The 144,179-nt window shown below is 43.3% G+C and overlaps 2 protein-coding genes across 4 annotated transcripts; both read left to right on the forward strand.

The window, feature by feature from the left end:
• Positions 1–2,485: 2,485 nt before the first annotated feature.
• Positions 2,486–31,444, forward strand: SLC5A3 (solute carrier family 5 member 3). 3 transcript variants are annotated; one of them, XR_008447074.1, is made up of 4 exons: positions 2,486–2,577; positions 16,240–16,368; positions 23,083–29,750; positions 30,873–31,444. XR_008447074.1 is itself a non-coding variant. In XM_054048612.1 (3 exons), the coding sequence occupies exon 3, from the start codon at positions 23,399–23,401 to the stop codon at positions 25,538–25,540; it is 2,142 nt and encodes a 713-aa protein (XP_053904587.1). In that variant the 5' UTR covers positions 2,486–2,577; positions 16,240–16,368; positions 23,083–23,398; the 3' UTR covers positions 25,541–31,444. The 3 variants fall into 3 exon arrangements, 2 of the variants coding, with proteins under 2 accessions (XP_053904587.1, XP_053904600.1); XM_054048612.1 differs by having other exon boundaries at positions 23,083–31,444; XM_054048625.1 differs by lacking the exon at positions 16,240–16,368 and having other exon boundaries at positions 2,488–2,577; positions 23,083–31,444.
• MRPS6 (mitochondrial ribosomal protein S6) lies at positions 2,492–76,425 on the forward strand. The gene is made up of 3 exons (XM_054048643.1): positions 2,492–2,577; positions 55,457–55,596; positions 75,833–76,425. Exons 1-3 carry the CDS (start codon positions 2,533–2,535, stop codon positions 76,011–76,013), a joined length of 366 nt encoding a protein of 121 aa, XP_053904618.1. The 5' UTR covers positions 2,492–2,532; the 3' UTR covers positions 76,014–76,425.
• Positions 76,426–144,179: the final 67,754 nt, after the last annotated feature.

Genomic DNA, 144,179 nt, shown 5'->3' on the forward strand with positions numbered 1-144,179 from the left:
AATCGATTTCTAAAAAATTTACATATTAAATCGACGTAATTTCTTGGCTGATCAAGAAGTAGGACTGAGTGGACTTGTAGGCTCTAAAGTTTTGAGTGCAGTTATGTAACAAAAAAAAATCTACACTTGTAAGTTGCACTTTCACAACAAAGAGATTGCACAACAGTACTTGTATGAGGTGAATTGAAAAATACTATTTCTTTTATCATTTTTACAATCATATTTTGCAAATATTTGTAATAAAAATAATATACACTTTGATTTCAGTTACAATGCAGAATACAATATATAAGAAAATGTAGAAAAACATCTAAATATTTAATAAATTTCAATTGGTATTCTATTATTTAACAGTGTGATTAAAACTGCGATTAATCGCGATTAATTTTTTTATAGTGATTAATTTTTTTGAGTTAATCGCATGAGTTAACTGCGATTAATCGACAGCCCTACTTTCCATGTATCAACATTGAATTTCATCTGCCATTTTGTTGTCCAGTCCCCCAGTTTTGTGAGATCCTTTTATGCGTGTGTGTGTGTGTGTGTGTGTGTGGTGATGGGGGGGGCAGAGGAGCTGAAGGGGAGCTGCATATGTAGTAGGGGCTTCCCACACAGGTGTATATAGGATGCCTCATAAAGGGGTGTGATTAGGAAGCTCGTGTGTGTGTTTGTGTTTGCGCACATGGGGACCTCAAACATTGGTGTGTTTGCATGGGGGTTCTAAAGGTGTGTGTATCAGGCATTGGTGTTTGAGCATGGTGCTGGAGGTCTCAATAAAGACTGTATGTATGTAGATAAAGGACCTCACAAAACTGTATTCATATATGTGGGAGGGACTTAAGGAATGGGTGAGTGCTTCTCTCTGGATCACAGGGCAAGTTGTGCATGTGTCTTGCATGGCTAGTTGTGTGTGTAAGAGTCTCTTTTTGGTGGGGCACAGGGATGTGTATTAATATTTTTGGAATACTGGCATGTATGTGTGGCAATGGTGTCATTGGCAGAGTGTATCATTGCCCTGATGTGTGTGTGTGTGGGGGAGGGGCATGTGACAGATACAGCAATTTCCTGAAATATCCTTGGAAAATCTTACTGTATTAAATGCAAAGTTTATGTATTGTTGTGGGCTGGGATTGTTACCTCTCTAGTGGGGGAGATGTGATGTGAGGGCTGGGAGTTCAAAGGACTATACTGAAATTGTGCCAGACAAGAATGGATTTTTTTAGACACTAAGTGTGAAATGGATTTCCTGGGAAATACCTAGGGGGAGGTTAATGCAAATTCCCCACCTCTGGTTATGCAAAAACCCACCTTCTCAGAGCAGAGCTTCAAAAAGCTAATTGTCTGCTGATTACCTGTTCCTGGAGGTTGGAGGACAAAGGCCTGATCTGTATAAGGAAACAGACTAATCTGCCCAGTTTGGGTTCTGGCTCTGATTCTGAGAGAACTATGAACTTGTAACCATAGGAAAAACCCAGTTGTGGGTTCATGGCTTTTAAAATGCTCAGTGGTAAATTATAACTATAGGCAATTACGCTGTTCATAACGTTTGGAGAGAAAACAACCTGCAGACACTGGCCTGTTGAGGCAGTCTGGCTTGTAGGGAACTGTGTATTAGAAAAACCCTGGTCAGGAGGTGGAGAGATGCAGGTCTCTGTCCAAGATGGGTGATGGCTGAGGAGCCAGGAGAATACAGATGCAGTTGCCATGATTGAAGTGTTTTCCCTTTCCATGAGTGGGTGTGTGTGTGTGTGTGTGCGCGCGCGCCACTGGCAGCGCGTCTTTGTGGGGCAGGGAGTCACTGGCCCTAGTGTATGCATGTGGGATCTCTGATGCTGGTTGCCTGGTGTGGGGCAGGGTGGGTCGGTGTTTCTGACACAGGGTTGTGTCGGTGCCGACGTTTCTGGAACATTCTGCCAGCTGCCCCCACCACCCGGGGATATCTGTGAAGCCGGGTGTCACTGACGGGGGGGGGGGGGTCACTGTGTGCGTGTGTCACCCGTTGGCTCGGCTGCCCCGTGCTCTCCCCGAGCGGGGTGTGTGTAGCCGTGTGTGCCTGCTCCGGGCGGGCACAGTGGAAACTTCCACTCCCTGCACCAGCAGCAGCGCGGAAGCCGCCGCATGAGGGGGGCGGGGCTGGCGCCTCACGCACGCGGCTCAGAGTCGCCTCCCCCCGCAAGCTTCGGACCTGCGACCCTCGCCGGGCGCCGCCCCCGCGCAGCCCCCGGCCCGCTGGGGACAGAGCGGGGCTGCGGGCCGGAGGGGGCGCGCGTGGGGGGCGAGGGGGCGCGTCTAGCCCGGCCGGGGGCGGGGGAGGGACTGGGGGGTGGCGCCTGGCTCCGAGGCCGGCGGGGGGCGGCGCTGAGGAGCCTACGCAGCTGGCGGTAGCGCCCTTTAAGCAGCGACACTCACCCGCCTCCTGCCTGTGCAGCCTGGGACCCAGCCGCGCCGCGCCGGAGCAGCCCCAGCCCCGCCGCCCTCCAGCAGCCGCGGGCCGCGCCCCCCTTTCTGCCCCATCTCTCCGCCGCCGGCAGGATGCCCCGCTATGAGCTGGCTTTGATCCTGAAAGCCATGCAGAGGGTGAGTGAGGGAGGGACCCGGCCCCGGCCCCTGCCCCTGCCCCGCGTGGCTCTCCCGCCAGCCCGCCCGGCAGCGCCTGGCTCCCCTGGCCCGCGCCCTGGCTCGTCCCCTCGGCCTCCCGCCTCCGGCCAGTGCCGCTGCCCCGCGGGCTGAGCGCGCACGTGCGTGTCATGGGGACGGGCTCGCAGGTCTCGCCTGCCCTGGGCTGCGCGGGGAAAAAAGGGGAAACCTGTTGTGCCGGTGCCTGGAGGCCTGGGGTTTGGGCTGCTCAGCTGGGCAAGTGCCGGGGGGGAGGGGCAAGTGTGAGGTGCCCAACTGGCCTGTGAAAGAACTTCCTCTCGGCCCCGCACCCACCGCATGCCCTTTCCTGCCCTTGCCCCAGCTCAGCTAGGGTTGCCAACTTTGATTGGATGAATTCCTGGAGATTTCATCACATGACATTATCTTTAACAAAAGATTAATCTTTAATTCCTGGAGACTCCAGGACAGCCCTGGAGGGTTGGCAACCGTAGGCTCAGCACTGGTTACACTGTGGCTCCTCTCCACACCTATGGTGGCTTATAGCAGGTCAGTGTTTAATTTGTAATGAAAGAGGTGCCAGGGTTCAAGCAGTTTATTTTACTTTCATAACTGATGTCAAGCCTAACCCTGACACAAATTAAGCACTGTAGTAGGTGCTAGGATAGTTACAGCAGTTGCTGCTAGGTGCTCTCTCACACAAAGGTCTCACTCTTGTAAGTTACAGCATTACCTTTTTGTGCAAGGGAGAGAGAGCCAGCATTGTGACCCTGCCCATGTTAGGGAAATCTTTCAGATGGTTTCCACTGTTGCTAATGCCAGTTGAGCTCCTTTGATAACGATAGTGCTCTCAGAGTGTCACTGGTGTCACTGGTTGCCAGATGCTGCCAGGGTTTTGAGTGCCTAGGAACAGGATTAGATTTGTGTTTTAAAAAAAAAATTGCTCATAGGTCTGCACAGGGAGCCAAATCAGCATTGGCTATGTATGTATGGGGTTTCTTTGTTATTTCTCTTAATTTCCCTAATGTAGGCAGGACTTTGAAACACACCCTAGTGTAAGGTGAATATTTGGTATTCCTTTTTCCTGCCTCTCATGCTAAGCTACATACACAACCCATCTTTATCTACTGCTATAAAGCTTACTGCATAGGGTCCTTGCACAACGCTACTGTCTAAATGCATCCGCTTTTCTATTAGTGTAGGTACCCTTTTAAGTCTTAATCCTACAAATTACATGTTGTTAATGTATTCTTGCTGACTTTCATCTTTAACTATTCTTTTGATATATTTGTAATAGTGCTGAAATGTTTAATTTTCTGCTATTAATTTAATTCCATCTTTCTGTTGTTTGAGCATGTTATCTTGTGCTAAACACTAGTACATTTCCATTCGTTTTACATGTAACCTCTGTTACTTTTAAAAAAAAAAGTGAGGTGTGGCGGTTACATTATACATTGCAAGCTTTCTGCATTTGAATTGGGAGGGAAGGTATCACAGATCTGACAACACAGTGACGTACAAACAAAAAATTATAATGCAAGCATGACTAGGAGTACTGTGGCTTTGAAGAGCCTCACAAACATTCCTGGGGTTAGAACATGGTGAAGCAGAGATGTGCTTATAGTGACAGAATGCCTCCTATCTGCATTTATACACTTACAGTAAAACATTATGGTAACAACTAAAATACTCTTTTAAAAAGTTTGACTCTCCAGTATATACTTTGTTAACAAATGTTCTTTGTTTAAGGCATTTCCGCAAACTAAAATGATTGCGTTAACTGCTCTGTAGTTCTGGTGAAATTAAGCTAGGTCTAGAAACTTAAGTTTTTCTAACCTACTCCTTGTATCATAACTCTAAAATCTGGAGTTCATTTTAAGTCTCGTTTTAATTGGTTAACTAACTAACTCGCTGTCTACGAATATCTTGCTGCAGTTTGACTTTCTGTGCAGTTAAAACCCTTTAAAGAGCAATTCTATGCTGACTGTGGAGCTTCCCGAAAGTGGTGGTGCTGAATCTCAAGAAGTGGATTGTTTTAATGAGCCCTATAAGATCTCTCCCTGCACGGCATGCTGGGTTGAAAACTTTGTATTTTAAGGATTCTTAAGTGTAAAAACTATTACTAAGGCGGTGATGTAAACACACCAAAGCAAGAAAATTCAATTTGGGCTAATAGTCTGAAATCCTGTAATGAATTGCATTAACCAATATATTTATGGAATTGAATGATTTAATACACATAGCTGGGTCCTGAATAAACTAGATTTGAATTTGACACTATTTAGTATTTCCTGATCAAACAAAGAACCCTAGTGATGACTTTCTAGAAAAAGTTTAAATATTGTTTCTATATTTGAGACATCTTTGCAACTGCAATCCAAGAAATAGCATGTGAGACTTTGGTTCTGTCACGGTCTCCAGCTGGGGTACTCATTTTGTCCAAATTATTTAATATGTATGGAAGAGATCTTTCAAAGACACAAAGGCTTTGAATGCCAGTATGGTGCTTAACTGCCACTTCTGCTTTTGAAAATCTTCCTCTACCTTAACAAGAGGCCACAATAAGGATAGAGTGCTCCATGTAACAAGTGCAGCACAAATGTATGGAGATGTACTTTTCTGCCTTGAAGAGTTTAGAGTCCCAAGATTACAAGTGACATGAAAGGTGAAGGTAGTGGTACACAATAAATCTCTTATAATACTTCCTTTTTTTATTGTAAATAGATTAACTGCTAATTCTTTCTAACATTCTCTTCCCCTCCCCCCCAGCCCACATTATAAGCATTGTAGCAAAGGCGAGTCTTCAGGAGGAGAGGGTAGTGACATTTCAAGTCAGTTCCAAGGGAATGTATGGGGAAAGGTTTCAGAGTTTGCATCCGAAGAAGTGGGCTGTAGTCCACAAAAGCTTATGCTCTAATAAATTTGTTAGTCTCTAAGGTGCCACAAGTACTCCTGTTCTTCTTTTTATGGGGAAAGGGGAACTCTTCAGGAAACTTCCTGCCTGTTCTCCCATTGTGGTGATGAACCTTCTAGTCAGTGAGGGCTTGGAAACAGTTTTGTCTTGCTCTAATGTTGTTCCTTAGATTGACCTGAAGGGGGCAATGAGACATTCCTTCAGGAAATGCTGCCAGCCTGGAAGCGTAGGACAGACATGGGACCTATACTCTGATCCCTTGTGTGGCATTGCCTCTTCCTGCAGCTTGACTTGTGCGTTGGTATACCTCTCTTCAATAAATCCTATAGTTAGTTTTCTTCTAACTGAATCAGCAGTCTACTTTCATGTTCAATATTTTATTAGTTCCCTTCAAGAGAAGAATATATTCAGGGGTTTTGGGATGAACTCAGTTTTGTAACCAATTGCATGGATCATGCAGTATCAATTAACTTTTTTCATATATAATTCTCCTGTTTCAGCAAATAATTTCACGAATATCTTGTGATTCTCTAAGGCTGCCCTTGCTTCTGAGTTTGACTTTATGTTCGCATGCTAACTTTTTTTTCAACATATATTGTTTGCCATCTAAGCAGGTTGCCATGTTTCAATAAATTCTCTGCCTGCTGTGGAGAACATTCATCCATATTAGGGAAGCCCAGGCTATGGACAAAAGTGCTGCCTGATAACTCGATCTTTATACAACTGAGCTTTTGATATTTCTTCCTAGGAAGAAAAACAAAGTAAGAGGTTAAGAAGCAGATTTTTTTTTTTTTTAATCCTGTACTTTTTCTTTCCTACTAGTTAGCATTTCTTCTATTTATTTTTTGATCTATAAATGTTTGTGAGACCTTAAGTGGTTATATCAGCACCTCACAGTTTAGTAAGTTCAGACAAAATTCTCTACTTTCTTCCTTTGCCTGCTGGAGTAACTTACAGGTAGATTCCTCTTCCCATCCCTGTCTCTCACTAGGCTCATAGACAGCATGAAGAGTTTACTGTGAAAAAGTTAGGCACTAAATATATGCTACACTTCTTTGACTTAACACTGTGAGATGTGTAGTCATTATGTACTCATGCATACAAGAGAAGAGTCTGGGTCCAGCTCCCTGTGAGAGCTCTGTCTCCTGCTATAACTATTCTTGTGAAAGCACTTCCTTTTGCAAGCCTTGTATGTAAATAAACTTTCTACGAGTAGTACCTTCTGGACTGAAATATCTGATGTTTCTCAGGCCCATATAAAAATAATCCATTTTCTTTTTAAAAGTTGAGTTATCAAAGTGTGGGTTATGCGTTTGGGGGGTGTGTGTGTGCAGAGGATTTTATTGTTTCAGAAAATAGTTTAGCTCTCTTTAGTTTGAATAGCCAGTCTATCTAATTTAAGTAGTCAGGGTTTAACAATTAAAATTTTCCTATCAGCTTAATCCTAACTAAGGACAAGTGCCTTTGATGTATTGGTTAAATAAATTTTCTTCAAGTTACAGACACTAGCATACCGTATACATTAGGACATGAGTTAACCCTTCACTGAGGTACAGTACCTCATATTTGAAATGTGATTTGAAAATTCCTGATCTTTTAAGGGAATCCCTGTAGGTAGACCCTTGCACCCATGCAGATTCCCACTGACTTCTGTGAGGTTTAGATAGACCTTAATTCTGCATTGGGCTTCATGCAGGTAGACTCTGATGCCTAATTCAGTTAAAATGGACTCTGGAGTGGGGAAAAAGGAGATGGCAGTCTGTTTGGCTCATGGTCCATACAGTGATTCTGGACGTGAGCAGGCACAGACATGGGTTGAGCAGAACAGTGGATAGGGGGCAGTGGATTGTGTAAATGAAGAAGAGTGATGGGAGGTGCAGTAATACAGAAGACTGATTCTGGAAACCTGAGTTCTAATCTTGGCTCATTTATCTTGTGACTGGGCAAGTCATTTAATCTTTGTACTTCAGTTTGTCCACTTGTAAAATTTGCTCATCAGTCTAGCAGAGAGAGGTATAATATGATCCAATTGCTGGAAATGGAAGCTAGACCAATTCAGACTGGAAATAAGGCCTACATTTTTAACTGTGAGGTTAATTAGCTATTGGAACAATTTACCAAAGGTAATGGTGAATGCTCCATCACTGACTACATGCCTTTCTAAAAGAGAAGCACTGATATTATCTTGGGGAAATTCTATGGCCATGTCATATAGGCAGTTAAATTACTAGATCATTTTACAGGTGTGTATGGGATTCATAGATTCGAAGGCTAGAAGGTCATTATGATCATTTAGTCTGACCTCCTGTACAACACAGTCCATAGAACTTCCATCCCCCCCCCCCCCCCCCCCCCCCCAGATAATTCCTAGAGGACATCTTTTAGAAAAATATCCAATCCTGATTTTAATTGTCACAGTGGAGTCTCCATCATTAATCCTTGGTACAGTGTTCCAATGGCTAACTACTATCATGGTTAAAAAATTTACGTCTTATTTCCAGTCTGAATTCAACTAGTGTCAACTTCCAGCCATTGGATTGCGTTATACCTCTGAGCCTACAATTAAATATTTGTTCCCCATGTAGATACTTGTATGCTGTGATCAAGTTACCCCTTAACCTTCTCTTTGTTAAGCTAAACAGATTGAACTCCTTGAGTTGATCACACCGTAAGTCAGATTTTTAAATCTTTTAATCATTCACTTGGCTCTTCTGTGAACCCTCTCTGACTTATCAACATACTTATTGAACTGTGGGCACCAGAACTGGACACAGTACTCCCAGCAGCAGTTGCACCAGTTCCAAATACAGTGGTAAAATAAATTCTCTTCTCCTATTCAAGATTCTCCTGTTCATGTATCCCAGGATTGCTGTAGCTCTTTTGGCCACAGCATCACACTGGGAGTTCATGTTGAGCTGATTATCCTCCATCACCACCCCCAAATCTCTTTCATAGTCACAGCTTCCTAGGCTAAAGTCCCCCATCCTGTAAGTATGGCCTACCATTTTTGTTCTTAGATGGATATGTTTACACTGTTTGCATGTGCCATTTTACCAGGTGATCCAGATTGCTCTGAATTTAGTGACCTTTGATCTGTCATCTTCATTATTTACCACTCTCCCAATTTTTGTGTCATTGCAAAGATTCAGTGATGACGTTTTCTTCTAGGCCATTAATAAAAAATGTTAAGTAGTGTAGGGCCAAGAACAGATCCCTTCAGGACACCAATGGAAACAGACCTGCCTGGTGACTATTTCCCATTTAGGGTCACATTTTTTTTGAGACCTATCTGTTGGCCAGATTTAAATCCACTATTGGGTGCTATGTTAATTTTATTCTTTCTAGTATTTTTAATCAAAATGGTGCAGTTCGAGAGACTACTGTAAACCATTTCAAAGTATGTTATGTAACCACTATTAGTGGTTAGTAACCAATTTTGTAATCTCATTAAAAAAAATCAAGTTAACTTTACAGGCTCTATTTTCCATAAACCCATAGTAGTTCTCATTCTAGGACAAGAAATGAGAACATATTCAATGGACTTAAACACAATTACTCTTTTTTAAAGAGTTTTGGATTTATTGTACATTTACTACTAAGAGACAAGACCAGGGTGGAGTAACTATCTTTTATTGGACCAACTTCTGTTGGTGAGAGAGGCAAGCTTTAGAGCTACACAAAGCTCTTCTTCAGGTCAAGAACTCTGTGTAGCTTGAAAGCTTGTCTCTCTCACCAACAGAAGTTGGTCCAATAAAAGAGATTTACCCCATCCCCACCTTGTCTCTCTGATATCCTGGATGGACATGGCTACAACAACACCATGTACAATAAATCTGACACTAACTTCCTATATAATGGCCTTTCAGTTCAATTGTGGTATTTACTAGGGTGTGACTGCTGCATCATATTTAAAGTACGTTTTCATTTTGGGCCCCTTCTAAAGTCCACAAGAGGTGGACCTTAAGGCTTTCAAAGAAAGCACTCAGTAAACCATGTAAAGCCAATTAGCCCCACTCTCAAGCCTAGGTTCTTTGGGTACACCCCTGCTGCCTTATCTCTTGAGGCCAAAGGGGCTTTTCATGCTCATCAGGGCCTGCAGTCCTTGCCCTGTTGACCTGAAAAAGGAAAGACCACAGGCTGGCCGGAGCTCATAAGCAGTTAAGGGAAGGGGTCTTTACTCACGGGGAGCTCCTGAATGGGCTTGAGGAGGAAGGTGAGTAAGAGAAGGGATCCTTTACTCTCTGGGGTCCTTCTGCCATCATTCCCCCTACTTCATGGTGCTTGAGGAGTAATGAAAGAGTTAATCGCTCCTTGTCACTCACCCTTCTCCCTTCCCAAAATGCTGGGTGGGGGGGAGTTTTTCTGTCCGGTTCCAAGTCTCATGCCACCTGCATTTCTCCTGTCCTTCAAACAAAAGTAAAAGAGCTCCAGTCCTTTGGACATTAGGAAGTTGTCCATTCATCAGGGAGAAGAGCCTGGATCCTGAGGATCTACAAGGATTTGTAGGAATGGGACTTGATCTCTGTGAACCATAGAAGGCCAGCAGTATCAGGACTCTCCTCTATGGTGTGATGGGTGGCTAGCAGAAACTTTTTGGGGTTTTTTGGTTTGTTTTCTGCCCCGTCCCTCTCATCAGCTCCTTCTCCGCAACCTCCTATGGCCTGCCAGATTAGAAGGGTTACAAGAGGGGGGCCCACGGTACACAGAACATGTCTCCAGCACACCTTAACATTGCACCTAATGTAGTTTTAAATGGTCCTAACGTGTCCTCTATAAATCTGCATGAAATTAGAGGATGTATGTATGTGAAAAGAACTTGTGATGTGACACAGCAGCCCATTTAGTGCTGGTGATATGTATGAGGCAAATTATAAAACCAATGTTTCATGCTCATCTTCAGTACCCTTTGTTGAAAGAAGGAAAGGTTGGATGATGGCATCTTTATGGGGCGGAGTTTACATGAATAGCCTTGACTCTTGAGGTTTTCATGGTTTCTCACTGTTGTGGAGCTGAACTCTAAAACTATTTCAAGTTATGTATTCAGACCATGATATATATACCTGCTTAATATCCTTACATAAAAGTTGATGAAGTCTGCAACATAACTGAAATGTCACTTTAAAAGGACCTTACATTTTTCAGTGCAATATTTGTGGCCTCATGTCAGTTTCATAAGCTGCTGCTTGAGAGAACTTGGTAAGATGGACACAGCTCAAACCTGCAGAAAGGGCATAACATTTAGAGTTGCTTTATGCCTCCCTTCATTTCTGATTACCCACATGGTTTGAACTTATTAATGTTCAGAAATTATTGCAGCCCTGATTATGAACCCAGAAAAACGGGAACCAGTATTGTTTGTTCAAAAACAAACATCTTTCTCCCTCTGCGTCCCCACCCCTCCGGCTAAGCTCTTTTGAAATCTGCTCTACATATTTAGGCATCTAAGTATGGATTTAGAGGACTGTCTTTTAGTACAATTTTTTAAGCTCTTGCCCTATAGTCTTATCACAAAAATAAATGTGCTGTAAGGGTGAGAGTACTATAACCTAGAGTAGTGATGGAGTTCTAAAGGCATGGAAAATGGGTTGAAAAATAGAAGTGTTGGACTCAGTTTTTGATTATAGGAAAACAGGGGATACTAGTTGGAACACTTAGTTAATACACTGGACTTTCACTACTGGAGTCCTGGCTTCAGATTTTGGCTTGGGTTACAAATGAAAGTTTGACTTCATACTAATTCTCATTGGACGCTAGAAAAAGTCTACAGAGGTTGGCATAATCAGTCCCTTGTACAAGAGAAGCCCCAGAATAGAACTTGCTGGTATTGGTAGAGCTCTATGGAGAAATCCACATAACAAATATCTGCTCTATTCATAACTCTAGCTATTGCTCTGATTCATTAACAGAAGTCTTTTGGAATGCAGTGCACATTAAGTATTTCTCCTAAGAAAACAATCAATTTAAATAATGACAGTGGTATTACTGTGGTGTAATAATGTGTCTTCATCCACGGACTCTTTAATATGAGAATGGGCTCTGTCTTGCATGCACTAAGATTATGTATTTCAAGGATTCTATCTAGTAAATAAGTAGTTTGGGGTAGTACCTGCTGCTATACTTCCCCTGTGTGTGTGTGTGTGGGGGGGGGGGGGTTGTTAACCCCCTCCCCCTGTTAATTTTTTAAAATTTCTCTATACATGTGTTGCAGGCAGTGCAAGCTGCTTCAAGCTTCTTGCCAGCATGGCTCAACCTTGATGTGGAGAGGCAACCTCTAGGAGTCAGAGGGCAGCTCCTTCATTCTGCCTCTATTGCCTTAGTTGGCAGGGTGGTTTCAGTCAGTCACAGCTGCCTGAGTTTTACTATGTTAACCTGAAAACTTGTTAAAATGTGTTGCTCCCTTTCCTTGTCAACCCTCTGTTTATACTACTTTGGAGGCTCTTGTCTGGGTCTCATCTGATCCTGGTGAGGTAATTAGAAAGGAGCATAAACACTGCCAAATTAAGTGTAAAAATGTAATAAGAAAAGCCAAAGAGGAGTTTGAAGAACGGCTAGCCAAAAACTCAAAAGGTAATAACAAAATGTTTAAGTACATCAGAAGTAGGAAGCCTGCTAAACAACCAGTTGGGCCCCTCGATGATCAAGATACAAAGGAGCACTTAAAGACGATAAAGTCATTGCAGAGAAACTAAACAAATTCTTTGCTTCAGTCTTCACGGATGTTAAGGAGATTCCAAAACCTGAGCCAGCTTTTGTAGGTGAGGAACTGTCACGGATTGAAGTGTCACTAGAGGAGGTTTTGGAATTAATTGATAAACTTAACATTAACAAGTCACTGGGACCAGATGGCATCACCCAAGAGTTCTGAAAGAACTCAAATGTGAAATTACGGAACTATTAACTAAGGTTTGTTACCTGTCCTTTAAATCGGCTTCTGTACCCAATGACTGGAAGATAGCTAATGTAACGCCAATATTTAAAAAGGGCTCTAGAGGTGATCCCGGCAATTACAGACCGGTAAGTCTGTCGGTACCGGGCAAATTAGTCGGAACAATAGTAAAGAATAAAATTGTCAGACACGTAGAAGAACATAAATTGTTGGGCAAAAGTCAACATGGTTTCTGTAAAGAGAAATCGTGTCTTACTAATCTATTAGAGTTCTTTTGAAGAGGTCAACAAACATGTGGACAAGGGGGATCCAGTGGACATAGTATACTTAGATTTCCAGAAAGCCTTTGACAAGGTCCCTCACCAAAGGCTCTTACGTAAATTAAGTTGTCCTGGGATAAGAGGGAAGGTCCTTTCATGGATTGAGAACTGGTTAAAAGACAGGGAACAAAGGGTAGGAATTAATGGTAAATTCTCAGAATGGAGAAGGGTAACTAGTGGTGTTCCCCAGGGGTCAGTCCTAGTACCAATCCTATTCAACGTATTCATAAATGATCTGGAGAAAGAGGTAAAAAGTGAGGTGGCAAAATTTGCAGATGATATTAAACTGCTCAAGATAGTTAAGATCAAAGCAGACTGTGAAGAACTTCAAAAAGATCTCACAAAAGTAAGTGATTGGGCAACAAAATGGCAAATGAAATTTCATGTGGATAAATGTAAAGTAATGCACATTGGAAAAAATAACGCCAACTATACATACAATATGATGGGGGGGCTAATTTAGCTACAACGAATCAGGAAAAAGATCTTGGCGTCATCGTGGATAGTTCTCTGAAGATGTCCATGCAGTGTGCAGAGGCGGTCAAAAAAGCAAACAGGATGTTAGGAATCATTAAAAAGGGGATAGAGAATAAGATGGAGAATATATTGCCTTTATATAAATCGATGGTACGCCCACATCTTGAATGCTGCATACAGATGTGGTCTCATCTCAAAAAAGATATACTGGCACTAGAAAAGGTTCAGAGAAGGGCAACTAAAATGATTAAGGGTTTGGAACGGGTCCCATACGAGGAGAGATTAAAGAGGCTAGGACTTTTCAGCTTGGAAAAGAGGAGACTAAGGGGGGATATGATAGAGGTATATAAAATCATGAGTGATGTGGAGAAAGTAGAGAAAAGGAAAAGTTATTTACTTATTCTCATAATACAAGAACTAGGGGTCATCAAATGAAATTAATAGGCAGCAGGTTTAAAACAAATAACAGAAAGTTCTTCTTCACACAGCGCACAGTCAACTTGTGGAACTCCTTACCTGAGCAGGTTGTGAAGGCTAGGACTATCACAGCGTTTAAAAGAGAACTGGATAAATGTTATACCAATAGCATAAAAACCCGCAGGATCTTATTAAGAGGGATAAGGCAAAGATGCCACATTTATTGTAAATATACTGATAAAGCAAAAGATAAAAGTAAACAACGTTGTTTGACTACTTATTTCACACACACACACACACACACACACTCACACACTCATTTACACAATCATTCATTCAAGTTCTGTATAGGTGTTATAGTTTCCAGCCTAGAAGTTGCTCATGCCAAGTTACTGGCCAGGTATCTTGGTCATGAGGATGGAGCAGAGTCCGTGTCAGGTGCACCTGATGCTCCTGGAGGCTGGCAGCAGAACCAGAGACTCAAAGTCATCAGTCTTTAGAGTCCATTCTTATAGGAATTAATTCCTATGTTAGTCTATGGAAGCTGTTTCATCCTGCTGTTGCTGACTCAATCAGCAGATGGCACATTCCTGGTGGCTCCACACTGTCCAAAGTTTGTGTTTCTCATCGTTCCAGGTGATGGGGTGGATCCCAGTTTACCCTCCGGGGGTTTCTGGTCATCCACTTAACACATTCTTCGGCCGATGGATACTCCTTTTCTAGGCTGGCACCTCCCTAACCATTTATGTACATCAAGCATTTATCAACATACATTCCATATCTTAACCATATTTTAATTTACTGTCTCCACCACTTTCGGGGGGTGTGTGCTAATTCATTTGAAACTCCCGGCCCTTTAATCACAGAGGGTGGGGGTCTGTCCTAGCAGCCGTTGAATGAAGTGAAAGTCACTTAACAGCTTATAGTGTTTGTTTACATTGTATCCATTACTTCAAGAACAAACTCAATTAACATGTTTGTAAGTTTTACATAGTAGTAAAGTATCTTTCACAGGATAGATATAATCAATGGTTTCTACAGACAGTGGCTTACAAGTTTTAACAGAAGACCCAAAAAAATTTTGTACTTGGTGAAACAATTTTAAAGTGTGGGGGACAAATTATGAGGGGATCACTGTCACTTGGGGGAATCACTTTTAGTACCTTCTTTTATATCCCTACATAAATTCATGGAGGTTAATGGCTATTAGCCAGGATGGGTAAGGAATGGTGTCCCTAGCCTCTGTTTGTCAGAGGGTGGAGATGGATGACAGGAGAGAGATCACTTGATCATTGCCTGTTAGGTTCACTCTCTCTGGGGCACCTGGCATTGGCCACAGTCAGTAGACAGGATACTGGGCTAGATGAACCTTTGGTCTGACCCAGTACAGCCGTTCTTATGTTCACCGATCAGGCACCTCACTTTGCCCATGTTCCTTCTAGTTTTTTCCAGCAGTGCAGTGAAAGCTTGCTTTTTCTTAGTACTTGAGCCTATGTAGGCACTGGCTTTTGCAGCTGTGGAGGGATCACTGATAATACGGACACTTAGCTGTCAGTAATTAGCTGTACACAATTGACTTTTTTTTTTTTTTTTTCCAGTCTGCTCGACCACCATAAGAGTCTATCTGGTCAGTGTCCACTTTGTGCCATCCTTAATCCTGCTAATGACCTGGGCAAAACTTTTCAAAATTTGGTTGCCAAAAAAGTGGTTTAATTTTCAGATGTGCTGAGCACTTTCAGGGGATGCAGAGGATGCTCAGTACGTATGAAAATTAAGTCACTCTTGTTTGGGTACATTAACTTCAGGCAACAAAGTATAAAGAACGTAAACTTTTGTTTTTTTTATTAAATCGTGAACAGACTCTTCATGTTATTTGGTAACTGACATTACTATAGTAGGTCTAGGGTCCCATGTTTATATATGTAACTTATAAAAGCTTTTTGTTCTTAAGCAAATGTCTTTTGTTTTGTTATAATGAACAAATGGGGGCCCGAACCTGTTTCCTCAGATGTGAGGGGTTTTGGGAACATGGAGAGTGTTGAAGATGCAGCATCTGAATCCTGAGGATTCATGGGGAAGGAAAGTGGAGGCACTTACACAACGGGGTTGCTCTTCTATACTTTCTTGGCTCTTGCCTGTAGCACAGATCCAGCAGGAGCTGCACTGCGGTTGTCTTAGTTCTTCACAGCTGTCTTGTGCCAGCCATGGTTGCATACCATAAAATATCTGTGGGGTCAGCAGAGGGCTGTGTTGGGAAGAGTGGCAAGTCCCTGGCTGTGGTCCTCTCTTTTTCCCCAAACCTGCTAAAGCCTGAGACTTGTGGTATATTTACAGGGTGTTCCACTCCCCCCATAGCCTACACCTGTGAGGTTTTTGTGCCTACTACCCTTTATTCTTAGAGGCCTATTATCCTCTGAGTATGCTTGTTTAACTCCTAATGTTAATTAGGCACACACATCAGTATAGCAGACCATTCAGGTTGCATGCTGCTACAGTAAAATATAATTGCAATTTGGGGGTTTGAAATGTAGTTATGTTCAGAAAAGTGTCTATTAAAGCACTTTTACTCAACATTTCTGCTTCCTGTACTTATTACATCCTATCTTCTTATTTTTACTCCTGCATTGCAGAGCCGACAGTTATGAGAGAGTGAGCAGATTCTATTCCGGTTTATGCATCAACAGAGCTGATGAACGAGCTAGGGGAAAAAACACAACTTGATTCTTTTAGGACCATGCTGATATTTGCAGACCTGATGGGTAGGAAAAAGTCTTTACTGTGAACTGCATTATTATTATTATTTATTTTTAAATGTTAAGAGACACATGTTAGACCCAACAACAGTGCTTTGAGTCACTTCATCCTTCAGTTTCACTGGGCCATATAGCTCCAGTTACTACATTTGCTTCTGTTGCATAGACAGAACTCATAAGTTTGTCTACAAGAACGTATACTTAAAATTGCTATGCTGTACTGGATCTGGACAAAATGCAGTATATTACCCCATAAAGACAGTTGTGTGTAGCTCAACAGAAAAGTAGTCTGATCCATAGAGGTGTTTCACTTGTCCAGATTCTCATTAAAAAATACTCTGAAAGGAAAAAAAAAATGTATTACTGCAGCATTGGAAGAACTTGCTGCATAACTTGAATAGCATAGGATGGTTCTAGTATAATAAAGTTATCAGGGTCACTTCAATAGACAAAAAGTGGATTAACTGCTAATATGTACTCAAATTCTAACTACTAGGTTTGGCAGCTCCTTTTCCTGGAATTGGGAGCATTAATAGTTTGGAAAGGTTTTCAGCCATGTAGGTATTGAACTTCGTATTAATGATCCATTTCTCTGGGGTTGCAGATTTATAGGAGGCAGTTAAGGCATACCTTTGTGAGAGAACCTAAGGGGTGGGCAAAGGTTAAATGTCATTTCCAGACAAATACTTTTTAACCCTACAAGGCTATGCACAGATGTGTCCACTAACTTACTAATGAATGCATAGTTTTAGTAACCTGTGACTTATCTGCCCCGAAACAATTTTTTTTTTATTTTGAAAAGAGATCATTTTGGAGGGAGGTGGGGGTTGAAAAGAATATTTTGTACATAGTCTCTTCCTCTTAATGAGAGTTGCCAGGATAGACTATATCTTTCTTGAGAAGAGTCAAGGAAAACGTAGCAGGAATGCTTACCATCTGGAAGGAAAGGAGATGGGGAAGCAGCATTTAAGGCTGCAGCTGTGGGTCTCTTCCCTCCTCTGGATTATGTAAAGGGCCATCTGTCAGATAAACATGCTGGGAAAGCTTCCTTTTAAAAAAGTTCTGAATTTCAGTTGTGACCGAGCACTTTTAAAGAACTGTGAGTAAGGCCTGAATTTCTATATGGTCTTTTTTTGAGGGACCCGATTAAAACTTCAAAATAGCTGTTTGTTTTTGTTTCTGTAATAAGAATTTAGATGTAATCTTGGTGTCAACTGCTAGCTGCATTTAATGTACCAACACATCAGAGTCTTACATGAATCCTACATAAGTTGTGCCATAAACTGTAGTTGTCTTACCTGTAACATTCCAGACTTTAAAGTTTTAAATGGTGGCTGGATCATCCACATGAACATCTGAGAAACATAGGTCTTAGATGTATGAGCCATTTTCTCATTCTAATAACAAGTAGAGTGTATGTTCTTATAACAGGGATCGGCAACCTTTGTCATGTAGCCCGCCAGGGTAAGCCCCCTGCCGGTTTGTTTACCTGCCGCATCCGCAGGTTTGGCCAATCGCAGCTGCCACTTGGCGCGGTTTGCCACTCCAGGCCAATGGGGGCCGCAGGAAGCGGTGCGGGCCAAGGGATGTGCTGGCTGCTGCTTCCCATTGGCCTGGAGCAGCAAACCGTGGTCAGTGGGAGTTGCGATCGGCCGAACCCGCGGATGTGGCTGGTAAACAAACTGGTCCGGCCTGCCAGAGGTCTTACTCTGGTGGGCCGTGTGCCAAAGATTGCTGATCCCTGCCTTATAATATTTCTACCTCTGTGTGCCATATAAATCCTACCCTGAATCTATGCTACTGTATCTTGTATCCTTTTTTGAGAATTTGCCTTTAGCTAATATGTTTAAAAAAAAAAAAACAGTTTGAGTCGTACTAATATTTGCACAGAAATCTCATATAACAGTTTGACACAAAGGAAAAACTTTCTTGTACTTGTGGTATGGCCCAATCAGAAAGTAGCCAGAGCTGAAATTCACTGTTCTTGGCACCAATTTTGACTTGCTCCTGGTTTTGTCAGTGCCACAAACACTATTCCCATGACTTGATAGTCTCCCCATGCAGATGTTTGAGTCCTTCTTTAATCAGGAACGTGGAAAAGTTTCAGTAGTCAGTACAGATTTGTTGCATTGTCACTGAAGGTATGTTTACACAGCAAAGAAAAGGCCGTAGCTGGCTCTTACGGGCCGATTTGGGCTCGTGGCTTGGACTGCAGGGCTGTTACACTGCTGTGTAGACTTCCAGGTCCCAGAGCCAGGGTTCCAGCCTGAGCCCAGAAGTCTACACTGCAATGTAACAGCTGCAGGTTTTTCTTTGCTGTGTAGACGTACGTCACTACAGCAGTTCAGAGTAACTTCTTATATCAGCTTCTTATTTAACTTAATTCCAGCATAACCCTGGAAATTCTTCCCTTTTTCCTTTCTTTGTTCCTCTGATCTTTGCCCAGCAAATTTCCCTCAAAGCTTTACCAGGCTGAACACCGCAAACCAGGTCTGAAAGTTGCAAAAGTGATGCTTTTGAAAAGTAGCTATTTAAAGCGTGGTTTGGCCCTGTCTATAGGTGGCAAGTTCTCAAGAAGTTCTTAACATTATAACCAAAATAAATACTACATGTCCAGTGACAGTGTCTCAGTTGTGACATATGACAACTTATTAAAGGGCAAATACTCTTTATAACTACTATAATTCTGGTTGGACTGTTCACTACAATATGCACTCTAGCTGCCTTTTTGTATACTGTTACAGCACATCTGATTTCACTACTGGTGTCTGATTACTGCTATCGATCACTTAGTGTCAGTGTCACCAGTTTAGGTCCAAAACTTTTTTCAATAAGATAGGAGGACAAGGAACTAAAACTTTACTCTTCTCTTGGCTCACCTTTTTATAGTTATTACTTACATTGGGTTAAGAGAAATTATGCATCTGGGAGCGGTTACTTTTGTATACTTTTTTTCTTAAAATAATATATGAAATCTTGGAATTAATGTTGTATTGTAATTACCTTTGACATATAAAAATAATGAAAGAAGCACTTGCAGCTAAGTAGTGCATTACATTCATACCCAAAAGCTTCATGCAGTTTGGAAACACTTACAGTGTACTGTCTTGTTTAGGAATAAATTAAACCATGGAATAGACCAGTTAATCTGCAGTGCCTTTTGGGGATGAGTGTAAATTTTAAATTCTTCCATGAAGAATTTAAAAACAGATCTGTGGTCTGAGACTCATGATCTTGATAAATTGATTACAGTCGAGTGCTCAGTCTGTTTTGTATCACATATAAATATTCTCATGTAAAAACTGAGTATCTTCGTTGGTTCTGAAATACTTTATTTTTTTGTGCGGTGTTCTGCTTTATAAAATGGCCAGTTCATACAAATACACCTCTACTCTGATATAACACGACCCAATATAACATGAATTCGGCTATAACATGGTAAAGCAGCGCTCTGGGGGGGCGGGACTGCGCATTCTGGCGGATCAAGTTCAATATAACGCTGTTTCACCTATAATGCAGTAAGATTTTTTTTTTTGCTCCTGAGGACCGCGTTATATCGGGTTAGAGGTGTATGCAAAAATGGTTGACTGAAGTGGAACCTTTTTTTCTTGTTAACACATCTGCGTTAGTGAGAAGTGCACATTCTCACGGTAACTAAGCAGCATGGTTACTTGTCATAGTTTCCTGAAACAGCAAAAGAGTTTACATCTTAATTATTTACGGTACTCATCCATACTCAGCCTTAACTCCGTCTTAACATTAGTTTTATATGGGAATCTTTTGTTTTTGTTTTTAAATTAATTTCACACATGAATGCTAAACAAGAAACCCAAAGAACGCTACCCTGTGATAGTTTGAGTTGTAGATATGTAATATGAACCTTTAAACCATTTTTGTTTTAAGGCCGTATTTGTTGTTGTGCTCTGGCAGCTTTGTCATTTCAGAGCAGTCTAAAGCATCTGGAGCACATTGGCCAATTAAATGATTTTTACAGCGACTCTGTATCCGTGAAGCAGCACAAAACATTCAGGGCATACTGGCGAATCTGGCCCATAATTTCCACAGAATGCAACTATAAATTTTTTTTTAGTGTAATGACAGTTGAGGCTAATGCAATGATAGTTGAAGGCCAAATAATCTTAGTGAGAACTCTTGACACGTACAGCTCCTTTGTGCCGTTGACTTTCTTCAGCCCACAGAATTGAAAGATCCAAATTAACTAGAGAGGGAAAGTGATTGACATCAAAGGTAACTAAATCAGATGTCCATACTTAAGAGTAACCTGAGCTGTATACATGGCCCTCTCTATTTTATAATAACTGGCTAAAACAGCAATTAATACACTTAATTGCAACCTAACTTCTTGTACGTATGCTAAATTTGAAGATCACAATGAATTTTTAATCCGAGGTAAAACTTGAATTCTTGTGGTGGTAAAATCATTTGGGACAAAACAGGTTTGAGTACTAAATTTCTTAGTTTACTTTTAACTCAGAATAGTCAACTCACTTGTAAATTCTCAGAAAACTCATTCTGTACTCAGTAAATGCTTTAAGTTTGGTAGGGAGGAAGGACTTGCTATTCTTCACACAATAAATATGCAGAAAATAGATAGGGACAGGTTTGGACAGTAATTATTTAATGACTGTAGATGTTGAGATTCAAAAAATTAGTTTTGTAACTGCTAAAATACAAATTGTGAACATCCTCTGTCAAAATATACAAAGTAAATATCCTTAAATCAAACTCTAACTTCTCAAGCAGCATTTTCCTGACTTAACTGAAAGTTACAGATAAGCAATTAGTGATGGCAGTACTTAATTGGTTTTCATGTATGTAGTGAAATCGACATTTACAGGTAAATCTAATCCTTCCAATCCTAATAAACATAGGCTGAATCCCTGCATAAGGCACAAAACACATCCTTATCTTAACTGTAGAGTTGATTTTTGCTAATGTATCTCCTTCCTTGACAGAAAGAATCGCCAGCGTTCAAAGGATCAAAGTAGATCACAGGCCTACTGGCTCCTATTGGTTGTCCTAAACTGATCTTTTGTTTCTAGAACTATATTTCAGCTGTCTATCTCTGTATATTGGCTTTGTCCAACATCTGTTTGTTTTAAAGCATTTGTGATAGGGGTGCAAGCACCAATGAGACAATATTTTTAGTCCAGATTGATGTGACTTCTACAAGTGTCAACCACAACCTCGCATGGAGCTTCCTTTTCACAAAAACCTAAATCAAGAATGTTCATTTCTCCCTCTCCTATATAAAGTGAACGCTAGTAAAAGAGAACAGTTTCAGATTAATCACTAAAGGCTATGGAAACAATTTTGACTTGAAAATAGCTTTTATTTTTAGCTGTATTCCTATGGCCTTCTGTGTCTTTATAAAACCACAATGTTTATTTAATTTTAAATAACTAAAAAGTGGTGGTGGACAAAAATGAATTATGAAAATCAATGCTGATTAGTAGAAGTGGTAAGGTGCTTTTGTCAAGCTCTGTGGAACAGAAGGAGAGTTGATATACAAAACCATTTTTTTTATTTGGAACTACCAAAACCAACACTTAAAAAAAAGTGGTGGTGGAGAAGAGTAAATTGGAACTTCTCTGGCTGGTGGAAACCGTGAAATAGCAAATTCTGAAAATAAATTTGGCATATTTTGAGGTGATTTTCTGTAGTTGGGTTTTTTAATTACCAAAACTATTTAATGTAAACAAGATATATTTTTTTCCCTCCCTCCCCCCTCAGACTGAAATCAACTCATTCCAATTAAAACACATACAGTTACAAGAAGTAGTGTGCATTGAATCACAAAAACAACTAGAGGGCTACACACTTCATTGTGTTTGTAAGCTGAATTGGCAGGTGGAGGGCAGGGCAGGAACTTGGTCTCTATCCCTGAACTGGTAGGACTCTCTCCATTAACCCTGACCATGCTGTTTGCCCTGGTCACCTCTCCCCTGGTTTAGATGAAGTAAAACAGTTTTGACTAGGCCAGTGTTTCCCAAACTTGGGACGCTGCTTGTATAGGGAAAGCCCCTGGCAGGCCAGGCCAGTTTGTTTACCTGCCCCATCCGCAGGTTCGGCCGATCGCGGCTCCCACTGGCCATGGTTCGCTGCTCCAGGCCAATGGGAGCTGCTGGAAGCTGCGGCCAGTATGTCCCTCACACAGAATTGTGACATCACTTCAGGATCTGGCAAGTGCGAACCTGGGCTGTTTAGGGTGGAATCCTGGGGAAATTCAAAAAAGGACTATCCAAGTAAACTTTTTCATAATGTAATATGTCTTTCTATGCTCACGCAAAAGTGGAAGGGCTTATTTTAATGTCTTTTAAAATAGACTTTAATCCTGTGAGGATTTGGGGAGCGTGGGGGGAGGGGGAATGGAAATCCCTAATAAGAATGCATTTTGGTGTTGGGGGTATTTGACTTTGGTTTGTGTGTTTTTGTTTTTTTGGTCATTTAATCTTTATGCTCTTGTATTTGCTGTATCCATTGAGACACATGTACATGTCCAGATTTTCAGCTTAATTATAAAGGGCACTACTTAGTTTAAGTAATGAATTCTGTGTTCTATCGTGCACAAATACAATTTAAAAGAGGAAAAGACTTGTGTTCAACCACTTGTTTTGATAGACTTCAAATCTTTCTCATAAATTTGAGTGAAATCCTTCTCTAATTCAACCTTTGTCTTTTGTCTTTGCTGCCTTGCAGGGTTGGTACAGTAGGCCTCACTAGACTTAGCTGCAGCTAAGAATTTCTCCTACATCAACAGAGTTAATGCTGATGCTCTTGTGGAAAGTCGATTAAAAGTGCGTGCTAAGTTCTCAAATTTCCATTTAAGAAGCGGAGAAAATAAATCTGTCTTCTCAAAGTGTACTACAACCACCACCATCAAGACAGCAAACCAAGGGACAAAGAATTTGATCTGCAGTATTGATAAATGTAAACTGGTTCACATATTACTCTAAAGACTTCTTGGGGGGTGAAAATTGGACATCGGCAGTCGCAAGTCATTTTGTTTATAAAAATGAGGGCTTCTTTGGAAACAGCAGACATTGCCATTGTGACACTGTACTTTGTGCTTGTACTGTGCATAGGCTTTTTTGCCATGTGGAAATACAATCGAAGCACCGTAAGTGGCTACTTCTTGGCAGGCCGTTCTATGACATGGGTAGCTATTGGTGCATCCTTATTTGTGAGCAATATTGGGAGCGAACATTTCATTGGGCTCGCAGGATCTGGAGCAGCAAGTGGATTTGCAGTAGGTGCGTGGGAGTTCAACGCCTTAATGCTTTTACAGCTTTTAGGATGGGTTTTCATCCCAGTCTACATACGGTCAGGAGTATATACCATGCCTGAATACTTGTCCAAACGTTTTGGAGGACATAGAATTCAAATATATTTTGCTGCGTTGTCTTTGATTCTTTATATCTTCACCAAACTTTCTGTTGATTTGTATTCAGGTGCACTCTTTATTCAAGAATCTTTAGGTTGGAACCTTTATTTGTCAGTTATCCTGCTTATTGGAATGACTGCTTTGTTGACTGTGACTGGCGGTCTCGTGGCTGTCATCTACACGGACACTCTTCAAGCTTTGCTTATGATTATTGGTGCCCTCACACTCATGATCATAAGTATGATGGAGGTTGGTGGGTTTGAAGAAGTTAAAAGGAGGTATATGTTGGCAACACCAAATATTACGTCAATCTTGTTGACCTACAATCTTTCCAATACCAACTCTTGTCATGTCCAGCCAAAGCCTGATGCTCTTAAAATGTTGCGTGAGCCAACTGACGAAGATGTTCCCTGGCCTGGATTTCTGTTTGGGCAGACCCCAGCTTCTGTATGGTACTGGTGTGCTGACCAAGTCATAGTTCAGAGGGTTTTAGCTGCAAAAAATATTGCTCATGCCAAAGGATCCACACTAATGGCAGGTTTTTTAAAGCTGTTGCCTATGTTTATTATAGTTATCCCAGGGATGATTTCACGTATACTGTTTGCAGATGAGATTGCCTGCATCAATCCTGAACACTGCATGCAAGTCTGTGGAAGCAGAGCTGGATGCTCTAACATTGCCTATCCACGTTTGGTGATGAAACTTGTACCAGTTGGTCTGCGGGGACTCATGATGGCTGTAATGATTGCTGCACTAATGAGTGACTTGGACTCTATATTTAACAGTGCCAGCACTATATTTACACTTGATGTCTACAAACTCATACGCAAGAGTGCCCCATCTAGAGAATTAATGATTGTAGGAAGAGTGTTTGTTGCTTTCATGGTAATTATAAGCATTGCTTGGGTTCCAATAATCGTGGAAATGCAAGGAGGCCAGATGTATCTCTATATACAAGAGGTAGCAGATTATTTGACTCCACCAGTGGCTGCGCTGTTTCTGTTGGGTATATTTTGGAAGCGTTGCAACGAACAAGGGGCATTCTATGGTGGAATGGTTGGGTTTGTTCTTGGATCTACAAGGCTGATATTGGCATTTATTTATCGTGTCCCTGAGTGTAACCAGCCTGATACTAGGCCAGGCTTCATCAAAAATATCCACTATATGTATATTGCTACTGCTCTGTTTTGGATCACTGGAATTGTGACTATTACAGTAAGCCTCTTTACACCACCACCAACAAAGGAACAGATTCGAACAACCACTTTCTGGTCTCTAAAAATCAGGCCTGTAAAAGAAAATGCTTCAAAAGGGGATCCATATAAGGTACAAGAAAAAAACATCTTGAAATGTAATGAAAATGCCAATCATATCCTGCCAAATGGCAAATCTGAAGAAAATATTAAAAATATTAAGCCTGAGGATATAAATCTTCTAGTTACTTGCAGAGAAGACAGCAACCCAGTGATTTCTGTAAGTCACTCTGAAGTTGAGACACCAGTTGATTGTTATTCCAATGGACAAGTGGCTCTCATGGGTGAGAAAAAGCGTGAGGAAGAGACTGATGATCGAGATAAACATTGGAAATTCATAGATTGGTTCTGTGGCTTTAGAAGTAGAAACATGAATGAAAGAGCCATCCAAGATACGGAGGAAGAGACTCTCTGTTTACAAATGTTGGAAGAGACTCCAAAAGTTAAACTTTTACTAAATATTGGACTGTTTTGTGTCTGTTCACTTGGAATATTCATGTTTGTCTATTTCTCTTTGTGAGTGGTGAAGCTTTAAGGGTATGGCTAAACATACAGAAGCTGAAACAAGTCTCTCTGGAGAATTTTTAAAAATATACATAACTTGCATCTCAGGCATTGTTTACGCTATATTGTAAAATCAACTTGTCAGACAATTTAAAGATCATTTGAGATGTGTATTATATTTCCTCTGTTTAAATAAGGAAGAATATGTTTTTTAGTGCAGTGTTGCAAGCTGTGTGTGTGTACACCAAAGAAAAAGGAGGTGGCTGTTTTTAAGGAAGAACATTAAGGTGCTCAGTCCAATATTAAAGTGTGTGGGGGGGGAAATTAAGTGTAGAATTGGTATAATCAAGGCTGTCAATCTAAATTTAAAGATACCCCTACATAGTTTATCCTCTATCATACTTGTACTAACTTGACCAACATGTTGCTGCTTAATTTTGCTTGCAGCTTTTCACTTTTTAAAAACTATGTATAAAAAATGTGTGGTGTTTAAATCCCACAATTCATTTATACTCAACAAAAAGACAGCATTTTGAATGCCCTTAACTCCTCATGTATTATTTTGGAACATGCTGTCACTCTGCAGCCGCCTTCTACTCTTCTCCATAAGATTAGAAACCAAACATACTTAGTCACAGATTTTAACCTTTTTTTTTCCCTATCCAATTTAAACACTGGTATGGTGAAAGATTGATATTTATTTTTGAGGGATGGGTTCAAGCAAGCCTGAGGTATTACACTCAGTTTAACTTTGTAAACTTTAGTTTATGATCCTACTGAGGGAGGGGGGAAAAGGGATGGATACTCTACCTGAATTTTCTAGTAAATGTTGACCAAAACAAATTCACTCCCACCCTATTCCAAATTTCTCTTAACATTTTTGCTGTGTACATTAGTATGGTTAGCTTCTCCTTAAGGAGCAAGCTCCAGATGCATGCTATCCCTTGGAAAAGAGATTTCCCCAAGAATGATCAAAGTGAAACTTGAATATGCTTCAACTGGATTTAAAAAAATTAAATACCCCTGAAGGATACATCTAGCAACCCTATCACCAAGCTAGATGCAATGCAGTCTGTTAAATGTTAACAAATGTGTACTATGGATATTTGTTTTAAATTGCTATTTTGGAAGAGGGAAGTGGAAGCAACAAATAACAAGAGTCTGTATTTAGCACAGTACTCTTTCTTTCTAACTTCATATGTTAGGAAAAACATAGTATGAAGGATTCCCCATGGGGAAGTAAGTGAATGTAGTGGGCAGCTTAATTATCTTCAGCTGGGCTCTTTTTGATGCGTATGTGGAAAAGCAAGACAACTTTTTGTGCTTTAGCAAAGCAACCTCAAATTACAGGAATGCACAAAAGATGAGACTTTGATTGAGGTTATTTCCCCTAGGGGCTGTTACTGGCAACTGTATTAAGGGTTTGCAGAATTGGACACCGTTTAATACCCAATTTAATTACCCTGAGTAGCCTGTTGATTTTAATGTAGTGTGCTACTTGGTGTGAGTAAAAATGGTAGGTTAATGGAATCTGGGTTGAATCTAATTATTGACTGTTGGAGGAAAAACATCTTGCTGCATAGAACTCCAGTGGGTCACTGAACAGCTCTTGGTAAACCAACAATAATTAGATTATCAGATGGAACTGGTAATTTACCATACTCTTGAAATAGCAATTGAGACTGGTAGGTCTGTGGATTTGAATAGATGCCAAGATGTTTCACAGCAACTACTGTTCGTTATCAGCTTTGTTTAGATCTTGCACTTGGAGGGTAGAACACGGTGGATCACAATATAGAGATGAGCATATGAGCCATGTTTGAATAGTGTAGATGACGGCCATTACCGTATGTGGCTGAGGCTTGGTTTTGGTAGTGTTGTGTCAATGTGTGTAAAAGTTGCTGTTTCAATGGGTTACTTCGTACAGAAAAACATTCTTTTTTTAAATGATAAATTCTTAGTACATGAAAGATTCTGTAAAAATGGAAATTCAAGTTCATAAGTTAGTTATTGGAGGTGTAATGGGGGTATACACGGTATACAAAAATGAATAACTCTTTTTATATGGAGGGTAAACAGTAAAAAGCTTGGATGCGTTTGCCCTAAATCTAGATGGATACACTAGGAAGAGGAGGGGGATAAAGAACTCAGGGAGCCTTTACCCCTTTGTATACAGACAGAATGGCTATGGACCAAGAGCTTCTATATGCGTTTTCAGGGCCTGGCTGAAATGCTCAGTTGGGCTCAGTGGCACACTTGGGGTATGTGGTCTGCCATCTTTGGGATGTTAACCAGCACTATCCCCTACTAACTCCGCATACATTTCCATCAACAACTGGCATTAGAGGGTTTGCTTACTGGCCCTTCTTGATCTAGTTTTAATGACTGTATTACCACCTGCCTCTCACAGGTAGGCTGGCTCAGGGACCCTTTGCTTTACTGCCACTGCTTCAGTTCTTCTTACCCCTTCCCTAGAATGCCTCACACAGTAATAGGGCCAGAAGCATATATCTTGCCTCCACCTAGATAAACAGCAGCCTGCCTAGTACAGTCTCTTCCCTTGTTCCTTTGCCCCAGATGAGTTCTTTTCTGCCAAGCCCACTTTACATGTTTACTGCACAATGCCCAGTGCCATGTACACTCATACTTATGATCAGTGATAAAATTTTAACCCTGTAACATGTAATATTCCCAAAGAATTAGAACTGTATTAGGTCTATGCTTTTAAAGACCAGTAGTTTCAGTGTATTGGCATGTTTGTGTATTTTAGTATTCAAAGTATGATCAGTTTACTTAGCTCTATCTTTTTTAAATTTCAAATTTTTTCATACTAAAAGTCCATATTACACTAGTTCTAAAAGTTTATTTCCAATGGGGATCAATCTAGTCCTGTCACTATGTAGCTTCACAGAAATAAGACCACCTATTGTTGGATTAATTATGGTAAAGTAGTGTTGTCATAGTTGGAAACTCAGTTGATAAAATGGCTGTATTCTCTCCGTGTCTTCATAACGGAGTCCTAGTCTACACTATAAACGTAGGTTGATGAAAGCCACCTTTCGTAGACTTAATAATACATGTGTCTACACTACAGTAGAACCTCAGAGTTATGAACTGACTGGTTAACCACATATTTCATTTGGAACCAGAAGTACCCATTCAGGCAGCAGCAGAGACGTGAGGGGAGAGGGGGAAACCATCCAGTACAGTACTGTTAAACATAAACCACTAAAAAAAATAAAGGGAAAGTTTAAAAAAAAAAAAAAAAACAACCCACGTTGATGACAAGGTAAGGAAACTGTTTCTGTGCTTGTTTCATTTGAATTAAGATGGTTAAAAGCAGCATTTTTCTTCTGCATAGTAGAGTTTCAAAGCTGTATTAAGTCAACGTTCAGTTGTAAACTTGAAAGAACAACCATCACATTTTTTTCAGAGTTACAAACAACCTCCATTCCCCAGGTGTTCATAACTCTGAGGTTCTACTGTACCATGTCCCTTCCACTGACCTAACTCGCCTGTAACGTCGACTTAATTCACCTTCGTGAGAGGTGTAGCGCCCACATTGTTGTTGGTGGGTCAGAGAGGCAGTGTAAACGCAGTGTTGTGTAAGTTGACTGAATTGGCCTCCAGGAGGAGTCCCACAGTTCTCAGCTATGATTACTCTGGAGATGGTTTTCAACTCTGCTGCTCAGCAGCCAGGTACACAGGAAACCGCCTCTCCCCTGTTAAAGACCCAGGAACTTTTGAATTCCCGTTTCCTGTTTGATCAAAGTGGAGAGCTCGCCAGCACAGCTGACCATGGAGAGTCAAAGCTCCAAACGCGCTCCAGCCTGAAGTAAGGACACAGGAGGTGGTGGATCTTACTGGTCTGCAAAGAAAAGAGTCGGTACAGGCACAGCTCTGATCCAGCTGAAGAAACGTAGACCTCTACAAAAAGACTGCATGGGACATGAGGGAGAAGGGCTACACCAGGGACATGTAGCAGTGCCACGTGAAAATCAAAGAACTTTGGCAGGCGTACCAGAAGACAAGGGAGATGAACAGTCATTCTGATTCTGCCCCACAGATATGCTGTTTCTACTATGAGCTGCATGCGATTCTCAGTGGCAACTCCACCACTACCCACCTGCCATAGCATGGATACCTCCCAGGAGTCTGAGTCCAGGGCCACCTCAGGTGAAAACAAGGAGGATATTCTGGATGATGATGAGGCAAATGGGAGGGAGGTGAGTGGGGGATCCATTCTCCTCAAGAGCCAGGAGCTGTTTTTAACCCCTGAGCAGTCCAGCTGGTTGCAGGACAGCATGGTTGGTGATTATATGCAATTCCAATCAAACTGTAGGGGTTACATGCTGTTATATTTTTTTGTTTTAATATGAAGAAAAAGTGAGGTGCAGTGAGTATCTGCCTCCCTGCTGCTTCAGTTATATAGAGGGTGCCCCTCCGCCCCCAGAAAAGACTGTTTATGTGCATAGGGATGGCCTGGGAATCCTCCATGGAGATCTCTAGGAAACTTTCATGGAGGTACTCTGCAATCCTTTGCAGAAGGCTTCTGCGGAGGGCTACCTTATTTCTCCCTCCACGGTAGGACACTTTCCCATGCTACTCCAGTAGCAACTGTGCTGGCATCATTGCAGCAGCAACATGCAGACCTGGTCTGTACCCAAATGTTTGCAGCATTTGTTCCTGTGCCGCCTCTGTTTCCCTCAGGAAACTGATATTGCATAGGGCCCACCTTGGGGTGGAAGTTTTTCATTACAAGTGCTCAGACTGCAAACCATAGAGCATGTGATATTCTCTTCCCCCTCCCTACTGCCCCATGGTGGTTTCTGGGTCCCTTGACCATTGTTTCCCAAACATGCTGGTGGTTTGGTTGGCAGGGATTGGTGTTGACCTCAATCTGCAAGCCCAAGGTGACTACTACCAGCAATGTTAAGGTAAGAGGCTGGGTGGGCTTCCTGTGTTCCCTTGCGGCTGCAACCCTCTTTCTTCTCCCCCTCCCACTCCCCAAGCCGCTTTGGAAAAAGACCACAATTTGGGAAGCTTAAAGCTGGTCCTTGGTCTCAAAGCAATGTCTGTGTTCCTAAGACAGGGCATTGTCCACCTACCCACCTGTGCTCCCAATGTGGGTTTCCCACAAGTTGCAGCACAAGACCTGTTACCCAGGCTGCTGGGCCATACTCACCATGGCTGGAACAGCAAATTGGTTCATTGAACAGCCAGGGATTCTGATTATTTTCTGGCTTGCACTTCAGTGTAATAAGGGAAGTGATATTTAAATGGCAACCTTGCACTACACCCAGGGTATGCACTGACAATGGTTGCCTTGTGCTTTGCATGCCTTATAGTGGAAAGTTTGGCCTTCAGCATATCCTCCACGCTGGCGGAAAGGCTTTAGAAGATGGAAAAAAAAATGCATGATATGTCCAACGAGATAATAATGCCTCTGGGACAGCTGACACGGAGCTAAGAACCTGGAGGATTTCATTGTTTGAAAAACTGGACATAGCAACAGACAGATGGAGAGCATACCAGGAGCATGAGTGTCCCATGCAGGATGAGATGCTGCAGATTATGAAGGACCAATTGGACACATTGAGGCGTCTGAGCGTCAAGAAAAACAACTTGCAGCTAGATTCCCTCTACAGCCCCTGTAGAATGGCCTGCAAGCAATGCCCTGTTTCCAATACTCCTTCCCAAATGTTTCAGGAAGTGGCAGGGGAAGGGGCAGTATCCCTTCCACTCAACACTGGGGAGGGTGCTAAAGACAAAAGGCAGTCATTCAAAGACCTTTATTGGGCAAGACTTCCATTTTTTTTCAGACACAAGCAGGCTTGGTTTCTCCCCTCCAATTTTATCACACAGTTGGCCCAAGGTAAAATTATTTTCCTGTGGGGGGTGTGTGTGTGTGTGCGCGCGCGCGCAGTAAAAGACAATGTTTAGAGAATTAAATACTTTTTTTTTTTTAATTTATTCCAAGCATGGGGACTTGGGGGAGGGAAGGTACAGGGGAACTGATGCAATGGAGGGGATGATGGAGGAAGGCACAATGCAGATAAGCGGTGCACATTACTGTAGCTCATTACTGAAACTCGTTTCCAAAGCCTCCCAGAGAAACAGAGCTCCTTGCTTGGCTCCTCTTCTTGCCCTGGTATCTGTCTGCTCAAAATTAGCTGCCAGCCCATCTGCCTCCACACCCCACCCCTGCAGAAACTTCTCTCCCTTTACCTCACAGCTATTATGGGGCACACAGCAGGCACTGATAACAATGGGGATATTTTTCAGAGTAGCAGCCGTGTTAGTCTGTATCCGCAAAAAGAACAGGAGTACTTGTGGCACCTTAGAGACTAACAGATTTATTAGAGCATAAGCTTTCATGGACTACAGCCCACATGCATCCAAAGAAGTGGGCTGTAGTCCACGAAAGCTTATGCTCTAATAAATTTGTTAGTCTCTAAGGTGCCACAAGTACTCCTGTTCTTTTAATGGGGATATTGTTTTCACTGAGGTCTAATCTAGTAAGCAAACTGTGCCAGTTTGTCCAAAGACACATTGCACCACCAGTCTGCATTTGCTCATTCTATGGTTGAACTGCTCCTTACTGCTGTCCAGGGAGCCGATGTATGGCTTCATGAGCCATGGGAGCAAGGGATAGGCCGGGTCTCCCAGGATCACGATTGGCATTTCAACATCACCAATGGCTATTTTGCAATCTGGAAAGCAAGTCCCTGCTTGCAGCTTTCTGAACAGACCTGTGTTCCTAAAGATGTGTGTGTCGCGCACCTTTCCTGGTCATCCCACGTTGATGTTGGTGAAATGCCCCTGTGATCCACCAGCACTTACAGCACCATTGAGAAGTACCCCTTTCGATTTATGTAGTCTTTGGCAAGGTGGTTTGTGCCAAGATTGGGATATGCGTTCTGTCTGTTGCGGCAAAACCATCCACTATGTCCTGCACGTTTCCCAGAGTCACTACCCTTCTTAGCAGAAGTCTATTAATGGCCCTGCAAACTTGGATCACAGAAGCTCCCACAGTTGATTTACGAACTCCAAATTGATTCCCTACTGACCAGTAGAAGTCTGGCATTGCACACTTCCACAGAGTGATCGCAACTTTTCTCCACTGTCAGAGCAGATCTTATTCTTGTGTTGTTGCACTTCAGGGCTGGTGAAAGCTCTGCACAAAGTTCCTGGAAAGTGGCCTTCTGCATTCAAAAGTTCTGCAGCCACTGCTTGTCATCCCATAGCTGCATAACGATCCGGTCCCACCAGTCAGTGCTTGTTTCCTGGGACCAGAAACTGCACTCCACCGTGTTCAACTGCTGTGCAACTGCATTGTTTTGCTCTATGGCTTGCTTGAGTGTTATCACAGTGTTCTGTGTGGTGGCTCCTGTCTTGGCTCTGGAAATACACCACATGCCTTATCCTGAAGTATGTAATGCTCACAACAAGAGTGCAGAGCTGAGCGAGGTCTGTGCTTCTCAAGCTATGGCATATGTGTGGCTAAGCCAGGCTTTTGGGGAAAAAAGGTGCAAGAAAGTATGGGTTGTTTGCTGTTGATCTCAGAGGAGGAAGGAACGGAGGGAGGAAACCATCGTGGGAGGTCAAAGCCATGTTCCCATTCCCTCCTGCGATGATGTTTTGTTCCCATGAGGTATCGCAAGTCCTTCCCAAACCCCGCTGCGGTTAGTTGCATTGGTGGTTAGCTACCCACAGCGCATTGCTCTGTACATCGATGCAAGCACTGCTAGTGAGGATCCACTCCACCAACACAATGAGTGTGGGGATGTGGACACTCCCGACTGACTTAATTACTGTGGTGGCTGGATGTTGACTCTACACTTTTTTGTAGTGTAGATATGCCCTTACTGTTGGGAGGCTTTTTAAAAGAAACTACTGTCTTCATACTGGGCTTTTTTGTTGTTGTGTGGTGTGTGGGTTTTTAAGAAACTTGTTTCCCCACTAATCTCTGCATGATTTCTTCATATCCAAGCAAGGTCAATTTCTGCATCTTAGCTGTCAGTGTAGAACTTGCTAATGTTCTTCTCTGCACATAATTTATTAAACATCCTCTAGCCTTACTTAATACATTTAATAGATGATAAAATACACCTACCAGTTGTTTTTTACATAGCTTGTTTGATCTGTAACTGAAAACACTAGTTCAGTCTTGGTGTCATAGGAGTAAGATAAGTAAAGTGTATGACCACACTAGTCCATGTGCAAGTGTCAATATTACCAAGTTTTATATGGAAACTGAATCTTGCTGCTTTTCCTCTCCATTGTTCCTTATCTCTTTTCTTACTAACATTCCTTCCAGAATATATCTTTTAATGCTTCTGTAATGTAAGAAAGTCAAATGGGATAGTTTTAACCTGGGCATAGTCGGCTATGAAAAGGCCAATTGTAGGTTAATGCAAGTCAGCTGTGAAGACCGTGTTTAATCTTTGAGATTTCATTAAAAAAAAAAATTTATACCATAGGGAGGGAATGTTTATCATCTTAAAATATGCTTATTAGGTATATTTCTCTCCGTTTTAAAGGGACTGTAAACTGGATAATCACCAGGCTCTTATATTGAAGTCTCCGTTATGGGGTGAAATATTGGCTCCACTGAAGTCAATGGCAAATGGGGCTAGAATTTCATTCATGATGTCTAATGGCTGTTAATGAATAGAGATGTTTTATTTTGTTTTAAAAATACTGATGGTATTAATGCTGTCTACTGTAGAATCCTTCATATTAATACAGCTGCACCCAAGAATATTTTCTGCATGATCTCAAACTTTTATGTGTATATTCTTATACTGAGAAGCTGTGCATAGCCTTCTGCTATGTAATGTCTCACAGTTGTATGAAAGAGGGTAACTTGACAAGGTTTTCTCTCCATTTTGATGTTTATCAGGATCGTTTTCATGCATAGAAAGCAAAATCCAATGCAATAATGCATAATCCTTGGAACGTTAAAACAGTGGCTCAGGATCTTTTAGCATTCAGGTAAAAGTGAAGACCTGTATTAATAATGAGTTTTGCATTAAACTGCTGAACCACTGTAACAACTTTATTACATTCCTTTTGCTACTTTATGCACATACCATATTTGATGGGCAAGAACACTCTGACTTGGACCATGCCATGGACTACAGTGTGTAAGAAATTGCTTCAGCGTTTTTATAGCGTAAACATGCCTCTACCAGTCTTGTGAGTAATGATCTAATCAAAAGAGATGTGAACCCAGGTTAGATGTGATGTTGTTGGTTTACCATTAACTCTTGGGGCTTGCAAAACTGCAAACGTAGGATCTTCTATAACCGACTTTCTTGGGGGCTAATATCTGTTGCTTTGGACTTGGACCAATTGCCACAGAGATCCAGAAGGATTTTCCTACCCATCCTGACACAACTGGTTATTTATCGCCTTGAACTTTTGAACCATGGCACTTGATAATGCCTATTTTGCCACTTCTATAGCTTAATTTTAAATGACACCCTTTTGTTTACCTTAACTTATTTTTCTTAATTTTCTCCCACTGATTTAGTAAAAGCTTCTTATTTTAAAAAGAGACCGCTTTTTGAAAGCTTTTTGTGCATGTCATTCTGGAAAACTTCCCCTCCGTTTTGCAGAACTTCTGTTGATGCCATTCTCTGCGAAAGTGTTCGTGTTTTTTTTTTTTTTTTTTTTTTCCCCTTTAGCTTTCCTTGATATCCAGAAGAAAATGTGATGGTTCAGTTTACCCTTTGTATGCTTTCCACCACTCTACTTCTCTTTTCTGTCTCTTTTCTCTCCTCCCCCCCCAGCCACCCATAAAGGCCAGGATGTAGGGAATAGCCATCACAGGACCTCTGCTTGAGCACCCAAAGTGAAAGTTTCTTGCATGTCTAAAACATGCAGCTTTATTTTTTTTATTCTTATCCTAAGATAACAGAGTTGTTGGGGAAAATCTTTCAGAGAAAGGACTGTGTGGAAGAGGTTTGAAAAATCTTTGGAGTCATTAATCTCTAGCTTTCTTTGACACACACTTTGGAGTCGGTAGTGTATAATAAAGCAAAAATACTCATGTATTTATTCAGTAACTGTATGTTCTATGCCCTTAAACGTAATTGTTTTGAAATTAATACTAACCTTGTTACATGTGATGTTTTAAAGTGTAAAAACTTATGTGCACTGTTCTAAAGGTGTTTTGTTTTGTTTTTTGTCTTAAGAAAATGTGTATAATTCAGTGGTTTAATGTGCTTTAATTAGGCTAGGATAAAGTGTAGTTGTAGAATATAAATAAATATATAACTAGGATCTCTGATTTTACTGGTGAAATCTCAAAATGCTCATGTTTGAAAAATGGTTTTGTTTTTTGTCTACAAAACACTTTGGGGTTTTTCTTTATGGTGTTGGTTTAAAAGGCATTTGCTTTATTTTAGTTCTGCTATCAAATACACTATGTAGTGACATCTTGTGACACTTTTTAAATAGATTATCAGCTTCACTGTATAAAGTCAGACACTCTGAGCAAAGATGGTGATGCTGTTATATGACAATTCTGTGTCTACGAATACACGTTTTAAAATGAGGTGATTATTAAAAAAAATAGTTGCTGTGCAAAATGTTAGTAGTCTTCTTCAAGAAGAAAGCAAATTCTTTAATATCACTACAGAAATCTTTTCATTTATCTTTTTTTTAAAAGCACAGTGTCAAAGTGATGCTGCTTTTACCTTGTATATTGATAGATCTTTTTTCTTAGATTTCTGTGAAATACTTTTTGGTTTTGTTGCTGTTGTATCTTCTGCAGCTTTTATATAAAATACCAGTTAATGAACTGCCTTATTTTTAACTATTCAACTAAAGTACATTGCTGACCAAAACCAAACAATATTATATAGCATTTGAATTCTGCTTTTCCCCCAGCCCCAGACTGATATGGAATGAACCAAATGGACGTGCAGATCAGGCAAATCTAGTTGGGTCCAGGTCTCTCTTTGGTCAAGTGTTTGTTTAAGGGTCTAGCAAGATCTTATTAGACAAAAGACTTTAAAATTCTTGTAGTAGGAATATAGATTTAGCAGTGTTAATGAGATGAATATAGCTTAATTATACTTGTAAATTGTTAGTGTCCATATCTAGAAGTTCGTCATAGAAATGATGTATGATAAGGTAATTTTGGTCTAGTGAATAGAGTACTATATTGTTATAAAAACTTTGAAGTAAACCTTATGCAAAACTCCTAGTTCTCACTGTTGACCCTGTGTATACTGTTTGCATATTATCTTGCCTACTGCATTTGTCTTCAAACTAAAACTCTTATTAGAGAGTATCTGGATACTTCAAACTGTTTCTTGCAGTTTACATTCCTTTACTGTGGCATTTTGTCTTGTTAAAAAGTATTCTGTAAAAAGTTTCAATAAAAATGGGAGGAAAAAACCCAAACCCATGTATTTCTGAAATTATTTTGGGAGAAATTGTAGATATTGTAAGCTGTCCTATGTTTTAACTTCATTGACTTTGGTTACTTGTAATAAATCTTGCATTCCCTCACTCTTCACCCACCACTAAAATGCAGCCCTTTCTGGGGTGGAACTTAGTGACCATTTAAATACTAATCCACCCAAAGAAACTAAGAATATCCCAGTCTACTTAAAACTATAAGAGGAATTTAGGTAGGCAGAACATAGTTGTAGAACTTGGCCAGAAAACCAGAGCTAATACACTTAGTGTGGCATGTGCCAAAAAAATAAAAAGCCATGGGGGCAGGGTTTGATTCAACACTGCTACCTCCATAACTTGAAGTCCAGGGCACTGGCAGACTGCTGCTTGCAGTGCAGCAAATCACTCCAATGAAGCTGCAGAATCTGTTATGTTGGTGTGTCCATAGCAGTGCAGCCCTAAATGAATAGTGCAGGCCCAGGAGGGGAGGTGGACAGAATGTGCACACCAGCTGCCAACTTGCCATATTTACCTCCATGAGTTCTTTTAGAAAAACTCTAGGGGAGGACAGTGGTGGCAAACTGTTTAGCTTTTATTCTCTTGCTAGTGATGTGGCTGTTCTTAGTTTGCACAGCCTGTGCCTGAGAGAGTGAGCGTCCCAGGATGCTCCATCGGTTTCATCCAAAAAGCACAGTCTTACTGAAATGTTTCTTTGAGGCTGTTGTCTCTGCAGAATGATAGAAATGAGTGATACATTTGCATTATAACATAATCATATTCCTAATACTAAAAATGGACAGCAACCATTCTCGATATTAACCATAAACTAGTTTTGTAAACTTTATTTTTGTTTTAGGACGTTGCCCCCAACCGGTGTAATGGAGGGGGAGCAATTAAATCTAGGGGTTCTCGAGGTTGAGAAGATGAAAACTGGACTCAGTTTCACTTGTGCAATCTGGTGTTGCAAATGTAAGCCTGGTGTAATTACCCTCCAAGATGACTCCCTCCTATGTAGAGAAATCTTTCAGTGGCCCTAGAGCCACTATAATGGCTCTCATGGTACATTCTGGCCTCTATGTATGGGACATCCTTGGTGTCCCAGCATTCGACAGTTATAAAGAACACCTTGGGCTGTGGGCATTCTTGCATAATTCATTAGGCTGAAAGTTTATCTAATTGATGCTGGAGAATGGTCATGCCCCAGGAATGGGGGAGTTGTAAAGGTGATTCAAATAAGATCATTCAGACCATGGAATCTGGTTCCAAATATCTAATAATTACTAGAGTGTGAGGCCCCTACCATAACTTTCTGCAGAATCAAGGTTTTAAAGTTTAACTTTCTGCCCTTTGTGGCTGTGAATATAAACCAATGCAGCCTCGTCTTCTGGAGGTCATGCAGTACCCGTGCCTCTGCGGCAGACCTAACCTAAGTAGCTTTAAGATGGAGCTTGATAAGTTTATGAAAGGCATTTTGTGATGGGGTTGCCGGCAGTAGCAGGGGACTGCATTCTGACCCTTCCAGTCCTGTTGTACTATCCTGCTCAGAGCTCTTCTAAATTGCAGAAGTGTGGAAACTGATTTGAAAATGCCTAGCATCCTGCAGATGCAACCAAAAGCAAATAATTTAAACTGAAAGTGTCAGGCTAGTTTTGAGCTGCAGCTGCTGCTTGACAAAGCTGTGAGCAGCAGCACAGGCAAGCCCCGGCAAAGGAGAATGCAAAAGAATGGTTGGTGAGGGGTAGTTACTACTTGGATCATAAATGAGGTTAGGATTAGGTCACTGAATCCATGACTTCAAGAGACCTCCCTGACATTTTCTGCTTCAGCCCCAGGGCGGCGGGGCTGGAGCTGTCAGCCAGGGGAGGGGGGTTCACAACTCCCAGCCGCTGTGGGTGGTGGGGAGACCCCAGAGCTGCAGCAGTGGTGGGTGCTGGACCCCCCCCTCACCCCATTTTGTCACAGTTGTCTTTAGTAAAAGTTAGGGACCGGTCACGGGCGTCCCTGAATTTTTATTTATTGCCCGTGACCGGTCCCTGACTTTTACTAAAGATAACCGTGACAAAATCTTAGCCTTAATCATAAGTTGTTGAGGCCAGGGACTGTGGTTTTCATTGTGTGGTTTGTACACCGATTAGCACACTGGGGCTCTGATCTATGATCGGGGTTTCTAGCTGGCACGGTGATGTAAATTATACCACCACCCTCAACTGTGCAGCAGCACGAGGGGAAAGAAGATTGTGCTGCTCTATGCCAGCAGCCAGAGGGGCTGGAAGTGGGGTAAGGTTACATATTTATCAAACCTCTACTCGACAGAAGCGCTAAAAGATAGAGCTTCCATGCTGGGCCTGGAAACAAATCCTAATCTAAGCAACTCCAGCACCCTCTCCTTTTCCAGCAACTGGTGTGAGGGGGGAGCTGATTGGCTTCTCCCTGTTCCTCAACAGCAGCAGTCAGTTTTGTCTTCTGGCCATCAGGTGTCTTGAGTCTAGGCTTGGAAGAATTAAATATCTATTGGCGTCGGTGGTAATTTACTGATAAGCAAAGTAAGAAAAATGTTGGCTTGAGAACTTGTTAATTTGATTTAAAGATACAGTATTTACTTTGTATGTTTTTGACATGTGGCGTTGACAACTTGTTTTTAACTGTTACAAAGCAGTAACTTTTTTTAATCTCCATGCTTGTCTTTAAATTGACCTCTCCTGCTCATAATTTCCCATAATTGTGGAGAATTTAAATAAAAAAAATGCTTAAAATTGGTGTAATCTGTCAATTATAAAAATCTAATTCTGCCAAGCCTACTTAGGTCACTCAAATCAGTGTCTGAATGGGTAGGTGAATAGGGACGAGAGGGTGAGGGATGAGAAAATAATTTAAAGTAGGTGAGAGAGAACATGGGGGAAGGGGAGAGAAGGGGGAAGGGAGCAGCATAGTGAAATAATTATGGTTTAGTGCATGGGAGGGTGACATGGAGAGAATGGACATGGACATTGAAATCTGAGACATCATAAGTAGAGCAGGAAGGCATCTCAAGAAATAGCCTATAGGAGAGTACTGTCCCTATATAAAAAAAATTGTTTACAAATATACAATTTTCAATCTTAATACTGATAGAGGTGAAGTCTATCAAGGTGAAGGTTTCTGGAGAGTGGTGTTTGACCCATAGCCTAGCTCCAAAACAGGAAGGGTACTGTGAATTTGTCATAAGTCAAGCAAATTTATATTGGAATTGGAAAAGATTCAGAAAAGGGCAACGAAAATGATTAGGGGTATGGTACAGTTTCCAAATGAGGAGAGATTAATAAGATTGGGACTTTTCAGCTTGGAAAAGAGATGACTAAAGGGGGATATGATAGAGGTCTATTAAAAACATGACTGGTGTGGAGAAAGTATATAAGGAAGTGTTGTTGTTTACTCCTTCTCATAACACAAGAACTAGGGGTCACCAAATGAAATTAAAACAAACAAAAGGAAGTATTTCTTCACACAGCACAGTCAACCTGTGTTGTAAAGGTCAAGATTATAACAGAATTAAAAAAAGAACTAGATACATTCATAGAGGATAGGTTCATCAATGGCTATTGGCTAGGATGGTCAGGGATGGTGTCCCTAGCTTCTGTTTGCCAGAAGCTGGGAATGGGCGATGAGGATGGTCACTTGATGATTACCTGCCTGTTCATTCCCTCTGGAGCACCTGGCATTGCCACTATCGGAAAACAGGATATTGGGCTAGATGGAACTTTGGTCTGACTCACTATGGCTGTTCTTATGTTATGTTACATTTATTTTTAACTTTGTTGCTGGGTGAGCAGTTGGTGAACAATTGGATCTTCTAAATCAGTTATTTGTATAGGATTTTTTAAATATTGAACTGCCAGCAAATTGGTAATTTAATGTCATCTTAAGAACTTTTACTGAGATAAGACTGTGGAGGCTTCCTCAAATAGGATTTGTATCTGGAATTTTTGTTTTGGGGGCTCATAGACTTTCTCTGTGGTATACAACACCCTGAATAATTTCAAAATTATTGGTTTAAATGGGATGTCTCCGGATTTGATGTTGGCTAACAATGACCTAAATTAATTCTGATTGCACTAGGTTGCATGGCTTCGAGGTAGACATAGAATCAGACTTGTCCAAAAGCCTTGGAGGAAGATGCTGCAACGCTGAGTGAGAGAAGTTTGCAAACTATAAGAATCTAGGGTAAAGCTGAGAATTCCAGCCTTTTGGGTCACCAAGCCACCCGAGGAAGGACTGACCTTGCAGAACCAAGGTTGATCATCTCAGGGAGAGGAGGTCGCAACATCAACTGATTTAGTCTACATGAGCCTCTGACCAGTATTTTCCTGCCCTTGAAGAATGCTTCTCACTAGTGGGCTATGTGCCAATAACATCCCCATCTAGTTCCTTGGCTGCAATTTCAGCTCTTGTGCTAGGAGAGTCCAGAAGACTGAAAGCTGAAGAGTTTAGGAAACCCTTGTCATGTTATTTTTACTTTTTTTCCATTTTTGTCTTTTGCTTTTATTAATTGGGAGATATCTCAGCCTTTTAAATCTTTTAGTTTTAGGATGTCCGTGTGTGGCTCCGGACATGCACTTGTGTATGAGTGCTAATAATCCATATGGGAAAGGTGCCAGAACAAAAATTTCTTCAGGTGTTAAATAGCCCTAAAATGAATGTCTTTAAAGATATTTATTAAAAGGTTTTGTGTCCTGTATTTAAATGTGCAGAGAGATGAGAGAGCTGTCATTGGTAGTTTCTGGTAAGCAAGTTTTGACTACCTTATCAAAAGTGTTTTGTTAAAGTCTGTATTATAATATCTTGGGAGAAGATGAAAGGGTTAGCTACCACTTAACAATAAAATGTTAGGAAGGAAGCTTAATTGGCTCTGAGGTTGTGGTTCAGACATTCTTATTTTGTTTCACTATTGAGCTCTTAACCAGCTCAACTCATAGACTTGGTTACAGTTGATAACATTTCTTAGTTGTGGTTGATATAACCAAACAACCAGCTACCTTCTTAAAATCTTCCTTGGATGTTATAAGGATTTATTATCTCTACAACTAATTTGTTTTAATTGAATCCAATGTTGAGACAGTTTCTTCCCCCCCCCCCCCATTAGTCTTTGGTTACCTAGCCCACCCCCCAAAATAATAAAGGGTATAGAGTGAACCCAGGAAGGGAAAGGGAGTAACAAAAGCAAGAGAATGCAGTTCCTTCTGAAATGTACTGACTGTATGTTTGCAATTTAAAACATAACTGCTTTGATTCTCTTAAATTGTCCAGGGTGTGATGGCATCAGTGGTATTTTTCACCCCGGTGAGTAGCCTTATGGCCTGGTTTTCAGATATTGGCTGAATACCCAATGCCTATTGAAGTCAATAGGAGTCTCATGTGCTTGGCACCAGTGAAAATCAGGCCAAAAGGTCTCTGACAATTTGGTTTTTAGGTAACATTTTAACCCTATGAAAGAGATGGAATGGTTGCCTTAAGTAGATATATTTGAACTCTTTGTAATCACATTTTTGTATTTAGGCTTTTTCCTTAAATTCTCCCCCCATTCTGCCCCCTTCAAAGTTGCTGTGAACACTACTGCTATTCTAGGAGTACTCAAGGCACAGGTAGAGTTGAATCCTTTGGCACTATGACAGTGCTATAGATGCATCTTTTATGGATGTGTAAGCATGATTCTGAAACTTCTACAATCCCTAGTTCCAGCTGATCAACAGTCCCCGTGTTCTATCATAGCATGCTCTGCACTATCCACTGAACTATTGGGTTAACCTGTGTAAGAAAATACCTCAATAAGGCTTTAAATGCAACAACGTTGCTCTAATTGAAGCTAGTACTGGCGTTCTCTACAACCTGTATAGCCATTCAGGCTACTCAGTTTAAACTAAATGAATCACTAGTTCATGTTTGTTCAGTATCTTAAATAGAACATGGTCCACCCATGAACCAAACATACACTGGGGAGAGAATTGATATGTGAACTTAATTTAGAGGTCTGCTCATGAAGGTCTTTCTAATTCAGATAGATAGTCTTCAAGGGGTAGTTTTGCCTGTATAAGATATGTAAAAATAAGCCAGTTTGTAGTAGAGTATCCTAGTGTAGTAACTGGGAGCATGTTGCTTTGGAAACAAAAATCCAAAGCCAGCGTTTGGGAGTTAAGGGCTAGATTCACAAACGGCCTTGGGCATTGCAATGCTGAGTGTCACCATACCTAACTTTTAGGTACCAAAAAAAAAAAAAAATCAGTGGGATTCACAAAGTCTGGGTTAGAAAGCTTGAGCTTTGTGCCTTTATACAATGAATTGGAGACCCTGTATAAGCTAGCCCATGGAAGATGCTAAAGGAAGGGGTGTGCCTAAGCCCTACCTCTCAGGGAGTTCGGCACCTCCCCCTGGACCAGATTTAGGTGTCAGTCTTACCTGGGGATTCTCGGCTGTGAGCTCAATTGTGAAGTTAGTCACCTAAAGGTGTTTTAGAGTAAGAGGACTGCACTCTAGACCCAGGACCTAGTCAAGTGGTGTGCAGACTTTTCCAGTCAAAGCGCCCCCACCCCGCAGTAATGGAATCTGTCCACGCCTCCACTCTGTTGTTGCATGGCCAAGGCTTCCTCAACAACAGAGTTTGGGCTGAAGGTGAATCTGGGCTGGGGTGGAGTGGAGCTGGGCTTGGAGGCTGAACAGGATTGGGGGTGGAGTGGGGTTGGAAGAGTGGCGTGACATGCCACATATCCTCTGAACGTTCCTCTGGGTCCCATAGCGGGTTGTATCCCACAGTTTGGGGGACCACTAATCTAGTCTTACTGCTCCAGTGTCTGTTTATCCAGGTGGAACAGCTCCAACAGGAAAGGTGGAGCCCCCTCAATATCCGAGTATCTCAAACTGTTGGTTAGGGCACTTGCCTGAGAGGTGGCAGATCACTGTTCAAATCCTTGCTCATCAACCAGAGGAGGGGACTTGAATGGGAAGTGTCAAAGTTAGACTCAGGACTCCTAGTTTGTCAGACCACTCTGTTTTATTAGCACAGCGCTCTGCTAATACATTCAGATAATGTGAGCCCCCATGCAAGATTCAAACAGTCTTATTTATACAGATAAAAGGGTGCAAACTAAACAAAGGGACAGAGAGCAAAATTGTAAAATTTGCAAGGGCACAATATGCATATCCTGCTTCCTTATTAATTCTTATCGATCTAAGGCTAATGCTTCACCAATTGCCCTTAAGTGGGGCAATTCATTAAGCAGTTAATGTCTGCTTTCCTGCCCCCTGGCTTGCAGCATTTCTACTTAAAGGTACATACAGCATTCTTTCATTCATTCTATTTCTTTAATATAATTCATTTCACTTTCACAGAAGTCACCAGTATCCAAGGTTAGCATTCTAACCCACTGGGTTAAAAATTATGAGGGAGCCGGTCCTGCTACCCATTTTTGTGGAGTTAAGTGAGCTCTGAGCAGGCTGACCAGATCATGCCATGCAGGCAAATTGGGCAGAGGAATGTGTGTCTTCTCCCAGTTCACGCATTGCACTGGGGCTAATGTGTCTGGACACTTAAAGTGAGGCAGCAGTGCTCCTGCTCAGAGGCAGAAATGTAGGCACCTAGGGAACGTATATTGCAAAAACTTAGGTGCCTAAATTAACTTTCCCCTACAGGTTTTGGTGGCAAGTGAGTGGGGGTTTTGTGAATTCCCAGTGATGTGTAAATCAGGGACACTGCCACTAAGCCCTTTTATGAATCTAGCCCTAAATCATATAACAGTCACAGGGTGTATGTTTCTAGCTCGTTAGTACTGGCATATCAAATTATGGTAGTGAAATTGTTCCACAATTAAAATTTCACCATTGTTCCCTGTAACAGGGTTCGTGACCCGCCCCTCTTCCTGCAGCCCGCTTGCCCTCCCCAATAAGGCTCAGAGAGGCTTCAGGGTTGTGCAACACCCGTGTCTTTACTTACTTATCGCTGTCCCACCACCGGTGTCCATCTATACACAAGCTTTACAGGCTTGGTTACCACCCTTACAGGCAGAGTTAACCTTCAGCTAGCTTCCTCCCTGCCTGACTTCTCCCTTGCCTGTAACCTTCCTTCTCGCTCCCTCCCAGTCTTTATAGCCCTTGGCTTGTCAGGCCAGCAGGTGTTGCCAATCCTCAGGCCAGCATCAGGCCTTTTCCATCAGCCCCAGTCTGCTTCCCTTGATTGGAACTGACTGGGCAGGGGCTAATTAGGTGCACCCTGCTACATTCCCTTGCAACTTGCTTCTAATTTTTGCATTATTTGACACCGCCCATCTAGACCTCCTTTGAAGTGTAAACCCACAAAAACTTTTGGCCAGTATTTCACAACTTAAAGAAAATGTGGTTTCCCACCGCCAGCATCATATTTAAACAACTTGAGAACTGTAATGCTATTTATGGTGGAAACTTTGTTTATAATTTAATCAAGAATGCCCATTGAATTTAAATGTCTTGTATTAATTGCATCATTCGCTGAAAGAAACTCAGATGCAATCCTCACCATAAAACTAAGGCCTGATCTACATTGATGTAAGGCATCTTATGTCCATCTAACTCTGTAAGTGTCTATGATACAATGTTGCTCCCACTGATGTAAGTTGCCCACTACACTGACCTAATACTCCACCTCTGCAAGAGGCTTAGTGCTTAGGTCGATGTAGTTAGGGCAACACAGTGTTAATGTAGATGCTGCATTGACTGTTCCGGCTGTGAGCCCCTGGTGACAGTTAAATTAGTGCAAGCGCTCCTGGTGAGGACGTGCACCGCAGACAGAGGGAGCTAGTGTGGACGTGCCAAACCAATGTAATTACTGCTGTGGCTGTACGTCGATATAACTTAAGTTGACTTAGGGCAAGTCTACACTATAAAATTAAGTATTCTGTGCGTATTTTCTCTCCATCTTCTTGGGAAGGGGTGGGGGTTTGAGGAGGCCTCTCTTGGCCACCTGTGCTTTTCCTTTCCTATCGCTGCCCCGCCCCCTGTTATTCCCTGTGCTCCACTCTTTACCTTTTAGTTGCCTAAATGGAGTATAGTTCCTCCCACTCTGATACCAACTGCAGGGTTGATCTTTCCTACCTGGGAAGAGTTAGCTGTATGGATGGCTGCATGCTTCCTCCCCCTAACCCTCTTGGACTGCACAGTCAGTTAAAAGCTTTTGTGTTGTTATAACATTGTTCCTGTTGAATTGACTCACTCTGCTGCAGGTTAATGTCCGTATAAAAAATTCAGTACACTGAAAACTTAGGAGCAGCATAACGTGTTATTTTTATATTAAATTCAATATAAGTTACTGTATTGTAGGGAATTAAAAAAAAAAAAAAAACCAGCTTGAGTATCCAAATTTCTATTATTAGAAATAAGTTTCTGGTCTTTACATGCATGCAAAATTTACATGATCAGTTTTTCTGAAACACCAGTCTTGCAAAGGCTTTATTTGAAGTTGCTGCAGAATTTCCAGACGGCCACAGAATATGTTGCCGGAGTGGTTAGAAACCATGGGCCCTTGCCCCAGAATTTAGGTCCAGCTTACCGCAGAGCCAGAGCACATTGGATCTTTTTGGAACTAAATGACTTTTACTACCAGTTTCTGTGCTTCAGGGTTATTAAGCACTGAAATTGACTAGCAGGTTCATGTTCAATGTCCCCTCAGATTTTTGACTACTGGGTGGTTCTGTAACTAGCATAAGAAACATGCCTGCCCCATGTCCTCCACCCCTCTGTCCCTTCCTCTCACTTTTTGGTTTGCTTGTCCCTGTTCTAATTTTACATGATTGATAAAAGACTGTTCTGTGGACTTTTTTCATGTTGGGAATATTAAATATCCTGCCAAATGAGCATGTTTTTGGAGTGCTCTACGACTTGCTAGATATAACTACAATTGTGTGGCTCTCCTACATGGAGTAAATATTGACCTATGAGGACGCGACTCCCTAGCCCTCTCCCTTTTTAGAGCCCTTAGCTGATGACCCGAAGAAGGCTGTGCATGGAATGGCTTTCAGCTCACTCAGATGACATTTGTTCCATATACAAAGATCCTCTAAGAGGAGACTGCTGAGAGGTTGGTGAAGAGAAAGGGAAAGCAAGGTCAATGTGGGTGACGTGCTTCTGGACTGGTATTTGACTGTGGTTATAAGTGAAATCTCAGACTGTTTATAATTTCTGGGTACATGGGGATAGTGAAGCCTTTAAATAAACTTTGTGGCTGTTTGTGAATGGTGCCAATTGACAACTCTAGAGACCTCTATCTGCAGAACTATTACATGGGCAGAAGGAGTAGGCCCTTTACTATCCTCTCCACAGATGTGTCCATAACATCTTCCATAGTTGCATATGCCTGTGATGTATTTAATGCCCCTGTCTCCACCCTTCCAAATGTAATCAACTCATGTTTGTCTTGATCAGTGTTATGCACTGGGTTAGCATGAGGATTTTGGGCAAACCGATTCTCCTGAACAACCTCAAATTTAAATGATTTTTTTTAGGCCTGTCAAGCGATTAAAAAAAATTAATTGATTAATCACGCGATTAATCACACTGTTAATAATAGGATATCATTTATTTAAATCGTTTGGATGTTTTCTACATTTTCAAATATATTGATTTCACTTACAACACAGAATACAAAGTGTACAGTGCTCACTTTATATTTATTTTTGATTACGAATATTTGCACTGTAAAAACCAAAAGAACTGAAAAATACTATTTAACCTAATATAAGTACAGTAGTGCAATCTCTATCATGAAAGTGCAACTTACAAATGTAGAATTATGAGCAAAACAACTGTACTCAAAAACAAAACAATGTAAAATTTTAGAGCCTACAAATCCACTCAGTCCTATTTCTTGTTCAGCCAATTGCTCAGATAAACAAGTTTGTTTACATTTGCAGAAGATAATGCTGCCCACTTCTTGTTTACAATATCACCGGAAAGTGAGAACAGGCGTTTTTGCTTGGCAGTATTGTAGCCGGCGTTGCAAGATATCTATGTGCTAGGTGCATTAAAGATTCGTATGTCCCTTTATGCTTCAACCACCATTCGAGAGGACATGCTGTTGACGGGTTCTGCTTGATAACCATCCAAAGCTGTGTGGACTGATGCATGTTAATTTTCATCATCTGAGTCAGATGCCACCAGCAGAAGGTTGATTTTCTTTTTTGGTGGTTCGGGTTCTGTAGTTTCTGCATTAGAGTGTTGCTCTTTTAAAACTTGAGAGCATGCTTTACACCTCATCTCTCTCAGATTTTGGAAGGCACTTCAGATTCTTAAAACTTGGGTCAAGTGATGTAGCTATCTTTAGAAATCTCACATTGGTACCTTCTTTGCATTTTGTCAAATCTGCAGTGGAAGTGTTCTTGAAATGAACAACATGTGCTGGGTCATCAACCGAGACTGCTACAACATGAAATGTGGGTAAAACACAGAGTAGGAGACATACAGTTCTCCCCTAAGGAGTTTAGTCACATATTTAATTAACACACTATTTTTTTAATGAGCAACATCAGCATGGAAGCATGTCTTCTGTAATGGTGTCCGAAGCATGAAGGGGCATATGAATGTTTAGCATATCTGGCACGTAAAGATCTTGCAATGCCGGCTACAAAAGTGCCATGCAAATGCCTATTCTCACTTTCAGGTGACATCGTAAACAAGAAGCCAGGCAGCAGTATCTCCCATAAATGTAAACAAACTTGTCTTAGCGATTGGCTGACCAAGAAGTAGGACTGAGTGGACTTGTAGGCTCTAGAGTTTTACATTGCACTCAAAAACAAAACAATCTGTAAAATTTCTGCCATCACAAACTTCTTCATTCCTATAAGAAGTCCCCATTGTCTCTGGTGAGAATAATCCTATGAGTAAAGATTATAAGAGTAGGTACTACATAAAGTATCTATACAGGGTTGCTTTTATAATTGTTTTAAAAGACATCCTGATTCAGATGAACTTGGGTGCTCAGATATGAACCCTTTCGCTGTAGTATAAGAACTTGTACAGAGTTTGGGCCAGATTCTCTGGTCTACTAAGGCCACTTTATGCCATATTAGTCATGTAAAATGGCTAGAGAGAGGTGATGGAGAATTCTCCTTGCATATGAAAACTTTTCACTAGTGGAGGCAGCTCTGTCCCCTTCCGTGGCAGTGGCCCTCCTGACCTTATGGACGTGAAAGTGTGTGTTACGGAAGGGCGTGGAGGAGCAGAGCTTTTCTAGGCTTGATCTTTCACTGCTATTATGAACCTTACTCCAGTGATGGAAGTTTGAATCCCTGAGGATGCAGCTCTGCACTGCGGCCAAGCAGAACTTTTTTGTTTTTACTTTTACCTAGTCCCTGAAATTATTGCGAGGGGCTCTATTCTAGCTCCAGTTTTCTTCTAGAGATCATGGTTTTGGTGGGGAAGTCCAATATCTTAGAAACAATAGGCTAATTTGCCAATATAATAGTACAGAAATATCTGGCTTGATTCATCAATATTAAGGAAGACTGAAATTCAGTGGAGCTAACTCATCACAGTGTGCCAAATTCAACCCTCAAGTGGCTTGTATTTGGCTCAAAATCTGCAATGCATGTCATGTAGATTGTTATCAAGTATCAGGGGGTAGCCGTGTTAGTCTGTATCTACAAAAACAACAAAGAGTCTGGTGGCACCTTAAAGACTAACAGATTTATTTGGGCATAAGCTTTCGTGAGTAAAAACCTCACTTCTTCGGATGCATCTGAAGAGTGAGGTTTTTACTCACGAAAGCTTATGCCCAAATAAATCTGTTAGTCTTTAAGGTGCCACCAGACTCTTTGTTGTTTATGTAGATTGTTAAACCCTTACTTGAATGACTCATACACAATTTAGGACTCGCTTATTGTTTAACTGTACCGTAAAAGTCTTTTACCAGAGAGGAGACGGTGGGTGGTCAGTGTACTGTAGTGTGAGTCAGGAGAGCAGGATTCCATTCCCAGTTCTCCCACTGTGACCTTGCACATGTCAACTGACTACTTCGTCTCTGTTTCCCCAGCTGTAAAGGGGAAAAAGCCCTTTGAAATCTGCAGATGAAAAGTAATATATGAGATATTTCTATGATTCCCAAACAAAAAACTACTGGACTAATTGGGTTTTGTTCTTAATTTAATAAAAGACTTACAGAATTAACCTACTAAGAATACTACACTCAGACCATTAATGCAGTAAAGTAGAAAAATCCTCCTGGACAAAATCTCACTTCAGACCTAATCCTGCAAGATGATCTGCACAGGCAGACCATTTACACCTGTGCAGAGCCTTAGTGGCTTCAGCTTGGAGCACTGTTGATGTCAGCTGACATCTGTAGGGGGCTGACAGTAGGTTTGGGGTGTTAAACACCATAATGATAGGTGCTATACAAATGTTAGTAAGTGCACTATAGCTACTTTGAAGTTCAGAATACTGGATTTCCTAGCACCAGTAAGTTAAATATGGTGAGTGCACAGTGTTGTACAATGAAGTTAGGAAAGTCTAACTTGCTAAGAAATGACATAATTGCTGAAAGGGGCATTTCAGGCAATTATACCCAGTTCAGTGCAGATACCTAGACCTATCCGGTAGGTCCGTAGCTACTTGGACAACTATTCCACGAGGTCCAAATTTTGAAATATTGACATTTCCTGCGAAGTTTTGCCCATCTCCGCTATCCGGTGATAGCGCTCTCTGTGTATGCACTTCTCCAGGAATCCCAGTGCTAGGTGGACTTTTCCATATGGGTTACAAAGACCACCTTGTGGCATATATTTTCACAGTTTAAACAAGGCAGTTGTGTCAAATAATGCACTTGATGACCATTTTAAATATGTATTTTGAGACACTTTAAAGACCTTTTTCTCCATTAAAAAAAAAAAAGCTGCATGATATTAATTTGCTTGCCTGAAGTGTAGGTGAATTATTGTAAAATAACCGTGATTGGATTAACATTTCTCATAGAGGAATAAAGATTTACCTCTATAATAATCTGTAATCTCTCCAGCCCCAACAACTTGCTTAAATATCTTGAACTCTTCCTTTTCTAATAGCTAACATAGGATATATTTATTATTCATCTGAGAAATTGTACTTGTGTATCGATTTTTACATACAATTTAAAAATTATTCTTGTAATATGTTGTCTTATTTGCAAAATAGAACTAGTTTTAACAGATCTAAGATACTCACATGCCATGTAGAATTATATTGCAGTACGTAGCTTTACTTTTATATGTAAACTCCTATAATGACCTGTCAAACACTTATTTACTTTTACAATAAACTGATCCAATATTCACGAAACATTAAACAGTTGTCCTCTGTAACCCCTTTAAATAAAATCCCACAGAAGAGAGTCTAAGGATATGTTTACATTGTTAATGCTACAGTAGTACAACTGCTCCACTGTAGCATTTCAGTGTAGACACTGCCTATGCCTATGGGAAGGGTTCTCCTGTTGGTGGAGTTAATCCACCTCCCTGAAAGACGGTAGCTAGGTCAACGGAAGAACTTAGTATGATCTACATGGGGATTTAGGTTGGCTTAACTGCGTCACTCCTGGGTGTGGCTTATGTGACCAACATAGTTTAACAAACCATATTTTCTAGTGTAGACCAGGTTGTATTCAGGTAAGTTTATGCAGCTCTCTCAATTGCAAATATACCGCAGTGGATGGATGGGAATGAAATTGGTAAGTGGTCCCTACAGCTCCTACTTAGGTCACTGAGCCACAAGACATTGTCCCTCAGCCCCAGTCATACCCACAGGGCTGATAGCCTTCAGTGAGTGCCCCTCTCCTTCCTTAGCACTGGCACCATAGCTGGCTCACATGCCAGGCTGCTATAGACACCTTTAATGTTGTCCCCGTTAAATTTAGGGGTGGAGCAGATGTTCTAGCTGAAGAGTGGGGAGTTTATGCTGATGGGATTACCATTGTGGCGCTATATAAAGTGGAACATGCCATATAACATGGGTACTTCTTGACTCTGTTAGTCACTTCCTCTCCTGTCAGCAATGCCCGTAGATTTCCCACTAACTCTGTGTGGATCCCGTGATGTGCCCATCATTCCCACTTTGGAGTCCTCAGCTAACAAAGGCTTTGTGTTGTAAGGGAATGAAGGGAGGGTCATGGTTGCACCACTCTTTATGCCCTCGTACAGGGGCACGAGGAGGCACAGAGTGCGTTTGCTGCACACACTGCTATACAAAAGATGCTGAGCTCACATGCATGGGGCACATAGGCACCTACTTTGAGATCCACATTCACCCACCACATCTTGAAGGGTTACTGTTGGGTAACTGTGTTTTAACAATAGGAACAAAGCATTTTGAAAAAAGGATTTTGAAATAGTCTACATGCATGTCTTCTTACCTAAAGGCTTACCATCTCGACAGTAGCATAGGCAGGCCTAGTTTCTTCAAACACTCCAGCAGGTCTTGGGTGTCATTCCAGGGGGGCTGGAAAATTTTTTATAGTGGGGGTGCTGAGAGCCGTTGCACCAAACTGTAAACCCTGGATCTAATGGAAGCCACTTCAAGCCAGGGGCTGCTGCAGCACCCCTGCAACCCTCGTTGCAGCACCTGTGTGTCATTCTGCTTTTGCACTTCCCCGGCAACTTCCCTCTCTCTGGAGAATGAGGCCTTCTAACCCAGCCAGAGTTCCTTTGTTCTTGTCAGTTTCCCAGGCTTTTGGCACTGTTAGTCCAAGCAAGCTCTGTAAATATGGTGCATGTCTCTGCTGCATTTGCATGTCTGGTAAAACGAGAGGGGAAACGCTGCCCTATAAGATATCCTATAGCCTAGGGCAGTGGTTCTCACACTTATGTACTGGTGACCCCTTTCACAAAACAAACCTCTGAGTGTGACCCCCCACATTATAAATTAAAAACACCTTTTTATATATTTAACACCATTATAAATGCTTGAGACAAAGCAGGCTTTGGAGTGGAGACTGATAGCTCATGGCTTCCCATGTAATAACCTGGCGACCCCTTGAGGGGTCCTGACCCCCAGTTTGAAAACCCCTGGCCTAGGGCAATTTGCACTGAGCTGCAAGCCAGAAGACCATGAATTCGAGTAACAGCTCTTTCACTAACTGCTGTTAATATTTCTGGTTACCTTTTGTTCTTAACCAAGGCTTCATATTCCTACCTTAGAGGGAGGTAACTAATATTCACTCATTTTATAGATAAGGTAAGTGAGGAATTACACAAGGTCACTTCAGGCTGAGAGGGAATGCTAAGACTCATGGTGGTATGTTTACTTAAATGCTAACCATTTTAAAACTTTGCTAACTATATTTCATAACTTTCTTATTTCCAGCTATTGCCATTACATCAAGCAAGTGAGCACAGGAATATGTTTTGATGTGAGATGTTATCTAGGGTTACCATATTTTGTGCCTCCAAATGGAGGACACTCCACGGGGCCCCGGCCCCGCCCCCAGCCCCGCCCACGCCCCCTCCCCAACTCCGCCCCCTCCCCAAAGTCTCCGCCCCCTCCCCTGCTTCCCGCGAATATTAAATTCGCGGGAAGCCTGAAGCTGGTAAGGGGGGGTGTGGGGGGAGCAGGCGCGGCCCAGGCTGGCCCCCCGGCGGCGCCAGCCTGGGTCGGCTCGGGCCCTGGGGTGCCAGCCCCGGCCGACCACCCCCAGCCCGCCCAGCACTGCCGGCCCCCGGCGGCCCAGCGCACCCCCCCGCTATCCCGGACCGGCTCCCGGCCCCGCGGCCAGGCGCACCCCCCCGCTACCCCGGACCGGCTCCCCGCCCGGCCCCGCGGCCCGGCGCACCCCCCCCCCGCTACCCCGGACCGGCTCGTGGCCCCGCGCACCCCCCCCCGCTACCCTGGACCGGCTCCCCGCCCGGCCCCGCGGCCCGGCGCACCCCCCCGCTACCCTGGACCGGCTCCCCGCCCGGCCCCGCGGCCAGGCGCACCCCCCCCGCTACCCCGGACCGGCTCCCCGCCCGGCCCCGCGGCCCGGCGCACCCCCCCCGCTACCCCGGCCCGGCTCGCGGCCCCGCGCACCCCCCCCGCTATCCCGGCCCGCGGCCCGGCGCACCGCCCGGCTCCCGGCCCGGCACTGCGCCCCCGGCTCCCCGCCCGGCCCCGCGCCTGGCCCGGCACCATGCCCCCGGCCCCGCGACCCCGGCCCGGCCCCTCACCGGCCCGGCCAAAGAGGCCCCGCCCGAGCCCTCCATCCCTCCCTCACGATTTTCCCGGACATGCCCGGCTTTTGGGGATTTCCCCCCGGACGGGGATTTGAACCCCCAAAAGCCGGACATGTCCGGGAAAATCCGGACGTATGGTAACCCTAATGTTATCTTATAAGTATCTGTACAGCATATTTTTTATAATTCTGTTGGACATTAGAACTACTTAGTCTCCGTTTCCCCTTCTCCATATGGGATTTGTTACCCCAAAGCACTTCCTCTTACTTCTCACATCAGTATCTAGAAACACTATATTAACAACGTGGTTGTGGTTCTTGAGATTGCCTGTCAACATTACTTAGTGTGTCATAAACAGTAGGATGAATGTGTTGTTCCCTGGGAATGTTGATAATCCTCCTCACCAACTTCCAACGATCTTGAAGATGCACAACTGAAACATTTATTTTAGCTCTTCTATAAATAAAGTAATGGTGAAAGATGAGTGTTGAACTAACTGGTCTAAAACTATAAACTAGCCTTGATATGTGCTCAGAAGGAAACCTCAGTCTTTGGCAGTGTGTCCATTCCTCAGATAAGAACAATCACTTTTTAGGAGCAGAATTCATTTATACTTTGTCCTTTTCAATTCCTTATTTCATAAATAAAGGCAAACTTTTGCTCAAATGCCAAACATTTATAAAGTCAGTGAAATATTTCACCATGAATCTAAACAAGGCTCCATGTTCTTTTTACACATACATAATTGAAATGACCATGTAAAATATGTCTCTTGCTAATCAGTGGTATCTGAAATCAGCCAAACTTTGGCTGATTCCCTTTGTATACTTTTTAATTGATTTGGTTATTATGTTGAGCAACACCATAAATTATGCCAGTTTATTGGACTGAGAAATTGTTGTTAATGCACTGATTTATTTATTGTGTTAATAGTCCATGGAAATCTGATTAGAACTTTAAAACCACTGGGGCTGATTCACTATTCCCCTGAACCTCATGCATTTATTTATTCAAGTACAAATAGCACGCAAAATGATTCAAAATCAGAGTGGACTGGTATAAATGACTATATAAGGTGCAGGGCAGAGGTAAATCAGGCCCATCGGCTGTTTTGGCTTTTTTCCCCATTGGTAGAGCCTGATTTTGCATCATTGAACTCAATGGTAGCAGAGTCAGGGCTACACTTTCAAAATTTCTGTTTTTATATTTGAGCAAGTTGTCAATTCATGTTTCCTCATTGGCTTGTGGTGTTGCTAATTTGCCTCCTCTAACAGTTTAACCAGGCAACTATATTAATTGATTCTAATTAACTTAGAACCCTATCTGAATATGTTTCTTTTTTTTTGAAGCCTGAGGTTGCCGCTACACTGAAGCGCACAATAGAGGCTTTGATGGAGAGAGGAGCAGTTGTGAGGAACTTGGAAAACCTGGGAGAAAGATCACTGCCATATAAAATCTCCAAGCATGATCAAAATCACAGAAGAGGAGGGTATGGTCTATATAAGATCCCTTAAAACCCCTTTGATCTCTTAAAATGTAAACATTTATGGTGGCTGGTTTGGTCTTTTCTGTGGGTATCAGATTAAATATATAGGAGATGGGTAACCCAAATAAGTATCCTATGACTATTGGCATATAACTTGTAAAGCACTATGAGTTCTAAGTATTTTTATCTTGTGTGAGTTAGTTTTTATTGTAAGTCCATAAACCATAGTGCTGCAAATAGTCTTGTTTCAAGTGTCTAAACAAGTTGTATTATGATCGTGTGTCTACGTTGCAGTTCAAAACCCTCGGCTGACCCGTGCCAGCTGACTTGGGCTTGTGGGGCTTGGGCTGTTTAACTGCGGTGTAGATGTCTGGGCTCCTGCTGGAGCCCGGGCTCTAGGACCATGGTAGGTGGGAGGGTCCTAGAGCTCGGGCTGCAGCATCTATACTGCTGTTAAACACACCCTTAGTTTGAGCCCCGTAAACCCAAGTTAATTGGCATGGGACAGCTGCGGATGTCTGACTGCCGTGTAGACATACCCTGAGAGAGACCTTCCGCAATAAAGACACTGCTTCTTCCTGGATGCGTAATTTTTTTTTCCCCAGAAGCCAGTGATAGGACTTCAGCTACAACAACAACAGGATCTATTGACTGTAAATGAAATGCCAATACTAATTGGCAGTAGTGATGGTTTTTTTTTTTTATTTTTATTCCAACATGTTTGAACTGTTGGCTGCCATATGTGCCCTGTAAGACATGCTTGTTTCCATGATGCTGTTTTTTAATTAAAGAGGACTATCTGTGTACATAATTTGAGGGAAGTATAATAATGACTTGATTATTTTGGGGATGATTTTTGCAGAATGGGTTTATGTGATATACTGCATTATTATATTGAATATAAACTCTTTTCCTGGATGCAGTGAGAATGTAATGAAGATTTTCATCCTTTTGATTGCTTAACCGTGTGCTTTGCTGCTGTTAAACTCTTCAAGACTACCTCTGATATGCTGCCTCTCTGCAAGGATTGAGAAATGTTGCTAGGCAACGAGTATTACATAGTGGCTGCATACAATACTCAAAATAACAATTAGATGCATTTTTCTTAATATTTTTAACATAAATATGTGAAATTTGATGGCCAGCCAATATGCAAACTAGCCTTTGGATAGGTTGGGTACATGCAAAGGGAAAATCGCGTACACTTTATTTATTTATCTCCTAGAACTGGAAGGGACCTTGAAAGGTCATCGAGTCCAGCCCCCTGCCTTCACTAGTAGGACCAAGTACTGATTTTGCCCCAGATCCCTAAGTGGCCCCCTCAAGGATTGAACTCACAATCCTGGGTTTAGCAGGCCAATGCTCAAACCACTGAGCTATCCCTCCCCCCTCTTTGAAAGATGTATGTTTAAGCTGCATAGCCTGTCTCAACTTCTCTCCTCACGTTTGACTCACAAATTCAGTCCCACTTGAGAAGACCTTTGTATTCTGCTGTGTAAAGTCAGAGAGGTGATCTCTGCTAGTTTGAGGGGGAGAAACAAAACCAACAAACAATTCCCCCTCTCCCCTGCTCAAACAAAACCTTGAAACCTCCATGACATGCATATTGCTAACCAAAGCAACAGCACTGTATGACCATCACCTTCCTCCTACCTTCCTTCTTGGTGTTTGTAATTATCATGCACTGGTGCATTGCTTAATCCTGCAAGCCATTAGTCCAGTGTTTAGTCTCGTTGTCTAAACATGAAAGTAACTGTTCACCGGATCTAACAAATAAATAGTGGCCTCTTCAGCTCTGGGGCTGCATTTTCTGTCACTTGCCATGCATGTTTCTGGTGCTATATACAATTGCACACAAACAGCTACATTAAAAGAACATTAAAATTGCAAAGTCAAGCACTCAGAAGTAAGGAAATGACAGAATTAAGTTTGCCTATGCAACCTTAATTTGTCTCCTGCCTCATTCAGTGCACAGGATGGACAGCACACACTGAATGAGCAACTATTCAGTGTTTCAAGTTTTATTCCCATTGTTCAATATATGGCTGCAGATCTTATTTACTGCACACTGTTCAAACCATTCTCTGAATGCAGAATTACTAATTTCCATGTGGGTTTTCCTATGGCACTCAACACTGTAGTATTTGAATGTTTCACAGATGAGTGACGATAAATGAATATCTAACAGGATGCTGTGGGTGACGTTATCCCCATTTTACAAATGGGGAACTGAAGCACAGATAGATTAAGGTCAAAAGTATCTACTAATTTTGGGTGTCCAATTTGAGATGCCTAGGACCTGACTTGTCAGGGTATTTGCATTATATATTCAAGTGCAGCTCCTATTGACCTCAGTTGCAGCTGTGAGTGCTCAGCACTTCTGCAAATCAGACCCCAGTCAAGTCAGGCTTCCAGAAAATGAGGAACACACAATTAGGGACCACCTGTGAAAAAGTTTGGTTCAAGTGACAAGCCCAGCATGACATAGGAATTCTGTGGCAGAGGTAGGGATAGAATCCAATTCTCCCGGGCACTGTTCAGTTGTCTTAACCGTGAGATTTCCCGTTCTCTTCCTGCAGTCCTCTGCCTCATTCATTACACAGCTTTCAGCTTCTGCAACAAATGAGTCAGGGGTCCTAATAAACAGCAGCCTCCTCTACTGCACAACCCAGATTCATCCTTAGAGCAGGTCCATTCTGTGCACTGAATGAGGCGGGGGTCCTGTGGGAAAATATGTGATCATGTAATTAAAGACTATCATAATGCATAGGCATATAAGCACAAGGAGGGACAAATTAAGGATGCACAGCAACCATAGAAGTTATCTACACGATGAGATAGTATGCTGCAGGCCAGGATGTGAACCTGCGGTGCACTAATGTGCCACGTTCTAGCTGTCCACATGGGCCTTGCTACCATGCACTCTAAGTTCCATAGTGCGTTTTGCTCCTTATCCCAGTCTGGCCCCTTCCTGGTTGCTTGTCCCAGTTTCCTTGCTCAGTTATGCCTCCTCATCCAAGCTGTTTGCTAGATCTGTCTCCCCCCCTCTCCTTTGCTCCTGTTGGCCCCCCTCACTGGTTCCTAGCCCCAGTCTCCTTGTCTAACCAACTCTGCCCCCCCCCGCCTCTCCACGAGCCAACCTGCTCATCCTTCTCACTTGCATTACCAGCTCCCAGGGCCAGTCTCCCTTTCCCCACCCAGCTCCAAGTCCCAGTCTCCTTGCCTAGCTAGTCCCAGTCTCAGTTTCTCCCTGTCTCGCCCATCCTCTAGTCCCAGTCTTCTTGTCCCAATCTACTCCTTTTCCTCTTCCCCGTCTGGCTTTTGTCTCCTCTGCATTAGAGTCAGACTGTTTACTCCCCCATGCTTCTTGGATGCCAGCAGTGCGGATATTGAGCACGCAGGGAGAGACAGGCTCCCTGCTCTCAACTCAAGTACACAGCTCTTCGCCCATGTGGTCCTGAACTGGAGCATGCTCAGTGGGGCTGGTGCATGTGCGGTCCAGTGACATGCAGGAGCTGTGAGAGGCTCAAGCATGCTCAGTGAGGATGGAATCATCAGAGATTTTAGCTGTTGTAATCTAAGAAGTCTCTACTGAGCCAGTGCAAACTACAGTTTTTCAGACTTATAACTTGGCCATGTTTGGGTGGATTTTCATGGCAAAAGGCACATCCCTGCCAAATTCAAGTACCTGCTCCAAAGCGTGGGAGGCTAGAGCTGTTCAGAGAGAGGTTTCAAGAATTTTTAAACATGGACAAAACAACCTATTTTTTCTTGGCCTTGTTAGAAGTGCTTGAACTGTTTTCGCTGAAATAAAATAAATAAAAAACACCAACACACATAACAACCCTCAACTTGAGGCAAACACCCAGCATGTAAAATTTCAACCCAAACGGTTTAAGTTTGGCAAAGCTGTGAGCAAGTTAAAACAGGGTCTGTACAGTGGGAAGTGTTGGGCAACCTTAATAACAGGCAGTGCTGTTCAAGCTGTGGCTATAATAATTGGGAGTGTGTCCCTGGAGGTCCCCATGCGCTGTGATTGCTCTTCTGTATCAGATAGAGCTGTGCTTCAGTACTCATTTGTGGTGGATTATTGATGTGCCATTGGATATTTTCTGTATTTAAAACCTTAGGTAACTCAGGTAATTAAGACAACAAAGAGTCTGGTGGTACCTTAAAGACTAACAGATTTATTTGGGCATAAGCTTTCGTGGGTAAAAACCTCACTTCTTCAGATGCAACAGGTAATTAAGCAAATTCTAGGAATAGGAAATACAAGCCAGTTCTTTATTCACCTTTTAAAATCACTTTGTTCCCTCCCTACAACACTTGTAACGGTATTTGTTTTATTTAAAATGGTACACACTGTGAAAAGCACAGTAGTTTATCAAAATATTACAGTGAGCTAAATCTGCATCCAGCAACCTGGCTTTAATTAAAAAATCTTAAATTAATCATCCCTTTAATAGGCAATTTTTGAATGCTGTTTAACTCTTCTTTCTCATTAACTTGGTTTTAAGTGTCACAGCACCATCTCCCATTCTGCCAAAGCTATTTATGAAAGAAACTAAAAGGCCACTATGAGTGGTGTAGGTGGTATTATGTCTAATAAGAAGAGACAGATAGGACACAATTCTGAATCTTTCAAAGCCTTGCGTGGTGGTTTTATGTGACTCTTACTAGAGCTAACTCCTCAACTGATTGCTTCCCTTTGTTTCCAGATGCTTTTGGGCTTGGGATGTATGCTGAATCCACTAGCCTTTGGTAGGGTTACCATATTTCAGCAAGCAAAAAAGAGGACGGGAGGAGACCCACCCCAACCTCGCCCCTGCCCCTTCCACTCCCTCCCACTTCCCGCCCCCCTCAAAACCCCCAACCCTCCCCCCGCTCCTTGTCCCCTGACTGCCCCCTCCTGGGACCCCTGCCCCTAACTGCCCCCCAGGACTCCACCCCCTACCTAAGCCTCCCTGCCTCTTGTCCCCTGACTGCCCCGTCCTGAAACCCTCCCCCCATCCTAACTGGCCCCCTAGGACCCTACCTGTACCCTGACTGCCCCAACCCTTATCCACCCCCGGACAGACAGACCCCTGGGACTCCCACGCCCCATCCAACCACTCCCCACCCCCTGACAGCCCCCCCCCAGAACTCCCGACCCATCTAAACCCCTCTGCTCCATGTCCCCTGACTGCTCCAAGTCCTCTCCCCACCCTTGCCCCCTGACAGCCCCCCCTCAGAACTCCCAAACACCCCCCCCGCTCCTTGTCCTGACTACCCCTCCTGGGACCCCTGCTCCTAACTGCCCTCCTGAACCCCACCCCCTACCTAAGCCTCCCTGTTCCTTGTCCCCTGACTGTCCCCCTAGGATCCTACCCCCTACCTGTACCCTGACTGCCCAAAACCTTCTCCATACCCCCCCCCCCCCAGAAAGCTCCCCCCAAACTCCTGACCCCCCCCCGTCTCTTGACTGCCCCCTCCAGAACCTCCCTGCTCCTTCTCCAACCCCCTGGCCCCCTTACCATGCCGCTCGTCCCGGCGCGCTGGGCAGGAGGAGCCAGAGAGGAGCTCCAGACTGCTGGAGGCGATCTGCGAATGCAGGGAGGGAGGGAGTGATCTCTGCTGCAGGGGAGAGGAGGAGGGGCTCTCTCTGGCTGTTGGAGCCCCATGTAAGTGTCACCATCCGGCCTGCTGCCCTGTTAGCCGCACGCGCTCTGCATGGGGGGAATTCTGGACATTTACAAATTCTCCCCGGACGTTATTTTTAGCTCAAAAAGCCGGACATGTCCGGGGGAATCCGGACAAATGGTAACCCTAGCCTTTGGCCTCCTGGCTGGTAAACAGTGTGAGAACTCCTACAGTAAAACATTCATAGTGTAGGCCACATTTTAACAGAGATTGTCCATGGGAGACAGTCTCCTCCCAGTGACCATCACATGAACCGCCTGCCTTCCACTTATAGAGGCATAAAGTCCCTGTGCCAGCTACGGGGATTGTTTACATGAAAAAGTAACATTAGGAAATTATATAATGGGTTTTCGATTGTCTTTAGTGAGATTGTTTTTTCTAGAAGGATAAAACAGTAATTATACTGTCTGCTTTTGCTCTTTGTTTAAGCTCCCCCTGCTACCCATTTTGTTTTTTTTCAGTTGGAAATAAGGTAGAGAGTCAGCACTGGGTGACCTGCCAGCTCTTAACAATCCCACCAAAAAGTGCTCTGTGATCCACAGACCATAGTTGGAGCCGTTTGTTTTACTGAATATTCTTTTTCTATCTAGTTAATTGCATTTTAAAATGCAGGTAGAATCTTCATGTGCAATATATAATAAAGCTGGGTTTGACTGAGAAACATGGCACAAAATCATACAGTATAATATACATAGTAAGCCACCACAGTACTTAGCCAGGTTAATGTAATGCCTTTGCTAAACGGAGATGAGTCAAACAGGAAAATGTTTATTCAGAGGTCAATTGTAGGGCAGTTGTTTGTTGTCTGGATCTGTAGTGCTACCATGTGTCCTGTGGCACCTTATAGACTAACAGACGTATTGGAGCATGAGCTTTCATGGGTGAATGCCCGTTTTGTCGGATGCATGTGGCCTGACTCACTGTTGCTTGCGTATTTATACCTGCCTCTGGAAATTTCCACTACATGCATCCGACGAAGTGGGTATTCACCCATGAAAGCTCATGCTCCAATATGTCTGTTAGTCTATAAGGTGCCACAGGACTCTTAGTCTGGATCTGTAAAAGCAGCAAACATGGCTACCCCTCTGATACTAGTGCTACCATGCCACTCTTCAGAGAATGCTGTTGCTATATGAGGGGCAAACGAGTATTTTAGGAATACCTGGGGGCAGTGGCAGATTTAGAGTTAGTGGAGCCCTGTGCGCAGCTTCATTTTTGGGGCCGCCCCTAGGGATGCAGCCAAGAAAAAGAACATTCTCTCATCTCCCTTCCATTTTTCATTCTTTTCTTCATCCTCCTATTTTATAAGTAATGGGAAGTAAACGAAAATAAAGTGAGGTACCTTGATTGGGGCGGGGGTGCAGGGCGTGGGCTCTGGGAGGAAGTTTGGGTGTTGGGTGCAGGCTCTGGGCTGGAGCAGGGGGGTGGCACTTACCTCGGGCGGCGCGGCTCCCAAAGCGACCAGCACACCCGCCTCCGGCAGCGGCTCCTAGGCGGAGGAGGGGGGACGGGACCAGGGAATCTCCCTGCACCGCTGCTTGTAGGCGCCATCCCCGGCCAATGGGATCTGTGGAGTTGGCGCTCGGGGTGGGGGCAGCGCATGGAGACACACACACACACACACACACACCCCACGGGACTGCAGGGACATGCCGGCCACTTCTGGGAGCAAAGCGCCGCAAAGGGAGGGAGGCAGAGTGGGCAGGGAGCTGCCTTAGCCCTGCGTCTGGCATGTCTCTGTGCACCCCTTTGGGGGAGCGGGGCAGCGGGTCTCCATGTGCTGCTCCCCCCCGCCAGGGGTGCGCAGAGACGTACCAGCAGACTGCCACTTCCGGCGGCCCCACGCCGCTCCCGGCCATGCCATGCAGGCAGTCTGCCTGCCTGCTAGAGCCCTGCTGCACTGCCGGTTGGGACTCGGGGGCAGGTTGTCAAATACTTGTCCTGCATTTTGGGGGCCCCCCATTGTTGGGGGCCCCATGCCACCGCCCGGTTTGTTTCGTGGTAAATCCAGTCCTGCCCAGGGGCATTCTCAAGTAATGGGAATTTTACAGCCAACTGATCTCTACTTATTTTAATGTTTTGATTTTTCAAAGCCCATAAGAGATTTTTAGACCCACAATTGCCATTAAAATTAATGGAAATTGGGTGTCTAAATCCCCTAGGCAGCTTTGAAGATCTCAGCCAAAGTGTAAAGTTCCCTAGATCTTAGTAAGCAAACTGTATTTACTGTGAAGGAGAATGTGTATGTTGATGGTGGGGGCAGCACTTTAACTGGTACAAATTCAGGGCTGTGTCTTCCTCTTAAATTTACCTCTGTGCAATCTGCTATGTCCTTGACAAACAACTCTCGTGCAAACACTGTAGCAGTAATAGTTTTCCCAGGAACTTGGACACTGTATACATTACACTGAAACATGATACCTGAGCCTTTAAATTTAATGGTGAGAAAATGGCTAGCAATTTATATTAGTGTATATTTTGAGAGCGAGGTGTATAAAATGTTCCCTGAACAGAAAAACAGCTCTTTTATAGCCTATTGTGGTGGGTGAAATATTGTTTACCTTTCCTAAATACCATTTCTTAAATTTAGGAATAGCTGTAGCTTGCTGTATTCCTTTTTGTTTTTAAGCACATAACTTGCTAATCACTTACAATATCTGACCTTTATGAAATAGATATGTCATGGGGGGGCCAAAATAATACATAAGGTGGAATCCTGGCTTCATTGAAGACCATGGGACTTCTGCATTGACTTCCATAGGACCAAAATTTCACCTTTAATACGTGGAATTTCTGGTGCTGTGTGTTTTCCCCCTAATGTTTGGTGGGGGGGGGGGAGGGGGTTAGGCAAATTATGGCTTTTTAAAAAAGAAATTAAAATTTGCTTGTCCAAGGATAAACATCAGCTCTGAGCTGCTAGGAGCATGTGAGCTCTTAGTATGCTTTAAACAATACAAAAACTATACATTTTTGTGTGCGTGTTGGGGTAAATTTAGGAAAAAATTTGACTAAATTATTACTGTATTGGTGTTTTAATGTAAAACTGGAGGATATTTAATATTAATACCTGTGGTATTGTTTATGCTAGCTCAGTTTAGGACTAGTAATAACGCTTTGCAAATATTAACATTTGCAAAACATTTTTAGAACCTTGGGTCGAATATACAGTATAACACCCCACAACACCTTGGAGCAGTTGGTAAGTAATAATTTCGTCTTGTAGATGGATAAATTGAGGCACAGAGAGACTAAGGCCTGGTCTACACTACGACTTTAATTCGGATTTATCAGCTTTAATTCGAATTAACCCTGTAACCGTCCACACAACGACGCCATTTAATTCGATGTAAAGGGCCCTTTAAATCGATTTCTGTACTCCACCCCAACGAGCGGAGTAGCGCCAAAATCGATTTTAGCAATTCGAATTAGGGTTAGTGTGGCCGCAATTCGATGGTATTGGCCTCCGGGAGCTATCCCACAGTGCATCATTGTGACCGCTCTGGACAGCAATCCGAACTCGGATGCACTGGCCAGGTAGACAGGAAAAGCCCCGCGAACATTTGAACTTCATTTCCTGTTTGCCCAGCGTGGAGAGCACAGGTGACCACAGATACCTCATCAGCACAGGTAACCATGCAGGCTGATAATCGAAAAAGGGCACCAGCATGGACCGTGAGGGAGGTACTGGATCTGATCGCTGTATGGGGAGAGGATTCAGTGCTTGCAGAACTTCGTTCTAAAAGACGAAATGCAAAAACTTTTGAAAAAATTTCCAAGGGCATGATGGAGAGAGGCCACAATAGGGACTCTGAGCAGTGCCGCGTGAAGGTCAAGGAGCTCAGACAAGCCTATCAAAAAACAAAGGAGGCAAACGGTCGCTCCGGGTCAGAGCCGCGGACATGCCGCTACTACGCCGAGCTGCATGCAATTCTAGGGGGGGCTGCCACCACTACCCCACCTTTGTTCGTGGATTCTGGGTCGGGGATAGTCTCGACGCCTGAGGATTCTGCCGATGGGGTAGAGGAGGAGGAGGAGGAGGAGGATGAGCTTGCAGAGAGCACACAGCACTCCATTCTCCCCAACAGCCAGGATCTTTTTATCACCCTGACTGAAGTACCCTCCCAAGCCAGTACCCAAGACTCTGACCCCATGGAAGGGACCTCAGGTGAGTTTACCTTTTAAAATATAAAACTTGTTTTAAAAGCAAACGGTTTTTTAATGATTACTTTGCCTGACTTTGCATTCGCGGTCAGTTCAGCTACTGGAAAAGTCTGTAGCTACTGGAAAAGTCTGTTAACGTGTATGGGGATGGAGCGGAAATCCTCCAGGGACATCTCCATGAAGCTCTCCTGGAGGTACTCCGAAAGCCTTGCCAGAAGGTTTCTGGGCAGTGCATCCTTATTCCCTCCTCCATGGTAGGACACTTGACCACGCCATGCTTGCAGCAAGTAATCTGGTATCATTGCCTGACAAAGCCTGGCAGCGTATGGTCCCGGTGTTTGCTGGCATTCAAGCAACATCCGTTCTTTATCTTGTTGTGTAATCCTCAGGAGAGTGATATCACTCCTGGTAACCTGGTTGAAATACGGGAACTTAATTAAGGGGACAGAGATGGCCGTTCCTACTGGGCTGTTTGCCTGTGGCAGAAAATAAATCCTTCCCTGCAGTTAGCCAAGCGCAGATGGGAAATTGGCCCTGAGTTTTTCGCGTTTGGCTAGCAGGGATCTTCCCTGTTACCAGCCACGCGGTGGGGGGAGGGTACCGTGATCATCCCAGAGAATTCATGGCGAGGGGGGGGGGGTCGGCGGCGGGGGGGGGGGGGGTAGTTTGGTGCCTGCAGGGATCTTCCCTGATACCAGCCACGCGGTGGGGGGAGGGGTACCGTGATCATCCCAGAGAATTCATGGCGAGGGGGGGGGGGGGTTAGTTTGTTTTCTGGTGCTGCTGAATGTTAACAGAAAAACCGCAGCACTCTACTTGCCTGAAGGGGCCCAGACAAGCCCCACCACACTGCCCCCCCCCCCCCCCAACTGGCTGATTGGCCAGGCTTCTGCAGCACTCTACAAGCTATGCTTGGTATGTGGGAAAGCACGGCGCAGAAGCTTACCATGGCCGCATGCAAGCCGAATTCTGTTGCCCAGACCTGTGATCTCTAGCAGCAAAGCCACAGGCACTCAGCATTAAGAGGCAAAATGCGACCTTGCACAGAAATCACATGTGCTATGTAATGTGAACAGTGTTGGTCACCGTGAAAGAGTATAAGCATTGTTCTGCAAAATGTAGCTTTTAAAACAATTCTCTCTTTTTTTCCCCTCCCTACAGCAGCTGCAAATTCCTCAAGCCTCCCTCCTCCATCCCGAAGGTTATCACAGATAAGGCGTCGTAAGAAGAAGACGCGGGAGGACATGTTTTCTGAAATTATGCAATCCAGCAGTAGTGACAGAGCTCATCTGAATGAGTGGAAGGAAACAGTTTCAAAGTATAGGAAAGAAGTCAGTGAACGTGAGGAGAGGAGGGACCAACGTGAGGAGAGGAGGGACCAACGTGAGGAGAGGAGAGACAATCGAGATGAGAGATGGCGGCAGGAAGACCAGAGGATGAAGGATGCAACGCTGGGGCTGCTCCGGCGTCTGGTGGAGGTTCAGGAACGGCTGCAGGAAAACAGACTGCCGCTTCAGCCCCTGTTCCACCCTCCCCCCTCCCCATGTTCCGTATCCTCCTCACCCAGACGTGTAAGAACACGGGGGGGGAGGCTCCGTACACCTTCCCATTCCACCCCAGTAGACAGCCCAAGCAAAAGGCTGTCATTTTTTTAACCTTTTCTTTGTGGCTTTTTCCTTCCCAGCAATCCTCCTCCCAAATACCACCCGGGTTCCCTCCCTCTTTTTCTAATCTATTAATAAAGAATAAATGATTTTTAAATGATAGTGACTTTATTTGGTTTGAAAGAAAGATGGGGGAAGGGGCAGGGTGGGTTCCTTACAGAAAATCAGTCAGTAAAGGGGGAGGGTTTTCATGAAGGAGAAACAAACAGATATTTCACACGGTAGCCTGGCCAGCCATGAAACTGGTTTTCAAAGCTTCTCTGATGCACAGCGCTTCATGGTGTGATCTTCTAATCGCCCTGGTGTCTGGCTGCGCGTAATCAGCAGCCAGGCGATTTGCCTCAGCCTCCCACCCCGCCATAAAGGTCTCCCCCTTACTTTCACAGAGATTGTGGAGCACACAGCAAGCAGAAATAACAATGGGGAGATTTCTTTGGCTGAGGTCAGAGCGAGTCAATAATGAACGCCAGCGACCTTTTAAACGGCCAAATGCACATTCTACCACCATTCTGCACTTGCTTAGCCTGTAGTTAAACAGCTCCTGACTCCTGTCCAGGCTGCCTGTGTATGGCTTCATAAGCCATGGCATTAAGGGGTAGGCTGGGTCCCCAAGAATAACTATGGGCATTTCAACATCCCCAACGGTTATTTTCTGGTCCGGAAAGTAAGTCCCTTGCTGCAGCCCTTTAAACAGAGTAGTGTTCCTGAAGATGCGAGCGTCATGAACCCTTCCCGCCCAGCCCGCGTTGATGTTGGTGAAACGTCCCTTGTGATCCACAAGTGCTTGCAGCACCATTGAAAAGTACCCCTTGCGGTTTATGTACTCGGTGGCTTGGTGCTCCGGTGCCAAGATAGGGATATGGGTTCCGTCTATTGCCCCACCACAGTTAGGGAATCCCATTGCAGCAAAACCATCCACTATAGCCTGCACATTTCCCAGAGTCACTAACTTTCGTAGCAGCACCTGAGTGATTGCTTTGGCTACTTGCATCACAGCAGCCCCCACAGTAGATTTGCCCACTCCAAATTGATTCCCGACTGACCGGTAGCTGTCTGGCGTTGCAAGCTTCCACAGGGCTATCGCCACGCGCTTCTCAACTGTGAGGGCTGCTCTCATCTTGGTATTCTGGCGTTTCAGGGCAGGGGACAGCAAGTCACAAAGTTCCATGAAAGTGCCCTTACGCATGCGAAAGTTCCGCAGCCACTGGGAATCGTCCCAGACCTGCAACACTATGCGGTCCCACCAGTCTGTGCTTGTTTCCCTTGCCCAGAATCGGCGTTCCATGGATAGAATCTGCCCCATTAACAACATGATCTCCAAAGCACCGGGGCCTGTGGTTTCACTGAATTCTGTGTCTGTGTCCGTGTCCATGTCCTCATCATGCTTGTCGCTGCGCTGCCGCCGCCGCTGCCTCCTCTCCTCGTTTTTCTGGTCCTGGCTGAGCATAAACTCCACGAGAACGCGCGAGGTGTTTGCAATATTCATGAGTGCTGTCTTGACCTCAGCGGGCTCCATGCTTGCCGTGGTATGGAGTCTGCAGTGTTCACCCACCCAGGAAAAAAGGCGCGAAAATGGTTGTCTGCCGTCCGTTGCTTTCATGCAGGGAGGGAGGGAGGGCGGAAGTGAGGCTGTACCCAGAACCACCTGCGACGATGTTTTTTGTCCCATCAGGCACTGGGATCTTAACCCACAATCCCAATGGGCGCGGGAGACTGCGGGAACTATGGGATAGCTATGGAATTGCTACCCACAGTGCAACGGTGCAGAAATCGACGCTAGCCCCGGTACTTGGACGCACACCACCGAATTACTGTGCTAGTGTGGCCGCACTCATTTCGACTTTATACAACCTGTTTCTCAAATCCGAATTATCTAAATTCGGATTAATCCCGTAGTGTAGACATACCCTAAGTGACTTGCCTGAGGTCACAGTGCATCAGAAGAACTGCTGGAAGAATATAAACCAGAGGGACCTTCCTCCAAACAATAGTCCTCACTCTCTGTGTATTGTCTTATCTGGCTTTTATGTGCATCTAATTTTTACATGAGCTATATTGACACTAATACACTAATTCAGTTTTTATTTAATGCAAAATTCTATTGTTTTGAACATGTGTGTTGGTGTTTGCTAGCTTGTGAAATAAATTAACATAAACTGTTTTAATAGGGAGCGAATTAGTGTTTAAATCCAAATGATGTTAGGCTTGAGACTTTGTGGGTACCGCATAAAATGTTATAAAATGCACCTTGGAGCTCTCAAAGTAACTTTTTTAAATAAAGTGCTGAAATTAGAGTGTCTAATGAAGTTATAGTACTGTATGTGGGTTACAGATTTTGCCAGCACTTGAGTGGAAGTATGTTGCCATTGTTTTTAAAATGTTGGATCTCTGCAATGTAACTTGTGGATAGTGCTGGATATGGTGGAACACTTTGTGGGTTTTCTCTAGCATGGTGGTTCCTTTATATAGCCTAAAGCAGGAGGGCTCTTTAAGTTCATGACATCTACAGCTGAAGGCACTGGGTAAGGCAGGTTGATGTTTTGCTAGATTTTTAGTTCACTTTTGGGGGATCTGTCACAATATAGTCTGCAAAGGAGCACTTTGAAATGAGGTTCACCTGCTATTCAGTAATGAATGATCTAATAACCTAGAGAGAGCTAGTACATGTTGATCTGAGCACAGGAATAGGAGTCAGGAATCCAAAGTTTTAGAATGCTGCCTCTGACCCTGTATCTCTCTGTGCCCTAGAGAAGGTCAGATTTGTTAGTAGAGATGTTTTTTGTGAAACAGCACTGAACATTTTGAATTCAGTTTATCTCTGTGTAACAGAAAGATTGGGTCCAATAAAAGATACTGCTTCGCCCACCTTGTCTGTTTATTTTTTCTATAATCTATTTGGAATTCAGTAACTTCCTTAGCTCTGTCCACACACACACACACACACACTCTAAAATTCATTTCGTTTATTTGTGAGTTCCGCAGCAAACTATGCATAATTTTGGTTATTCATAATAAATACCATGTGCTATTTGCCAGCTTTTTTCACCTTGTTGTTGTTGTTTGTTTTCTTCCTTTTTCAGGTTTAATTTTGAAAAGGTAGCAGCCCTCACTTATTTGCCCACCTGCCACTCAATCTTTTTTTGTTTTGATGTTTATTCCTACGTGTCTCATCAGCCTATTTGTTTTCTGACACAGCAAATTCAGATCTTGCTTTTCTTGCTATATTGGCGCTCAGATACCACAGTTATGGGTAGGGTATAAAAAATGGAATAGAACACCTGCTAGAACCCAGGACTAGAAGTCAGGGAACTTAGGTTGTATTTCTTGCTCTGCTGTTGATTCACTGTGTGATACTGGGAATATCATATGAGCTGACTTCTAGAAGGGAATTTCAGCTTGAATAGCTCACCTGAGCTTTGGGGAACTCCTTATAGTGGATCTGCTCCGACAGCTCCATAGCTGTTACTCCAGCCTCCTGGAGTAGTTTGACTAGCCTCTCTACCCCCTAGCATCCCCTCCTCTGTGGAGGAAGGATTACAGGATACACACAGCAGTGGGTGGCTCTGTCCCCTCCTCGGGGGATAGGATTTTCTCCTTTCATGTTTCTGTACCTCAGTTTCCCAATGTGTAAAATGGGGATAATTCCTCAGAGGGGTGTTTTTAACAATTTTAATGTTTGTAAAGTAGCTCGGATATTAGAAGCATTATTGTGCAAGTGCCAGATAATGTGTTATTGAGGCTTTCCGCTTCTTAGTACTATGTATTTTGAGGCTAGGTGCTGTTCTTGTACAACTTATTTTTAAATAGGCAGCTTGTTACAGAACAGTATTTCCATTTGAGCAAGAGGGGTTGATTCCTTATTCACAAACTCATACCATCTGGATGTAATTTTATTTTTTTTGATTTATAAGAATAAAAATAAGGAGTGTCCATCAGAATTCTCTGGGAGCCTTTATGTTTAAAATCCAGAGTGACAAAAAACAAACCTATAATGTGACCTCAGGCTTCAATGGGGTGCTAATGCAAACGTCTAACAATGGTATTTCAAATGTCAAAATTAACTATTTCACTTAGGTTAGTTTTGGCAGAAACATCTAGTAACTCCCATTATAACATCACCCCTCTTGCCCTCCAGTCTGAATCCTGCTGGACACTCCCATCCTACCTGTAGATTAGAGCCTGCACTCTCTCCGACCCCCTCAACCTCTCCATTACGGAAACTTACTTAAGGCATCTCTTCACTAGCAACATTAAAGTGCTGCTGCGGCAGTGCTTTAACATGGCTGTGTAGTAGCGGCACTAGCGCTGTAAAAAACCCATCTCCACGAGGGGAGTAGCTACTAGCACTGGGGCTTGTCTACACTGGCACTTTACAGTGCTGAAACTTGCTGTGCTCAGGGGGGGGGGGGGGTGGGGGTGTCTTTTCACACTCCTGAGCGAGAAAGTTGCAGTGCTGTAAAGTGCCAGTGTAGACAAGCCCCTAGATTTAAAGTTCCTAAAGAAAAGAGGAGTCCTAAAGCATGAGGGCTAATCATATCTAACATTCTCTCCTTTGCAGGAGGTGGAAACTTCTTTGGGTAGCTAACCAGATTGCCAACCACCCATCCTCTTTCAATTCTTTCCTTTCTCTCGGCTCTGTCACAGTACACGTAGGCTGAGAGCCATGTCCCAAGGGGATTTAAAAGCAAGCTTTGATCAAGGAGCTTCTCATGTGTCTTCTAAGTCAAAGTACACATTTAAAAACAGAGATGTGGGTAATTTTGTGGCTAAAGGTTGAAATAATTCTTGGCCTGGATATTTAAGAAATGAAATTTGGCTATTTTAAGATGCAAAGGGAGCTCCCCTTCCTTTGATAGCACTGACATTTCAGCAGATAAAGGTTCTGCTGTCCTGTATTTAAATTGCCCTTCTATTTACCGTAGAACAGGGTTACAAAAATAACTGTGGTCTCACAGTGAATTAGAGTGGAATTTTCCTGTATTTCTCCCCGATGACTTTGCTAACTCCTAGAGAGTTGAAACTCCATTTTCCAGCTGTGCTTGCAAAAAGAGACTCTCTTTATCTCCTGTATTCCTTTTTATCCTCTTCTCAGCCTTGCTGGGGTTTTATTTTGGTCACCCGACAAACAGTAGCTGCAATATTTGGGTGTCTGTTCACAGCTGACTGTTTTAAACTAAGAAAAATGTTAGCCTGCTGTGTGCAGTATTGAACTGTAGGTTTAAATACCTATATCTAGATATATATCCCTGACTAAATACATTTGTCTTTATGGGCTGGGTTCCAGATCAGCTCATGAATCACAGCAGGGGTTTTTGTGTTGTTTTGTTTTTTTGTTTAAGCACAATTAAATTAATGGAAACAAAAGGCAAAAAGACTTGTTATCACCCCCCCCCCCCCTTCCTGTTTATAGATCAGAGCAATTACTGCTTTATTACACTGAAGGAAGGATGGTTAGTATGGTTTATAAATTGCATTCTCCCAACTGCTGCATTTTTGTATCTTCAGATAAAATATCTACTCTGTGAAAAAGACACACAGATGTGCTGGAGTAGCTCATCCTTCCCATCCCCCACTTCTCCTTCATTTATCAACAGTGCGTCAGTGGAAATTTCCACTGTCTGTTTATGTGCGAGAGACCACAAAGTAGTAAACCTGCCTTTGGGAGAAAAGCTATTGCAGTTTTAGGAGCACAGTAAAAAGCAGCACACAACTTGCATTTAGAAATGGAATGAAATTCTGTAAAAGCAAAGCCAAAATAGTATGGAAAGGGGGGGCAGTTCATGAATGAATGTTGTTGCTAAAGAGCATGCAGACTTTGATGTAGTACGGTCTATTAGAATTTGCTTGGAATTGCCTTTCCTTTTTGGTTGTAACTATGCAAGGATTTCAGGGTCCTGCATCTTTGCTGTGGTAGTCAATATTTTAACTGAAAACAGGATTTTTCCTTCCTTGGCCATGCACATCATTTGGGAAATGTTAGATTTGTAATTTATTCCACTATTGTTAGGCTTTACCCATTTTTTTTTTAATAATGTCTAAAATATGTGACTTCTCTTACTTACTTACTGGAGATAAGAAAGTATTCAGGCATTTCAGGTTTTCCAAATGTCGTGGGCCCAATCCGGCTCCCCATTGAAGTCCCTGAGACTTTGCAATTAGGCCTCATTATAGCATTCATGAGAGGAGTTTCTTCACATAACTAGTCCTATTGAATTCATGGGGTGTAAATTGTCATAGTTTCCCCCCAACTTCAATGGAGCAATGACAGTTTACATCTGCTGAGGATCTGCCCCAAGCGGATTAGTTGCTTCAGTACAGATTACAGGACAGGTCCCTTAATTAGTATCATGGCAGATTTTGCCATCCAAGCCTAATACAGGGAAGTTCAGTACTTTAATTTGGTTTTCCAAATTGCAGCACTTCTGCTACAAAAGGTTACTAGTGTCCATTGCTGCACATTCATTTAGGGGCTGGGAATGCTCAGTTAAGGAAATCCTCTTTTTTTTTTTTTTTATTGTTTTCTCCTTGCATGTAGCATTCACCTCTGTGCAGCAGGCCAGCATAAGACCTTTGCACCACTTATGTCCCTTCTTTACCCGTAAGTGGCATATAGGATATGTCTACACTGCAGCGGGGAGCGAGCATCCCAGCTCACGTAGACAGACTTGTGTTAGCTCTGCTCGAGCTAGCATGCTAGGCATAGCGGTGTGGATGATGCAACACGCAGCCACTCGTCCAAGGCTGCCTGACCCCCAGGGTCCTAGCTCAGGTGGCTACCCCAAACCACTTACCTGCACTGCAACCTCCAAACCGCTATTTTTAGCGCACTAGCTTGAGTAGAGCTAACGCGCCTCTGTCTACCTGGGCTGGGAGGCTTACTCCCAGCTGCCGTGTAGGCAGACCCAGAGGCTTTGTGCTGCCCCTCCATAGTGGGGGAATTTTGTTCTCTCTCTGAGTGCGTGTGTGTGTATGTGTGTGTGTAAGTAATACCTGTTGATGCTAATGGGACTTCATATTGCAGGTATTTAGATTGGAGGAGTTTATTTTCCTCATGTGCCATAATATGGAAAACATAATGAACTTTTTGTTGTTGACACATTCTCTGCACTCTGTATTCTGATGTATATGTAGGCCCAGTTTCTCATCTTGGGTGCCTGACACTTGTTGCATAGCTCAACACTTTTGTGAGTATGCTATGATGCATTGTATGCAACTGTACAGAAGTTTAAAAACAAAAATCTAAGTGGGAATTATTGTGCTATCTACTGTATCTTTAATGAATGCTGCAGTTGGAAACTGGCTACTCACTAATTGTCTAATCTTTAATAGGACTTCTGAGAGACAGCTGAGACTTCCTTTGTACTGTACTGTAGTTAAAGCCTTACCAAAAAAACAAACTGATGGATTAAAAGTCCCCATAACTACAATTTTATTTACAATGCCAAATTGCCATCTATTTTTTAACTTTTGACTTGAGTATGATGGCTGCAGTAAGATCACTCAAAATATGCAAGAGCCATGGGCCTCGTGCTCTGAAGAAATTTGGGACATTTGAGGTTATGGGAATTGTATGAGGATTTATTTTCAAACACACAAACACAATATCCAGTTGAGTCTCTTTTCTCCAAAGCGGGACTAGCATATGTTTGTGAAGAGCAATAGACCTTACCACTCGCTCTATCCCACTGGAGTTTTAAAAGATTCCTTCCAAATTAAAAATCAACTGATGGAACAAGATCCAAGACGTGAGTTACTTGACATAATGAGTGACTGCAGAAGTGACATAAGGGACCTGAAATAGAAATGGAGAGTGGGATTCTCCTTGCAGTAGGTAAGCTCCTGTCCATCTGTCACAGATAAATAGATGGCTGACAAGAAATGCTTGCCTGATGCTGCAAATATCAGACATATTGTGCATGTGTGAAAATAAGACCTCTGCAATTCTGCCAGGGCCAGCAAGACCTACATTACAGTATGCAGAACTGCTGAATGAGTGCCAGTTGTGCAAGTTAGGGCTGCCTGTGCACGATTTCAACATGCATCCTCAGTTTTCAGAAGTTCAAACATGTCACTAATGAATACATGCTCATTTGGGCTAGCTCCAGCTCTCTCTCTCTCTCTCTCTCTCTCTCTCTCTCTCTTCCCCCATTCCCCCCTTCCCCCCCCCCCCCCCCACATTTCCTGCTGCTATTTTAAACATCCACTCAGTTATAAGGTAGTATTGGGATGGACAAAATATTGCCCATACGATATATAAACTTTAGATGTTTGACACTGATATCTGTTTGTGAGTCCATTCTCCACATGGCAAGGATCCCTGAGGAAAAATGCATTGAATTCAAGGAGGGAAAGTATACATTTTGTTTAACTGAAATAAATATGCGACTTCTAAAAGGTGTGAAAAATACTAAGTGTGTAAATGTATGGAGTAAGTAGAGGCAGACTCCTGATTCCAGTATGAGTGCACAGACAAGAAATGGTGCCCTATGAATAGGAAAGATGCTCACTTATATTGTTTTCGGTTGTGTAGCACTGTATAAATTCTTACCTGTGTTTTAAATCCATAATGTTACTGAGCTTTGTTTTAAAAACAGTTCAAAAAAACAAAATATAAGGTATTCCTTGTAGATAATTGGGAGTTCGATTTTACAATTTCAACAGAATGATGGTATGAATAAAAGCTTTTACAGTGCATATATCTTATTGAGTGTGTGTGTGTTTGTTTTCCATTACAGGTATTTTTTGGTAGACTTTGATGGCCCACCCGCGATTATTTCAACGATGATGGACCATTTAGGACGTGATGTTGATGTAATTAGACCTACTTTTTTAAAGCATCCAGTATCAAAGACACAAGAATGCAGTGGCATAATCCCAGTCAACTATGAAGATAAATTATATACCAAGAAAAAATGAGTATCCAAAAGATCGTATCTGAAACTTTTTATTTTAGCCCAGCTTTTGGATACAATTGTGGTCATAATTTTTGTCTATGTACAGAGTAATCTATTGTAGTCATACGGCATCTGGAGTTAATGTAACCTTTAGCTTGCTTTCTTTTTTGTTGTAAATTAAATAGTTAATTTGTATGCTTATGTTAATAGTTGATGACTAGTCTGAAAATTGATTTGCTTTCCTTGGAAAGCATTACATCTGATGAAGTTCTGTCTACCCATCAGGAGACTAAAAATAGCATTTTTTTTCAGTAAGATTACTTCAGACTTTGTACATGTACACAGTAGATTAAGAAAGCTCTGTTTGACAATGTATACCGTATAGCAGTATGATTTTTTTTTTTTGAGCAAGTTAATAAAGGTGATTGAAATAAGCTTTGTTTATTGTTGAAGACTATAAACGGTGCAGGGAAACGTTACACATATACCTTGCCATAAGGCATTCTAACCTACTGTTCTGAATATAATCACAGAGGGTTGGTCTAAGTACAAATAAACACTCTCTATGGGAGAGGTTAGATACTTCCAGATGGCGGTTCCGAGACTGACAGGACTAGTGTGAGCAGAAAAATGCAAGTTATTGTCCTTTGTTTTACTGTAAGCTGAAGCCACCTGACACTTTACATTTAGAAACATTTCAAACAAAATGGACTCATTTTTTGGCTTTTCCCTATTCCTGTTCTGATGGAGAAAACAAGGGGAGACATGGTCGGTATTACCACTAGAGTATTACCTGCTGTGGGTCCTCTATGGCTGTTAGATCTCTGAGGAAATCCCCATTTCTCCCTCCCCCTGTTTACCCTGTCCTCTTATTATATCCACCATCTTTCCCATCAAGGCAACAAGCTGTGGTTTCCTTCAAAACTCCATAAACGCTGTTGCATAATTAGCTAGAAAGGACGCTCCCCAACTGGGCATCTGGAAACCTTCCCCGCCGCAACCTTTGCTGAACTGGAGATCAAGAGACCAACCCAGGAACTGAACTCTGATTCCCACAGGACTTTGGAGGGGTTTGTTAGTGATATTGCTCTGCAAATGCTCTACTTCTACTATAAGGAAAGAATGAATTTGTTATCCTGCTCCTGGAGTCTGCAGAGTTTCACTTTTTCAAAGGTGATGCTGTAGCCATAAGAAGTTTGATTAAAAATGAGGTGAAAGATAAGAATAAATTCTCCTTTTTTTTAAATAAGTGACCAGCAAAAGGGGAGAAAAAGTCATAATCCCGCTATTTTCCCCGCAACCACTGATTCCTACAACAATGACGAGAATGTCTAATCTGAAATAAGGCAGAATCTCATTCATACAGCCACCTTTTCAAACTATTTAACCCTTTGCACATCCAAGAAACCAAAAAGGGAACACAGGACAGGAAGGGCTCTCCTTAGTTCTGTCCAGTCCCTGTTATCGCAGGTAACCCTTTCAGGAAAACCCATTTATAAACTTGAGTTCCATCTTAAAACTAGGTAGCTTGTTTGTCCCTATTACACAACACTAGAGTGTGAACACACATTACTTTCTTTGGCAGGTCACTGTCAAATGTTGCTTGCTGTAGACCTATTTTTGTGTGTGAAACACTGCAACTGTTTGGATACGGTTTAATAAAGCTTTGCCTTAGGCTGGGATCTCGTGTTTTGTTGTAACAAAAAACACAATTGCAAGTTTCCAGCCTTGCAAAATGGGGGAGAGGAGACTGCCAATAGAGCCTGTATGAGTATAAGTTTACTAAGGCTGCTTTTATCCTAATGCCTTTTGAGAGTATAGTGTAGAAATGTAAAATCTGATTTCTTACTAGTTTTGGCTTCAATCCCTAGCTTTTAAGTACATGTTCAAAATGAATAAACCATGTATTTATTGGATGGGTGCTTAATATTAAGTACATGCATAAGCCATTGTAGGGTTGGGATCTCAAAAAGGTCACAGACTTTTGTCCCTCTTCCTTTGGAAAGCCTGATCCCACTCTCATAAAATCAATGGCAGAACTCTCAGGGATTCCAAGAAGAACAGGATTGGGGCCCAAAGTCCAAAGCAACTGGATAGTGGAAATATCACAAGGCTCTCTGAGAGACAGTATGTAGAAATTCAACTATCCCAATATTAAGGGGAAAGGTGACCAGTGTGCCACAAAATAAAGTTTAAGGAGATGTTCAAGATATTACTGTCTAATGTGCTCCTTTCAGCTCCCACTAGTCCCTGCAGCTATAAAGAGGATTGATACAATACCAAGCAAAGGCAAACTTTTTCTGGACCCATACATGCCTAAATAAGCGTTTGTGCTTTATTAATCACAGGCTTTGTATGTCAACTAATTAAAAAGCTGGTTCACAACAGTATGTACCCATTTCTTCATAATTGATGCTTTCCAATGTGAACATTATGGTTTTTTGGGTTACAAATATAGCCCTGTGAGCCAGACCTGTAGTTAGCTATTCTGGGAAGCTAGTATGTAACTGGAACCTTTGGGGTTGGCGTTCACATACACCAAAAAACTCGCTTACACTCAGGTAATGATGGTTTTCAGCAAGTTGACCAATGAGTCTGCCATATGAGAAACTTGGATAGTCACTCTACCCCGAGTGAACATAAATGTCCACTTGTAGTGTCAGGGAAATCTTAGCCTTCTGGTAATAAGTTTGGGTACAGTGTCAGTTGCCTTTTGTGATCGTTAAATGTTTATTCATCTCAATGAGCTGTGAGAGACTCTTGATCTTCAGGAATACAGTTTCACGAGTGTAGAGTCAGCTGGATAGCTGACAGAATCGGTACTGCCAAACCACTTCCAAATCATTAAAATGTCAAAAATCATTGGCACGTTAAAAAAAAAATTAATCTCTATTAACTAGAGAAACAGATGTTGAAATTATTTATAGCCTTCCTCAGCTTGTGCTCTCAAGGCTGAAAAGGAAGTAGTTTTATACTCCTAGAAATAATAATTTACTTACATAGCCTCTGTCATCTGAGAATCTTGGAGCACTACACTGAGGTGGCTAAGTTAAAATGCTGATTGACAGCTCTTCCAACAGCTCAGCAGCGGTTCCCATTGCCTATCTTAAAGATAACAAGTATGCACATATGGTTTCAGCGAGCAGACCCTTTGTTCTGTCTTAAATTGCTCCCTTGCTTCTTTCCTGACATTCCTGTTCACTCACACATCCGTTCACTCACACATCCACCCACTCACTGCATCTTGCATCTTCGGGAGATCCTTCAGCACCACAGACTCAGGGTACTGTACTAAAATAGTACTTAAGGCCAAGTTTTCAAAGGGGCCTCACCACAGCCTCCGCTTTTGCACCCGTACGTTTGTGCATGCAGTGATTTAGTTCTATAGAGCCAGACTCAGGCATCTTCCTAGCATCAGACTAGCCTGTACAAATTCTATTTGGTAGTGGTGTGAACTTAAAGGCCTTTGATCCTCAGTGCCAGCAGGACACCATTATTTTGGAGATTAATTAAGCATTTTAAAGGGATTATCATGCTCCCAACCACTCTTCTGCTTAAGAGGAACAAAATGTCAAGTGTCAAAGCTGTTGCCTGAGTTGGTTGTGACAAAAGCAAGTGGATACAAAAACGTCGTATTCTTTCAAAAGTCTTCCAAGGAATAATTAAAATGATAGCTTTCATTCATTTTACTACATATAAATGTATGGCTTGCTGCTGGAGCCTGTGTAGCCCAGAGTTTTAGGTATCATCTGTCATTGGTGATACAAATGATGCAGTAGTCCCAGGATAGTGAAGGGGTGTTAATGAACCACTTTACCTTGAATGGTCCCTTGAAATATGTGTTAACTACTTATGCTAGACAATCTGTTCCACCTTGTATTTAGCTGTGATGCGTGTTTCCCAGACCTGAAGAAGGGCTCTGTGTAAGGGCATGTCTACACTAGAAACATAAGTCAACCTATGTTAGGTCAACTTTTCTGTGGTGGTTCATGTCCACGCTACCTTCCTTGGGTCAGTGGTTCGCATTCTCAAAAGGAGCGCTTCCACTGACTTAGGAGGGGGCAGTGTGGGGGGCTGAGAGCCTGGGTCTCAGCTTCGCTGGCAGCTCCCCACCAGGAACCTGGCTGCCCCTCCCCCCCGCCTGCCCCAGGCTGTCAGCTCCCTGCTGCCAGGAGCTCGGCTGTCCCCCTAGGCTCCCCGCTCCCCACCATCGGGCTCCTGGCAGGAAGTGGGGAGCGGAGAGCATCTGGGCAGCTGCTAAGCTGTGCCTGACCAGCTCCCCGCTCAGCTCTGAACCAGGCTGGGCTCCCTGTTCCCTGGGGGGAGCCCAGCGGCTGCCCAAGGCTCCCGGCTCCCACTCAGGAACTGCTTGGACTCCAGGTGCAGAACTCTTTGCTGGGAGCCTGGCTGTGGCAGGGAGCCAAGAGCCAGGGGGAGCAGCTGGACTCTCGGCAGCGGGGACCCAGGAACCTCTGGGCAGCTGCCCAGCTGGCAGTGGGGAGCCTGGGCAGCAGCTGGAATGGGACCGGGGAGCCAGGGGGCAGACATGCTATGACGGGGGTGGGCGCAGCCCAGCTCGGAGCAGGGAGCCCAGGGGGATCATGAGGCTCTAGCTAGAGCCCCCCAACCGGCCCAGTGACAGCGTGGGGTTCTTTTCATTTGCATTCTGCTTTTCAGTCTTGAGCAGTCACTTTTTCAAGCTTCTTTGTCCATCCAGGATGGCTGGAAACATCATTTTAAAAGGAAAGTTGAGATTCTCATATAATCTTCTGACTCCAAGAGCTGGAGTTTTAAGAAAAACATCAAATATAATGAATGAGGCTCATGATAAAATCATGGAGGTTGGCAACACTGCACCTCTCTCTCTGCTGAAGATGGGGGACATTCAGGGGGAAAGAATCCTTTTGCTGGTCTTTTCCAGAATCCTACGGCTCACCCTGTTTAGATGCTTTAGAAGTGAAAATTGACTCTGAAGCCAAAACATGTATGTTTGCCCACTCTCTGGCTTAAAGAAATATTGTGGATGAGTTTTTCTTTTTAACTTGTGTAATTTATTTGTTTTCTTTTGAGGGCTATTTGGAAAGGGTCACCATCAACCTGCTCAGGTTCCCAAATGAAGCTTGCTTACAGGACGATAAATTCAATGTAGCATCCTCTTATTAAAGTCTTCAAAGGTGAAATCCTGGCCTCACTGAAGTCAATGGCAAAACTCTCATTGACGTCAATAGTCAGATATGTGCCGAAGAGATGCAGGATGCAATTTACCTTTATTTAAAGAATGTACCTATAGATACCTTACTAGGTCAAAAGAGTCCTTCTGGATAGTTATTGATATGAGAATCTAGCAACTGCAGGCACTTCTAGTAACTTAGATTTGGTAGAGCAGTGTTTCTCAATGACCCGTTCATGGAGTGGCTCCAGTCCTGGAGAGCTCCTTGAGACAGTTTAGGAAGGCAGCAAGTTGGTCCCTGGTATCAAAAAGGGTTGAGAAACACTGGTACATGATGCATTTTGGAACATTTCTAGCATTTCTCGGGAAAAGCAGTAGACTCTGACAGAGCCTAAAACAGTTTTAGAGAAGTAAATTTAAGTTGAGTCCTGTGGTGAAAGCTTTCCCATGCTGGCATACTGGGGGGCATTTAGACTATAAACTGGGGGTTAAAGGCTTTAACTCAATTCTGAGTTTCCTTTTCAGGTCACCTTTAAGCAGCAGCTGAATTTCTGAGGATGAGGTAGGGCGGAGAGGGTTCAGCTGCAAACCTACAACCTATACTGAAGGTTGTTCAGAGCCCTGTTTTTGGACTTAAGAGACAGAAGGAAAATGTTGTATATTAACCCATGCTGTCTATTCACATGTGCAACTTACAATATGTATGACTGAGGAAAACGTAAAGAGCAAGATGGTCATTATCTGGGATTAACATGGGCATCTGTCCCATTCTCTTAGTCCGTAGGCTGCAAGTGCTATGGGGCAACACATTCACCCTTTAAATGCCAAGGTGACAGGCACCTTAGAAATACCAGCAATAGGTCGCACTGGAGAGGAGGTGGGTAAGTGAAAAGGGGTGTCTCCTTGATCAATAGTTAACTCTCAGCTGGTAGAGGAGTGGTAATAATGGGCTCCCTGGAGAGAAGGATGATGAAGGGTAGCAATGGAGTAAAGGGTGTGTGTGGAGAAATGGGAGAGATCCACAACCTCACGCTGGCCAAAGAGAAGTGTAGGAACTCTGGGAAAAACAGACACCAGCCTCCCTTTTCCCATGGAGCAATCTGTGTGTTTACACAGAGGAGTATTGGAAGCTGCTGGTGGGTATGGAACTGCGCCCAACTTGTTCAGAGTTTAGACACAAGACTGATGCTGTGTCAGCATGCTGGATGTGAATCAAACCAAAATTATTTGATCCCTCAGCTTATTAACTATTTACTAGTGCAGGGCATTGCAAGTCACGCCAGCTGCTGGAAAGTGCAAGCAGTTTTCTTTAGTAATCCCTGTAATCTTGTATAAGCAAAACCTGCTTATATATTGATGAAAAAATTACCTGAGACATGCCAGGCCACAAGGGGAAAAAAATCAATGGAACAAAAATCAACCAGTGTAATTTTGATCTTGGTCAGACTCATCTTAGGAGGGTTTAGGTTTGTGCCAAAGAAAGGACTACCATCGGCAAGGAAATGGACAGATCTTAGGCTGGGACAGTAGTACAGTAGGCCCAAGGCATTGTTTATTATTAACGTTACAGGCTGAGTAAGGAGAACAGAATTTGACATAATGAGTCAACTTCAGGGGCATGGTCATAGTGACTTTCACTCTAGGTCACTGGTTTGAATCTAGCCCAAATCAGTAGTAACTGAAAGCTGCTATGATCCTGTGGCTCTTTGGTATTCTGTGTGCAGCAGGGTTATGCTCGCAGTGTGGTTCCTGGCAGGCGAGTGTCAAAAGTACTATTGGCACTGGCTAGCACCCTCGGTAAGCCTCAGCAAAAAGCCAGGGATTTCATGAGCATAGCCATAGAGCTACCCATTCATTCCAGAGGTTGTCGTTCCAGGTTGGAGTCAAGGTAAATCAGTGGGAAGAAAAGTTGGTAAGATAGTATTAGTGACTTATTGTTAGGGAGAAGCTGAGTGGATGGCGTGTGCGTGCCAAGAATAATCTTATTAGAAATGGCCTCTCCTCCCTGTCCCTGACCTTAGAGCCTTAGAAGAGTAATGCCTTTGACTGTATATTATCTTAAATCATAGAAATGTAGGACTGGAAGGGAGTTTGATAGTCATCTAGTCCAGTCCCCTGCAGGACTAAGTTTTGTCTAACCTGCTCTTAAAAACTTTCAATGATGAGATTCCACAATCTCCCCAGGCAATTTATTCCAGTGTTTAACCACCCTGACAGTTAGGAAGTTTGTCCTAATGTCCAACCTAGACCTCCCTTGTTGAAATTGAAGCGCATTGCTTCTTGTCCTATCCTCAGTAGTTAGGAAGAATAATTTGTCACCCTCCTCTTTATAACAACCTTTTACATACTGGAAGACTGTTATAATGTTCCCCCTCAGTTTTCTCTTCTCCAGACTACACAAACCCAATCACAGTATAATAATCACCCTTGCACACAGCATTCCGATGACCTCTGAGAATTGTAAAAAAGGCTGTGGTCCAAAATTCCTAGTTAGTTGGCATGTGAAAATAAATAGCTGAGGAAGATCAAGAGTTCTGTCATTTGATATTATGAAATCCAAAGATTTGAAATGCATGGTCCTTAAGTACTGCTATTTTTTAAAACTTATAATGGTGGCTGTCCTGCTGTGTGATCAGACTGCAGAAACGTTGTACCTTTTTCATGGCAAATATGGTAGCCCCCATATCCTGCTCACAAGGAAACCAATGGGAGCCTTTGGTAAATGGTTTTACCAAAAATATTTGTATTGTAAACATGCATTAAAGCATTTCCAGGAGGCCAGAAAGTAAAAAGTCCAGAACTTCCATGAGATATCCCAATCCTGAAAACATCTATGCACATATTTAACTTTACTCATGTGCCACTGAGATCTCCTAGGATCTAGGGGAGCAGGGCATTTGATTTACTTTGGCCATTCATTTATGCTCTCCTGCATAAAGTTAAGCACGTATATAAGCGTTTGCAGGATCAGCAACTTAATTGGGGTCCTCCTGCTTCAGAAATCAGACTTTGCCACAAAGTTCTTGCTAAATAAATGGTTTTTAACCAAAGTTTTATAAAAAGTAGTCTATTTTTCCCCCCAAAAAAACACTGGAAATAAAAAATGACAATGAAAAAAATCCCAAAGTGTCACCAAAATATCTCATGGGCTCAGTTGCTTCCTGGTTCAGGCATTAGATTCTTCCTCAGGTCTAATCTACAGTAGGAAAAAATTAAAAATATCACTCTTTTTTTTAAACATAGAGAAGGCCCATAAATTTGCTCCTCCTACATCATGTCAAGCAGATTAAGTACTGCTGACTCAGTGTCCTATGAAAAATAATTTTCTTTTTTTGGCCATATAAGCAATTTGATTGGAAACATGCCCCCTCTGGGTGCTGTGCATTGTTTCCTCTAATTTTTTATATCCATGTGCAGAATGAATTGTTATGTGCACCAATATGGAGGTGATGTGTGGTGGGGGTGGGGCTGAGGGGTTCGGAGTGTGGGAGGGGGCTGAGGGCTGGGGCAGAGGGTTGGGATGCTGGGTCAGAGCTCTGGCTGGGGATGTGGGCTCTGGGGTGGGGTTGGGGATGAGGGGTTTGGGGTGCAGGAGGGGGGTCTGAGCTAGGGCAGAGGGTTGTGGTGCAGGGGGAGGGGAGAGAGGACTCCAGCTGGGGATGTGGGCTCTGGGGTGGAGCCAGGGATGAAGGGTTTGGGGTGCAGGCTGCCCTGGGGCTGCTGCAGGGAGAGAGAACTCCCCCCAGCTCTCTCTTGACATGGCAGCGTGGGGCTGGGCAAGTGCGCCTCTCCCCCTCATGGCAGCTCCGGTGGGGCCAGAGTTGAGGGAGAGGCCCTTCTCCTTGGCTGCGGCAGCTTCGGTGGGACCAGGGTCAGGGGAGAGGCGCCTCTCCCTGGCTGCGTGTCTGCACGGGCCTTAATAGCCTGCTGCGCGGCCGTGCAGCTTAGAGGGAACTTAGGTGCTGTGTTTTAAACAGCATGCAGGGCAACAAGCTCATTGAACTTGCAGTTGGGGGGGGGGGCAATGCCACCTCCCAAATTACACCCATGTTAAAAAGTGTGTGTGTGTGTGGGGGGGGGGGATATACAAAAGTGTGTATGATCCCAGTTCCGTTGCCGCTTACTATGTTAAAGTTGCCAAAATTTTCAAAATTTCCTTGATAGAGGACATGGAGGAGATGAGATGTGGTGAAAAATTCTTGTAACATTGTTTAAAGATTGGATTCTTCTTAGGTTTCATAGACTGATAGAGTTTAAGGCTAGAGGGGACCATTAGTGTCATCTAGTCTCATCACCTGTATATCACAGGCCATAAAATGTCATCCCATTACTCCTATACTGAGCCCAATAACTTTTGTTAGACTAAAGCATCTTTTCCAGAAAGGCATCCAGTCTTGATCTGAAGACATCAAGAGCTGGAGAATCAACCATTTCCCTTGGTAGTTTGTTCTAATGGTTAATCAACTTCACCATTAATTATAAACAGCGCTGCTTCTGCCCAGCTCCCATAGATCTTCCATCTGTTTCTGAGACTTGTTCCCATTTGTAAGTTTGAGACAGCATTTGTGCTATGGATACTGATGATTTAATTTTTAAAACATCCAGTTTCTTGCATCTTTTCTTGATTATATGAGCCTTTTAAAAAAAAATCAGATTTTTGGTAATCTACCAACTTGCTGACACGATAGAAACAATTGGTGTCTTTTAAATGAAATGTTATTAATGTAGTCATATTTAAATGCAGAACCTGACTAGATGGGTATGCTCCTTTAATTGTTAGCCTGCCCCTCACTCCTTCCAGAGTGGTGTATTTCAACCTTTCTATATGTCCTCCAGAGACAGGAATGTGGATTAAGCAGAGGAGGTAGGTATAAATGACCAACTAAGGCCTTGTCTATACTACTGGGGTAAGTCAACCTAAGTTACGTTACTCCAGCTGTGTGAAAAATGTAGCTGGAGTCAACGTAGCTTAAGTCGACTTACTGCAGCGTCTACACCGCACTGTGTTGATGGGAGAAACTCTTCTCGTTCTGGTGGAGTACCGGAGTTGATGGGAGAGCAATCTATGGTCAATTTAGCGGGTCTAGTGAAGACCCACTAAATTGACCCCCTGCTGCATGATAAGTGTAGAGATGGCCTAAGTGAGGTTTGAGGCTCCTCTCATTAGGATATTATTCATGCCAGTTTCTGAAGCAGAAGTCAAACCATGTTTCAAAGAATGCTTATTTATAAGTCATATTAAGGTTACTGTTATCTCCCTGTGGAACCAAGTTTTCCAGTAGTATGAACAATGCCTTATTAGACACTGTTAGCACTGCAATTTCTATATACTCAATTTTTCTTTCGTATTTCCTGTGCTGTTTCATTTTGGCCTTGTATCTGGGGTAAATAAATGCTATAATGACAGTACTCTTTAACTGACCGGTAGTAAGATTTGCCTACTTAAATTCTTCTGTAATTTCCTTTGGATAACATCTTGCCCTACACTGTTTTATTGTGTTGGTGTATACTACTGAGCAGATGTGATATTTCACCTCAGAGATAGCTACACATCAGTGATGGGCAAAGTAGATTGTGTGTGCATATGTATTAGTTTGGAGAACCAGTGAAGTTTATAAAGCTCTTTGAGATCTACTTAGGATGAAAGTCACCATATAAATGTGTGTCATTAACATCAATATAAGCTTTATAGAAACATCATGTCATAGAACTAGCCACTTACTTTGAAACCAGATGTCAAAAATTCCCTTCACATAAAGCATTCATAGAATCATCATAGAATATCAGGGTTGGAAGGGACCTCAGGAGGTCATCTAGTCCAACCCCTTGCTCAAAGCAGGACCAATCCCCAACTAAATCATTGTCAGTCCAAAGGTGAAACATCATGCACCCTTCTCTCCTCTGTTTATGGTGGAATATTCTCAGAGTAAGTCTTGTTACACTGTAATGAAATGCTATGAAATTAACAATGTATTCTTTTCCAGTAATGCCATTGCATAGGCAAGTGCTAATGAAATGGATTACTGTTCAATTAATTATAAAATATTCAGATACAGATCTTGCATCCTTCAACTTAAAAAAATGTTCTTGTCTGCTGTGGAGATGTGGGTTTATTTGCACAATCTGACATTAGCTAATCCCTTTTACATACTTACAGGCTACTGTGGAGGTTATCCACTGCAAGTTCTCAAAATCCAATCTTGAGCACAACAGGAGACCTCCTTTCATGATGAAACAGTTTTGTCTGTTTTCTATCTTCGTTAACAGAGTTCCTTAAGTTTATGTAAATTGGTTTCTAGCATCTTGGTGGTTTTTGTTTTTTCTTTGAGAAAGGAAAATTATCAGATGTTTTTTGGTGGTTACTAAAGTACCCAACACTGTTTCTGGTTCCTTCCTTAAATAAAAATGAATTGCTACAATATGCTTTGGTGATAACTAAGAAGTATTGCACTGATGCTATTATAAAGGGTTGCAGTGATTGGACTTGAATCTGTGTGCTGCTGCTGGTTCATGGTGCACTTGCTGGTGGCTCACAGAGAGCTTACTGGCCACATGATGCTGGCTTTTTCCTCTTTGCTTCCAGCTTGTAACCTGCATTAAAAGATGTCTAAAAAGAATGGAAAATACTTTCATGATATTATTTTTCCCTATTTTTCAACAGCTGCTGTAGTTGCCTGTAGTGGGGCGACAACTCACCGGCGTGGCACCTCCTGCTGGTTGTCCAGGAAATTAGCTTTTACAGCCTTGGAGCGCCCAATGCTGGCCAATGTCCCACTTGCCGCTGGCCCCTCCCCCATGTCCCTTCCAGACCCCGGTGCCCCTTTTCCTTGGGTGCTGCCCTCTTGCAGCACCCCACAGATCTGTGTCTCCCCTCCCCAGGGAACCCCCAACCCTCTATCCCCACCTCACCTCAGTGGCTACTGCTAGTCACCAGCTAGCCCCCGCTCACAGGGGCAGACTGCAGTTTATACCACTCATCATCAGCAAGGGGGGTTTGGACCTGCTACCTTTGTCTACCCTGGGCTGCACCTCTGCAACTCCAGTACCCTTCCCGGCCTTTAGCAAGGCCTGCAGCCTGGGGATTTTCCAGCCTGGAGCTCCCCAGCTCCTCTGGGCTTTCCCCAGCCCTGCTCCACTCTAGGTACCCTGCGGCGCTCCCAAGCAGCCAGGCCTGTCTCTCTCCACAGCTAGAGAGAGACTGGCTTAGCTCTAGCCTAGCAGCCCCTTTATAGGGCCAGCTGTGGCCCCAGCGGAGGCTGCTTCCCCAATCAGTCTTCCCCCAGCCACAGCCCTCTCCAGGGCTGCTTTTAACCCCTCCGGGCAGGAGTGGGGCGACCCCACCCTGCTACATTGCCACATGGGTCTCAGGTGATTGGGACTAGGAGGTGAATTGTGTGATGTCATGTCTATGAGCCAACCAGACGATCTGAGGGACTGCCTTGCTCCCCCATGCCATTTTGCCAAAGCGAAGGACTCTGGAACTTGCTCCCCGCCCCTTCACCTTGGTCCCAAATCTGGCGACTATTTGGGCCATTACAAAAGACTGTTGTTGATAGGATTGAGGCTATGCTTCCCATAAACAATGAAGGGGTGGAAGGATTTTCTGTAGGGTGTCTGGCTGAGTTCTTGTTGCTGTGACTATTTTAGTGGTGCTGCTGGGATTTCACTGTATTTATGGGATTGTTAACAATGTGTCAGGCTCATTGGTTAGATATCTTTTTATTATTTTTAATCTAAATAAATGAACTCTCTCTATCACGTTGTGGCCCATGCAATGAAAATATTTGAGCCTTCCTGAACAATAACAGTATTTCACACTGTTAGTGTAGAATCACTGTGTGTGTGTGTGTGTGTGTGTGGGGGGGGGTATTAGTTAGGGTAAATCTACACTGCACACCACTTGTGGCAGCGGCATGTAGGGTATGTGTAGCTACACACTACAGTGAAAAGCAGGCTGTGTCCACACTCACTGCAGTGGGTAGTTACCTGTGCTAGTGCAAGGTTCTGTCAGGTGGTGGCAGCAAGGTAAGACTCCCACAGCTCAGGCTCTGGCAGTGGGGAGCCAGCCGGGAACGGCTCCAGTAGTGGGGAGGCAGTGGAACACTGTTCTGCTAAAAATAGCAGTGCAGCTGGGGAAGATACTGCTTGGGCCGGGTAGAGTATGTACTTACAGGGTTCAGGCATGTCTTTCCTCTACTTGCCTAAGCAGTGTCTCACCATTTACACTGCTATTTATACCTATGCTCGGGGGGCGTGCAATGTATGTACTCTACACACCGCCAAAAGGAGTGTGCAGTTTAGATGTTCCTTTAATGAGTTTGTGGACTAGTCCCCAGCCTTATCTTTAATAAGGAACATTCTTCTGTGAAATAGGAGTTCTTTAGATGTTGTTTCCCTCTCTGCCCATCTGTACCTCACACCAGCAAATTCCAGTTGTATCTTTGTTATGCTTTTAGATAGGTTTGCATTTGATGACTTTACATTGTTGATTGGGAGTTGACGTATGACATTTGAACCCTTTTCTTTCACTCCAGAATGGCTATATTTATCAACATATTTATTAATATCAATATATTTATCAATATATGTATTGCTATATTTTTCAATACAAAACAAAGAACCACTAAGGTCCCAATGACCATATTTAGTTTAGCTTTGTATTTTAAATTCAATGTAGCAAGTTATGCAGAAAAGAATACTGGAGACTTTATTTTTCCTTGCATCTGATTGAACAAGACTTTAGAGTGAATTAATATGATTTGTGTTGTGGTAGTGCCTAGGAGTCCCACTCTTGGACCAGGACCCCATTGTACTAAGCACTGTACAAACACAGAACAAAAAGATGATCCCTGTCCCAAAGTAGCTGTTACTCTTGAATTGTATCTATAATTTATTTGTAAATTACAATAAGTAAATAAATAAATCATCCTAGTCATGTAACAGCCAAAGTAGCATTTGCTTATTCACTAGAAAAACAGATTCTTTCAAATAAGCATCTTAGCAGGCCCAAAGTATAACCACTTCCATCAAACCTCTGAAGTATAGATAGAGATTATAGCACAATAGATGTTCCACCACTTTCTTTTCTTATAAGAAAAGTATACTTAAAGAGCCAAACCAGCTTGCTCTAGTCACAGAACTAATCACATTAACTAAAAGAGAATTACTTGCATCAGTAAGGTGAAAACAGATTCAGCTTCGTAAGATTACGCTATGAAATTAGGATCTATTCCTCTCTTTCTGTGTTTGCAAAACTCCACTTCAGAGTAATATGAATGGTAAAAAGAACATGAAGGTAAAATGGACAATTTACCCACTCTAATCACTGACTTTCATAGTCCTGAATGGGAAAAAAAGATCAGCATGTTAAAACTTGAAAGATCTCCATTATTATTCTTAGAAAGGATATGAAGTGCCAGCATGAAAATAATCAAGTTTAATTTGTTCTTGTGATGGGTTGGATCACAGAAACCGCCTTGGGAACTGCCAAGTGATGTGCCAAGACTACCTCTGCTCCTGCTTTCCTGCCCTGGCAGTTTAGGACTACAGCACCCTGTCTTGCTGAGCCAGACATGCCAGTCTGTTCCAACACAGACCCAGGGTCTGAACCACGTGCCCCGAACCTGCAGACTTAACCTGAAAGCAGCTTACAGAAGTGTTCCTGTCTTTAACACTCAGATGCTCAACTCCCAATGGGTCTAAACCCCAAATAAATCCATTTTACCCTGTATAAAGCTTATACAGAGTAAACTCATAGATTGTTCACCGTCTATAACACTGATAGAGACATATGTACAGCTGTCCCCCCCCCAGTATTAATATGTACTCTGGGTTAATTAATAAGTAAAAAGTGATTTTATTAAACACAGAAAGTAGGATTTAAGTGGTTCCAAGTAGTAACAGACAGAACAAAGTGAATTACCAAGTAAAATAAAATAAAACACGCAAATCTAAGTCTAATACAGTAATACAACTGAATACAGATAAAATCTCACCCTCAGAGATGTTTCAATAAGTTTCTTTCACAGACTGGATGCCTTCCTAGTCTGGGCACAATCCTTTCCCCTGGTACAGCTCTTGTTCCAGCTCAGGTGGTAGTTAGGTGAATCCTCATGATGGCTCTCCTTTGTTCTGTTCCACCCATTTATATATCTTTTGCATAAGGCGGGAATCCTTTGTCCCTCTTTGGGTTCCCCCCCAACCCCCTTCCCAATGGAAAAGCACCAGGTTAAAGATGGATTCCAGTTCAGGTGACATGATTGTAGGAGCTGGATTAGAATTAATGTATGATTTGATTTCATCCGGTTAGCTACCCTTTTTGAATAGCAGAAAGAAATGACCCTCTGGGACTATGAGATTCTGTTTTCCCATATGCATTACAAATTGGGCCCTCTTTAACTCTTTGTTTTAAGATTTAGTTAGTAAGAGACAGGATTCTCTATTGTGTCTATGTTAAGTAGATTAGAGGAACATTGAAGGCCTGGGTCTCAATGTAAATTGTCTTGGTTATTGATTGTAAAACTTAGCAAGGTTCAATGCCTTTTTGCTTGATATAAAATACTACTGTTTGTATTCTCAATCTGTTTGTGTGAATGAGGAATGTATGCATCAGGAAAAGATAAGGTCATTGTTTGTTATAAGAAGAACAGGAGTACTTGTGGCACCTTAGAGACTAACAAATTTATTAGAGCATAAGCTTTCGTGGACTACAGCCCACTTCTTCGGATGCATATTGTTTGTTATGACAGTGTCAAGGAAGAAGTAAAGAGACTTAAAGAACATCAAAGAATCATCAACGCGCATCCATAATGAAGGGCAAATTGACGACTCTGAGATGAAGGCTGGCACCCCTAAGGACAATTGATTAAATCGGAACAAAGGACAGGATGACTCTCTCGGAGGTGTATTGGAATGTTTACACCAATTAGGAAGTAACCAGTCCCAAACTGGCACAGCAAAATCCATAGGCTTCAGCAGAGAAAAATACCTATAAGAATGGGGTGCTTGGCCATGGGACATTGGGTTCGTCTTACCACACTCCAGGAGCATCGGATCGTGACCAATAGAGCCCCGCTCCCCTCTGCGACCAAACTGGCTGGCCACTAGATTGATCCAGACTCTGGACTGGTAACTATAAACATCACTGCAGAACTATGTGTGTATGTGTGTGTGTTTAAAAAGCATATGCTACCTAAGCATATGCTACCTATTGTGGTAATTTCTTTCTCTCTCTCTGTATTTACAATAAATGTGGTGTTTTGCCTTGCCCACCTTATAAGATCCTGTTGGTATTATTTTATTAGTGTAACATGATCACATGTCACTGTAAGACTTCATTACCCACTTGCCAGCACGCAGGTATACAGGAAGACTTACAGGTAAAACAGAGTCATCTGCAGTCAATTGTCCTGGTTAATGGGAGTCATCAAGATTCCAAACCACCATTAATGGCCCACACTTTGCATAATTACAATAGGCCTTCAGAGTTATATTTCATATTTCTAGTTTCAGATACAAAAGTGTTACATTTATACAAATAGGATGACACACTCAGTAGATTATAAGCTTTGTAACAATACCTTACAAGATATCTTTTGCATGAAGCATATTCCAGTTATATTATATTTAAACTCATTAGCATATTTTCATAAAATCATATAGAGTGCAACATCACAGTTCTTACCCCAGATCATGTAAAACTAATTTGATGGTGAAGACTCAGATTATAAATCCAGAAGGGACCGCTGCGATCCACTAGTCTGACCTTCTGTATAACGGAGGCTATAGAATGTCCTTGAATTAATTCCTGTTTGAACTAGACCATCTCTTTTAGAAAAATACATCCACTCTGCATTTTCAAAATGTCCAGTGATGGAGAATCCACCACAACCCGTGGTAAGGTTTTCCAAAGGTTAGTTACCTTCACTGTTAAAAATGTGTGCCCTATTTCCCGTCTGAATTTGTCTAGCTTCAACTTTCAACCATTGGATCTTGTTATACATTTGATAATATAGAAGACTCTTCAGTCTAGCAGACAAATTTCTGTTCCCCATGTAAAGGGGACTTATAGACTTGATCAAGTCACTCCTTAATCTTCTCTCTGTTAAGCTAAATAGATTGAACTCTTAGAGTTTATCACTATAAGGCAAGTTTTCTAATCCTTTAATTGTTCTCATTGCTCTTCTCTGAACCCTCTCCAGTTTATCAACATCCTTCTTGAATTGTGGGCACTAAAACTGGACACAGTATTCCAGCAGTGCTCACAACAGTGCCAAATACAGAGGTAATAACCTCTCTACTTCTACTCAGTATTCACCAGTTTATACATACAAGGATCACATTAGCTTTGTTGGTCACAGTGTAGCACCTGGAGCTCATGTTCAGCTGATTATCCACCATGACTTCCAAGTCCTTTTCAGAATCACTGCTCCCCAGAACTTGTAAGTATGGCCTGCATTCTTTGTTACTAAATGTATGACTTTACATTTGGCCGTATTAAAACACGTTGTTTGCTTGTGCTCAGTTTACTAAATGATCTAGACTGCTCTGTATCAGTGGTCTGTCCTCTTCATTATTTATCACTCCCCCAATCGTTTGCCATCTACAAACTTTAACAGTAATGATTTTATGTTTTTCCGAGATCATCGATTTCAAATGTTAAATAGCGTAGGCCTGAGAACTGATCCCTGCAAGACCTCACTAGAAACAGACCTACTTGATAATCATTCTCCATTTGCAGTTACATTTTGAGACCTATCAGTTAGCCAGTTTTTTAAACCCATTTAATGTGTGTCATGTTGATTTTTACGTTGTTCTAGTTTCTTAATCCAAATATTGTGCAAGTCATAGAATCATAGAATCATAGGGTTGGAAGGGACCTCAGGAGGTCATCTAGTCCAACTCCCTGCTCAAAGCAGGACCTAATCCCAGCCAGGGCTTTGTCAAGCCTGACCTTAAAAACCTCTAAGGAAGGAGATTCCACCACCTCCCTAGGTAAAGCATTCCAGTGCTTCACCACCCTCCTAGTAAAAAAGTTTTTCCTAATATCCAACCTAAACCTTCCCCACTGCAACTTGAGACCATTACTCTTTGTTCTATCATCTGATACCACTGAGAACAGTATAGATCCATCCTCTTTGGAACCCAAACCTCCCAATTGACCTGTACTGTGGGTTCTTCCAGAGGGGAAGGTCTCTGGGCTGTTCCCCAACCCACATGGTGATTCTCTGAGGCAAGAAAATCCGCCAATAAGCACAGGACCCACCAAGATAGAGGAGGAACTTTGTCACACTGGTGTCGGTAGTGGGATCTTGGGGTGCACAGCGCGGCAGAAGAAGGAGGGTGATTAAAACAACAACAACAACAAAAACAAAAAAAAAAGGGAGAGGGTTTATTTTTTTTTCACCACAATGGATGACGTAGTGCGGGCACTGATACAAGCTACGGCGGCCCAGCAGGAGGCTACCCGTGTCCAGGCAGCCGCCCAACAGGAGGCAGTGCAGCTGCAGCAAGAGACTAATCACCTTCTGATGGACCAGGCTGCTCAAGACCGAGCTATGTTGCGGGAACTGGTAAACCAGGTAAAGTCCCTTACAGAGCTGAATCGTGGCCATGATGGGACGCGGCTCATACGGGCCAGCCATTGGCTGCAGAAAATGACACGGGAGGATGATGTAGAGGCATACCTTCTGGCCTTTGAGAGGACAGCCCTACGGGAGGCCTGGCCTCGAGATCAGTGGTCTGGCATCCTTGCCCTATTCCTGTGTGGGGAGGCCCAGAAGGCCTACCATGATCTGCCTGAAGAGGCTGCGGCAGACTACCCCCAGCTGAAAGCAGAGATCCTGGCCAGATCTGGGGTAATGACAGCAGTGCGGGCCCAGCAGTATCACAGTTGGAGGTACCAGGAAGACAAAATCCCGTGGTCCCAATTGTATGACCTCATCCATCTCGCACAAAAGTGGTTGCAAACAGAGTCCCGGAGTCCGGAAGAGATACTAGCGGTTCTGGTCATCGACCGATATATGAGGGGACTACCACCAGACCTTTGTGCCTGGGTAAGCCAGAACGAACCCTCCACCTACGATGAGGTTGTCCCCCTGGTAGAGAGGCGAAGGACAGCGAGGGAGCTGACCCGACCAGTTAAGGAAGAGGCACCCCGGGTTAAACTAGCAGCACCATGCCCTAAAGTTCGGGTGACTGGGCCACCAGGAGGGCCCCGGTGGAAAAAGAGAGAAGCTGAAGGCCCATCAGAGGCCACAAAGAGTCAGAGCACTGAGGGAGAAGAGGATCGTGATGTTAGACTGCCCAAACCAAGAGACCGGGGAACGCCTAGGGCTCCATACAGATGTTATGCCTGCAGGGAGTGGGGACACAGAGCTGCACAGTGTCCCAATGCTGAGGAGCCTATGCAGTGTAACCTGGGGAACTGGGCAGATCCATGCTCCCTAGTCCACCTTGTGGGGGGTCTCACTAACCCCACATATGTATACCAGACCAGTGAAACTAAATGGGGTAGGGACCACAGCACTGGTTGATTCGGGGAGTGCTATCACGCTTATCTCTGGGAAGCTCGTGAAGTGTAGTCAGCTGCTGCAGGCTAAACGTACGGGGATAACATGTGTCCATGGGACAATTAGTTACTACCCCACCATCCCAGTAAAAATCGAGATCCAAGGGAACACTACTGAGGTAGCAGCAGGTGTAGTCCCTAAACTCCCATACCCGGTGCTCATAGGGAGGGACTTCCCAGGGTTTGGAAACTTACTCCCAGTAGGGGGATTGGAGAAAGATGGGGACCCTAAAATTGATGAGGCATCCACAGCAGACTGTCAACCCCCAATCTTCTCTGAAATATCCCCAGATTTGTTCTCCACTCCCAGACAGGGTAGAAAGACAAAAAGGGGAAGAAGGGCAGCTAAGGCCTTGGGAACCCAAATACTGACCCAAAGCCAGAGGGACACTCTTGTAGGTAGGCGGACCTGCACAGCTGAAAAGGAGGCCACGCAGGAGGGAGAAGCACCTGAGTCTGACCCCCACCCTAATGCTTCTGAACCAGTAGAGGCAACAGAGACTGGGCCCCTAGATCTTGGGCAGATTAGCCCCGGGAGAGGAAATTTTGGACGGACCAGGCAGAAGACCCAAGGTATGACAACATTAGGATGGAGGTGACTGAAATAGATGGGGTCCCCGTGGAAGGAAAAACCCAGGGACCAGGACCATACTTCATAATGAAGAAGGATCTCTTATACTGGGTTGCACCAGTACAAGGGCAGAAGGTACAGCAGATCCTAGTACCTCAAAAGCACCAGAACGCTATATTAAGTCTTGCTTATAGTCATCTTTTTGGGGGGCATTTGGGGGTAGAGAAGACCCTGGCACGAGTCCTATGACGGTTCTTCTGGCCCAGAGTACATGAAGAAGTGCGGAGGTACTGTGCCTCCTGCCCAGAGTGTCAGCTGCACAGTCCCCGTCCCCACTTGAGGGCACGTTTAGTACCCCTTCCCATCATAGAGGTCCCCTTCGAACGAATAGCCATGGACCTAGTGGGACCCCTGGAGAAGACAGCTCGGGGCCACCAATATATACTTGTTGTTTTGGACTATGCTACTTGCTCCCCAGAAGCCGTCCCCCTGCGGAACACGGCCTCTAAAACTATAGCCAAAGAGCTGGTGGGGATCTTTGCCCGAATGGGGCTACCGAAGGAGATATTAACCAACCAAGGAACCCCATTTATGTCGAAGCTAATGAAGGACCTCTGTACGCTGCTCCATATACATACCCTAAGAACTTCGGTCTACCATCCGCAGACTGATGGGTTGGTGGAAAGATTTAACCGAACCCTCAAGGCTATGATAAGGAAGGTGGTAAGTTGGGACGGGAAGGATTGGGACACCCTACTACCCTACCTTATGTTCGCTATCCGGGAGGTACCACAGGCCTCAACTGGGTTTTCCCCCTTCGAGTTATTATACGGGCGTCACCCCCGTGGCATACTAGATATCGCCAAAGAGATCTGGGAAGAGGAACCCAATGAGGGGAGAAATATAATAGATCATGTAATGCAGATGCGAGACCGGATAGCCCAGGTTACCCCTATTGTACGGGAACACTTGGAGAAGGCACAGGAGGCCCAGCGAACCCATTACAATCGCCAGGCAAAAGTGCGACAGTTCCAACCAGGGAATCGGGTGATGGTGTTGGTACCCACGGCAGAAAGCAAGCTTCTGGCCCAATGGCAGGGGCCCTATGAGGTGGTTGAACCCGTGGGGGAAGTAACCTACAAGGTGCGGCAGCCAGGACGCAGAAAACAAGAACAGATTTATCACGTTAACCTTCTGAAACTCTGGCATGCACAAGAGGCATGCACAACGGTCCAAAAAGATCTAACCCAGAAAAACAAGCCTTCCAAACAGGTGAGAGTGTCTCCTGATTTAACACCTGACCAGAAGAATGAGGTGTCTGAGATGATCTTCCGGAACCAAGATGTGTTCTCGACAAAACCGGGTCGAACAACCAAGACATATCACCACATCGTCACGAACCCTGGGCCAGAGTAACAATGAGGCCCTATCGGGTGCCAGCAGCAAGAACGGAGGAAATAAAAGCAGAAGTAAAAAAAATGCTGGAGTTGGGGATCATCGAAGAATCCCACAGTCAGTGGTCCAGCCCAATCATGCTGGTGCCCAACCTGATGGCACCACAAGATTTTGCAACGACTTCTGGCAACTAAACAAAGTATCCCAGTTCAACGCATACCCCATACCTCGCATAGATGAGCTAGTGGACCGTCTGGGTAATGCCCGGTACTTGACTACCCTAGACTTGATAAAGGGGTACTGGCAGATTCCCCTTGCAGAAGACACAAAGGAAAAGACTGCGTTCTCTACACCAGAGGGTCTTTTTCAATATACTGTCCTCCCTTTTGGACTACATGGGGCCCCAGCTACTTTCCAGCGCCTCATGGACAAGCTATTATGCCCGCATAACAGTTATGCTGCTGCCTACTTGGACGATGTGGTCATTCATACCCCAGACTGGGAAACCCACCTGGAGAAGGTGGAGGCAGTCCTCGATACCTTCAGGCGAGCTGGCCTTACAGCAAACCCTGCCAAGTGCGCTGTAGGGTTTACAGAGGCCAAATATCTTGGCTACATTGTGGGAAAAGGTCTGGTAAAACCCCAAGTGAACAAGTTAGAGGCCATCCAAAATTGGCCCCGACCAAGTCGCAAGAAACAAGTCCAGGCGTTCCTAGGTGTGGTGGGGTATTACCGACGATTTATCCCCCACTTTGCCACAAGGGCAAGCCCCCTCACAGCCCTAGTGAAAGCCTGTGGACCTGATCTGGTGAGATGGTCTGACGCAGCAGAGGAAGCATTCACAGACCTACGGACTGCCCTCTACAATAACTCCGTACTGATAGCCCCTGATTTCACCAAGGAGTTTATACTGCAGACGGATGCATCGGAAGTAGGGTTGGGGGCCGTTCTATCACAGATGGTCGGGGAGGAAGAACACCCAATTCTATACCTCAGTTGGAAACTCCTTCCAAGGGAACAAAAATATGCAGTGGTGGAGAGAGAATGCCTCGCTGTAAAATGGGCCATGGAAACATTGCGCTACTACCTGCTCGGGCGCAGATTTGTCCTCGTGACTGAATATGCCCCTCTTCAATGGATGCAGTGGAACAAGGAGAAGAACACAAGTGTGACCAGATGGTTCTTATCCCTCCAACCTTTCCAGTTCCATGTGCAACACAGAGCAGGGAGCCGTCATGGCAACACCGATGGCTTGTCACGTGTGCACTGTCTGGCGTCCCAAGCTGCCCAACCTCTTGGCGTTGAGCAGGGGGGAGGGATATGCGACAGACCCAGACCAGTAGGGTACAGGAGTCTGGTAGAGGGCAAATATACTGGTCACTGGATGAGTAGTTTTCTGTTCCCTGAGTGACCAGAGCAGGGGCTGTATTAGAGTAATCAGGAACTTGCTAGAACCAGTTAAGGCAGGCAGGCTAATTAGGACACCCGGAGCCAATTAAGAAGAAGCTGCTAGAATCAATTAAAGCAGACTAATCAGGGCACCTGGGTTTTAAAAAGGAGCTGACTTCAGTTTGTGGTGTGAGTGTGAGGAGCTGGGAGCAAGAGATGCAAGGAGCTGAGAGGGTGTGCTGCTGGAGGACTGAGGAGCACAAGCATTATCAGACACCAGGAGGAAGGTCCTGTGGTGAGAATAAGGAAGGTGTTTGGAGGAGGCCATGGGGAAGTAGCCCAGGGAGTTGTAGCTGTCATGCAGCTGTTACAGGAGGTACTATAGACAGCTGCAGTCCACAGGGCCCTGGGCTGGAACCCGGAGTAGAGGGCGGGCCCGAGTTCCCCCCAAACCTTCCAATTGACCTGGACTGTGGGTTCTTCCAGAGGGGAAGGTCTCTGAGCTGTTCCCCAACCCACATGGTGAATCTCTGCGGCAAGAAAATCTGCCAAAAAGCGCAGGACCCACCAAGATAGAGGAGGAACTTTGTCACAATAGTTACTCTGACACCAGTAGCACTTACTCTGGATCTCCTGTGGTGTAACTGAGCTTCAGATCTGGTTCCATGACATCTTATTTTTCTGTTAAGCACCATTCACAGCTATGCTACTATATAAATATTTTAAATAGTAATGCTCATGAAAAAAATCACTTATACAGAGGGTTCCCTCCTCCCCCTAAAATAATTATGTGGATTTTATAAATACAGTAGGAATTTATTTATGGTGGTATTTAAAGCCCTGATTCAGCAGAATAACCTATTCAGCAAAGCACTAGAGCACAAGCTGAACTTTAAGCCTATGTCTAAGTCCCAATTGAAAAGTCAGTGGCACTTAAACACACGTACTGATAAAACTCAGATTTTTAGAAGATATTTGGGCATTGTTATGATTTGTGTTGTAATGCCTAACTGGTTCAGGTGTCTAAAAATCATTGACAGTCGATGGGTTTTAGGCTCCTAAGTCTCATTGGCATCATTTTTGAAAATGAGATTTATCTTTACAAACCTGGCCTGAGTGCTTTGCTGAATAGGAATGAATTTAAGCACGTGCTTAAATGTTTTGCCAATTTGGGACCAAAGTAAATAAATGTAAACATTGTTTGAGCATAGAAGCATGTTGGTGTTTGGTAATGGAAGAAATATAAGACTCAGAATGAGAGCGATAGTTAAAGTGCAGGGCAGGAAAAATTTTCAATTTATAAATCCTTTTGTGGCCAAAAACATTGAGCCTTGAGAATGGAAAAATGGGAGTAACCTGTATAGGCCAAGGTCCATCTATTTTATTTTCCTTTTTCCATCTCTACATCCCTTCCTTGCATAGTGCCCTGGGAACTTAAATTGCTTTGTGAATGTCTGACAAGCAAAGACACATGTAGTGTAATTGATGTAAGAGTGTTGATTTACACAGCTCTCTCTCCCCCTCTCTTTGTGTGTGCTAAGATACATTGGATATGAGCTGCCGATCAGATAGGAGTATAAGGCCCTTAAGACTGTCAAAGGCAGCACAAATATAACTTAGCTTCATTCCTCTGTGTTTAGGCCAGTATATTTCAATTACCTGCATTTTACTTTGATAGAATAAGAGGGCACATCGATGTAAAAATAATCTTATTGCAACAACAGTATTTTGTTGTTCCCGTGGCTAACTGCAGAAAATTACATCTGAGTGCAAGCAGTAGGAACAACTCTAACACAGCTGATTGAAAACCAACCAGTTTTAGATTGTAACAGTGTACTGTCAATTCACTCTTCTGAATCCTTTAGGGGTGTTGTTTTCCACTGGTGTTCTAAGAAAATTGTTACATACTTCACAAAATATGTACTATAAAAACTCAGCCACTGCAGTAAATCCAGTTAAATCTGTCACAGTATTTGTGTCATAAAAACAGTAAGAACATATCAGCCCCGAGATCCATCTATCCAGTATCTTGTCCCTGACACTAGCTAGCACCAGATGCTTCAGAGGAAGGTGTGAGAATCCCTATAGCAGGCAGATGTGGGATAATCTACCCACCTCACTCCACATTAGTTCTCATCCTGGTCTCTGATAGAGACTGACTTAAATCCATAAACAGAGCACTAAATATTCCTTCCACAATTTTTTAACGTTAAATATGATAATGCTGGATATTCTTGGTATCCATATATATGCACATTCCCTTTTTGAATCTTCTTAAGATCTTGGCCTCAACAGCTTCCTGTGGCAATAAGTTCCTCTATTTAATTACAAATTGTGTGAAAAAGTATTGGTTTTGATCTTCCCATCTTTCAGTTTCATTTAATTCCCCCTTGTATTTGTGTTATGAGACAGGGAGAACAAATATTCCCAATAGACCCTCACTAGACCATTCATTATTTTATATATCATGTATCCTTTCATTCACCTCCTGTCCAAGCTAAACAATCTCAATCTTTTTATTCTTTCTGTGATATTGCATTCCATATGCTTTATGAAAATATACTCTGAATGTGAATATAATGTAACTGGAATATGCTTTATGCAAAAGGTCTCTTGTAAGGTATCATTGCAAAGCTTATAATCTACCGTGTTCATGCTATTTGTATGCATGTATCATTTTTGTATCTGAAGCTAGAAATATGAAGTATAACTCTGAGGTCCTATTGTAATTATAATAATGGTGGTTTAGAATCTTGATGGCTCCCATTGACTAGGACAATTGGTTGTGGATGTTCCTGTGTACGTGTGGGTCAGCCCATGGGTAATGAAGAATGAAGTCTTACAGTGACATATGACCATGTCACCTGGTAAAGAAATTCATCTTAAATCTGGTACTTTTCCATTTAGAAGGAGGGCTGGGGACCCAGAGAGACAAAAGATTCCCGCCTTGTGCCAAAGGTATAAAAGAGGGTGGAACAGAACAAAGGGGGCTGCCAGTCATGAGAAAGCCCCTGTTTTCCACCTAAGATGGCTGTTGGAAATAACAAGAACTGTACCAGGGGAAAGGATTAGGTCCAGATTAGGAGGGAGTCTAGTCTGTGAAAGAAGCTTATTGGAACATATCTGAGGGTGAGATATTACCTGTATTCAATTTCTTAATGTATTAGGCTTAGACTTGAGTGTTTTTGCTTTATTTGCTTGGTGACTTACTTTGTTCTGTCTGTTATTACTTGAAACCACTTAAATCCTACTTTTTATACTTAATAAAATCACCTTTGTTTATTAATGAACCCCGAGTAAGTGATTAATACCTGGGGGAGCAAACAGCTGTGTATATCTCCCTATCAGTGTTATAGAGGGTGGACAATTTATGAGTTTACCTTGTATAAGCTTTATACAGAGTAAAACGGATTTATCTGGGGTTTGGATCCCATTGGGAGCTGGGTGTCTGAGTGCTGGAGTCAGGTAACCTGCAGAGCTGTTTTCACTTAAAGCCTGCAGCTTTGGGGCGTGGCCCGGACCCTGGGTCTTTGTTGCAGCAGGCTAGCGTGTCTGGCTCAACAAGACAGGGTTCTGGAAGTCCCAAGCTGCCAGGGAAAACGGGCTCAGAGGTAACTTCGGCATGTCAGATGACAGTCCCAAGAGGTCTCTGTGACCGAACCTGTCACACTTTCTTCATACATGTTTTTTCCTACTTCCTTGATCATTTACATTGCCCTTCTCTGAACATCCTATAATTTTGCAATATCTTTTTTGAGATGGAGTGGCCAGTACTGCACAAAGTATCTGGAGGAGGTCACCACATTGATGTTATATGTTATATACATAACAGTAAACTCTATTGTTTTCCATTCCATTCCTTATACAACCTAATATCTTGTTTGCTTTTTAGACAGCAGCTTCTCATTGAGTTGAGTACTCTGGGTGGCAGGGCTGCAAGCTCCTGGGGCAGTGCAGCTGCAGATCCCAGCCTGACCTGATGCTCTGTGCTGTGTGGTGGCGTGGCTGGCTCCAGCCAGGTGGTATGGCTGTAGTGCTGCCAGCCACCGGTGCTCCAGGCAGTGCGGTAAGGGGGCAGGGAGCAGGGGGATTTGGATAGAGGGCAGGGGAGTTCGAGGTGGTGGTCAGGGGGTGGGGAACAGGGGTTGAATGGGGGCAGGGATGCTGGGGGGGGCAGTCAGGAATGAGAGGGGGGATTGGGTGGGGGACAGTCGGGGGCAGGTGTTCTGGGGGCTGTCAGGGGACAGGGAGCAGGGATGTGTGGATGGGGCAGGGGTCCCAGGGGGACCGCCAGGGAACGGGGTGGTTGGAAGGGGTAGGAGTCTGGGGGGGGGGGCGCGAGAAGCAGGGGGCGCTTAGATAGGGGGCAGGGCTGGGCCATGCCTGGCTGTTTGGGGAGGCACAGCCTCCCCTAACTGGCCCGCCATACAATTTCCGAAACCCAATGTGGCCCTCAGGCCAAAAAGTTTGCCTGCCCCTGCGGTAGATGCTTACAGATTGATTGTTTAATAATTTTTTCTGGCATCTTTCCAGGTATCAAAGTTAGTCTGACTTGTCTGTCATTTCCCAGGTACTCCTTTCCCCCCCTTTTAAAAATAGGTACTATATTTGCCCTTCTCCGGTCCTCTTGCACCTCACCCATCCTCCATGAGCTCTCAAAGATAATTGCAAATGGTTCTGAGATTGCTTCAGCTAGTTCCTTAAGTACCCTAGAGTGAATTTAATCAGACACTGCTAACTTGAATACTTCCAACTTACCTAATTTTTGTTTGTTTGTTCATACTATAACTATACTTTAAATATTATGATATGGCTACATTATGTATTCTGGTTACTTATGTTACAGTTGTACTCTGTGGGATATTTAATATTTGAATTCCCCCACCACTTTGGCCTGGTGTTTCCCACTTCTACAAAGGTTCTGGTGCCCTTGAGTTGAGGCCTTAGATGGACACTGGGTTGATTCTCCATTGTATTTTATCAGTTCTATGCTGGTATAATTCGACTGATATCAGTGGAGCTACCCTGCCATAAAATTGATGTAGCACAGTGGAGAATCAGACCTGCTCTTTTTTCACAGAGTGACATGTACATTTATGGTACCTTATAATGGTGCTTACTACTGATGGAATAGTTGCACACAAACAACACAAACATCTATTATGCTCTGTGCATCAACCAGCATATCGCTGTCAATCTGTGCCAGTTTATCGGTGCTGCTACTAAGCCAGGGATAATTTTTTGGCTAGGCCAGCCAGTGTACGTGTAATCTTATTTTAAGATTTGATGTTCAACATTTAAATTCCCTTATTGGGGAAGTGTAGAAATTCTATGGGTTTGAGCCACCTTCTCCCTCTTTTCTCACATCTGCTTCATGGCAAACACAAGAAAGATGATGCAAAGGGAAAGCACTGCAGAGAAGGTGGAATTGGGAGTAGATGAACAATTCTAGCCCAAAATGCAAAACAACATTCTAGTAAAAAATAGTCAAGCATGGCTGCAGACATTCTGCTATGAGGAAGGTAGGTAGCCACATGCTATTAAGCAAAAAAAAAAAAAAAAAAAAAAAAAAAAAAATTCCATAAAAGGGTTATTGGAATCTATCTGCAACATGACTGAACTTCTCTCTGGAATGGAAGTGCATTTACTAGGGTGGCTCAGAGTCTACTTGGCACTCACTCCTGTATACATCAGTGGTATGGTAATAGCAACTATGCTCTGTAAAATTGAGCAGTGTGTGTCTATGTGTATGATTACCCTCTACTGGATGGAATCAGAACAGTTCAGCTGTGTGTCAAAATCCTATAGCGATAAAAGATTCTCCATTAGCGCAAGAGGGAGGGGCCTGTGTTGTGGGGGGGAAGAATTGCTGAATCTATCCTTACTATTAACTGGGAAGGTCTGAGTGGATGAGGCGTAGTATAGTGATGACAAGTCTTAAATGGTCAGAGATTTGTTACAATAACCATTTATAGTGCTGAGGTAAATGTACACAAATGACCCATTCCCTTTAGTAGACGAGAAGCTGGATATGAGTCAACAGTGTGCTCTTGTTGCCAAGAAGGCTAATGGCATTTTGGGCTGTATAAGTAGGGGCATTGCCAGCAGATCGAGGAACGTGATCGTTCCCCTTTATTCGACATTGGTAAGGCCTCATCTGGAGTACTGTGTCCAGTCTTGGGCCCCACACTACAAAAAGGATGTGGAAATATTGGAAAGAGTCCAGCGGAGGGCAACAAAAATGATTAGGGGTCTGGAGCACATGACTTATGAGGAGAGGCTGAGGGAACTGGGATTGTTTAGTCTCCAGAAGAGAAGAATGAGGGGGGATTTGATAGCTGCTTTCAACTACCTGAGGGGGGGTTCCAAAGAGGATGGAGCTCGGCTGTTCTCAGTGGTGGCAGATGACAGAACAAGGAGCAATGGTCTCAAGTTGCAGTTGGGGAGGTCTAGGTTGGATATTAGGAAACACTATTTCACTAGGAGGGTGGTGAAGCACTGGAATGCGTTACCTAGGGAGGTGGCGGAATCTCCTTCCTTAGAGGTTTTTAAGGCCTGGCTTGACAAAGCCCTGGCTGGGATGATTTAGTTGGGAATTAGTCCTGCTTTGAGCAGGGGGTTGGACTAGATGACCTCCTGAGGTCCCTTCCAACTCTGTTATTCTATGATTCTATGAGTAGTCTTCACTTTTCCCTCTTCTTTCTATTCTAACCAATGCAGTAATTAGAACTTAGGGAACAGTCAGAGTTTTTTTGGTTCTATTCTCAGTATGTAAATAGAGAGAGGCCAAATGCAAACCCTGTGATCTGAACCCCTTCACATGTCAGTGATATTGATAGATTCAGATAACAATTCCTGGATCCAAACCTGCCCCTTTTGGTTTGGATCAAATCCAAACTGGTTCTGTTTCAAAGCTATTGTCACAAGAATCTGGCCCAAGATAACATCAGATTTATGAGAAAGGTGATCTCATGAGCTTTCTATCATTTTAACTGATCTCTCCCAAGAACAGTTCATGAGATTTGGATACCACTGAATCCAGCTTAGACTACACAAACATTCTTGACCTAGAGCTAGAATTCCAAACCATCCTCTTGGTCTAACTATGGCCAGATACGGCAATGGAAACTTGGAAGTGGGGCTATTTGAAGACACAGACATAGGAGTCAACACAATAGATCATCGGACTGGTCAGTGGTCCATTTAGTCTGGTATGTCACCCTCCTATAAAAGACCAGAGAAGAGGCTGAAGAAATAATGCTATAGATGGGGGAGTGGGGAAACAGAATTCCTTCCTAACTGTCCTTATCTGAGCTAGCATAGCTGCAAATGTTCTTAATGTTCATAAAATGATCCTGTACTTTTAAAAAAGACAGCCATATTATCTGTCATGGTGGCAGCAAATTCCTTAGATTGACTCTGTGCTGCTTTGAAAACTATTTCCTTTTACTGGTTCCAAATTTACTGCCCTTTAATTTCATCAAGTACATGCTTGTTCTCTTCCAGTATTATGGAGCTGGGTAACAAGGGTATTAATATTAATTCTTCTTGGCAGCAGCAAAATACAAATCTGTGTAGTAGCGAATTATTTTCTCTCCAATTGCATTGAGTTTTTTTAATGTTTTGTAATCCTTCCCTTAAACCTCATCAGCCAGGATTTTTATAATATAGTTTTTATCTAGTTTTCCTCAGAGAAAGTAATATATCAGTAAAAATGCCATTAGTTTACCATCTCCAGTGTAGTCAGGTCATTGTACATATTTATTTATACTTGTGTTGCAATCTTCAAACAAAATATTACAATGGAAGTCTGTGATTGAATTATTTGATTTTTAAACTGGCAGTGAATCCCTTTTTTGAGCTCTTGCTAATAATACAACACGGTGCAAACTGTTGTTCTCAATGGGCAAAACTGTCCCCAGGTGCTTTGCAATTCAGTAAGCTGACCCAAAGCAAAATTCTTATTTTTTTAATTGGATTGATCACCGAATACAAGCATGTCAGAGGCCTAAGTTTCAGAATCAGAGTATCTGCCAGGGACACTAAACAAGAGAGACAGCACAGAAGCCAAAGGGCACCAAGCTAATGGCTGGAAATCTGAAGGTCATGTGTCTACAGTGTGTTTAGTCTTCAAGCCAGTTCTTTATCAGCTAAAATAATGCACTCTGCCTCCCTCCTACACCAGACTTGTTGACTGGGATATGCTACACAAACTAATTATGTACAAAAGATTTCTTGAAATTTAGTACACTTGTGCATATAACTTCCCCACTGGCTTTAGACAAAATACTGAGGTGACTTAAGTGATGTTTTAAGTTTCAGGTCAGTAAGTGGGTGTGAGTAGGTGTAATTTAAGGAACCACTAACTCAGGGGTAGGCAACCTTTCAGAAGTGGTGTGCCGAGTCTTCATTTATTCACTTTAATTTAAGGTTTCGCGTGCCGGTAATACATGTTAACGTTTTTTAGAAGGTCTCTCTCTATAAGTCTATATTATATAACTAAACTATTGTTGTATGTAAAGTAAACAAGGTTTTCAAAATGTTTAAGAAGCTTCATTTAAAATTAAATTAAAATGCTGCTCTTACGCCGCCAGCCTGCTCAGCCCGCTTCCAGCCTGGGGTTCTGTTCACCTGGGCCTGCAGTGGGCTGAGTGGGGCGACTCGAGGTCAGGGCTGGGGTGTGTGTGGAGGTGCAGGGCAGAAGGCTGGGTGTTGGGGGGAGGTCAAGGCAGAGGGCTGGGGAGGGTGTGGGGATGCAGGGCAGAAGGCTGGGTGTGTGTGTGTGGGGAGGATTAGGGCAGAGGGCTGGGGTATCTGTGGAGGTGCAGGGCACAAGGCTGGGTGTGTGGGTGGGGTGCTGGGCAGAAGGCTGGGGTGTGTGTGGAGGTGCAGAGCACAAGGCAGAGTGTTGGGGGGAGGTGCAGAGCAGAGGGTGTGTGTAGGTGCAGGGCAGAAGGCTGGGTGTGTGGGGGGAGGTGCAGGGCAGAGGGCTGGGGCTGTGGGGGTGCAGGGCAGAAGGCTGGGTGTGTGTTGGGGTGGGGGGGGGTTCAGGGCAGACGGGTGGAGGGTGCATGGCAGAGGGCTGGGGTGCTCGGCTTGTGGGGGTGCTCCCAGCCTCCTGCCCTGAGCAGCTCATGGCAGGGGGCTGGGAGGGATATGCCTTGTTCCACCCCATTCCCCCAGGCCCGTCCCTACCTCTCTCTGCCTCCTCTACAGAGCAGTGAGCACGCTGCCGCTTGGCTCTGCTCTGCTCCGCTCCGTTGCCGGTAGGGAGAGGGAGCGGAGGGGGGGCCAGAATGCACCGCGTTGTGGGAAGAAATGGGGGGGGGAGCGTGGCTGCCGCAGGACCAAGCTTCTGCCTCCTGCCCCCGCAGGGGAGCGGTGGGTGGGGGGGGCTGAGTGTGGCGGGGGGCCAGGATCCCCCCCCACCGCTCTCCCCTGCGGGGGCAGGAGGCAGAAGCTTGGTCCTGCGGCAGCCAAGCTTCCCTCCTCCCCCTTCTTCCCCCAGGGTGGCCCTTTCCAGCCCCTCCTCCTCCTCCTCTCACCGGGCAGGCAGCTGCCACTCAAAATCGGCTCGTGTGCCGTGTTTGGCACGTGTGCCGTAGGTTGCCGACCCCTGCACTAACTTATCTTATGCCCTTTTATTCCCAGCTGTTGGATGCTTTTCCTGCTCCGACTCCACCCTTTTGTCTCTGAATGTTAATTACATTGAGGTTTCAATTAAGGTATAAGCACAATAGACGTGCGTAGAATGCCAGGTCCTGGAGTCAGGTGATGGCATTATCTATATACATAGATATATATACATATATGTATTTCATACTAAAAATAACGACATTAAAATGTTATTTAGGTTGCAAAGTCCAAGCATTCAAAAGTCATGAATGCTACAATTAAGGGTGCCCAGGCAACATTTATGTGGCCCTCTTGTGCATATGCATTATGATGCAGTCTTTAATTACATGATGACCTACTACTTTTTCCACAGTATCCCTGCCTCATTCAATGTCCAAGATGGACTAGGCTCTGGGGATGATGAGAGTTGTGGAGTGAAGGAAGCTGTTGTCTATAGGACCAGTACTTCATTTGTTGTAGAGTTGGAAGGTGTGTAGTGAATGAAGTAGGGACTGCAGGAAGAGAAAGGAAGGTCTCATGGTTAAGACAGAGTTGGATTCTATCCCCGACTTGGCCACACCGTTCCTATGTGATACTGGGCAAGTCACTTATATCAAACTTTTCACAGGTGATTAATTTTATGTTCCTCATTTTCTGAGTGCCTGACTTTAGACCAGGAGGTCTGATCTGCAGAAGTTCTGAGCACTCACAGCTGCAATTGAAGTCAATACATTGCTATATAAAGCTAAGTACACTGAAAAATCAGGTTATAGGCATCTCAAATTGAGCACCCACTATTGGCAGATACTGTTGACTTTAGTCTCTGAGTGCCTCAGTTCCCCATCTGTATAATGGGGGATAATACTACCCCATGATCTCATAGAGGTGTTATGAAAAAATAATTTGTTTGTGAAACACTGAGGGGCAAATTTTCAAATGTATTTAGGTATCTAAAAATGCAGATAGGTGCCCAGTGAGGTTTACAAAAGCACCTAAGAAGGTTAGACGCCTAACTCTCATTGGTTTCAATGGGAATTAGGCATCTAGCCATGATTTATCACTTTTGAAAATCCCTATCTGTGTTTTAGGCACTTAAATATCTTTGTAACTCTGGCCGTTGGGTACTGTAGTGATGTTCATCACAGGAAAGTCAATGAGGAAACTAATAACTCTGTCTCTAGGGCAGGGTTTGAACAGTGTGCGGTAAATTAGACTTAGGCCCAAGCATTGAATAACAAGGAGAAAACAAAATATTCAGTGGGTGCTGAATGAGGCAGGGATCCTGTGGGAAAAATAGTATGTGATCATGTAATTATAGACTGTATTGTAATGCAGACCCATAAAGGAGGATGAATTAAGGTTGCACAGGCTACCATAATTCTGGCCTTTCCTTACTTTTGAGTGCTTGACTTTGCAATTTTAATGTTCTTTTAGAGTCGTAGCTGTGTGTGTAATTCCCTAGGTTTTGAAAAAGGAATTCCATCACGTGACATCATATTGATACCCACATTAGCCATCAGCAGGGCTGGAAACTTTAGGTCTGTCACACAGACCTCTACCGCTTGAACTAATGGAATAACTGATAGCAATAGTAGGTTGTCTCTCTTTAGATGGACCAGCATTAGATGGGGATGAGACACACATTTTGCCAGCGGGTTTCATGAATATTTGCTAACAGCAGAGGAAAGACGAGACTCAGGAATCTTGGGTTCCATCCCAGGCTCTGGAGGGGAGTGTGCTGTGCTAGTCACAGACACTGTTGCCCTGAAACTTGACCCCTTTTGGCGCATCTTTGATTTTGGCTGAAATTAAATTTATGTATAATATATACAATCAGCCTGAGGCAGACACCCAGTATGGAAAATTTCAGCCCAAACAATTATAACAGTTAGCAAAGTTATAAACAACTGCAAACAGGATGTTCAAATGGGATGTATCAGGCAACCTTAATAAGTGCTACCAGCTATATGTGGTTACACATTCTAGCTAGTGCTACCAGCTACATGTGGTTACACATTCTAGCTTTTCTCTTTGCAACTATGAGGATGAGATGCGTTATATACTTACAAGTTTTATAGCTTGGACTTCTGCATTGGTGGAACCAAGTGTTACTGACCAACCACCACACTGTGTGTGTGTGTGTATGTGTTTCCTTCAGCCTATGTGGAATTCAGTAATTTTCTTAGCTCTCCCACATCCTCTCGCTGCAGGATTCATTTAGTTAATTTGTGAGCTCTGCTGATAAACTGCATAATTTTGGGTTTTCCATTGCTCTTAGCCAGCTTTTGAAGTTATTTGTGATTTTCAAAAGATGGTAATGTCTTTTGTTATGTTTTGCTTGCCACTGAATCATTTTCCATTCTAATGTTATTCCTAATAGTCTCATCAACCCTTTTTGTTTTTGGAAATAGCAATTGTAAAGCTTGTTTTTGTTCTTCCTACCAGGATTCTTGGAAGTACTCCACTGATTTTGATACCAAATGTATGTGAGGGTGTGTGTGTAGGAATTCTGTCTTCCATTGATATTTGACCCCTCTCTTTCCTACCTGCAGGCTATCCCCAAAAACAAATAGTTCAGAGAAAATGTTAACTATTGTCTTTGCAATGATTACCATAAGACGCAGACTCACAAAAAGCCAAATTACGCTTTGAAATCCCAATTCCGAAGCAATAGAATGTCACCTAAAATACATTTGCCAACTCCTGTCCAACTCTCTAGTTGCAGTCTAACTGGTCTGATTAGATCTTGCTGTAGAGGTAAGAGTTTTCTTCTTCTCTATTGAGCCTCCCCACTGCTGTTGAGCAGCTCTAAACACAGGAAACAGCTTTGCACTTACCCCTGAAAATGTAAGCAAACCAAGAGTTTGGCAACATTTTCAAAAGCACCTAAGAGACTTAGAAGCCTAACTGCCATTTTCAAAAGTCCATTAGGAGTCTAATTCCCATAGACTTTCAATGAGCCTGAGGACTTGTCTATATGTTCCTGCAATGTGGACTACGGGGGTGTGATATGTAGTGCACCCTGAAGTTTTGCACTGTAGCTGCCCCACGTAGACCCTGGTAGTGCAAGCTAAAAGGTACTTAGTTTGTGTTAACCTAGTCCAGTTTGAAATGGACCATGTTAACATGAACTAGGTACCTTTTAGTTCATGCTAATATCCAAATTCTATTAACAATAAAGTCAATGGGATGGGTTTGGCTCCCGGCAAAATGTTACTGTTAACCAGAAGTTGTTAATATCAGGGTTGCTATTAAGCAGTATCCACTGTATTTATATATTGCTAAATCACCACCCTCACCTATGGCACTATAGAAATAACAAGGAACTATCCTTTCAAATGGAATAAAGAGATCTTTATCCACAGGCTGATTACAAGCAACCCCCCCACAGCCCAGACCCAGGCAGCATGGACTAAGTATGGTGTTGGGAATCTGGAAGTACTGACTTCTCAACCTGGTTTTCCAACTTGTTTGCTAGGTGGTCTTGGATAAGTCACTTCCCTTTTCTGCCCCAGTTTTTCCAATTGTACAATGGACATATGACCATCATTTGGTCTCAGGTCTCCAGTGGTACAATGCTAAAGACTACTGTGTGACCCATTGTGCAATCTGTCCTTTTCTGTTGTCCACAGTTAACAGAAAATAGCTTCACTTTCTTCACATCACCTGCCTTTTGTGGGATAAATTAGTCAACTTTGGTACTTTGAACATGCAAAGTGCTAGGTACTATTAATTATTATTAATAATAATAAGATGCTTGAAAAAATGTAGCTCGTAAATAATGCCACAGAGAGAAGAGTGAAGGAGAGTAATAACGTTAGCTCAAATCCAACCATGAGTGTGTGTTAAATTATTTATTACTAGAAATGTATCTTGCTGCTAATCAAACATCTACTCCTTTTTTTTTAAAAGGGTTCAATATTTTGCACCCCCAAAAAGTTTGTGACTTAATTTAGAATTTAGGAAAGCAAGAGACTAATGGTATTGGTTTAAAAAAATCAGTCATTGTGAAAACAAGACATTGTTATTAATACTTTTGATATACTGTAGGTATACATGACACTGTGTGTGTTTCCTACACATAGCTCTATATAATGTACCTCAGTCCTCACATTTAAGCCTCTCCACACTGTTAGTTTTGTCTTCTTGGTCCGCTCTTAAGGAGTGACTGAAAAGTGAGAAGTTGGGTGAGCTAATATCTTTTATTGGACCAACTTCTGTTGGCGAGAGAGACAAGGTCCAAGAAAAGATATTACCTCACCCACCTTGTCTCTCTAATATTCTGGGACCGACACGACTATAACAACACCGCATACAACGATGAAAAGTGTGAGGCAGAAGCGGGAGGAAGAAGCACTGCCTGGTAGATACTGAATCAGAAAACTCAGAGTCTGTTCCTGTCTCTGCCATTAACATGCTGCATGGCCTTGGGTAAACCACTTTGCTTCTCTGTGCTTCATTTTCCCCTTTGGCTTCTTGTCTAGTTAGACTGTAAACTCTTCAGGACAGCGACTGTCTCTCAGTATAAAGAACACGAGTACTTGTGGCACCTTAGAGACTAACAAATTTATTTGAGCATAAGCTTTCGTGAGCTACAGCCCACTTCATCAGATGCATAGAATGGAACATATAGTAAGAAGATACATATACATACAGAGAACATGAAAAGGTGGGAGTTGCCCTACCAACTCTAAGAGGCTAATTAATTAAGATGAGTTATTATCAGCAGGAGAAAAAAAACTTTTGTAGTGTTAATCAAGATGGTCCATTTCAGACAGTTGACAAGGTGTGAAGGTACTTAACATGGGGAAATAGATTCAATCTGTATAATGACTCAGCCATTACCAGTCTCTATTCAAGCCCAAGTTAAGGTATCTAGTTTACAAATTAATTCATGCTCTCTGTATATGTGTATATATATGCTTTTCTCAAAGTACCTCAAAGTCTGTTCATGAACAATTTGTGAATGGGGAAGAAGGACAAAATTTATCACATCAATTGTCACTTGTTTGCCCAGCCTTGGTCTGTAGAATGTTTTAGTTATTGCTATAATTAGTTAGTAAATGAAAATCCCACTGCACACTTCTTTCCCCTTTACACATTTATTTGTATTAAGCTAATTATATGCACATTTCATCTACATCACAACATGGGCACTGAATACTTTGCTTATTCAAAGTGCTATAAGCAACCTCAAAGCAATGACTTTTGTAGGTTATTATAATAGGATCTCCAAATTAGATCTCAAGGGTACACAGAAAGATTTTTAAAAATAGCCAATGATGAAAGAATGACTGTGTTGCTTCTATCTCTGCAGACACCGCCTGAGTGCTTCAGAATGGAACAAAATTCAACCACCTGGGCACTGGCACTTGAGCTCTTGACAGATGTCAGGATCCCCCAGAGTATGCTCATCAGCATCCCCAGCCAGTTGAAGGGAAGGGGGAGAGTTCTTTCCCAGCTCAGAGGCCATGGACCAGCTGACCTGTGAGAAATTTTAAAGGACACTGCCAAATTTAGATATGGTGTGCTCTTGCCTGGCTGTCATGACCATCCCGGAAGTCATACAGGCAGGAATGTTTCTCACAGCAGACAGCCAAGTAAAGATGATTGTACAGAAACCTACTTCTACAAGTGCCTTACAAGCTTCCCTCTCTCTTCCCTCCCTCCCAATGAAAATCCTGTCTACATGTTCTGATGCCACATTCCATTTCATAATTTTTACACTGGTATAATTCATAACAACTGTGGTATATTCACACCCCACAAAAGAAGGGATGAACCTGTGGTAAAGAGGGAGGAGTCGAGTTGAATCGCACTTTCTCTGAATGATACCCAGACAAATTAGCACTTACATACTATGTCAAAAAGTGAATTGCAGTTTAAAGGGCCAGTCCTTCTCCTACTGAAAGCAATGGCAAAATTTCCATTGTCGTGGTGTGTTGTGAACCTTCAGTTCCCCAGAAGAGCCTTCTGGATCCTCTGACAATCGGAGCCCATGGTTGCCTTGGCATCAAAAACTTGAATTGTGATGGAAAGGCACTCCGCAGCTGCCCCAATAGCAATATAAACAGCTGCTGGAAACATACAGCAAGCGTCCCAATGAGGATTATAAACAGATTTTGTCCATTTGAAAATATGTTTGGTTCATTTCACAAAGTCTGCAGCTATCATTTCTGGGGTGGGTAGCTGTGAATAGATCCCATTGTCAATGGAACTGTGGCTATGTCCACTTCACAATGTTTTGGTTCTGATGTTTTGACCCTGTTGACCCTTTTCCAGATGGTTCTGTACATTGTTTTTAAAGCATCCCCACTTTTTTGCTTGTTGCATTGACAGCAAGCTGTGGTGAAACTTACATGTAGGGTGCACCCCAAAGAATCATCTCACTTCAACTGCCCCAAATTCTTACACTGACCCGGTGCCTTAGACCTTAGTCCATCCCGTGCTTTGCTGCACATTGGGCTACCCACATTTGCCATCCTTGCCTGTCAACTGCCCTTCTCTCCAAATCTTCCCATTTCATGTTGAGGTGCTTGATGTCATTCAGAACTGTTCTTTTCCATGGTATTCGCGATCTTCTCTTTCGTCTTGCATTTTCTGGCTTCCATTCAAGGGAAGTATTTGGTAAGTGTTTTTTCCATTCCCAGCACATGTCCCAGCCACTGTCGTCTTCTTTTGTAGATTAATTGTGAGAGGGTACCTTGTCCAGTAATTTTTCTGACTTCTTCATTTGTCTTCCTATCTCTATATGTTATTCCCAATATTCTTCTCAGACATGTGTGATGAAATGCATTCAGCTTTTGCGTATCTTTCTTGGTAAGTTGCCATGTCTCACTGCTATATGTTGTGATGGCAATAACAATTGCTTTGTACACATCCAGTTTTGTCTTGAGGGAGATGTTTTGAGTTGCCAGATGTTTTTGAGTCTTCCAAATGCTGCGTTTGTTTTCCTGACTTTCTCTTATTTCCTCAGAATTAGTACCATCTTGGCTGATGGTACGTCCAAGATACGTAAAATTGTCCACCCTCTCCAGTTTCTCTTCTCCAATTTTGATTTCTGTCCCTATAGTCCCCATTAACATGACTTTACATTTCTTTGCATTGTATCTCAAACCTATCTTCTCCATTACTTCTTTTACTTGGTTTGTGCATTTTTGTTGTCCATTGGTATCTTCACTGACCTGGTGCACAGTGATGTAATTATCACAGTCAGAAATCAGAATTACATTTAGGAGGGTGGGGCAGGCCCATGCTCTGAAATGAACTACTTTTACAACATGTAGTTTTAACCCTCAGCCTGCTCCATTTTAAAGTTAGACCAAGGGAGGGAAAATATTTATTTTGCAATCAATTAATATTGATTTTGTTATTTTTTAAGACTATACAGTCCCCCGAGGGACTTTTTTAAGACTATACAGTCCTCTATTTATAGGGTGTCTGCGTCACAACTCATGGTTTCTGGAATAGAAGTAAAACTAAAGATTAACTTTGATGTTCTGCAGCCCAAAGCCAGAATGGTTCATGAGATGCCCTGTAATATGAAGAGCAGAACCTTCAGGGTATCAATTAAAACATGTATTAAAACACAACTTTTTACTTACAATAAAACTCTTGTTTCTGAACCAAGGGTTTTTGGAAAACACGTTATTATAAAATATTCCCTTGGCTTATGATGTCAATGTGAGTAAGCAAGATAGCCACAGGACTCTGTCTTATAAGTACCATATTGTCAAATGAGGTATTGCCTGAGAACACTACAAATGCCATCTCTCATTCCTGGGACGTAGGGGTCACCATGTACAGAATTGCCCTTGCATGTAAGGAGCTAGACTTTTCCTAGCCCCGGGTGGGTGTGCAAGAGGACAGATGGCAAAAGGACAGTCCCCTCTGTGCAAGAGCCAGGCAGTTTTTATGCCAGCCAGATGCCCAGATTGGAACCTAATATACCTTCCTAATGAATGATAGAGCCTCTGCCCTCTCTGTGCATTCGAGAGCTCAAAGAAGGGTTGGGTCTCCATCAGAGATTACTGGGCTGGAACTCCAGAGACCTACAGTCTATTCCTAGCTCTGCTATGGACGTGTCGTGTGACCTTGAGCAAGTAACTTTATCTCTCCGTATCTCTGTTTCCACTCCCACCCTTTGGCTTGTCTCTATTTAGGCTGCAAGCTTGTCGGGGCTGGAACAGTCTCTTAAGATACATTTGTAACAGTGTTGAGCAAAATGTGACCTCTGGGTATTACCATAATATAAATAATAATCTAGCACAAACCCTTCCAGTGTTGCAGTGGAGATAGTGCAGCTAGGGTGGCCACCCGTCCCTGATTGGGGACAGCACCAAAATGTACATTTCAAGTCCCGGTCCAAGGCTGAATGACTCTGGAACAGCATTTGACCTGGATTCCCTGCAGCACTGCTTCATGCGTGCCTGAGGCTTGGGGCGGCACCAGCCTCTTCTCGGTGGGGTGGGGGGCTGAGGCGGGCCTTAGCTCCCCATCACCATGAGGCCCCACCCTCTGCTCCTCCGCTTCCCCCAGAGGCCCTGCCCCTGGCAAGGCTAGAAGCTGGAGCTGGGCAGTAATAAGAGCTTCCCAGGGAACCTGGGCTGCTGTGGGGAGCCCTGGACCCTCCACCTGCCCTGGTCAGTGCACCCTGGGGGCTGGGGCACGAGCTGGTGGCTGCTCTTGGGCATCCCAGCCCCCTACCCAGGGTAAGTGGAGGGGCCAGAGCTCCCCACAGTGGCCCAGTCTCCCTGCACAGCTCTTACCACTGCCTGGTTCTGGCTTCCAACCTGGCCAGATGGCGGGAACTCGGCAAAGAGGAGGGGCAGGGGCGGGGCCACTAAGGGGGTGGGGCTCCTGCCTGTGTCCTGGTTTTGCATTTTGAAGAGATGGTCACTCTCAGGGCAGCACCATACTCAACATGGACCAATGCTTGTAAGGCACAAGTGAGCCCAATCTGTGTATTACAAACAGATGTAGTTTAGCACCCATCTTTAGTAATTTGCTGTAGGGCAAGGAGAAAGCAAGGGTAGGCAAGAGAGACTGAGAAAATTAGGGAGAAAATGGAGGTAGAAAGACAACTAGATGAAAGGAGGGTGAAGACAAAGAGGATCAGAAGAGAAGATGAGGAAGAGGACAGGAGAGGAAAAATATTACTATTATTATTAATTATTTGCATTACATTAGCTCCTAAAGGCCCAGCTGAGATTAAAGTTCCATTGTGCTAGGCACTGTACTAACACAAAGTAAGAGACTGTGCCTGGCACAAAGCTTTTACAGTCTAAATAGACAAGATAAAGGCGGGAGGGGAAAGAGACGTAAAGTGACTTCCTCAAAGTCACACAGCATGCCAAGAGCAGAGCCTAGGTTAGAACTTACGTCTGTGCCTTATCCACTTAACCATGCTGCTTCTCAAAAACACATTCTAAAACTGATCCCAGACTATAATAGTACAACAGACTAGCAGTGAAGTCTGAGGAAAGGCCTAATTCAAGAGGCCCAGAAAGGAAGTTTTGAAGTGTCCTACAAAATCCTTAGTCCTACTGCTCTAGGTACTTGTAACTTCACAAAATGCTCTCTCCCTCTTCCTGCAAGAATCATGGGTTCACCGTCTCAACCACTGTCCCCGCTTTCCATTACAGTAGCACTTATCAATCAGGGAACAGAGTCAACAGTACATGACTAATCTCACAGTGGTAGAGCTGATAAGAAAATCATCAATAAAAGAACTATTTATTTACCAAAAAGAAGGACCACTTTTAACAAAGATTTCAGTGGACTTTTTCAGTTTTTCTACCACTGATATACTGTGATAACTAATAGCAAGTACATACAGTGAATACATTGTGAGTAATTCAGAGGAAAATGGGTTTGCATGAAACATTCCTCAAATAATTATGAACAGTAAACAAATTTCTAAAAAAAACCAACAACCTCAAAGTCTGTTCATGAACAATTTGTGAATGGGGAAGAAGGACAAAATTTATCACATCAATTGTCACTTGTTTGCCCAGCCTTGGTCTGTAGAATGTTTTAGTTATTGCTATAATTAGTTAGTAAATGAAAATCATGTGAAAAGCAGCTTGTTTGTTTCTTAATGGGATAGTGTAAAGAACAGTTGGCCCAAAATGTAACATTGGGCCTGATACTGCTACCAATGAAGACAAATTCCTATTGAATTCAGTAAAATGGGACTGGCCCCCTTTGCAAAGCACGTGTCATCATTCCACGTGTCTATTTTCCTCAAGCCAAATACTTCATCTTCCCCTCCCGCTCCCCCTTTCCACCCAATCAATGCCAGAAGCCTACCAGTCACGCACAATTCTGCAACAACAAATTGGCACGTCCACCAAGTAAAGAATCAGATTCCATTTTCAAGCTTCCTGGAAGTCATTTAAGCAACAGCGCAAGAAACCAATGATTTCTAAAACTATGAAAGTATCACGCCTGAAAGTAGCAAACAGCGGCTTGCAGAAAATGGTTTTAACGTGGCAGAGAATTTGGTGGAGGGGAAGGTATTATTTTTGCATTGTGCATTATTATTGTTTTTTTAAAAAGTAAAGGTTTTGGAAATTATTTAGACCAATTATTGCCTTCATATGGGTCTGACCAGATTCCACTAAAGTCAATGGGAATCCTGGGGGAATGTCCCAGGGTGAAATTTCCCCCCCCTGTAATTCAGTGAGAATATCTTAAATCATGGGACTTGCTTGACATGACACTGAGCTGGGCTTTTTCCTGCAATGTAACAGTCAGATGGATCCATTCTGGTTTTCTATGACAAAATGCTCTCATATGCTTTTCATGCTCTCTGTATATGTGTATATATATCTTCTTACTATATGTTCCATTCTATGCATCTGATGAAGTGGACTGTAGCCCATGAAAGCTTATGCTCAAATAAATTTGTTAGTTTCTAAGATGCCACAAGTACTCCTGTTCTTTTTGCGGATACAGACTAATATGGCTGCTACTCTGAAACCTGTCTCTCAGTATGTGCATGTATGGTGCCTAGCTCAATGGGTTCCTTATCTCAGTTGTGGTCTCTAGCTGCTACTGTAATACAAACAATAAAAATTGCTGTGCAAGGTACTCAAAAGGAGCTTAGCTAATAGCAGAAAACTCCTGTAAATTAACTAAACCATCATTTATTTAATGTCAGGTCTCCGGAAGTCCAAAGTGCAGGGCACTGCATAACCCACTGCACTGTCTTTGCTCTCTACTGTTAACAGAAAATAATTTCACTGTCTTCTTTTTAGTGCAGGTGGATACTACACAATGTGTCAGTCCTTTAAGGTTTCCTTTTACATCTGTGTACATTTTTTTACATATGGGGACTGATCACACTCCCATTAAAGTTAATGGCAAGCTGCTCGTGAGCTGTGTGAGAAAGACCAGGACCACAGTGATAACAGACTGTCATAGCATGGTACATTTCCAAAGTTTTCTAAAATACAAACATAATTAAATCATTCCAGAAGGGGTATTGGATCCTGAGGTAAGGAAGTAAGTATTTGTAGAGATGGGGAGACCGAGTCACAGATAATTAACCCGTGGCTAGCCCAAAGCCACACAGCAAAGCACTGGAACAATTCGATTATTATTATTTGTACTGCAGTAGTGCCTAGACTCACCCAACCAAGATCTGGGCCTCACTGTGCCAGGCCCACTACAGGCCCCATTGTAAGAGATAAGCTCTTCAGGGAAGAACCTATCCTCGGAATGGACAGACAATGGAACTTTGCTACCCCCATTTTGCAGACTTAAGCATAATGAGGTTTTGCTCCCTGATGAGGGCTCCTAGGTGCTACCACAATAGAAATAATAACGAATAATAATAATCAAGCACAAGATCAACCTTTACCTCTAATTAAATGAGAACTTGGGAGTTCCTGACTCCTAGCTCAGTGCCTTAGACCATGCTGGCTCTCTGGTTAAAGTTTCTGAAGTAGGGCATAAATTATTTCCATAAGAATCTCTTCTATTTCACTATGTACAATTAACTATGGTTCCAAACAGGCTTTTTTCTTTTTAATTATTTCAGTGTGAAATTACAATGAATCCTCATTTTTAAGGCTCATCATATGCAATAATCCTTTTATTTAAAACAGCTTTAATCTGGCTCCCAACTGCTTTGAAGTGCATTACAAATTTCCTCATCAGAAAACACACCTTGCTATAAGATGAGACATGAATGCCTGAGCTTCCTGTTTAAGTTGAACACAATCATGTATGGAAGAAACCTTTCACCACATGACTAAAAGGTGGCCTTTGATTAGCAATGACAACATTATGCTGTCCATTAACTTTCAATATATTCGGATTGTGCCTCAAACATTCCCCCCCTTTTAGTCTGTCCTCTTAAATTATAGTTCCAATGAGGTAATGTGTCATAAGCCACATACTGAAGCTGTTGTGAATGTTCCCAGGCCCACCAGGTTGCATCTTTATATCTTGTTAGTGGTTGAAGGTCGGCTTTGTTTATCTTTCTATAGCAAAGCGTGGTTGAAGAGGGACAATTATACAAAAACAGTGTGGTTCTTCTATCCTTGAACCTCTACACATGTTGTGTCTGATTTACCCCGCTCATCTACACTTTGCTATAGGTATAGTAACAACCCAGACTCTTCTTCTGTACTTATTCAGTGTTTTAAATTTATTTGTTGTGGAAAGGAAAGCGGGGAAGGAAATGGCCTTTGTGGACCTGAAAGGTGGATTTTCTGGTTAATCTTCAATTTCTCCTCTTTGACAAACAAAGTAAAGACTCAGTCCTGAAACTCTTATTCATGTGACTGTTCCTATTTTTCAGTGGGTTACAGGACACTTAAATAAGCCATAAGCCAGGCTGTATGGCTCAACACCTCATTTGAAAACTAAATACAATCAATTGTGAAATTCCCCTTGCCCACCCCAGTAATCTTTCAGGCACAGATCATCTGTCTAGCCCCTCCCCCATTTTACACCTCTGCTACGGTGAAGCCCTCACCTCATGACCACTATTTTCCTGACTGAGGAAAACAGCACAGGGCTGGGCTGCCTTTGGAACTTTTCAGGGTATGTTCACAGAGCAAAAGCTGGTCTACCTGAGCTAGCTGGAATTCAGCTAGTGTGGGTAACGTTAGCAGTGAAGACAGTACAGCGTGGGCTTCAGCACAGGTGGTGGGCTCTGGGTCGTTACTGGGCTTGCTAGCCTGCTCTGAAGACTTATTCTAACATTTCAAACCTCTGAGCAGCTACAGGGGGGAAAAATCCACTTGCTAGAGGAATATTAGCTCCTTCACCACCAAAAGGGGGACTTCTCCAAAGCACTCCTGCCTGAGTGCTGGGGCAGGCAGGATTCAGTGCTGGGCCAGAAGCAGGTTTTCTATCCATAAACATTTTCACAACATTGCCAGTCTCCCTTTAACTAATGATAAGTTGTACTTTCACTGGAAATGACCAATAACTGATCAGTGATGCCTGCTCTTATGGGAGGCGAGTCTTCTGGAGTATATTGCTGGACATCAGTCTATCACTGTAGTTCAAAAACAACGAGGAGTCCTTGTGGCACCTTAGAAACTAACACATTTATTTGGGCATAAGCTTTCGTGGGCTAAAACTCACTTCATCAGATGCGTGGAGTGGAACATACAGCAGGGAGGTATAAATACACAGCATATGAAAAGATGGGAGTTGCCTTATGAAGTGAGGGGTCAGTGCTAACGAACCAATTCAATTAAGGTGGAAGTGGCCTATTAGTCCATCTTTCTCAAATATAATTTTGACTTCAGTGAGCAGAGTAAATTCATTAGCTTTGCAATGTAACAGTAACAGAAAGGGTTCCTTTGACAATTAAGTGCCACAAAGGAGGATCTTTGAAGAAGATTTCTCTCTCCTGGGGAGAGAGAGGAAAGTCTCAGTGCTAAGGAGAAGAGATTTTTCATATAGATTTTAAGATTAAACCCAAAGGATTGTTTGTTCTGGAAGGCTGCCATGTGGTTTGTATCAATAAGTGAATTTCAATTGCTTGATTTATAACCATATTTTTAGGTAATTGTTCTCTAGTGTAGCTCTCTGATTTCTTGGAGGTGGATTAGTACCTAATTAAATATGTGGAACAGCAGTAATTCAGAGCAAATTAATTGCTAGGACTGGTTTTGAACTTGGTCAGTAACCACAAACAGTGAATTTGCTAGATCTTCAATCACTACATTCACTGCTGCCTTATCTATTTAAAATATAGCCCTAGAAACAAACAGAATATTGGTTTTACTGTTTGCAATGGAAAAAAGTGTCTTTGGGGCCTGACTCTTATTTACATTAAATCCCTTTTACCCTGCTCTGGCCTTAAAGTAGGCAGAAATTACATCTACAATGATATCATTTAGGCCCATTTAACAGCCCCTTTACACTGCCAGAATAGTGTAAAGGGGATTTTGTGTAAATGAGAACTAGGTCATTCATCTTCTAGCTCAGTGCTTCTCAAAGTCGGGCCTCTGCTTGTTCAGGGAAAGCCCCTGGCGGGCCGGGCCGGTTTGTTTACCTGCCGCGTCCGCAGGTTCGGCTGATCACAGCTCCCACTGGCCGCGGTTCACCGCCCCAAGCCAATGGGGGCTGCGGAAAGCCTCATGGGCCGAGGGATGTGCTGGCTGCCCTTCCCGCAGACCCCATTGGCCTGGAGCGGTGAACTGCAGCCAGTGGGAGCCGCGATCGGCCAAACCTGCGGACGCGGCAGGTAAATAAACTGGCCCGGCCCGCCAGGGGCTTTCCCTGAACAAGCGGCGGACCGGCTTTGAGAAGCACTGTTCTAGCTCACAGTGTTTCTTCAATGATAAGGAAAAGATGAAGTAAGGAGGAGTCCTCTCACAGCACTGCACATTGACCTGGATCAAAGGGCATGTTTCAGGAAAAACTCCCCTTGATACTAGAATAAGGAGTTTGGGATCTGGCTGAAATTTCATAGAAGCTTAAACTAAGCACAGCTGTGCGCTTGATCTGCTCTGGGGCTACATGGAAGACTGCAGTCTGCAGGGCAATTAGTCTGGTACCTTTCATAAGTCCTAAATTGAAAGGAAATGCTGTAGTTTTGAAGTATGGCATAGCGGGAGGCGACATTGTATACTAATGACATGCTTTTGATTGCATTAAATGCCAAAACTTCAGGCTACATTGTGATTGGCCTTTGTGCTTATGGGCAGAGTGGAAAGATAGTGCAAGGAGCTTCCCTCCCATACCTGCCTGGCTCACAATTGCAGTCTTTAAGCTGAGGATTGGCCTTGTGCCTTACAGGGGTTAAGGAGGAGAGAGAATGGCATGGATGCACATGGGGAAAGTGGCTGCACAACCCTGTCGCTGCAATCTGTGTGCCTTCCATGTTCGCCTGGGAACTCCAGAAGAGGTGGTGTCTTAAAGGTAAGACCGAGCTCTGTATTAGTGCACAGTGAAGCTGCACAGTTAAAACCACAGACTTCTAAGGCTCCAGTAGCTACATTAACTAGGCCATGTTGCACAGTCTGTATGTCTTATAATACACATTATAACCTAAGCAGTAATGTATCAATAGAAGACATTAGGCATTCTCTGCACAATGCAGCCAAGTTAATGCTGCTGTTGGAATTTTCTATAGTGCCTGACTTTTTGTCATTTTAACTGTGCAACTCATATTCTATTAATATGCTTTTTTGCTTTGCTGTTTTTTTTAAAGAAGAGATATTGTTTGTACTTAACTAAGTTAGCATTGAAATGGTCGCAATATGCCCTGCAGTTCATAAATCACTGATGTGAGTGGGTAAGGTAGCTCACTTTTGTTGCTGTTTGGTTGGAGGCAGTTTTTTGCAAGGCTGTGTTGACCAGGGGCAGCAGCACATCTGTTTACACTGCAGTTGTGTCTACAGTAGCATTCTCAGGAAATTCTCCCCTAGTTACACTGCCATCAGCGGGAGCAGGGCTGAGACGGTTTTACCACTTAATTGGCTACTCCTTCAAGTGTTGTGCATTATGCTGCTTTAAATAAAAAGAAGGGCATCTGAATTCAATCCAGAACAAGTCATGTCTGAACATGAGTTTATTCTTCTGAACTTACCCCTTTCAGAGCTCTGGTCTACATCACAAATATCAGATATGGTGAACACTAATGCATCCTGAATCCTAAGGGTCTGATCCCGTGCCACAGAAATCAGAGATTTGCCATCAACTTCAATGGGAGCAGGACCAGGCACTAAACTACTAGATGATAAACTGTTTTCAAGTGTGGAATCTGGGATTGTTGTTGTTTATTTCCCTTTTTTGGTATAGCTTCCTTGGATGCTAAAGGGCCATACAATAGTTAATCTAATTTGCATGGCTATCATGGGGCCTGCAGTATGGAAAAAAATAGTACTTTAATTGGGAGGGCCTGATGATTTTTTACCTTATAGATCAGTGATAATTTCTCTTGTACTGTCTGAAATTCAGAATGAGGAAGTACAGAGTTGGGTCCACACCATCAAAAAAACGAACGTATAAAAGCTACATGATGTTCAAAGAGACTAAGGACACCTAATTATGGCTTTTCTGTTCATCTGTCTAATGTCATGGGGCTTGATCATGCTTCTCTATTGATTAGATTTAGAAATCATTTTCCTTCCCCACTGCAGTAATATCTGCAAAAACTTCTAAAAGCTCCTCAGATGAGAACCAGAGCTAAATGTTCATGTCCTAATACTCTTACATCCAGTTATCCTGCTTCATCTCAGAGCCTCCTATTGTATGTTAACCCTTAAGCTCCAAGTTCTGCAGAAGGGGAATAAGAAAACAAACCCAAGCAAACTATTTTTTATCAAATAATATCTGAAGCATAGTTTTTTTAAAAAAAGAATAGTAATTGACGGAATTCAATGATTTCAACTTGGACACGAGCAGTGTGTTTTCTTTTCATCAAAATAGTTAAGAAGGGGACGTGTTTTTACAAAGTGGATTTTTGTGTTTGTGAAAGGTTTTATGTTCTAAGACCCAAATCAGCCAATCATGTCTCTTTAATTAACTAAAGTGACATGAATTGGGTCAACAAGAAACATAATGTAACAACAAAATGAATTAATTTAGCACAGGGAGTGAGTGGGCTCTTGTAACCAATGGCCACTAGCCATTCTTGGCTGCAACTGCTCCCAACTGATCAAGGTTTTTGAACTCTGAATGTTCCAGGTTTAAAAGGTGGAGTAATCACAGACACAATCACTACTCCTAGGGGAATTCTGCACCAAAAAAGTAAAAATGGTACACACAATATTTCAAAATTCGGCATATTTTATTTGTCAAAATAACACAATATAATCACACCAGTTTCAATTATTTTGGTAATTTATTTCAAAATATCAGTCAGCAAGTGTCTGTAACAATACAGACAACAAAAAAGATTCAGGAAATGTTTTTTGACAAATAGATTCCTTACTAGGCCCTGGCTGACCCCTAGCCTCTCTCATTCAGTCTGGCACATCTTCTCCAGTGCCCATGTGTCCCTGCACCCCCATTCAATCACCCCTTCCCCCATCCTCATGTGTCCCTGCACCCCCACTCCCATTCAGCCCCCTCTCCTGTCCCCATGTGGCCCTGCACCCCCACTTCCATTCAGTCTGTCTCTCCACTAGCCCTTCTGAACCCCAGTCTGTGACCCCTCAGCAGCTCCATGTGCCCCATGCTGTCCACCCCCCTTATATCCCATGCCTCCTGACCTGGCCTCACAGGCAGGGTACTGTGAGGAATGCACCCTTTTCTCCCCTCTCTGTGACTGGCTGCTCCTTACTGGGAGTGCCTGCCATCTGTTCTAGTGGCACAGCAGCTCCTGGTGGGTGAAAGTCATAATTATAGCACCTCTCCAGCAGAATGTATTTTCTGCAGAGAAAAACAATTCTAGGGGAGACATGAATTCTGCGTGTGTGCAGTGGCACAGAATTCCCCCAGGAGTAAATCACCACATCACCACTTAAGCCTCTCTGCAGCCCAAGATGGCGTAAAGGGTAGAACAACACTGCCAAATACTGGAGATATAGATTCCTGAGGGAGACATACAATTGTGAAGGTTTGGGTGTCTCCTGATTCTTGTGATAGCGAGTAAGAGGAGATGAAAGAAGGAGAATTTAAATCAGTGGCATAAATCAAGGGCTGAGATGTTAAATTCCAGGTTTTGCCTGTAATTGTCTTTGAAGCAGCTATGGTGTCAGTGAAAAAGGATCTTAATCTTTGGTTTATGCTGAAAGGAAGGGAGCTGTTGGTGGGATGTTCTCCAGGAGGGCCCCTAAACTTTGTCATCAACTTCCTCCACTGGTCTGAAATTTGCAGTCCTTCAACTTGTCTTTTTGGTGGGGCATTTGGGAAGGGTGGGATATTTTCAATCTTTATTACTGGAAGAGTTTGGATGATTTATCTCTGCAATATAGTGGGCTTTGGGCAAGTTTGTAATTCTCCACAGGATGGACCATTTGGGTTCAAGGCTGATTTCCATTGGTTAAGTGCTCCAGTTCAAGGAGTGATGCCTAGCTGATTTAGGAGTCAAAATATAATTTTCAAAAGGGTTTTAGGCACTTAAAAGCCTATATCCCATTGACTGTCAATAGGATTCAGGCATCCAAGTACCTATATCCCCTTTGAAAATGAGATTTAGACTCCTAAACCAGTTAGGCGTTGCAGCACTGAGCACCACAACACCTAAATATCTTTAAATATGGGCCCTCGTACATAAAAACTATTTTTCAGAAGGCAGGGTGAACATCTGTGGATGTTTTGAACCTTAGAACATTTGACTTCAAATATATATATACTTTTCCAAGGTTTGGCAGAGTGTGTTATTCCCCACTGGGTGAACCACTGGGATTCAAGGGTGATCTTACTTACTTGATCTTGATTAATTACTCCAGTTCAAGGAAGTTGCAAACTCTGCTGGCAGAATTTGTGAACTGATTACTAAGATGTCTGTGTTTTATTGTAAACCGTATGTTCTCTTTACATCACATCTATAATTATAGTAAGTTATAGACCAAACTTTTCAGATATGGATATCTAAAACTAGGTACTCCAATTCATATTGAGACATAAAGGGGGCAGATTATTAAAGGTATTTAGGTGTCCAACTCCCATTAAAATAAATGGAAGGTAGGTGCCTAAATTGCCTCTAAAAATGTGGCCAACCGTCAGTGTCCTGATTTTCAGACGTGCTGCAGTCTCAGTGGAAGCTGTGGGTGTTGAGTGACTCTTAACAGCAGGCCACTTACTTAGGAACCTAACTTTAGGGGCCCAAATTTGGTAATTTTGCCTATCATCTCTATCAAAAACAAAACAATCTACAACAAGTTTTCCACACTCAATGTAAATAAATCACATCTAAGAAAAAACAAATTAGGGAATTTCCTGGTACCAGAATTTCTATAAAGTATAAGGTTGTAAGCAGACATCAACTACATTAAAATATCCAACTTGATTGTCATATGTTCACAGCTTTAACTGTATCTTAATTCCCAATATAATGTTAATGTCTAATAGAAATAAATTACAGTGCATGCAGGATGAAAGAAAACATAACAACCATACAATTACTGCAGTACACCCCCTCTGTATAAAGTTTAGATGGTGGCAGTGATTTTAGCAACTTTGGCCAGTTTTGAAATATTTTCAGCTCTTTTATATTATCATTGTACAATATATTAATGCAAACTATTTGCATACAGTAGAGCAAGTAACACACAGCAGAGCACAGAATGATAGTGCTAACAGATGTTTAAAAAAAATACCTTCAACCAAGTAATACATCAGCTTTTATTATTCCAGAACAAACATTGGAATCTGTTGGAACTTTGCTTTCTCATCTGCTGGATCTTTGCGTTCTCATGTGCACACAATGTTCCTACTAGCTACAGAAAATCTCTGCTTAGAGGAAAAAATATAATTTCTGATGAAGATCAAGTGAGTTACTCTCATGTGTGAGTTGCTGTAGGGTTTGATTTTTGTCCTCTTGGGAGTATAATTCTTTTCTCAAACAGCGCAACTATCAACTGTCATTGTAAACCAATGAAACTACCTTCTTATTGTATTCCAAAATGTTAGGTCTCTATATATTGCACTCTTGACATATGTTCAACCCTATCCATTAACTAAGCAGAATTATGTGTCTGAAGAAAGTGCGTCAGTTAGGTGACAAAAATATTTACAAACACCAGAGTTACGAACTAACCAGTGAACCACACACCTCATGTGGTACCAGAAGTACACAACCCGGCAGCTGCAGAGACCAAATAAAAAAAGCAAATATAGCACAGTACTGTATTAAACCTAAACTACTAAAAAAAATAAAAGGCGAGTTTAAAAAAAAGATTTGACCAGGCAAGGAAACTGTTTCCGTGCTTGTTTCATTTAAATTAAGATGGTGGAAAGCAGCATTTTTCCTTCTGCATAGTAAAGTTTCAAAGCTGTATTAAGTCAAGGCTCAGGTGTAAACTTTTGAAAGAACAATCATAATATTTTGTTCAGAGTTACGAACATTTCAGACATTAAAAAACAACCTCCATTACTGAGGTGTTTGTAACTCTGAGGTTCTATAGTACTCATATACTTCGTTATGTACATGCTTACGTACTTTGCTGGATCAAAGTCTCTATTTCTATCCTCTCTAATCTAGGTATTTATACTGCACCAATGCCTATGTTTTCTGAATACCTATGACAGTGTATGTGATGCTAATTACAAGGTTAATTTGGAAGAGGTAGCTTTCAGAGCTTCCACAACATAAATTACACCAGAATGACATATCAATGTATATGTAGCAATCAGAGCTGGTTGAAGTGTTTTGTTAAATGTTTTTTCACTGAAAAATGTCGTGTTTTTTTTTTTTTTTGCCAAAATAGAAATTTCCATGAGAAATGTCTGTTTTCAATGGAATTTTTCAGAACTAATTGAATTTGAGAACTATGTTTTTCAACAACCAAAACCTAAAAAAATTTGGCTGTCTTGGCAAAAATTTTCAGTAAAACTGAATATTTTTGACCGACTGTCTAAATGTATTTGTATTTTGTTTGCTGAAAATGGAAAAATGTTTGTTTTGGGGGGTTTAATTTTTTTTTACAGAAATATGAAAAATATTGAAAAATTTTGTTAAATAAAATTTTCATTTTTATTGGAGGGGGGGAGCGGGGAATCCCCTTTTCCTGACTGGTTGAACAGCAATCAGTATCTCAGGTTATTAAAAAAACATCGGTATTGAACACATGCTAAAGCTAGTGGTGGAGAAGACATGTAAAGTAGAATTTTTTGTCTTCATTTCACAGACCTCAAAGCCATTTGAGCTCAATGTAGAATGTAATTAAGTTATTTTCAGGAAATAATGTGAGATGTAGGTACCATAACATTTTATCAGAGGTGGGTTCAGTGGAAGCTGTCACTGCTGTCCTTAGGTATAGGTCTCTTTGTGCCAAAGTGAAGTGGGTTTGCATTGCATTAACACGTTTGTGCTCTGTGGTTGGAATTATACCTTTGTTCTAGTTAATGTCAAGGCCTGTGAAACCACCATGAGAAATATTCTGATTTTAAAACCAAATATTTTAAGTTGATTCAAAGTTTATGTTTTATCCCTTCACTGGGGCAAGGGGATGCACAACTGATTTTAGTCTGAAGCTTCTAAAATATTCCCTCAGAACTGTGGTATGTCTGGCTGTCTCTTTCCTTCTCTCACCCCCCGCCCACTCCAACGTACACCTGCACCACTCCTTCTTTTCACGTGTTTTAATCTCCACCGCTCAAGGTGTCGTCCTCCCATTGTCTCTTCACTCGCCTCTTATATCAGACCCGTATCCTTCCCTCTGCATTACAAGAACCTCTATTTCCTCCATCTATGACCCTTTTCTCCCCAGTCTTCCCTTCAGGACCTTTTCTGTTAGTCACCGAACTCCTTTGCTGTAGAAACATAGCACTGTATAGCTGTAAAGGGGCCTCTTCTAACTTGTGTTTGTCTGGGCACAGTCTAGTGCTCAGGGCCACCGAAAACAAGAGCAAACTAAAGAGGAAAACATGTAAATTAGCCAGTGAGTATAGTAAAGGAAGAGAGCATTTTGTCATAGAAAACCAGAATGGATCCATCTGACTGTTACATTGCAGGAAAAAGCCCAGCTCAGTGTCATGTCAAGCAAGTCCCATGATTTAAGATATTCTCACTGAATTACAGGGGGGGGGGAAATTTCACCCTGGGACATTCCCCCAGGATTCCCATTGACTTTAGTGGAATCTGGTCAGACCCATATGAAGGCAATAATTGGTCTAAATAATTTCCAAAACCTTTACTTTTTAAAAAAACAATAATAATGCACAATGCAAAAATAATACCTTCCCCTCCACCAAATTCTCTGCCACGTTAAAACCATTTTCTGCAAGCCGCTGTTTGCTACTTTCAGGCGTGATACTTTCATAGTTTTAGAAATCATTGGTTTCTTGCGCTGTTGCTTAAATGACTTCCAGGAAGCTTGAAAATGGAATCTGATTCTTTACTTGGTGGACGTGCCAATTTGTTGTTGCAGAATTGTGCGTGACTGGTAGGCTTCTGGCATTGATTGGGTGGAAAGGGGGAGCGGGAGGGGAAGATGAAGTATTTGGCTTGAGGAAAATAGACATGTGGAATGATGACACGTGCTTTGCAAAGGGGGCCAGTCCCATTTTACTGAATTCAATAGGAATTTGTCTTCATTGGTAGCAGTATCAGGCCCAATGTTACATTTTGGGCCAACTGTTCTTTACACTATCCCATTAAGAAACAAACAAGCTGCTTTTCACATGATTTTCATTTACTAACTAATTATAGCAATAACTAAAACATTCTACAGACCAAGGCTGGGCAAACAAGTGACAATCGATGTGATAAATTTTGTCCTTCTTCCCCATTCACAAATTGTTCATGAACAGACTTTGAGGTTGTTGGTTTTTTTTAGAAATTTGTTTACTGCTCATAATTATTTGAGGAATGTTTCATGCAAACCCATTTTCCTCTGAATTACTCACAATGTATTCACTGTATGTACTTGCTATTAGTTATCACAGTATATCAGTGGTAGAAAAACTGAAAAAGTCCACTGAAATCTTTGTTAAAAGTGGTCCTTCTTTTTGGTAAATAAATAGTTCTTTTATTGATGATTTTCTTATCAGCTCTACCACTGTGAGATTAGTCATGTACTGTTGACTCTGTTCCCTGATTGATAAGTGCTACTGTAATGGAAAGCGGGGACAGTGGTTGAGACGGTGAACCCATGATTCTTGCAGGAAGAGGGAGAGAGCATTTTGTGAAGTTACAAGTACCTAGAGCAGTAGGACTAAGGATTTTGTAGGACACTTCAAAACTTCCTTTCTGGGCCTCTTGAATTAGGCCTTTCCTCAGACTTCACTGCTAGTCTGTTGTACTATTATAGTCTGGGATCAGTTTTAGAATGTGTTTTTGAGAAGCAGCATGGTTAAGTGGATAAGGCACAGACGTAAGTTCTAACCTAGGCTCTGCTCTTGGCATGCTGTGTGACTTTGAGGAAGTCACTTTACGTCTCTTTCCCCTCCCGCCTTTATCTTGTCTATTTAGACTGTAAAAGCTTTGTGCCAGGCACAGTCTCTTACTTTGTGTTAGTACAGTGCCTAGCACAATGGAACTTTAATCTCAGCTGGGCCTTTAGGAGCTAATGTAATGCAAATAATTAATAATAATAGTAATATTTTTCCTCTCCTGTCCTCTTCCTCATCTTCTCTTCTGATCCTCTTTGTCTTCACCCTCCTTTCATCTAGTTGTCTTTCTACCTCCATTTTCTCCCTAATTTTCTCAGTCTCTCTTGCCTACCCTTGCTTTCTCCTTGCCCTACAGCAAATTACTAAAGATGGGTGCTAAACTACATCTGTTTGTAATACACAGATTGGGCTCACTTGTGCCTTACAAGCATTGGTCCATGTTGAGTATGGTGCTGCCCTGAGAGTGACCATCTCTTCAAAATGCAAAACCAGGACACAGGCAGGAGCCCCACCCCCTTAGTGGCCCCGCCCCTGCCCCTCCTCTTTGCCGAGTTCCCGCCATCTGGCCAGGTTGGAAGCCAGAACCAGGCAGTGGTAAGAGCTGTGCAGGGAGACTGGGCCACTGTGGGGAGCTCTGGCCCCTCCACTTACCCTGGGTAGGGGGCTGGGATGCCCAAGAGCAGCCACCAGCTCGTGCCCCAGCCCCCAGGGTGCACTGACCAGGGCAGGTGGAGGGTCCAGGGCTCCCCACAGCAGCCCAGGTTCCCTGGGAAGCTCTTATTACTGCCCAGCTCCAGCTTCTAGCCTTGCCAGGGGCAGGGCCTCTGGGGGAAGCGGAGGAGCAGAGGGTGGGGCCTCATGGTGATGGGGAGCTAAGGCCCGCCTCAGCCCCCCACCCCACCGAGAAGAGGCTGGTGCCGCCCCAAGCCTCAGGCACGCATGAAGCAGTGCTGCAGGGAATCCAGGTCAAATGCTGTTCCAGAGTCATTCAGCCTTGGACCGGGACTTGAAATGTACATTTTGGTGCTGTCCCCAATCAGGGACGGGTGGCCACCCTAGCTGCACTATCTCCACTGCAGCACTGGAAGGGTTTGTGCTAGATTATTATTTATATTATGGTAATACCCAGAGGTCACATTTTGCTCAACACTGTTACAAATGTATCTTAAGAGACTGTTCCAGCCCCGACAAGCTTGCAGCCTAAATAGAGACAAGCCAAAGGGTGGGAGTGGAAACAGAGATACGGAGAGATAAAGTTACTTGCTCAAGGTCACACGACACGTCCGTAGCAGAGCTAGGAATAGACTGTAGGTCTCTGGAGTTCCAGCCCAGTAATCTCTGATGGAGACCCAACCCTTCTTTGAGCTCTCGAATGCACAGAGAGGGCAGAGGCTCTATCATTCATTAGGAAGGTATATTAGGTTCCAATCTGGGCATCTGGCTGGCATAAAAACTGCCTGGCTCTTGCACAGAGGGGACTGTCCTTTTGCCATCTGTCCTCTTGCACACCCACCCGGGGCTAGGAAAAGTCTAGCTCCTTACATGCAAGGGCAATTCTGTACATGGTGACCCCTACGTCCCAGGAATGAGAGATGGCATTTGTAGTGTTCTCAGGCAATACCTCATTTGACAATATGGTACTTATAAGACAGAGTCCTGTGGCTATCTTGCTTACTCACATTGACATCATAAGCCAAGGGAATATTTTATAATAACGTGTTTTCCAAAAACCCTTGGTTCAGAAACAAGAGTTTTATTGTAAGTAAAAAGTTGTGTTTTAATACATGTTTTAATTGATACCCTGAAGGTTCTGCTCTTCATATTACAGGGCATCTCATGAACCATTCTGGCTTTGGGCTGCAGAACATCAAAGTTAATCTTTAGTTTTACTTCTATTCTAGAAACCATGAGTTGTGACGCAGACACCCTATAAATAGAGGACTGTATAGTCTTAAAAAAGTCCCTCGGGGGACTGTATAGTCTTAAAAAATAACAAAATCAATATTAATTGATTGCAAAATAAATATTTTCCCTCCCTTGGTCTAACTTTAAAATGGAGCAGGCTGAGGGTTAAAACTACATGTTGTAAAAGTAGTTCATTTCAGAGCATGGGCCTGCCCCACCCTCCTAAATGTAATTCTGATTTCTGACTGTGATAATTACATCACTGTGCACCAGGTCAGTGAAGATACCAATGGACAACAAAAATGCACAAACCAAGTAAAAGAAGTAATGGAGAAGATAGGTTTGAGATACAATGCAAAGAAATGTAAAGTCATGTTAATGGGGACTATAGGGACAGAAATCAAAATTGGAGAAGAGAAACTGGAGAGGGTGGACAATTTTACGTATCTTGGACGTACCATCAGCCAAGATGGTACTAATTCTGAGGAAATAAGAGAAAGTCAGGAAAACAAACGCAGCATTTGGAAGACTCAAAAACATCTGGCAACTCAAAACATCTCCCTCAAGACAAAACTGGATGTGTACAAAGCAATTGTTATTGCCATCACAACATATAGCAGTGAGACATGGCAACTTACCAAGAAAGATACGCAAAAGCTGAATGCATTTCATCACACATGTCTGAGAAGAATATTGGGAATAACATATAGAGATAGGAAGACAAATGAAGAAGTCAGAAAAATTACTGGACAAGGTACCCTCTCACAATTAATCTACAAAAGAAGACGACAGTGGCTGGGACATGTGCTGGGAATGGAAAAAACACTTACCAAATACTTCCCTTGAATGGAAGCCAGAAAATGCAAGACGAAAGAGAAGATCGCGAATACCATGGAAAAGAACAGTTCTGAATGACATCAAGCACCTCAACATGAAATGGGAAGATTTGGAGAGAAGGGCAGTTGACAGGCAAGGATGGCAAATGTGGGTAGCCCAATGTGCAGCAAAGCACGGGATGGACTAAGGTCTAAGGCACCGGGTCAGTGTAAGAATTTGGGGCAGTTGAAGTGAGATGATTCTTTGGGGTGCACCCTACATGTAAGTTTCACCACAGCTTGCTGTCAATGCAACAAGCAAAAAAGTGGGGATGCTTTAAAAACAATGTACAGAACCATCTGGAAAAGGGTCAACAGGGTCAAAACATCAGAACCAAAACATTGTGAAGTGGACATAGCCACAGTTCCATTGACAATGGGATCTATTCACAGCTACCCACCCCAGAAATGATAGCTGCAGACTTTGTGAAATGAACCAAACATATTTTCAAATGGACAAAATCTGTTTATAATCCTCATTGGGACGCTTGCTGTATGTTTCCAGCAGCTGTTTATATTGCTATTGGGGCAGCTGCGGAGTGCCTTTCCATCACAATTCAAGTTTTTGATGCCAAGGCAACCATGGGCTCCGATTGTCAGAGGATCCAGAAGGCTCTTCTGGGGAACTGAAGGTTCACAACACACCACGACAATGGAAATTTTGCCATTGCTTTCAGTAGGAGAAGGACTGGCCCTTTAAACTGCAATTCACTTTTTGACATAGTATGTAAGTGCTAATTTGTCTGGGTATCATTCAGAGAAAGTGCGATTCAACTCGACTCCTCCCTCTTTACCACAGGTTCATCCCTTCTTTTGTGGGGTGTGAATATACCACAGTTGTTATGAATTATACCAGTGTAAAAATTATGAAATGGAATGTGGCATCAGAACATGTAGACAGGATTTTCATTGGGAGGGAGGGAAGAGAGAGGGAAGCTTGTAAGGCACTTGTAGAAGTAGGTTTCTGTACAATCATCTTTACTTGGCTGTCTGCTGTGAGAAACATTCCTGCCTGTATGACTTCCGGGATGGTCATGACAGCCAGGCAAGAGCGCACCATATCTAAATTTGGCAGTGTCCTTTAAAATTTCTCACAGGTCAGCTGGTCCATGGCCTCTGAGCTGGGAAAGAACTCTCCCCCTTCCCTTCAACTGGCTGGGGATGCTGATGAGCATACTCTGGGGGATCCTGACATCTCTGTCAAGAGCTCAAGTGCCAGTGCCCGGGTGGTTGAATTTTGTTCCATTCTGAAGCACTCAGGCGGTGTCTGCAGAGATAGAAGCAACACAGTCATTCTTTCATCATTGGCTATTTTTAAAAATCTTTCTGTGTACCCTTGAGATCTAATTTGGAGATCCTATTATAATAACCTACAAAAGTCATTGCTTTGAGGTTGCTTATAGCACTTTGAATAAGCAAAGTATTCAGTGCCCATGTTGTGATGTAGATGAAATGTGCATATAATTAGCTTAATACAAATAAATGTGTAAAGGGAAAGAAGTGTGCAGTGGGAATCAACAAATTGAATCTTTTTTAAAATGTCTTAATGGTTATATGGATTTTACTTTTTATTTTAAATCCTAACACCACTGAGGCACTTTGCAGGTCTTGCGTGTGGCAATTTCATTTCAGTGCATTGGATCTGCACGGAAGCAGATGCAATACTGGTATCTGCAACCATTTTTAGCTTGCTCTAGCTGTACTTGACTTTGTGCATTCCTACACTGTCTGGGCCGGATCCTCAGCTGGCATAAATGGGTGCAACTTCATTGATGTCAATAGAGCTGTTCCCATTTACGCCAGCTGAGGACCTGGCTCTAGAGTTACAATACTACGTGTGTTGATTTCTCTAATGCAGGGTTTTCAACCTTTTCCATAGCACAGCTCCATTTTCCACATTCAGACACCCTCAGAATGCCTCCAGTCTAGCCGGGACCCCCTGGCCATTTAGTAATGTGGGAAGCACAGGGTGACTGCGGCTGACTGGCATCTATTCTAGTCTACGTAGGGTTTTCTACAATGCTTATCACCACAGCATCTGAATGCCTTCCAGTAGTGACTGCACATCTGTCACATGGTGTTAGTTCTCTCATCCTCTCCCCAGAGGGAGAAGCATGTGCAGTGGAGTATCTTGGTTTGGTAGTTTTTAAAAAATAAACACACAGCAATGGGTACATTTATGTGAGAGGGCAAAAAAAGCTGCTTTGCATATGGAGTGGAATGTGGAGAGGTTTGTGATGGTGCTTAGTTTCTGTGGGGAGTTCATTCCACAGTCTCAGACAACCTGCTGAGAAAGTTTTGTCTTCTGCACAGTTGAGCCTTTTTCCTATGGAAGAGAGTTCCATTGTGCCAGAGGAATGGAGTTGTCTACACGGTCCTCGGCCCACAGCTTTATGTTGTCTTTTAGATATCCTGGGCCTCAGCCATGGAGAGCTTGGAAGATAAGGATGGAGACCTTGCACTTGATTTGAAATTCTATGGAAGCCAGTGTAGAGAGCAGGCTGATGTGCTCACGCTAGCCTCTGTTGCTGAGGAGATGTGCTGCAGTGTTCTGTACTAGTTGGCATTTCCTAAGTGCTGAACATTTCATGCCCAGGTATATGGCATTGCTGTAGTCTAGCTGAGAGATGACGAAGGCGTGAATAACTGTTCATGACCCACTTCCACATAGGGCAGGGGTGGGCAAACTACGGCCCGCGGGCCTGTCCTGCCCAGTCCCTGAGTTCCTGGCCCGGGAGGCTCACCCCCGGCCCCTCCCCTGCTGCTTCCCCTCCCCCGCAGCCTCAGCGTGCCGCCACCAGCCACCGGTGCTCCAGGCAGCACGGTAAGAGGGCAGGGGAGTTTGGAGTGGTGGTCAGGGGGTGGGGGTGTGGATAGGGGTTGGGGCGGTCAGAGGGCGAGGAACGGGGGGGAGTGAATGGGGGCAAGGGTCCTGGGGGAGCAGTCAGGAAGGGGGGGGTGGTTGGATGGAGTGGCGGGGGGCAGTCAGGGGCAGGGGGTTCAGGAGCGGTCAGGGGACAGGGAGCAGGGGGTGGTGAATGGGGGAGAGGGGCCATCAGGGGACAGCGAATGAGGGGGGGTTGGATGGCATAGAAGTCCCAGGGGAACCGTTTGGGGGCGAGAAGCAGGGAGGGTCGGATAGCGGTCAGGGGCCGGGCCATGCCTGGCTGTTTGGGGAGGCACAGCATCCCCTAACCAGCCCTCCATTCAATTTTGGAAACCTGATGTGGCCCTCAGGCCAAAAAGTTTGCCCACCCCTTGCATAGGGTCATAACCCTTAGGTTGAGAACTCCCTGCTCTAATGCTACATGGCTGATTGTCTCCATGGCCAAAATCTCTTCTTCCTACACAATTAAGCAGCTTTTGGCAAGCTGGTTGGTTGCTGACCTCCATCTCAGAGGTGGCAGAATTTCAGTGATGTTATGATATAGGCTCTGCTCCCATTGAGGTCAATGGGAAAGCTCTGATTGACTTCAGTGCGGCGGGGTGGGCCCCACTCTTTAAATGTTTCGGGAACCTTTGAGATGAAAGGCACTACATATATGTAAAATATTATTTTATTATCCTTTAGCTAATCAGTTTTGGAAGACAGCTGTGCATTTTTCCCTCTGAGAACCGATGAAACATGAAAATCACTTATTAGATAAAAAACCCGCAAAGTCAACACAATAAACTGTGAGTTATTCAGTTGCTAATCTGTGAAATGAGCTAGGTCAGACATGCTTAGCTCCTCTGATAAATTGTTATTCTTGGAGATCTCATCCTTTCATGGAAAAGTACTGAGCCTGCTCTCTGCTGTTACCCTGTGATCAGCATACAGCAGTAGGTCAGTGGAAAATTGGAGAAAATCAGTTGCATGTAGAATGTTAAGGGCATTATTTTTAGATGCTGGATTTTTTGACTTCACACAATTCCCTGTTTAAAAACAAGGCCATCCAAGACAGTTGTTGCATCATGTAAAGTGAAACTGTTCTTTAGAAACTGGATGCTAAACAAAATAAACAGAAGAAAAGCAGATCTATAAATCTGTTCAATGCTCACTCAAGGAAATTAGAGGGAGATTTCAGAATTAATTCATGGGAGTCTCCAGGAACCATGTGAGCCAATGTAAAGTGAACCACCCCCTCAATGAAAATGTAAGCTTGGAGGATCTAACTCCAGGTGGATTGCCTTCTTTTCCTCCATGGGATGTAAGCTAATTTGTTTTCTAGGCACCACTACTTATTGTGACATGCAGCAAGGGTCAGAGCTATATACTGGCTTTCTCACAGTACCAATCTCTCATCACAACAGGGGTGCTAATGTGAGTGATTGCTTGTCCAGGTCTGTCTAGGACTAGAATAGTACTTAAATAAACAGGTCTAAAATGTGCTAGTATGTTTTCCCATAAAAAAAAAAAAAAAAAAAAAAAAAAACCATGTACTCCCAGTCTATATGACATTTAGGTTATGGAAAATAACAAAGAAAGAAAGAACAAATATAAAATCTCCATGGGGAAGAAAGCAGAGTGTCTCTCTCACTGTAAAATCCTCCATCTGCAAACTCCTTACAGCCCTGCCCCCTACCACACAGGTAGCTACACTTATCATTAAAAATGCAGTAAACAGACAAAAGGACTTGAAGCTGTATGCATCACTGGTACATTGTACAGTTTGGATCTGCATCTGCAGGGCCTCATGGAGAATGAGAGATAAAAAACAGATTATGTCATGGCTTTTGCTTGTACCAATGTTTCAAGTTTGGAATGCAACTGGTTAGTGCAAAAATAGGGTATCCTGGGAAACTGTCAATAAAATACAGTGTATTTTTGTTCTCAGCACTGATATTTTCTTAACAAGTAATGTTTCATTTTTGTCTGCCTGTCTCTCCTGTGCTCTCAGTGCTCCCCCTGCTGGTGCCAAGACAGCATGAAGGAGAAAGCCACCTGACTCCAGTACAGAGGGGACAAGTGTCTGACTTGGAGGGGTAGAAGAAGGGCAGTGGAGGAAATGCATTGAGACTAGGAGCCTGGTAGGAGATGGTTTAGGTTGGATGAGGAGAGTCTAGGACAAAGAACCTGGGGGGGCAGGGGAGACTGGGACTGGAATGAGGAACCCACGGGGTGGAGACTGGGACTCCATAAAGTACATACCACAAAAACGACATGTTGTAGGGTCGGTCCACCTCCCAAACACCCTTTCATGGCCTGAGGTTGCTCTGCAGGCACCCTGCCATCAATCTTCGTTCTCTTCAGGGCTCCCCAACTAAACGCCACACAGAGCAATACCAGGCCCTTCTGGCAGAGCTTGTTTCACTCTGCTTGGCTTAGTTTCTGCCCTCAGCTATATCTCTCCCAAACTACTGCTGGGCTTCCTGTCTCGGGCAGTCCCTGCCAAGCCAAAGCCACAGCTCACTCTACCCACCTCCCTTCTGCTTCCTGCTATTCTTTATAGGGGAAGAGCTGATCTCTCTCAAGTGCGCCTCTTCAGGAATCCGGGTTGGCTGGGCCCAGGCCTCTAGCTCATATAGGGGCAAGGCAAAGGAAGTTCAATTTGCAAAGTCAAGCACTCGAAAGTTAGGAAATACCAGAATGGAGGCTGCCTGTGCCACATTAATTTGTCCGTGTGTGCATATGAATTACAATAGTCTTTTTAATTACATGATCACATACTATTTTTTTCTATGGGACCCCTGGTTCATTCAATGCACAGGATGGATCTGATCTGGAAATGAAAGGGTTGTGCAGTGAAGGAGTCACTTGTCTGTGGGACCTCTGTCTCATTTGTTGCAGAAGTTGGAAGGTGTATACCTAGTGCAGGTACTGGGAAACGTTGGAAGGTATGTAATGAATGAGGTCATGACTGCATGAAGAGAAGGGATGGTCTCATAGTTTAGGCAGCTGAATGCTGCCCACCAGGATAATTGGATTCTATCCCTGGCTCTTGGTTGAGGGGACAAGATTCACCAAGTTATGTGATTTTTGGCTGGGAAAAAGTAACACAGGTGGAGTTCTGTGCTACTAGCGGTAGAAGCTACTCCCTTCTCCTACTTCTGCACCCCTGAGCTGCCACACAGGAGTTCCACTCCATGTTCTGCTGCTATTTCCTCCTGCAGCAAAGAAGTGGTAACCACACAGAGCCAGCCAGGTGGTGCAGCAAAATAAAGGGGCTATTTCTGTCTTGGGCAAATCTTGTTGGGAGAAGAGAAGAGGTCCAGTTGGCTCAGGACTACCTGGTTGGGAAAAGATGCAGCTCTTTTCTCACTGCATTATGGACAGCTTATTTGCATGCCTGTTCACAATTTGGAGAGAGAAAACCAGCAGGCCCTTGCACAAGGAAGATCACCTCTCTGACCCATGTATGTTACAGAGAGGTAAATAGGTAAAGCTGGGGCAGGCAAGGGCTAGTGTGGGGGAAAGGGAAAGCTGTGGGTGCACCAGGCAAGTACAGGTGTCAGAAGCAAAGTGGAGCATTTTGGAGGAACAGGGATAAGTGTGAGGGAGTGAGGGAGAGTGAAAGGGGCAGATATGAAGGATTTGGGAGGACAGGTGCAAATGTGGAGGTTATGGTGGGATGGGGTGAGCAAGGGGGCTTTGTTGGGGACAATGGAGACTGTTGAGAGTTTGGAGGGGAAAAGAGGCAAATGCAGGGTATAGGAATCAATAAGGGCGTAGGGAGACCCAGGCGCTAAAGGGATAGATTTGTATTTCTCTGGCACAGTGTTATATATTGTATTACACCATGAATCACCTTTCTCCCTAGTGTAGACAGAAGCTGGGGCCATGCATCATAAAATCATAAAGAAATTGATGGGAAAGAGAAGAAATAAAAGTGGAGAGGTCCAAAAGGAAGGGAGAAGAGAAGGCAACTTCGCAGAAGAGGGGGGAGGGAAGAAGGGAATGGGAGCCAGGGCCGGCTCCAGCATTTCTGCCGCCCCAAGCAAAAAAAAAAGCCACGATCACGATTGGCAGCGGCAATTGGGGGGAAAAAAAAAAAGCCGCGATCGGTGGCGGCAGTTCAGCGGCAGGTCCTTCGCTCCTAGAGGGAGTGAGGGATCTGCCGCCCCTGAATTGCCACAGGTGATGCCCCTTTCCCTTGGCCGCCCCAAGCACCTGCTTGTTAAGCTGGTGCCTGGAGCCAGCCCGGATGGGAGCAGCAAGCCCAGCTGAGCAAATCAGATTTGGAGTCTCTAGGTCAAATCGTGTCAAGGTAGGAGAGGGCAAAACTCCTGTAGGAAACTTTTCAAAAACACCGAACATCTGTCTCTTTTAAAATCTCAGAAACCAATCATTCAACTAGCCTGGAAAGTTCTAGAAAATCTCTACCACAGCAGAGGACCCAACATGCCCATTATGAAGCAGATTGTTTAGAGTTTATTGAAGTTGAAGGGTTGGCGGGGGGGGAGGGGAAAGGAAGAGGCTGGTTTTTGTAGGGTTACCATACATCCGGTTTTTCCCGGACATGTCCGGCTTTTCGGCAATCAAATCCCCGTCCGGGGGTAATTGCCAAAAAGCCGAACATGTCCGGGAAAATGCCGGCCGGGCACTTCCCCTCCTGCGGCTGCTCTGCTCCTCCCCTGACTCTTCGTCTCTGTTTAAGAGCCGAGCTGCCCGAGCGCTACTGGCTTCGGGCAGCCCCCGTGCCTCTGGACCCTGCGCCCCCGGCCAGACACTTCCCCTCCCGGGCTCTGGTGGCGCAGGGTCCGGAGGCATAGGGGCTGCCCAAAGCCCAGGTGCTACCGGCTTCACGGTTTGCTGGGCAGCCTCCAGACCCTGCGCCCCCGGCTGGGCGCTTCCCCTCCCAGGCTCCAGCTGTGCTGGGGAAGCGCCGACCGGGGTCGCAGAGTCTGGGGGCTGCCCGGCAAACCGTGAAGCCGGTAGTGCTCGGGCAGCCCTTTTCGCGTGGCTGGGAGTGGGAGGGAGGAGGGGGCGGGGTTGGGGTGGGGGCATTTTTAAAAATTTGTTAGGGTCCTCTTTTTTTTATTTGTTAAATATGGTAACCCAGGTTTTTGTATTCAGCTGTATAATGGCAAATGAAATTTAACCTTAACCATGTTGTTGCTACTGTGTCTCCTCAACAACTACTGGAAACTGCTATTGCTATTGGGATACCTGGAAGCTGATGTAAGTTTTTGAGAGCCCATAAACCTCCTGTTTTAATTATTTACTGTTTCACAAGTGGGATGTAGACAGCTGAGGCGCTGAGAAAAATCAGGGAGGCCTGCACTCCTCAAGGTTATTTTGATTTGTTTAGTCCTCCTGCTTTAATACATACTTGGAAATGATTGCATTTCTGCTCTCTTTTGTGTTATTTTCTATTCCTTCATCACATTGCAGGAGACTGTGCCATTATGTCCTCAGGGCAATCTCCTTCTGAGAGTCTTTGTTGTGGTAGTGTCGTTATGTACAGGCCTAGTCTTTGCTTTATATGTCTGAAGCCTGATTTATGAATGAGACTAATGTGAAATGACACCCCTTGTTTAACCCCCCCACCCTTAACTATACAGCCGTGGAGCAGGATGTATTTTTTTCTATTTGACTATGGGGTCTGTACTCCCAAATTCAGACCTGTAGCCTGCTGAATCTTCTCTGACCATATAACTGGGGAGCTGACTGGGTAGATCGTTATTAATCTATTTGATATTATCATGGAGCATCACGGTTAGTGTACAGTTCTGGGCTCGGAAACAGCATTTTGAAGTAAATCCCTTGTGGGATGTCTCTGCTAATCAACTGAGGCACGTGAGGTGAGACAAAGGGCACTATACTTGTGAAAATGTGAGAGATGTCTCATAGATGCTTCCTGCTTATTGTGCACCTCTCAGCCAGGCAGTTCTGCCTGCACACTCCAGACGGCTTCCACAGAGATATTTCTGTCTAATTTGTCAAGAGAGAGTCAAGTAATAATGATGCTTCTTTACTGAGAATTGCTTCTGCAGATGCTCACTCTTGGGAATATGGCTTAGCACAGCCTGTAGAAATACCTGTAGCAGATCACAGGGAATCAGAGGCTTGATTCATTAATATTTATAAAGCATGTAGAGCTCCTTCAAGGGAAGGTGCTAAAAGTGCCTTGTGTTATTTTTAAAACCCAGTTAATGCAGTGCTTTTGGGCACTGCACATCACAAAACCCGCTCCTTCAGAGCTTATGCATCCAAAGTGCAAAGCTTGTAACATGCAGAGTTTAACAGCTCTGAAAGTGCTAATAGTGTAAGGAAAAGTGTTAGACGTGCAGGCGCCCAG

The sequence above is a fragment of the Malaclemys terrapin genome, chromosome 1 (genome assembly GCF_027887155.1).
Source record: "Malaclemys terrapin pileata isolate rMalTer1 chromosome 1, rMalTer1.hap1, whole genome shotgun sequence".
In the NCBI taxonomy this organism is placed as follows: Eukaryota; Metazoa; Chordata; order Testudines; family Emydidae; genus Malaclemys; species Malaclemys terrapin.

What these genes read in the sequence shown, in the direction of transcription:
- SLC5A3 (XM_054048612.1), top strand. Translation starts at nt 23,399, where the DNA reads ATGAGGGCTTCTTTGGAAACAGCAGACATTGCCATTGTGACACTGTAC.
- MRPS6 (XM_054048643.1), top strand. Translation starts at nt 2,533, where the DNA reads ATGCCCCGCTATGAGCTGGCTTTGATCCTGAAAGCCATGCAGAGG. An exon ending in TCCTGAAAGCCATGCAGAGG is followed by an intron (nt 2,578 to 55,456) that starts GTGAGTGAGGGA and finishes TTTTTTTTGAAG; the next exon opens with CCTGAGGTTGCCGCTACACT. An exon ending in CAAAATCACAGAAGAGGAGG is followed by an intron (nt 55,597 to 75,832) that starts GTATGGTCTATA and finishes TTTCCATTACAG; the next exon opens with GTATTTTTTGGTAGACTTTG.